The sequence below is a fragment of the Magnolia sinica genome, chromosome 11 (genome assembly GCF_029962835.1).
Source record: "Magnolia sinica isolate HGM2019 chromosome 11, MsV1, whole genome shotgun sequence".
NCBI classification, from domain to species: domain Eukaryota; kingdom Viridiplantae; phylum Streptophyta; class Magnoliopsida; order Magnoliales; family Magnoliaceae; genus Magnolia; species Magnolia sinica.
Genome location: NC_080583.1, coordinates 17,226,903 through 17,371,081, shown reverse-complemented (window position 1 = coordinate 17,371,081; position 144,179 = coordinate 17,226,903). Strand labels below are relative to the sequence as shown.

The 144,179-nt window shown below is 40.6% G+C and overlaps 1 pseudogene; it reads right to left on the bottom strand.

Moving 5' to 3' along the window:
- Positions 1 to 36,866: 36,866 nt before the first annotated feature.
- On the bottom strand, positions 36,867 to 129,971 carry LOC131218039 (serine carboxypeptidase-like 1; annotated as a pseudogene).
- Positions 129,972 to 144,179: the final 14,208 nt, after the last annotated feature.

The following is a 144,179-nucleotide window of genomic DNA, read 5'->3' as shown; positions in this document are numbered from 1 at the left end:
GGCGATCCTCCCCGTCAAATTCCGACGACTCGTGACCTATAGACAGTATTACACGCGACCCTAAGTCTCATCCTGTAGATCAGTGTCGACTCAACTCGAAACCTATACCTTAGCGACCGTGCCATCGTCGCGGTTCGAACGTCGTGCCTTACGCACTAATGTGATGCCCAGGCTAGGAGTAGTGGGCACGCATATATCTCAAGGAAATGTCACGCGTTGCAAATTCTGAGAGATTCCAGAGAATCTCTACCCAACCTATCACATCAATCAAGTAAGTACAACCATCATTTCAACCCATACCTAGCCCATCCCTCTCTTACCAACAAGGCATGACACCCATCCCTCTCTCACCCAAAAGTCAACTAAACCCATACCTCTCATGTCACTTCTCTTACACACCAATTCCTCTCATCCAATCCCTCTTACATAACACCACTCCTCTCTCATTTCACTTCATCCCATCTCATTCTTTACCATTTCCAAGCAACCAAGAGAGAAAAATTCTAAGGAGAGGAAAAGAACCCAAGATCAAGGCCCATCATCCTCCATTAAAGAAAGAGCCTAGGAGCTAAGGAGTCTAAAGAACTAAAGAAGAGGACCATAGATGGGTGTTTTGTAAGATTAGATTGAAATTTTAATGATAGGCCAAGTGGGGCCTACCGTTTGATGGTATGGATCCCATTTTGGACCCAAGGTGTGGTTAATGGTCCACCATGATTCATATGTTTAATCCATGATGGGGCCATTCTCCATGGACCCCACCATGGTGTTTATTTGATAATCAACATGTAGTGGTCGTCTAGACCCTTGATCTAATGGTGGGGATGGTACCCCCACCTTGATTTCATATTGTAGGCCCACATGTGGTGGGACCCAATTGATGTATGTGTTGTAATGCTTGGAGGGGAGCTCATAGTGGCTGAGCTCCTCCCTCACACACATGTTCTCTCTCTCTCTCTCTCTCTCTCTCTCTCTCTCTCTCTCTCCCCCCCTATTGATGGCCCGCCTTGATGATGTATATGTTTTACCCTGCTATCCCATTGTGGGCGCACCTTGCTGCCCAAACCGGGGCCCACCTTATTGCCTATTTTCAAGCCAATCTGGATGAAGGGAAAACACAAATATTAGCTTGATCATTGTGTGGGGTGGCCCACTCAAGTGGACCCCACCATGATACATGTGTTGCATCCATGCCGTCCCATTCGTGGGACGCCGGACGGTCCAGTGGGCAGGCCCACCTGCTGAACGGGCCTGATTGAAAGGAAAAAATACAAATATCAGCTAGATCTCCCGCTGGTGGCCACATGCATGGACCCCATCCTGATATATATGTTGTATCCTCATCGTCCATATGTGGGACTGACTGTGATGTATGTGGTATCCTCACTGTCCATAATCGAGACATAGGACCCACTGATGTAAGTGTTTTATCCACACCATCCACCATCCAACAATGGGACGGTGGGGCCTTGCTGCACGTGTGGTGTCCACACCATCCAGCTGGGACGGTGGGACCCACCATGATATATGTGTTCTGTCCTCACCGTCCAGATGGACAGTGGGATCCACCATGATGTACGTGTTTCATCCACGCCATCCAGTGTTTCTAGACGGTGGGACCCACCCTGCATGCGTGGTGGGACCCCCTATGATGTGTTTCATCCAGGTCATTCATTTGTTGGATACCCATCTCAGCCAGGGCACTGGTGGGCTGGCCACCCACCAACTGGCTCACCCGATGTATGTATTATTTCTCCACTGTCCATCTGGTGGGGTCCATCTTATAAGCCCATCGTGAGGCCCACTTGACGATGTATAGACCCACCAGCTGTATATGCAGGCCCACCAAATATATATGCAGGGCCCACCTGCTGTATGTGTAGGGCCCACCTGCTGTATGTGTAGGGCCCATTTGATGTATGTGGGGCCCATTGTGGCCATGTATGAGGCTTATGTGTAAGGCCCATTATATATATGAGGCCCATTACGATTGTATAAGGCCCATTGTGATGTATATGAGGCCCATGTGATGAGAACCATTGTGATGTATATGAGGCCCATGAGACAAGGCCCATTGTGATGTATGAGGCCCTTATGTGAGGCCCATTATATGTGTGAGGCCCATTGTATATGTGAGGCCCAATTGTGAATGTGTAAGGCCCATGAGACGAGGCCCATTGTGATTGTATGAGGCCCATTGTGAGGGATGAAGCCTACCATGTGTGTATGTGTTATATACACACTGTTTATCCTTTTTTTTTTTTACGGTCGTGGGCCCCATTGCCTTGAGAGGCCCACCATGAGGTGTATGTATTTCAGGTCATCCATCAGTAGGATGCCCAGCTAGGGGCAGTGAGGCTCACCATGATGTATGCGATCTTGTTCTCACCGCCCATCCGTTTTCCAGATAGTGTAAGGGGCCGAGGCCCCGTTGTGACTTACATTCAAATCCCAAGTGGATCGCACCTTAGGGGCAATAATGGTTAAATGTCCACCGTTGCAAACCTCCCTAGGGCCAACTATAAATCCACCGCCTATCTTTCCCTTGATTTGGGCCACCCCAAACCGTTGGGACCCATTGATGTTAGTACTACCCATTTTTTTCTTATTGGGCTAACCCAAATCATTGGGCCCCCATTGATGTAGAGGTAACCACCTTCTCTTATTGGGCTAACCCAAACCATTGGGCCCCCATTCATGCTAGTGCCTTCCACCACACCTTGTAGGAAAATCCAAACCTTAGGAGCCCACCTTGTGTACCTACCGGGCCTCTATAGGGAAGCCTAGTTTATGGTATAATAGAGAGGGTGAGGAAGCCCACTGGTTATACATATTTTCACCATCATACCTCACCTTGTTATATACCCATTCAACGCGCCCCATGAGGTCCACTCTTGATGTAAGTATGTCATCTAGGCCATCTGTGGTTTGTATGAGAATACATCATCACCCCATGCCATAGATGGAAGAATATGTGGTATCAGATTTAGTATATCCACTGTTGAAGCTTATTTAGATTTGTGGGTTAAATTCATCATCCTTTTGGTGGACCCTGCCTTATGATATATGATGTATTAGTGCCTTGAGAAGGTTAGGATAGTCTAACATGGGCCATACCATATAGACTACTTCATGCCTAGTGGGGCGTATCGTTCCGCTCCTACTCTTTGTATGTGATATACCGGTTAGAGCTGGTTATTGTCTGCTACATCTGATAATCGTGCTAGTGTACTTAGTCTAGTAGGACACACTGAGAACATGCTTAGTATTACATCATGATATATGCCCATACGCATCATTTGTATGCTTGTTATGAGGAATGATTGATCATAGCATATGCCATTGGGTTGAGATGTTACAAGGACTCTTTGTGAGATGGAGTTGCCCCACATGATTGCGCAGTACTCGTAGGTTTGATGCATGACTAGATGGTATGACTCATGCATCTCACATTTTGTGTGACATGATCACTTTGTGCCCTAGCGACATCAAGGTTGTGTCCTCCACAGGCATATCATGGATGGTGAGATGAGACATCGAAAATATTTGGTACTCAGCATATGGGCACGTTCAATGTCCATGGGTGAAAGCCCCTAAACCCTTGTGGTTAAGGGATGCTCCAACGTCTAGACCGAGTGGATACATGAGCGCCCGAGTACCGAATACCATTAGGTGGCGTCTCCCACTGTATCATGGTCCATTGTGAAGGGGGTGTGACCTTACTCACTTGGGTGAAGGGGGCCTAGCTAGGTTGAGTTTGACCAGCTCGTAAATGGGTCCACTATTGATGAGCCGGTTAGGTATTGACAGACTACTGGCTAGGTAGGTAGTGAGGTGTCACTTCCCAGACCCAATAGTCTTATACTACCACTATATCTACTGGATCTGGCGAGCGACAAGCTGAACTCCGGGATTGGTACCTAATGCCCACACACTAAGTCCCAAGCTTGTCATCTAGCAAGGTAATATAAAGGATAAATCTCACCATTCATTCTTCTCAAAAAGGAACATCAGAGACAAGATAAGTAACATTTGCATACAAGTAAACTGCGTACTACAAAAATTTAAAAGTACATCATCTGTCTGCGCGATACATATATACATCATATACAATTCAAAATTTCTAAAAGTCAAATCAGTCCCCTTGATATGGCACCTAACTCATGGTCGCTACTTGTTTTTCTTCTTTAGATCCTTTACCTAAGTGGTTAAAAGACAAGTAAGTCTTATAATTTAACAAGTGCAAAGTCCTCATGATAAGTACGCAAGATAAATTAACATAAAAGATATAATGAAAGAATCACCAAAAGTGATAAATTATGCAAAGCAATGTCTTAATGAATGATGGAGTGTGATCATGTGTAAAATGTATAAAATAACTATATGCTAACTGTAAAAACACCTGCCAATAGTCCTCTGACCACGGACTTGACCGCACTACTCCTGAACATCATCATATTAATTAATATATTGTTGGAACTTAGGATCCACCAGGGTTGATGCCCATGCACCAGACACCAGCAATCGACCTCGCTACTCTCTAATGGGGTTACAACCTCCATTGTGTATACTAGTAGCAGACCTCATTCGCGCTTCTCCTCGCCGACAGGTCAAACCGGTCCCTATTTGCCACCTCAGCCATAAGGTGGGTTGGACATACCCCTTCTCAACCTGGCCTTGTCAGTGGGAGTTAAATCCATGGCCCATGTGTCCACTCAGCCCAACGGTGAGGCATCCTAAGGTACCATTAGGGTTTAGGGTCTCTCAACCCAAGGGGCACATCATCCCCTACTATTTTCATATTTTCGGTGTTCATGATTTAATATCATTATCCTTATCGTAATACGGTCAATCCGTGATGTTGTAAAGAATTTGGTTACTATTTCTCATCATATATCATGCCATGGAATGCATAGTGATGCTAATGACAAGCGACTTAAGGATAACTAGAACTCAATGTATATCGATATGCAGGGTGCAAGATTATTAAAGAGCCGTGTACTTGGGTAACCAATTCCTGCATGATGCTGTCAACTTGTGTTCTTGTAGCCTGGTACTTTCAACTACAAAATACTTTTCTCTTCTTGTTTTAATCATGACTAATCGAATTGTGGTCCTTGTAATTTCTAAACTATGGTACTTGATCGTAATTTTAGTTATGACTCATTTTTATAAATTAACATCCCTTCTTATGTATAAATATCCTACTAACAATCTAATTGCATACTCCACGATTTGATCATTGCATTGTATTGGGTGATTTAGATGCCCAGTATGACTATTTAAGATAATTATGAAATTGGGCTACAAATTCCTGTCATATAAGGTGACCTTAAGTCCAATACACAACAAAGTATTCATGGTGGGCTTATATGGGCTTTAGATTGGGCTTTGATGAGGAGAACATATAGTTATTGAGAGGCCCAAAATTTAGTTCCACCATATATGTATTATGTATATACACCCTGATCCATAGCTCAGGTGGTAGACTGAGTGAAAGATACCTCATTTCAACACTTAGGTCTTGGTATGGATCCCTAGTGGGGGTGGCTAATAGTGAAGTGTGAACTAATAGTGGGGCATACTAATCAGCTAACAATTATATGTCGATACCAATTATCAAGGTTGATTTTGATTATCGAGTTTGATTCTGATTGTTGAGGCCAATTCCAATTCTGATTGTCAAGGCCGATTGTTGAGGCCGATTCCAATTCCGATTATCGAGGCTGATTTCGATTGTCGAGGCCGATTGTTGAGGTCGATTCTGATTCTGATTGTTGAGGCCGATTTTGATTTCAATTGTCAAGGCCGCTTGTTGAGGCTGATTCTGATTCTGATTGTCGACGCCGATTGTTGAGGTCGATGTCGATTCCGATTGTCGAGGCCGATTATCGAGGCCAATTTTGATTGTCGATACCGATTCTGATTATCGATACCGATTTCGATTGTTAATACTGATTCCGATTGTCGAGGCTGATTCTGATTCCGATTGTCGAGGCCAATTCCGATTATCGAGGCCAATTGTTGAGGTCGATTCTGATTCCAATTGTCAAGGCTGATTATTGAGGCCGATTCTGATTCCAATTATTGAGGTCGATACCAATTCCAATTGTTGAGGCCAATTATTGAGGTTGATTCCAATTGTCGATACCGATTTTGATTGTCGATACCGATTTCGATTATTGATACCGATTTTAATTATCGAGGCTTATTCTGATTGTCAAGGCCGATTTTGATTTTGATTGTCGAGGCCGATTATCGAGGCTTATTCTGATTGTCAAGGTCGATTCCGATTCCGATTGTCAAGACCGATTGTTGAGGTCGATTCCGATTTCGATTGTCGAGGCTGATTGTTGAGGCCGATTCCGATTCCGATTGTAGAGGCCGATTCTGATTATCAAGGTCGATTCTGATTGTCGAGGCTATCGAGGCCGATTGTCGAGGCCGATTCTAATTATCGACGTCGATTCCGATTGTTAAGTCCGATTATCGATGCCGATTAATGGTGCCGATTGTTGATACTGATTATGAGTATGTGACAATATAACATCATGTACATACCCATACGCATCATCTGCATGTTTATTATGAGATATGGTTGACCGTTGCATATATCATTGGGCAGGTTGTTATGAGACTCCCTGATAGGTGGAGATTGTCCCGCAAGAGCGCATAGTATGCGCAGGATTGATGCATGACTAGATTGTATGACTCATGCATCTTGTATTGTGTGTTGTGATTACTGTACGCCCTAGCAACATCAGGGCCGTAGCCTCCACAGGCATGTCGTAGATGGCTAGATGGGACATCGAAAATGTTTGGTTCGAGCATCTGGGCACTTTGAATGTCCGTGGGTGAAAGTCCCTAAACCTCCATGGTCAAGAGACACCCCAACGTCTAGACCGTGTGGATACATGAGTGTCCGAGTGTCGAATACCAGTAGACCGCGTCTTCCACTGTGTCATGGTCGGTTGGGAGGGGTGTGGCCTTATTCACTCGAGTGAGGGGGCTTTAAGCTAAACTGAGTTTGACCAGCTCCAAATGGGTCTGCTATCGACGAGCCGAGTAGGCATTGGTATACTACTGACAGGTCTTTTCCAGTCGCTGGGCTGCACGGCCAGCCGGGACGGTAGCTAGCTTGGAGTGTACTAAACCCCAGTGACGATCCTAGAGATGTACAGTATTGATATGTGGACTTATTGAGCAAGAGTTGCATACTCAACATTTTAACCATTCATTCATTCATTCACTATCCACTCGGGCTGGTGGTGCGCAACTAATTGTTATGTATACCTTCACAATGGATAGGATTTCGGTTGGGGTGCGACTAACCTAAGATCAGGAGTTTACCACATTGAGTCTGACTATCCAAATTAGGTATAATACTAGTTTGGATAGGAGTCTCTTGTGATGGACCCCGTAGCCTGCGATACTACGTACTATTATCCCGACTTCACACTCCAGCTTGGTCATTTCATTCGCACCACATATTTCATTACATCCGTGGCATATGGCATTTTGGGTTGTTATGTTTCTACATTTATATGGCCTAGATGAGCCTGATGGTATTTGTAGCTCTTCAGAATTGTATATTGTATTGCATTTTCGGTATTTGATATTTGACTCATTATGTCTCTGCATTGCATAACCTACCTACATTACTTTCTCAGTATATGTCATTGGCTTATTATGTCTTTGCATCGTATATCCTAGATAAAGTTGATGATATTTTATAGACTTGTTAGTATTTTCACTTGCTCTGATATATTGTGTGCTTGACACTTATCTTACGTACACACTTACACCACCCTCTAAGCTTTCTATAAGCTTATGCACGATAGATGCGTGCAGGTGGCGTTAGGTAGCAGAAGCATTGAGCTTGGAGCGTGCAGTGGACTTCTGGAGCTTCTGATATTGTTATTGTATTTCCTTTTATACATTGTACTTAAAAGTTTAATATTAGTGGATATATGATAATGATGTTGTCTTTATGATTTGGGTAAACTTGTGGTTATGCTTGTTATGAAATAAATGTACGTTAAAAACCTCTTTGTATGATCCCAGGATCAAAATCTGACGTATGGATGTTGAAAGTTGAGAATGGGGTATTACGGAGGCTATCGGCACTAGATTTAGCGATCGGGAATTTTGTGAGCCCGGTTTTCGAGTTTGGGATATGACATGAGGTCTTTTCCACTCACCTGGTTGTGCACGATAGGGTGACAATCTGGTGTGGAGTGTACTATACTCGGGTGATATCCCAAAGATGTACAGTACCGACATATGGACTTACTGAGTAAGAGTTGCATACTCAGCATTTTACTCATTCATTCATTCACTATCCACTCGGGCTAGTGGTGCGCAACTAAATCATTATGTGTACCTTCGCAATAGCCTCAATTTTGGTTGAGTATGCGACCAACCTGAGATCAGGAGTTTACCACATTGATTTTAGTTATCCAAATTTAGGTATGGGACTAGTTTGGATAGAAGTCCCTTGTGATGGACCTCACAGCTTGCGACACCACGTACTATCATCCCGACTACACACTCCAGCTTTGTCATTTCTTATGCATTGCACCCTCAGCATATGACATTTTGTTTATTATGTTTCTGTATTACGTGGCCTAGATATGGGTGTTGGTATTCGTGGACTCGTAAGGATTTACATATTGCATCCTTAACATATGACATCTGGCTTATTATGTCTTTGCATCGCATAGTTTGGTAAGGCTGGCGGCATTTATGGACTTGCTAGTATCTCCGCTTACTTTAATATTGTACGATTTATGGATTGCCAGTATTTTCGCTTACTCTAGTATTGTATGATTTATGGATTGACAATATTTCTGCTTACTCTGATATTGTATGCTTGGCATATGCGTTGCGCGCACATGCACACACCCCCTAAGCTTCGTAGTAAGCTTATGCACGACCGTTGCTTGCAAGTGATGATTAGGTTACAATGACATTGAGGCAGGAGCTTATGCTAGACCTTTGGAGTTTTTGTTTCATATATGCATTTTTCTTTCGACATTGTACTCGAATGATCTTATTAATAGATATGTGGTGATGATGTTTTTGTGACTTGGTTATGTTTATGGTTATGCTCATTTACGAGAAAAAAATTTATACTGAAAATCCTCCTTATGAGATCTCAGGATTGAAATCTGGTATATGGGTGCCGGGAGCTAAGAATGGGGTACTGCGGAGTCTGTCAGCGCCGGATTCGGCGATTGGGAATTCTGTGAGCCCGGTTTCTGAGCTTGGGGCGTGACAGCCTTGATCCTATCAGGGTTCGCTTCGATCCCTCTCTGGCTAACCTGAAAGCCGAGAAATTTACCCAAGCTAACGCCGAATGCGCACTTGGTCAGATTTAACTTAATCTAGTATTTTCTTAAGATGGAGAAGGTCTCAGTGAGGTTAGTTAGGTGATCGACTGACTTGACACTTTTCACTAGCATATCAATTACGTAAACCTCCATGGACCATCCGATCTACTAAGCAAACATTTTGTTTACTAGCCGCTCATATGATACTCATGCGTTCTTCAGCCCGAAGGGCATGACCTTATCTGTAGATGCCTTCATCCATGACAAAGGTCCTCTTCTGCTTGTTTGAGGAGTGCATTGTTATTTGATTATATCCTGAGTATGCATCCATGAACGTCAGGAGCTTGTGTCCGGTTGTGCTGTCGACCAGTTGGTCGATTCTGGGGAGGGGAAAGCTGTCATTGGGGCAAGCTTTGTTCGGATTAGTGTAGTAGACACAGACTCACCATTTTCCATTGGACTTTTTCACCAATACCACATTGGCAATCCAATCGGGATAGTACACTTCCTCGATGAACCCTGCATCCAGGAGTTTGCCAACCTCTTCGCCGATCGCGACGTATTGTTCTGGTTCGAACATTCTTCTTTTTTTCTTGAACGTCCTGCAATTTGGGTCCACGTTCAATTTGTGGACCATTACTTCAGGGTCGATGCCCGACATGTCTTGATGAGACGAAGCGAACACATCCCTATTTTTGTCGGAGGAAGCTCATCATTTGTGCACGGTGGTCAAGTGTCAATGATGACCCGACCTGGACTATTCTGGTAGGGTTGGCCTCATCAAGAGGAATGGTTAGATGATCTACTATTGGAGAACTTCTCTCTGAGGAATCTTCCCTAAGATCGAGTGGGTTAATCATGAGGGCTTGCTTGGGCATTCCTTTCCTCAATGCGGTTGAATAATAGCGCCAAGCCTCACGTTGATCTCCTCGGAGGTAGCCGACCCCGTCCTTGGTGGGAAACTTCATCATGAGGTGGTATGTGGATACCACAGCTCTCATGGAGTTGAGAGAGGGTCGCCCAAGGATGACGTTGTAGGTTGACGAGCAATTTACTACCAAGAAATAAACCATTATGGTGACCTGATTCTGCCCTTCTCCGATTGTGACGGGGAGGAGAATGACACCCTCAGAAATGACCTTGTCTCCTGCAAAGCCGTGCAGTTGGGTCTGGATGGGTCGAAAGCATGATTTGTTGACTCCCATCTTATCAAACACCTTAGAGTAGAGTATGTCATCCAAGTTTCCTGTAGCTACGAGGATGCGATATATTTTACGGTTGGCTATGGTCATAGCAACTACCAGAACATCGTCGTGCGGGTGTTGTATACCACGGGCGTCCTCCTCGGAGAATGTTAAGCTGCACGGATGCATTCATTATTCCTTGCGCAGCCTGTTGGCAAGGTGAACATAATGGTCTAGATCAGTGTTTCAAGCATGAGCCTTCCGGGCATGATTTGAATCTCCATCCCCTACAGGTTCACCGCAGATGGTACGGATCTCAATGATGGTGTCTATAGTTCTGCTCAGCTTCTCATCCTTCCAAGCTTGTCATTCTTCTTTGACATGCTCACGTAAATGTCCACTGCAGATGAGGGTTTCAATCTCCTCCTTGAGGTTGACACAATCGCTAATATTGTGGTCGCTGTGAAAACAACAATATTTTCGCTTATCCCGCTGACCTGCGCTATCCTTCATGTAGCTCAGCCACCTAAGAAGCTTTTTGTCTCGGATTTCTAGGAGGACTTGCTCTGGAGAGGCGTTGAGGGGAGTGTACAAGCTGAACTGACTTTGGGGGCGTCTGCTCGGTCATTGACCGCGCAAAGTGTCTTCGTCCGATCTCCTTTTGTTAAAGGTCATTCGGGATGGGGCCTCCTCTTAACATTTCTTATCCTTCACAGAGTTCTTGGTGCTCCAAGTAAATTTTTAAGAACTGAAGAGATCCTCAGTGTTCGAGTACTTCGAAGCTCGGTCCATGAGCTCTCCCAAAGTGGTCGGAGGGTTCTTCCCAATCGAGAAGAGGAACCTTCCTTCTTTGAGACCAGATATCATTGCAGTCAGCACAATCTTGTCAGAGTAGTCGTCGACTTGCACCGCCTCCCCATTGAATCACGCAATGTAATCCTTCAGTGTTTCTCCCTCCCTCTGCTTGATAGTGAGCAGATGAGTGGACGACTTTCGTCGTTCTTTCCCAACGATGAATTGTGTCAGGAATGCTTTGCTGAGGTGGCGAATGAGCTGATTGACCTCTACTTTAGCTACCTATACCAGCTCCAGGCAGCCCTTGTGAGGGTCAGGGAGAAGGTGAGACACATGATCTGTCTGGAAGCTGACTGGAATTCCATCCAGGATCGGTAAGATTCCATATATTCGGTCGGATCCCCCGTGAGGGCAATGGGCGACATCTGGAACCTCGGGGGTATAACTGAGCTCATGATCTCGCTGGTGAATGGCGACTCTGTCTCCTCCATCATTGCCTCTATCATCGTCAAAGCTTGCGCCTGGTAAGCTCGGCGTATGATGCCAATCTGGCCTCATAGCTTGTCGAGCTGAGCTTCCCAAGGGTCATTATTTTGGCGACAGTTTTGGGGGCTGGATCTGCTTCGTGCTTTTTCATGTACCTACGTTTCTCCAACTAGTGATGTAAGTCAGAAGGGGCTAATACTGATGTCCCTGAAACGTGGGAAGGTGCTCGAGTAGATATGGCTCGGGATGCTACTCTCCTGGAGCCAACAGGTGCGAAATCTTCAACAGCCGCTGGGGCTACCGCCTCTTGGTTAGGGAGGGGGAGCTGCCTTTTTAGGAATCACCTGATTTGGTTGAGCTCGCTGGCCAATGTCTCAACCTGGTTTTGCAACGAAAGGTATTGTCCTCCCCGGTTCCGGGATCACTGCGTTGGTCCTGTGGGGGCTTATTCAGCTTGAAGCTGAGAAGAAGAGTTATGCTGTCCAGTCGGCTTGGGACTGGCAGTTGTGGTCGGAGGGAGATTTTTCTTTCTTTCTTTCGCCATTGCTCTCTTTAGTAAAGTAGGAACGGCTTTCACGTCGTTCCCACAGAAGGCACCAAAATTTTTATGAAAAAATCTGGTTCACCCTCGCTGAGCTTTGAGCACCTGTACAAGAGAAGAACAAAGGAGACCCTAGCTAGAGCAGGGGACCCTCCAATGCCAAAGTCAGGCTTGCAATCTGTCTAATTGTATAGAGGTGTTTCGGGTGAGAGATTTTGCATACCTGTCCATGTAGATGGGTTTCTTATTTATAGTGTTCATGGAACGTGAAGGTTCATTAATTTAGGAACGATCTCAGCCATTAAGCGAGAAGTGCGCGAGCGGTGATGTTGTCGATTACTCTATGATCATGCGTAAGGTAGTTATTCCCATCATGCGTTACTAGAGTGGATTTAGCTTCTCTAGTTGGCTGAGGATTATTCGAGCCGAGCTTGCCTTAACCGGGCTTCGTTAAGCTGCGAGGATGACCTGAACCGAGCTTATCCACGCCGAGCTTCATCGATTGATTGAGGATGACAAAAATTGACTTGGTCAGGATGAGACTAGCAGGGACTTTAGTTCGGGTGTGGTTCTTTGTCTAGCCTGCTCATTCTAGGTGGCTTCTTAATTTTGATGAGCCACTTGGCCCCAACTTTTGTGTTCGGTGGTCTGTGGGCCCCACCATGATGTATGTGTTTCATCCATGCCGTCCAACTATTTTTATAGATCATTTTATGATATTACAAAAAAATGAGTTATATCCCAATCTTAAGTGGACCACATTACAGGAAAAAGTGTTGAATGAATGTCGACCATTAAAAACTTTTTGGGAGCCATAAAAGTATTGGATCAAGCTGATCTTTGTTTTTTCCCTTCATCCGGGCCTTTATGACCTAATCAACAGATTGGATGTCAGATAAACAATATAGTGGGCCTTAGGAGGATTTAAATGATGGATATCCAATCACTATTGTTTTCCTGTGGTGTGGTCCACCTAAGATTTATATCCCTCTCATTTTTAGGACGAAGGCCTAAAATGATCTTTAAAAATGGATGAACGGATTAGATGAAATGCATACATCATGGTGGCGCCCACAGACCACCGAACACCAGCCCCGTTCCACCCCAAAAACCCATCCCGCGCGCACCCATCTCCCACAACCCCAAATCCCTAAATCTCTCTCGTGCGCCCGCCCCTCCCAAAACCCAAACCCTCTCTCTCACGCCCGAAATCTCTCTCTCTGAAATCCGGCCATGGCTACTCTCGTCTCAACCGTCGATCTCATCTCAACCGTCGATCAGCTATGGGCCACCTTGAAAGATTCCATCACAACTTACACAGGCCTCTCCCCGACTACCTTCTTCACGGTCCTAGCCCTAGCGATGGCCTTCTACTATGCCGTCTCCAGCTTCTTCGATTCTCTGCCTCCTCCACAGAGGTCGAGGGATTATGAGGAGAAGATGGAGCCTCTGCCGCCTCTGGTCCAGCTCGGGGAGATCACGGAGGAGGAGCTGAAGGTGTACGATGGATCGGACCCTAAGAAGCCATTGTTGATGGCGATCAAGGGCCTTCCGCTGCTCGTGAATCTCCGATTCTCAGGTATGATGTAAACCTTTTCCATTCTTGCTGTTGCTTTCTGCAATTTAGAATACCTGATTAGGGATTTGCATTGTCGAATCCCAAATTAGGGATTTGCATTGTTGAATCCCTTTTTAGGGATTTCCATTATCGAGACCCTTTTTGGGGTTAGCATGCTTTTGTTTCCAGGTATATTGTTGGATAGTTTCCAGTTGCCTAACTTGAAATAGTTTGACCATCAGTTTGGGACAGATAATGGGAGCCTGTGAAATGCAGTTCCTGTTTGTACAGTCTCAGGTGCTCGGTGGACCACCAAAAAGTAGATGTAGTTGTGATTTTGGGGTATACCCAAACAGTTCTTAAAGCATGCCAAAGTTTAGTGCTATTTTGTTTTTTATATGAATTCTGTTTTCTATGGATGACTATATAGATTTGGATAACAACATAGATTTTATATGAATTCTGTTCAATGCTGTTTTGTTTTTGTTTTTGGTTTTTGGTTTTTTTTCTTTATTCACTTTTAACTTAGATGGAAAGCTACAATGTTACAATTTTTGCTTAGATTTATGCTATGGCTTTCTAATCACGTAATAAATGCTGGCTTAACAATGCCAATAATCTCAGTCTTAAAAGATGTTAATTCTCATGCTTCTTTATATTAGGAACAAATATACTAAGCAATTCTACTTCATATTTTCTGTTTAGTTGAATATGCAATTTTATTTGACACATTTAGTACCTGTTTGGTAGATCCAAAAATATGTTCATCTCATTTTAGCTAACAATAATTATGTATTAGAGATTGTTATTTGTATCACATAATCACTTTTAATATGAACTCATTATCTATTAGAGATCAAGATTAATGCATAGTTTCTGTTAACCAAAATGAGATCAACTCATTACCTATTAGAGATCAAGATTAATGCATTTTCATGGGTATTTATATATTTTGAACACTATCATTTTTGACTTGCCATCTGCTAGTATCCAACCTGTTATGATAAAATTAGATCCAAAACTGTTGTGACCCACAAAAAAAGATATTAGGTGCAACCAAACACACCCTAAAAGCATTTAACCAGACATGCCCCTTTGCATGATAGTAGTGTTCCATAATTAAGAAAGTGTTGTATTGCAATCACCTTTTGTCACACCCCAAACTCGAAAACCGGGCTCACAAAATTCCTGATCGCCGAATCTGGCGCCGATAGCCTCCGTAGAACCCCATCCTCAGCTCCCGGCACCCATTCACCAGGTTCCGATCCTAGGATACTATAAGGAGGATTTATAATCATCAATCTGATTCATAATGAGCATAACTAAAAGCATTACCCACGAACAATAACCACAAGAACACCATCACAAAATTCACTATGATAAAAACTTTTGAGTACAGTGCGTAAGAAAAGGAAATACAATATAACGAAAGCAACAAAACTCCAGAAGCTCGACTGCACGCTCCAACTACGACAAGACTATGGCTGTGACTGGGTCTTGGCGTCACCTGCACGCATCAATCGTGCATAAGCTTATAGAAAGCTTAAGAGGGTGGTGTAAGTGTGTGCGCAATATAAGCGTACTCAGAATGCAAGGTCAAAGTAATGCGGAATCATGATGATGAGTACATGAATACAATCAGTCGTACCAAGGCTATGCGGTGCAAGATATGAATGTTATCGGCCATAACACGGTCATGCGATGCGAGATGCAACTCAAGCATGCCAATCCTCATCATGTATCAGTACAATTCTCATTCTGGATAATCACCGGGATTTAGTACACTCCAAGAGGCACTGTCGCTCTCCAAGGCGCACAGTCCAAGTGAGCGTAAGAAATCTCACTATCCGCCTAGCCAATAGTCTGCCAATACCTATCCGGCACATCGATAGCGGACCCATTCGCAAGCTGGTCAAACTCAGCCTAGTATTGCCCCCTACCCTTGGGCGAGTAAGGCCACACCCCTTTCCAACCGACCACGATACAGTGAGAGACACGGCCTCCTGGTATTTGGCTCTCATACGCTCATATATCCACTCGGTCTCGAAGTTGGAGTCATCCTCTGGTACCATCGGGTTTAGGAATTTTCACCCAGGGACATCTATGGCGCCCCGATGCTTAGTAACAATATTTTCGGTATCCAATCCAGCCACCCACGATGTGTCTGTAGAGGCTATGGCCCTGATGTCGCTAAGGCATACAATAATCACAATCACACAAATGCAAGTGCATGAATCATACTATCAGACATGCAACAATTCTGCGCGTACCGAGCGCTCATGTGGGGCGACTCCGCATGAATCACACAAAATGTTTGGATGATTTGGATGAAACACACGCATCATGGTGGGGCCCACACTAATGGAGGGTGTGGATTACAATACATACATAAGTGGGTCCCATGTGGGGCCTACCATAATGTTTATTTTCCATCCAACCCATTGATAAGGTCATTCAGACCGGGGCCCACAGTAATGTTTATTTTCCAAGCAACCTAGGGCCCAACATAATGTTTATTTTCCAACCAACTGTTCATAAGGTCATGTGGACCAGGGTAGGGCCCACTGTAATATTTATTTATCATCCAATCTATTCATAAGGTCACGTGGACAAGAGGAGGGCCCACTGGACTGGGGCCCACTGCATTGTTTATTTGCCCTCCAACTGTTCATAAGGTCACGTGGACTAGGGGGTAGGGCCCACCATAATGTTTATTTGCATCCAGACCTGGTCCAGTCACGTGGACTAGGGGCGTCTACTGGAATGTTTATTTGCCACCTAAACCGTTCATAGGGTCACGGTTAGGGGGCCCACAGTGATGTGGTCCACAGATCCAGCCCACCCATTATGTGTGTCCCACTGGACTGACGGTCCAAACCAAATTTCAGTAACATCCAAAACTCAGGTAGGCCCCACCAAGTGATTTTATATGTTTTGGCATGTCTTCACATGATTTTAAATGGTGTGGCCCACCTGAGTTCCGTATAAGGCTGATTTTTGGGGTGGACACGTGGTCTGAGGGGACCCATCAAATGCATGGTGTTGATGGCCGAAATGCATCAAGGTGGGGCCCACGGCTGGGGCCGTGAGGCCTGCCTCATCCGCCTGTCCGCCAGCGTCGTAGGCAGTGCCTGCGCGTGCTTCTGACAGCAGTAGCAGCTGCTGTCTATTATTTTTTTTAATGTTTTTCTGTGGTTTTTAGTAGATGGGGCCCACATCAGTAAGTTCCATTCCAGCCATTCAATTCCTTGGTCCAAGATCGACCAAAAGAGTCCAATATGCGGCCCGTTTTTGGCGAATAGAAGGGTCAGGGTGGATTTTAATGGTAACACCGCTAGTTCCTATGGTATGGCTCGCCAGAAAATGGGATCAGCTTCATTTTTCGGTTCAACACCTAAAATGAGCTGAAGAATGGAATGGATGGCGTGGATTGGCCCCATACATCAAGATGGAGCCTACATGGGTAGGCTATTCCAAAAGTAACCCCTTTTTTTTCTTTTTTTTTTTAATTAGTACACACCCATGTCAGTACATACACACTCCACTTTATCCTTGCTCGTCCAACGTCCTGTGACGCTGGACAACATGGATGAACACATGCATTGTGGTGGGTCCCACATGGATGTGGCCCACCAACTATATATATATGTATATTTATATGTATTAGCATAATATAAGTATAATATATATATATATATATATATATATATTCCCACCAGATGATGGCTTTTTGCCTAAAATGTAGTGGGCCTCACCATTGATGAATGGAGTGGATTTAACATGATTTGGTGGGGCCCACTTCATTCTAGGGAGGGGAAAGAAAGAGAGAGAGATATGTACGGTGATAGAGAGGAGGGACCCCGCCACTATGGGCCCTCCATTGATACAACTCATATATCAAGTGGGTCCCACAACAAGTGGCCCTTAAAATTAAAAACAACGGTAGATCACCCACCTTATCTTCCTTCTTCTTGGTCCCTTAGACTCCAATGCTCCTTAGCTTCCCTTTTAATGAAAATTGATGGAAGATTGATGGTGTGGATGAGAGATGAGATGGTGGGCCACACTTGCGGTTTTTGGGAGAGAGAGGTTGGACGTGTGAAATTTTTGTTGTTTTGGGAGATTTGAGAAATGAGAGAGAGAGAGAGAATATTAAAAGTGATGGATGGAGTGGTCGGTGTAATTAATGAGGTATGGGTTGGTTTGAAAAATGGGTGAAAGAGGAATGGTTGTGGTTGAGAATGAGAAAAAGAGGAATGCTGAGGTGGAAAGAGAGTGGACTTTTAAAAAAGGAGGGATGGGTTGATGTACTTGAGGTAAGGCTTGGACTTGACATTGATTGATGGGCCAAATCATAGAGATTCCCTCGAGATTCGCAAAATGCAGCGTTTCTTCAGAATAAACGCAGACCGACATCTTCTATCCTGGGTATCGGTTCGGTGCGCGAGTCGCGGCGTTGGAACCGCAGTGACGACGCGGTCGCTATGATATAAGTTTCGGATCGAGCCGACGTCGATGTGTGGGACCTGGCTTAGGATCGCGCGCAAACATCGGATATGATGTAAAGGTTGTCAGAATTTGACCGGAAGGACCGCAGAAGCTAACGGAGCAATACGGATTAGGACACGGGTCTTACACCTTTCAAATAGAATCCGTGTGTCATGTGAAAAAAAAATTATTTATTTGATAAGCGCTTTTAGATGCCACTTAACCTGATTGGTGCTCTACCTCTACCTCATCTCTTGCCCCAAAAATTTTGAATTGCAAACCAAAGGCTATCATAACCTGCAATGTTGTTTGCCAAGGTTCCAAAGTCATCCATCTGAAAGATATTGTTGATGCAGCATTGGTCAAATCAACCAAAAATGGGGTCTCTGTAGGTACGTTAAGTTAAAACACTCAATTCTTTTGGTGCATAATCTCCTACTTTATTTTATTTTTATTTCTTCATGCACCTGTTGCATTTGAACGAGTCAAGTTGAAATTTATGTAAATGGACAAAAGCTGCATTTAAACCATAGAAGTAGAAGTCTCTAACAAGGTTATCACATTTATATCTTGGCAGGCATATCTATTTAATGGCTACTAGGCAGATATTGGGACCATAAAGTCCTTTTTTGATGCTAACTTGGCTCTCACAGATTAGGTAAATCTCTGGTGAACTACTTGTCTGTGTATAGTTTATTTTTAAGTTTGACAATTATTTTTTTGCAAACTGAAGTTGTCTAATGTTTGGTGAAGCCTCCCAAGTTTTAATTTTATGATCTGCAGATGCCAATCTTCACGTCTCCTAGGTTTCTACCACCAACGAAGATAGAAAAATGCTAGGTATGATGTGTATTTACTATTCTTGCTTATGAGCCTTTAACTCTTTGATGCAAATATTTACCTGTGCTTACTTATTATTACTACAAATTTTGGACTAAGAGAATGCAGTGTTGAACATTCCATAGTTGGGACACGCTCAAGACTGAAGTATGGGTCTAAACTGAGGGTAACGCATGTCTCATCCATGACGCACTTCCTTGACAGAGATGTGTGAATGGTATCATGGTATGAACTCATGTTGTTTTTCTTTCTTAGAAATTTATTTGGTGACCCCCATGAAAGGATGATGACATCCACCTATTTGAATTAATTACTCGTTTGAGGATGATGAATGTATTTGTTAATGGAAATGAAAATAAAGAACTTATAATATATATATGTGTGTGTGTGTGTGTGTGTGTGTGTGTGTGTGTGTGTGTGTGTTATCAATGGAGGAAACATTGTATAGGGGGACATGAAATTCTTGTAGCTTATGGTATGGTGCCCCAATATTGGTTGTATGTTACTAGTATGTAGTAGATAATACTAAGTCCAATAGTAGATAATACTAGAGAATACCTAAACCCAATCCGCACCCAAAATCGAACCCGATTCCCTAAACCTAGACCTAAACCTATAGCTTAAACCTAAACCTAAACCTAAACCTATGACCTATAACCTAAACATATAACCTAAACCTAAACCTATAACCTTAACCTAAACCAAAACCTAGGACCTAAACCTTAACCTATAACCTATAACCTGAACTTATAACCTATAACCTAACCTTAACCTTAACCTAAACCTAAAACCTTAACCTATAACCTAAAACATAAACCTAAACCTAAAACCTAAATGTATTCTCAAATCCCTAAACCTAAACCTACACCTAATCCTAATATCAACTTCCTAACCTAAACCTAAACCTAAACTTGAAAACCCAAACCTAAACCCAATCCCGAACCCGAACCTGATTTCCTAAACCTAAACCTTAACCTATTCTCAGTTGCCTAAAGCTATAACCTATATACTATAACCTAAACCTAAACCTTAACCTAAACCTATAACCTAAACCTAAACCTATAACCTTAACCTAAACCAAAACCTAGGACCTAAACCTTAACCTATAACCTATAACCTGAACTTATAACCCATAACCTAACCTTAACCTTAACCTAAACCTAAAACCTTAACCTATAACCTAAAACCTAAACCTAAACCTAAAACCTAAATGTATTCTCAAATCCCTAAACCTAAACCTACACCTAATCCTAATCTCAACTCCCTAACCTAAACCTAAACCTAAACTTGAAAACCCAAACCTAAGATCCCGAACCCGAACCCGATTTCCTAAACCTAAACTTATAACCTTAACCTAAACCTATTCTCAAATCCCAAAACCTATAACTTAAACCTAAATCTTAACCTAAACCTAAACCTTAACCTATAACCTAAACCTTAAACTATAACCTTAACCTATAACCTAAACCTATAACCTAAACTCAATTCCCTAAACCTTAACCTATAACCTAACCTAAACCTAAACATATAACCTACACTTATAACCTAAACCTATAACCTTAACCTAAACATAAAACCTTAACCTAAACCTATACTTATAACCTAAACCTATTCTCAAATCCCAAAACCTATAACCTAAACCTAAACCTTAACCTAAACCTAAACCTATAACCTAAACCTAAAACCTAAACCTAAACCTACACTTATAACCTATAACCTAAACCTATAACCTAAATCTAAACCTAAAACCCAAACGTGAACCCGATCTTGAACCCGAACCCGATTTTCTAAACCTAAACCTTAACGTATTCTTAAATCCCTAAACCTAAACCTACACCTAATCATAATCTCAACTCCCTAACCTAAACCTAAACCTAAACTTGAAAACCCAAACCTAAACCCGAACCCAAACCCTATCCCGATTTCCTAAACCTAAACTTATAACCTCAACCTAAACCTATTCTCAAATCCCAAAACCTATAACCTAAAACTAAACCTAAACCTTAACCTAAACCTAAACCTTAACCTATAACCTAAACTCAATTTCCTAAACTTTAACCTATAACCTAACCTAAACCTAAACCTAAACCTATAACCTTAACCTGAACATAAAACCTAAACCTAAACCTATACTTACAACCTAAACCTATTCTTATAACCTAAACCTATTCTCAAATCCCAAAACCTATAACCTAAAGCTAAACCTTAACCAAAACCTAAACCTAAAACCTAAAACCTAAAACCTAAACCTAAACCTACACTTATAACCTATAACCTAAACCTAAACCTAAAACCCAAACGTAAATCCAATCTCGAACCCGAACCCGATTTCCTAAACCTAAACCTTAACGTATTCTCAAATCCCTTTTTGGGTACGTAGGCAGTCGTTCATAATGTACTAGACCATCGGTGCAACTACAAATCTTTTTTCTCCTTTGAATTGTAACAGACTATATTGGTTGCATTTTTCTCTGTCATACAGGTTGTGGCTATCAAAGATATAATATCACCTCCTTATAGGGAAACATTTAATAATGTGTACAGGTAAATTCATTTTTTCTTATTCCTTATATTATTTTCCAGTTATATTTGTGTTGGTTTCATAGTACAGGTAGCGAATAGAAATTGTTGGTCGATTATGGCTTGTAGACAAAGGGATGAGTAACCAACAATACAAATATGGGAGACCTTCCATAGGTATCTAGATGCTTTTAGATATATTTATGTTGTTTTTAAATGTATTAGCTCGAAATTGATGGAGCAGACCCAGAAGTGCGTCGGAGCTATCTGAATGTTGAATGGGGGTCCTTGGAAGGTGAGAACCGTTGTTATGACCATTATGAAGCTGTCCATTTCCTATGGATAACATTGGAGGGGCCTAGCCATTTGGACAGGCCGTGTTTATGTATTTGTTTGAAATTAATGGAGCAGACCCGGATGTGCGTCGGAGCTATCTGGATGAGCGGGGTTCCCTGGTTGGACAGGCCATGTTTATGTATTTGTTCGAAATTAATGGAGCAAATCCGGATGTGCGTCGGAGCTATCTGGATGAGTGGGGTCCCTGGAAGATGGGAATTGCTGTTATGACTATGATGAAGCTGTCCATTTCCTATGGACAGCATTGGAGGGGCCTATCCAATTGGAGCAGGCCGTGTTTATATCTGTCTTTGCAGGGACCACACCCTTAACCTAAACCACACCCTAAACCTATAACCTAAACCTATTCTCAAATCTCAAAATCTATACTTATAGCGAAACCAAAATCTATTCTCAAATCCCAAAAGCTATACTTATAACCTAAACCTAAACCTTAACCTTAACCTATAACCTAAACCTATACTTATAACCTTAACCTAAACCTATTCTCAAATCCCAAAACCTATACTTATAACCTAAACTTAAACCTTAACCTATAACCTAAACCTATACTTATAACCTTAACCTAAACTTATAACCTTAATCTAAACCTATTCTCAAATCCTAAAAGCTATAATTATAACCTAAACCTAAACCTAAACCTTAACCTATAACCTAAACCTATACTTATAACCTTAACCTAAACCTATTCTCAAATACCAAAACCTTTACTTATAACCTAAACCTAAACCTTAACCTATAACCTAAACCTATAATTATAACCTTAACCTAAACTTATAACCTTAACCTAAACCTATTCTCAAATCCCAAAACCTATACTTATAACCTAAACATAAATCTTAACCTATAACCTAAACCTATACTTATAACCTTAACCTAAACCTATTCTCAAATCCCAAAAGCTATACTTATAATCTAAACCTAAACCTATAACTTATACATACAACCTTAACCTAAACTTATAACCTTAACCTAAACCTATTCTCAAATCCCAAAACCTATAGTTATAACCTAAACCTTAACCTTAACCTATAACCTAAACCTATACATATAACCTTAACCTAACTTATAACCTTAACCTAAACCTATTCTCAAATCCCAAAACCTATACTTATGACCTAAACTTAAACCTTAACCTATAATATAAACCTATACTTATAACCTTAACCTAAACCTATTCTCAAATCCCAAAATCTATACTTATAACCTAAACCTAAACCTTAACCTATAACCTAAAGCTATACTTATAATCTTAACCTAAACTTATAACCTTAACCTAAACCTATTCTCAAATCCCAAAAGCTATACTTATAACCTAAACCTAAACCTATAACTTATACTTACAACCTTAACCTAAACTTATAACCTTAACCTAAACCTATTCTCAAATCCCAAAACCTATACTAATAACCTAAACCTAAACCTAAACCTAAACCTAAACATAACCTATAACCTATAACCTAAACTTATAACCTATAGCCTAAACCTAAAATCTAAACCTTAACCTATAACCTATAACCTAAACCTAAACCTAAAACCTAAATGTATTCTCAAATCCCTAAACCTAAATCTACACCTAATGTTAATCTCAACTCCCTAACCTAAACCTAAGCCTAAACTTAAAAACCCAAACCTAAACCCGATCCCGAACCCGAACTTGATTTCCTAAACCTAAACCTTAACCTATTCTCAATTCCCTAAACCTAAACCTTAACCTAAACCTAAACCTAAACCTAAAACCTTAACCTAAACTTAAACTTAAAACCTAAATGTATTCTCAAATCCCTAAACCTAAACCTACACCTAATCCTAATCTCAACTCCCTAACCTAAACCTAAACCTAAACTTGAAAACCCAAACTTAAACCCGATCCCGAACCTGAATCCGATTTCCTAAACCTAAACCTTAACCTTTTCTCAATTCCCTAAACCTATAGCTTATAACCTAAACCTAAACCTATAACCTTAACCTAAACCAAAGCCTATGACCTAAAACCTTAACCTATAACCTATAACCTAAACTTATAACGTATAACCTAACCTTAACCTAAACCTAAAACCTAAACCTTAACCTATAACCTAAAATCTAAACCTAAACCTAAAACCTAAATGTATTCTCAAATCCCTAAACCGAAACCTAAACCTAATCCTAATCTCAACTTCCTAACCTAAACCTAAACCTAAACTTGAAAACCCAAACCTAAACCCAATCCCGAACCCGAACCCGATTTCCTAAACCTAAACCTTAACCTAAACCTATAACCTTAACCTAAACCAAAACCTATGACCTAAAACCTTAACCTATAACTTATAACCTAAACTTATAACGTATAACCTAACCTTAACCTAAACCTAAAACCTACACCTTAACCTATAACCTAAAACATAAACCTAAACCTAAAACCTGTATGTATTCTTAAATCCCTAAACCAAAACCTACACCTAATCCTAATCTCAACTCCCTAACCTAAACCTAAACCTAAACTTGAAAACCCAAACCTAAACCCAATCCGGAACCTGAACCCGATTTCCTAAACCTAAACTTTAACCTATTCTCAATTCCCTAAACCTATAGCTTATAACCTAAACCTAAACCTTAACCTAAACCTAAACCTAAACCTATAACCTATAACCTAAACATAAACTTAAAACCTAAATGTATTCTCAAATCCCTAAACCTAAACCTACACCTAATCCTAATCTCAACTCCCTAACCTAAACCTAAACCTAAACTTGAAAACCCAAACCTAAACCTAATCCCGAACCCGAACCCGATTTTCTAAACCTAAACCTTAACCTATTCTCAATTCCCTAAACCTATAGCTTATAACCTAAACCTAAACCTAAACCTAAACCTAAACCTAAACCTAAACCTAAACCTATAACCTTAACCTAAACCAAAACCTATGACCTAAAACCTTAACCTAAACCAAAACCTATGACCAAAAACCTTAACCTATAACCTAACCTTAACCTAAACCTAAAACCTAAACCTTAACCTATAACCTAAAACCTAAACCTAAGCCTAAAACCTAAATGTATTCTCAAATCCCTAAATCTAAACCTACACTTAATCTTAATCTCAACTCCCTAACCTAAACCTAAACCTAAACTTGAAAACTCAAACCTAAACCCAATCCCGAACCCGAACCTGATGCTGTAATAATGTAGCCCAATCACATGGCAACAAACAAAAATGTATCCCTTTTAACACATGCCCCTCTTTACAAAGCTTTAATTTTTGTTGTTGTTTCTATTAACTTGAATTGAAACACTTTTTTGCATTATTTGCTTGTATTAGTTTTATTTTAATGATTAGTTTTATTTTTAAAAAGTGTGCCCACTTTTTTGGAAGAAGTTTCTGCAATTCTTCATGATTCTAAATTATAATGTTTTGTTGGTTGAATATTTTTTTATTAGATGAAAGACACAAAAAGAAAATTGTTGCTGATTTTTTTCATTTTTTATTTATGATGTTAAACTTATATGTATTTATGCGTGGATGAATGTAATGTGGATAAGATTGTTTGTGTTTGAGTGGATGTAGTTTATGTTTGGATGGATTTACGTAGTTTGGGTTTAGATGGATGTGAATGTGAATATGATGAAATATATTATATAACAGGTGTATATCCAGAAGAATACGATGAAATATATTATAACAGGTGTATATTGACCGTCTCATATTTGAAAATTTTTTACGGCTCTAGGCCGTCCATATTTTTCTAAATATTCAAATATGAGACGGTCGAAGACCATCCTTTTAAGGGTCATAAGAGACGGTTCATAGCAGTCCTTTTTAAGGACGGTCCATGACCATCCTTTTAAGGCTCATAAGAGATGGTTCATTGCAGTCCTTTTGAAGGACGGTCCATGACCGTCTTTTTAAGGGTCATAAGAGACGGTTCATGACATCCTTTTTAAGGACTGTCCATGACCGTCCATTTAAGGGTCATAAGAGATGGTTCATGACCGTTCTTAAATGTCAATACGAATGATGGTTTGTGACCGTCCTTTAAGTAATACGACGCCTCAAAATATGACTGCCCATGAGACACTCCATGACTGTCCTTTTTTGTCATTTGAGATGGTTTTCAACCGTCCTTTTTTCGCTGTTTTGGCGTAGTGTACTCTCATTTCAACTCACCCCCATGCAAGACATCTAGAAGGGATCCCTTAGCCTTAGCCTTAGCACTTACCCATCTCTCCACCAAGGAGAGAGAGAGAGAGAGAGAGAGAGAGAGAGAGAGAGAGCCCATCCTTGGTCTATCCTAGCCTAGTTAGAGTTTAAGTCTTCTGAGCCACTTAAGTTCGAATCTGAGCCACTAAATCTAGCCATGCAACACTATCATTCTTCCAACTACTTAAGCATCTATTAGTTTCATCAAATCAGTGCATTAGCATTGTGCAACATTCATTCCCTTCTCAATCCCCTTACTCCTCATATACATTAGCATCATAGTACATTTTCATCATTTTCATGCATCTGACTGGCAAACGTATGCTCTAAGGCTTGCTGATATAATCAGATCTTGCCTATTAGAAACCTTAGCCAGTTAGTTGTTCCTTTAACATATACACTGCATTCCACCATTTCCATCGTATCTAGTTGTTGGGTGTATGCTTTGAGACCTTCCAATATAATCGCAGCAGGTTCACCAGAAACTATAGCTAGTTGGCCGTTGTTTTATCAAAAGCATCAACATTAAGCATTTATACTTACACCTTGCACTTGATCGCTTCGAACATATGCTCTGCGGCTTGCCAATATAGTCATATCCTACCCATTGAAAATTCGGATTGATCAATTACTAGTATCCTTGCATTGCTTTACATTTTCTATATGCGAGAACTACCCTTATTTTTCAGAAATTAGTCAGATATTGTGAAGTAAAGACCATAAATTTGTATGAGAAGAGTGGGTGCCTAACAACTTTCCTCTTTGTAACCGCGGTCTCTTACTGGGAATCTCTGGAACGTAAAGTCACGAGTCATCTTAAAGTTAAGGATCTTCAGATTCTCAATCTTAAGCATTTTTATAAGGTCTAACTGACTGTAGAATCATAAGAATTAGTTAGTGATGACTCTAGTCGAATATAACACTTTTAACCCCATCACAAAAGCCCTTAAGCAAGGCAATCAGTGGAAAGAAGAGAGTAGATCTCCCGTACCCTTAGGAAATCTGCCCTCCAACGTCCACACTCAAAGAGAGATAAAATCAGGAGTAATTTGAAATAATTTAATTGATGATAAAAAAAATGAAATTACAACTCTTTAAATAAGGAACTCAAGCGTAGGGTAGAGTTTTAGACTATGACTCCAACTCAAACACCCTAAAACCATGACTTACTATAAATAGGAAACTTAGTATTTATATATGACCTCTATTCCTACTAGACTTCATGTTTTTCAATCAAAAATAGTAAGTGTCCAATTTGGCTCAACCGCGTTATTCTCCTAACTTTTCTAAGCCCTTTTTATGTTGGGCACAACTTCAATAAATCAAAGGATCAAAAGTTATACTCCATCTAAAACTTACTATATATAGTTAAAATGAAAATAAATGGGACTTTTAACCATTGATCTGATGGAATCTCACAAATCCCCACTGGGCAACCCAACATAACAGGGTTTGTTGGCTTAATTAGGTTCTCCTACTCCAAAATTATATATAATATGTCAAAAAACTCATCCTGGTTTGTGAGATACAAATGATTTAAGTTTCTAAGAGTTTGGATCATTTCCACCTTTGATCAGTCCTTCTCTGGTCCATCTTTCCCATGAAAGTGTTTCGACCCACTCTACATTAGAGTATCAAAGCATAATATATGTATATAACTCAAAAGGAGAATATACTTGTGCGCAATAGAAAGGTTTTCGGTCCAAAGTATGTATTTGGATCACTATTTTGTTCATAAATCTTGAATTCATGCCTTATTTATGTAGGGTTAATGAGTAAGGGGTTTGCAACTTGATACATTATTTGATTAGAGCTCCTTCGATAAGAGCACCCCATTAGGAAATGTGAATTATTAAAAATAATTTTCTTAATTTTAGTCATGGTAGCATGACCAAGCCTATTATGCCATTGACTAACAACTTTATATTCAAGAAAAGAAGAAGGGGATGTTATTGATGTCTTAAACCTATCAATAACAAGGTCTGTTAATGCCATCGACAGACCACTCGATGCCATGGAGCAGATGTCGATACCATTGATAGATGCTCGATCCCATAAGAAAAATCCATGTTGGTTGCCAAAATGTTTTGGTGTCGCTACTCGATGTCATTGAAGGTGTTCGATGCCATCGAGGTCTTCGATGGGATGTCAATGCCATCGAGCTCGCACGCAGAGTTGTGTAAATGCAGAATCTGTTTCCTCTTCCGATTTCATACTTTATATATCGGGTGTAATTGGGATTTGGGAGATGGGGTGATGTATTAGGTATTTATAAATCATTCCTAAGGGTTCAAGGGCATAGCTAGGTCTTATGAAATAGATTTGACGCTCGTTTGAATCAATAAGACTCTATCTCTTATAATTTTTGCTTTCATATTTTATTACTCGTCTTGTGCATGGTTTTTTCCCGTAAGGGTTTTTCCACGTAAAATTCAGGTTGTTCATGTTTGGGCTTGGTTGTGCGATTGCGTGTACCTTGCTTAATTTGTCTTTGTGTACTTCCATGATTCCCCAACAAGTAGTATTAAAGCTAATGTTGACAAGCAGATCAAATATGAAAGTAAGGTATCAATGGCATTTAACATGAAGTTCGATGTAAAAAAATATTTCAGTAAAAACAATTGAGATAAATAGTATCATAGTTCAACAAAGATTGGACGAAGCTCTCCTTAGAAAGCGACCAAAAACTATATCAGAAAAAGAATGGAATAATTTAGATAAGAAAGCTAATATATCTATCCAGTTGTGTCTAATAGATGAGGTCCTCTATAATGTTATAAGAGAGAAGACTGCAGCGGATACGTGGACGAAGTAAGACAACATTTATCTGAAGAAGTCTCTTGAAAATCAATTGATCTAAAGCTATAGTTGTTCAATCTGAAGATGGCAGAGGGGGCTGATGTTAAGGCCCACAATGGTAACTTCAATTGGCTTGTTTGTAAGTTACTAGATGTGAAAGAAACGATGAAAGATGAAGATCAGATATGTATACTATTAAACTCTCTTCTAGCATTATATGAGTCATTCAAAGACTCTTTATACACCAATAGAATGACTATTAGCATTGAGACCGTTAGCTCAGCTCTTCAGTCGAAGGCGATGAGAAAGAAAAATGGTGATGTGGGTGCTTCTATAGATTCACTAGTTATGAGGGGGGAGAAATTCTAAGTGGGATAGTAGATCTTCACAATTGTGGTCCAAATCTAAGGGTAGGGATAAAGGAAAGTTGAAGTGCTGCAATTGTGGCATGACCAGGCACATAAAGAAGGATTGTCAAAATCAAAGGAGAATTCAGATAGTTCTTCCAGGAAAGCCAATGCTGTGCAATCCAATGAGGAAACATATGTTAGTGATGTGTAGACCGCATCAACATTCGAATACTCTGACAAATAATGGAATTTGGATATGAGGGCTTTGTACCATATAACTCCATATCGGAGTTGGTTCACCATTTACAATGAGTGTGATGGTGGCCAAGTGTTTATGGGCAATGACATTACCTGTAACATGGTTGGTGTTGGAACAGTGTGCATCAAGATGTTTGATGGCATGAAGAATATCTTGACTAAAGTAAGATGCATTCTTGAGTTAAGGAAGAGCCAGATAACTCTGGGAGCACTTGAGGCACTAGGGTACAAAATCATCGAGTTTGATCGTGTCCTTAAAGTTTTAAAGGGGCACTCATAGTCATAAAGGCGCAAGGGAATGGAAACCTTTACATGTTGATTGAGAGTACTTTATCTGGTGAAGCTACGACGTCTGTAACGGATTCCACTTCTGCACATATGTTGCATGTGTGCTTGAGCCACATGAGCGAGTAGGGCATGAAGGTACTTTCTAGCCGTTGTTTAATTCAAGCTATTAAAAGTATTTATTTTAGTGTATATATCATTGTATATATGGTAAATAGTCAAGGTTGTCTTTTAAATATGGGAAACATGTTTGTAAGGAGGTTCTTGAGTATGTACAATCTGATGTATATGGGTCGTTATAACACCCTATACTTACTAGTACTTGAGTGTTACCATGAAGGCTTAGATTAGCATAAACACAAATCTAATTTAATCGAATGTTCATCTTCATTCTCATTTGTAATTGACAGTTGGAAGCAATCTTCATTCATCGATCAAACCATTCATTCATTAATTACAAGACGGATCACCATGTCATTAGAGAAACCTAATTTTAGGATTTCAATCATGTTGTTAGGCAAATTTAATCGTTCATCCTAAAATTTGAAACCTAGGCTATCATATCCACCATTCATCGTGTCCTTAACAACTCAAGGATCAAATCACCCTTTAACCATACAACTAGTCAATTAACATTTAATCAATCACCTAATGCCACCTAAAGTCTTTTAGGTATGCTTAAGATCATTGATAATCGACGAAGAACCAATCAGACCTTCAAATCACCATAAATCAATAAGTAACTATACAAATTCAAGTGGTGACACCTAAACTATGGGCATACCTTATTCATGGGCCATAGTTCTAATTTTAGATGTAAAAACATATGAATTATGTGGATCTAATACAAACATTACTGTGGACCCCACCTTAGTGTGCACAAACAAAGTGCGCATGCACCTGTGGTGCACCAAACATTAAAACCTATCAAACCGGGTTCACCCAAGCCCAAAGCGGAATATCTCTCTTCACTGAGTTATACTACTTCGCAACGCTGCACTTGGGGTTGTCCGAACAGTGCCCAACCTTATCAGTTCAACGATTAGAAGGGGGAGAGATCGTGGAAGGGCAGACATGGTTCTAATTAGGTCATTCAGATGCATGACTATGATCGATTTAAGATTTGAGATGAACGGTGGAGATTGATTCAAAATTTAGGTACAATATGCCTTGAAGGTCTCCAATAGGGGAGTATCTATGTAAAAGGAGATCTAAAGACCAAGTGTTTCAAATTTATGCAAATCTCCATATTTGGTATGTATGCTGTAGAAGCGAAGGATCTTAAACCAGTAAGGAAACCCAACAAAGGTTTTTCCGCCTTAATAACTTATAAAAAGAGCACACGTGAAGAGCTCAGAGCCCACGCCAAACACAATCTATTTTTCTTTTACAAAAGACTATCCCGGTAGATGTGGAAGTTCAAAGGTGAGACGTGACTCTAGCTTCCAGTTGTGTTTACTGCCCAGAATCCTCTTCCAGTGGCCGCTCGGTGTAGTCCCTACAACACATTTTCATCAATAGCCCTGTTGCATCGGCGTGCTGGGCGTTCTTTGGTGGGATCTTCGGGATTGTTTGCAATACAAATTCTTCAGTTGATGGTATGCTGGCTGCCTAGTGAAACCCCTCTCATGCAAATCTTAGATCCTCCCCTTTGCGGAAAATAACCCCCTGCCTTATCTTGTGAGAAGTCTGAAAAGCTCGCAATTCCGCCAAATTCGACAGAAAGAAGATCCTAGTTGTGGCCATCCAGGAGAGAGTGAAGCGCTGGCTCCCCTCACTTGCTAGCCATTTTCCCGATCTCCTTCGCCCGCCTCTTAGCAGATCATCCGTGTAACACCATATACCTCCGGTACTTGGGTGTTACCTTTTAAAAGCCCGTGACTATTGAAACACAAAATCGATCTATCAAATAATTTAACACGTACAGGGTGGGAGTTCCGAGCAACGTTGAGATGATCCGCCACGACCTTAGAGACTCAATTTATACCCCACACTAGTCAAGGGGGTAAGTATGATCGAACGACCTAAGTCCCATCAGTTTCTAAGACAACTTGTGTTAGCAATATTTTGAAAACTCAATCCACGAAAGTTAGTAAGTAGCCAACAAGGTACCACCGTGCTATAAAAGTATATTTGACTATTGAAAATGAGTATCGAGGCCATCTAACCATCAGGTTGTGTCTCATGGGCCAAATGCGGCCCAAAGAAGTGTGTAACAGCCCACCTGGGCCTCATCATCGGCCCAAATTGGCCGGTACCTCCAGATAAGGCTCCCAAAGCATTTGAACAGAATAGATCTAAGGAGACCATCGCAGTGGACCCTGTACACGGTGCATGTGCACCAATAATCTCCCCTGTACGAGATGCACCAGACTACAACAATCGGTCAAATGACCTTTAACCGAACCCATTTGCAAAAACAGAGAATTCCTCCCACCATTTCAAAATTTCAAAATAGGGAGATTTTGAGACCCTAAGTGGGCCACCTTGGCCACTTTCTGGATGATCCAAACCGTCCCTTTTTCTCACGGGGTCCGTTCAACCAAAACCGTATAAGGTTTTGGACCCACACATAGAAGTGAGGGAGATAGGTAGGAGCCGTCCAATGCTCGTGTACGGCTAGGATTTCTGGATAGGAGACCATCAGAAGAACCGCCGTGCAAGCCAACATCAGCTTGTCCAGCGGATTTTCGCCACCCACTCGCCAGCAGGTGGAAGTCCTCTCTCAACCCAAAAATGGCCGGACACGGCTTGAAACATGGGAGCAGGGACTTCCCATTTCGGGAAAAAGGAGCTGCGCCGACGGCCGCTTCCTGGGGATGGCAGGAACGATCCCAGTTGTTGGATGTTCCTCTCCCTGCCTATAAGAAGGACTCAGTTCCTTTCAGATTTTCACACCAGAAAAGGGGAGAGAAAAGAGGAAGAAAAGGGAGAGGGAGTAGAGCCAAGCACGGCCGGGTAATCAGCCTATAACTTCAGCCTTTCTTTTCTTTTCTTCTTGCCTGTTTTCTTCTTCATTCCGTGTAGCAATAGGGCCTGCTATGAGCCACGTTTGGGGCCAAAAGTCCGACCATGGCGAAGCTTGAACAGGGCCTGAGCGTAGCCCTGTTTTAAGGCTGAACATGGCCTGAGTAAGCCCCTGTTTGAGCTCCGAAATGGATTGAAAAATGGCCCAGGAATGAGTCGTGTTTGAGCTAAAAAAAGTGGCCGGAAATGGCTTTCATAATGGCCTGCAGCATGGGCAGTATGCACGTTGTTAGCGGGTGGGCTACACTGACAGTGGGCCACACCAGGCTGCATGATTTTTTTTAGACCGTCCATCAATGGACGTTACGTCTAGACCATCCACCAATGCATGTACAGTGCTGGACGTTGTTGTATACTTAAAAAAAGACAAATATATATAGTTATAATAATAAGATAGTGTATATATAATATTACATATGTATGTGGTGGGCCCTACGTGGGACCCACCTGTGAAGTGATTGGCTGGTGAACGTATACACCAGCTATATAGCTGCCGTATTAACGTCCTAAGCTCTGGGAATCCCACCTACGTTGAATGTGTTATGCACACCGTCCAAATGCCGGACGGGTGGGCCCACCTTGATATGTATATTGTATCCACATCGTCCGTCCATTTGGACGGTAGGCCTGGCCATCTCACCAGCTATATAGCCATGTATTGACATCAGCAGGACCATGGGACCCCCTCCCTGATGTATACGTTGCATCCAAACCATCTATCCAACTGACAGAAAATAAAGCGAATTCAATTCTTTGGTGGGCTCACCTTGATGTAATTGTGGCCCAGCTCAGGCCTTGGTTATGGAAGTAACCAGGGCTCGACTTGGGCCATCTATTGGAGTACCAAGACCTGGTAGGGCCTAGGCACCACAAATTCTGGCCCAAATACCCTATTTATAGGCCCTCCCAACTCACACAACTCCAAGCCCTTTTAAATCTCTGGCTATAACCGTAGGTGATCGTTGCATGAATTGAACCACAAGACGTGTATGGAAATGTGAAACAAGGATAGTTAGGTAACTCTTCAAGGTGATGATTTCTTCCCCTTGAGCTTTCCATCTTCCCATTAGCTTAAGTTATAGTTTGTATTTTAGTATTTTAATTTATAATTGATATCTCTCCTTTAAAATCACGTGTATTAGTTGGTGGAAATTGAATTGCTATATTACATACTTAATGTCCATCCTGTATATTTGTTCATGCTTGTGGATTATTTGTGAATTGCTTATGGAATTTAAACTGGTACAATAGTGGAAAATCCCCACTTATAAATGTACACCCATACTTAGGATGTAACTCGATTAACGATGATTGCAATGGACCTTCGATCTAGTGGTTATTGAGTGGTGGTCTAGATGAGTCATAGATGTGGGCCTACCATCCAGGGTTGTTGTGTGTAAGTGGCTTTAAAGGATAGTCTCTTATCGCATGGTTTTGATACTCGCCTTACATGGCTTATTTTGATATTTGCCCCATGTGGCTTGCTTTGATATCGCCCCATGTGGCTTTGTTTTAGTATTTTCCTCATATGGGTTCGATGTTTTATACTGTACAACTATGCAATGGTAAGCCCCATATACTGTAATATGATTGGCCACTAGTTGACGAGTTTTCATTAAACATTCTAAGGTGGTAGTCTCATGAGATGGGGATGGTGGTATGAGACCTATGCCCGAGCTGTCGGCCTACGCTGGTGACGAGCCCTTGTAGTGACCTTGAACTTATTTAAATTGGCTGATTATAACTGGACTAATAATGATTTAACTAATCATGCATCTATGGCATATTTGCAATAGTGGCTGGCTAATTCTGGATGCTATAGCACGTGCCATTAGGATCATCGGGGTATCGTTTTGCTAGCTCCTAGACTACCGACTATCGATCTATTGTTCTGACTGGATGATTTTTTCAATTCGATGATTGCATGGGTGACGAGCCCAACTTCTGCACGGATATGCATCCCCGGGGTGTGACTGCATCCACGCATCCATGCATCTAATAAGATCTGTACCATGTATTGTTTTATATGCTTTGTTTTATAATTATGCTTACCTAATGCGATGGTGTGTAATCTTGAGGGGAATTCACATTAAGTTGGCCACTCATCCATAAAAAATATAACCGTATAGGTAGCGCAGGTGGCTTAAGTGATATGCAGGTTCAGACTGATGAGGAACCGTTATGGTGGTCAAGGAAGCGTGGTTGTACCTGTCAAGGAAGCTGCACGATCTTGTGGCTTTCGTTTATATGTTTTATATGCTTTTAAATTTCTCTTGTGTGTAATTTTGTAATTGTTAATGTGGAGATATTGGTTTATATAAGTCATTATGGACAACCTTTGTATATTCTAAATTTAAATGCAAATTTTTCTTTATACTGACTTGTCCATTTTATGCTCATATACTTACTCTGATAGTTGAAAACTATATATATACTCGAATTTGACCATCCTTTAAGGTTAGCACTCGGGTTTTTGGGAAACGAGTCATATACTCAGGTCCTAAAAAGTCGGAGCGTTACAGTCCGTAGCCAAGTTGGGGATTGCAGCCACATCACACGTCATATCTTCTCCTTCTGTCGTCAGGTGGGTGAAACCGCAATCGAGGTGGGTCAAGCTCAACGTAGATGGGTCGGCTAGAGGAAATCTAGGCCCCTTGGGTGGAGGTGGCATCTGTAGAGGCGACAAAGGTGAGTTCATTTTGGCATTCTTGTCAGGTTACGGGTTAGCTTCCAATGTATACGTCGAGTTGCGAGCGATTCATGATGGTCTCTCTTTCTGCTCTTGGCTAGGCCTGCTGCGAATAGAAGTTGAATTGGACTTCATGCTCGTTGTAGACTTTTTGAATAGAACAGTCAATCCTAGTTGGAAATGGGCCTATTGGATGGCCAGAATCAAGAGCCTAGGTGCTCATGCTCTGGTGAAATTTTTCCATATTTTTAAAGAAGGGAATAGGCCTGCTGACGGTATGGTGCGGCTGGCCTGCAACACTCAGGTTTCCTCTCTGGTTAGGCAGATCTCTCTTCTTCCAAGTGTCGTCAGGGGCAACATTTTCCTAGATAAAGTGGGTCTTGGGGCAATTCGACTCGACTCAGATAGAAATTGTAGCTTTCAGTGTGGTTCTCCAGATTTTTAGGCCCTGTTTTTTTCCCATTCCTAGTGCCTTTTGTCATTTTCCTTCAGTTAGGGTCCTTATGATAGGCTCCAATCAGGTCCTTTTTTCCTGAAGCAGCCCAATGTCAATCTCATGTAAATTTTGCCCTTCATGAATGATAGTAGATGATTACTTAAAAATAATTAAAAAAAAAAATCACTACTATCCAACATTGCCGCTACAATACCATAGGATTAGAGTAAACATCCACAATCCTAAGTTGTTGGATCCCATTCAACAAACTTCTTACTTGGATGATCATGTTTCTAGTCATGCCTTATTGACCATCAGCCTCAATCATTTGTTGGAATAGATAAATCAGGTATTTATCTCTTGTTGTTTATTTTTCTAGTTTATTTAGTATTTTCTTGATTGTAATGAGCCATATATTCATATAATAATAATAATAATAATAATAATATTGTTGTAGCTCTTTTTAGTTTATCTGCTCATCTTGATTGGTTTGAGGAATACATTGGTTGCAAGTAGCGTGAATGAAAAGTCCTACAGGCATAAGGTAAAAAGAATCTATAAGGAGTCACACTTACCCTTTCGCAAATAGTGCGATCACTGATCACAACTGGTGGCTGACTCAATATCTAGATTTCCAAATCCATGCATTCATTTCAGCGGGGCCACCAACGTTCAATCAAACATTGAGTCGAGTGCAACCTTGGCACACCCGTACTTCTTAATTGCACACGTAAATGCCCTTAATTACATGTGTGGCCTTGTGTTTGATTGAACCGCACAAACCGACATAAAATCACTACTGTTTTCCAGTGGTGTGGTCCACCTGAGACGGTATGCCCATATGTGGAAACTGAAAACAAGAGAATCGTGGGAGGATCCTATGATTCCTTCTCGATGTACCTCATCTATGTCTTTGTTTCTGTTTTTGTTGGACTAAATTAGTCTTGATGTACAGTTGGGGGACCCATGATTGAGTGATCCAAACGGTTGATTTGATGGGCGAGTTTGGACCATCATGTAGACCCTAAAAAGGAATGGTTAAAACTGACAACGAAAGTAATCAGAGTTTGCCAACACTTTTTCTAAGTTGGAACATGATATCTTTTAACGTCTGTTTTCAGATGATGAATATTTCATGGGTGCAGATAGTTGCTTCACTTGATCATCAGCGGCCGCATTGAAACATGTGGAATTGAACTCATGGGATGTAATCATAGGGGATTATGGGAAATCCACCGTTGGAACAGTTGAAAGCATTCCTTGGAGCTGTACTCCGGAGCCGTGTGGCCCGCTCCCTGCATCCAAAACAATAAGGGGCCACACCAGATCAGATGGCTTACGTATGTTCATGCATAAAAATGACATCAAAGAACCAAGAAGAGGAATTTCTTGCCTTGACAGTCGCAAATGTTAAGTTGTTGGAATATGTCCTCGTGTATCTGTGACATCAAACGGCCAAAATCGTTAGATATAATAGATTGGGCTGCTAATGAGACGGCCCAGCCCAATGGCCCATTGGACCAGAACTCAACAACAGCCGTTGGAATCGGGCCTCTTGGACCAGACCAGGGCTTGAATGGATGGCTTTCATGGTCCAGGATAGGGCTTGAATGGATAGCTTTCATGGACCAGGATTGTGCTTTTAGTTTAGGCCAGCGGCCAAGTAAGCGGATTGTGTCCTACCTGCCTGGAGGAAAATAAGTACAAACAGGGGCTTTGTGGGGCCATCATGATGTATAGGTTTTATCCACATCCATTTTTCCAGGACATTTTGGTGTATGAACCAAAAAATGATGCAGATCCAAGAGTCAATTGGACCAGCCCACATGAAGCAGCAGGCCCACCATTGAAACCTTCCTAGGTCTACCCTGATGTTTATTTTAAATCCAACATGTTCATAAGGTCTCATAGACTTGGACCAGACCACATGAAGCAACATGTTCATAAGGTCTCATAGAGAACCTCTACACGTTAAAAGTTACGTGTAGTAGGCAATCTATTCCAGACAGAAAATCCACATTTTGTGAGCTCGTTAGGTCAGCAATGACGTATACCAATGAGAAACCACACACCGAATTTATTTTTGTTCGCAGGAAGTTCGATCCTGCGCTCGGATCTACGTGGGGCCACTATGATGTTTGCGAGAAATTCACCCGATGCGATGCAAAGCTCAAGTGGGCCGCACGAGAGGAAACAGTGGGAATTCAATGACCACTGTTGAAACCTTCGTGTGGCCACAAAAGTTTGTATCAAGCTAATCCTTTTTTGCGTTTTCACTTTATTTCAGTGGCAATGACCTTATAAACGGTTTGGATGACATATAAACGTCAAGCTGGGGCCCAAAAAGTTTTCATGGGTAGGCATTTATTTCTCCAATTTTCCCTCTCATGTAGTCCTGAGTTTTGGAAGCGGCTCGTATTTTACCGCATGTCCCCTAAAATAAGCTGGCAAAATGTACGGACATTTTCCACAAACATCAGCACAAGAAATCCGCTTACAGAAGCTACCGCTCAGGAATTTCCCATGCGTTCGACATAGACCATCAACCCTCTTTTATCAAAGGTTGAGAGTCCTTTCAAGGTCCACATCATAGGTAGGTGATGTAACATCTATCTCTTGAAAACGATAGACCCTACTATCAAACTTTCTGGGTGTAAAAATCAGGCCGGTCGTGTCGTCATATTAGCCACGTTGGTGTAATATAGATTTATTACCCCTTCAGGGTAGGTTCTGAAAAAGGTCCTGTCCCCACCATGATGTATGTATTACATGCACACCTTTCATCAGTTTTGTCAGTTCTTTTGAGAGCATAAGCTAAAAATTGAAAGAGGGTCCTTACTCTTACCCGGGTGGTAGACTCCCAGGAGTTTGAACACCGGGTCAAGGGTTCAAGTATCCATCGGTAGTGAAATCCCACGGAGTGCGTGTGTGTGTGTTTTAAAAAAAAAAACAACAAAGAAAAAAAGCTAAAAATTGAAAGAAGATCCAAATCTCAGGCGGACCACATCACATAAAACAGTGGCCATGAAACAGGACCACTAACATTATTGGCCCCTTAAGTGTCAGTGCCCAAAAAGTTGTGGCCCCATCATGATGTATGTTTTCTACCCATGCTATCCACCAGTTTTTCTAGCTCATTTTGGGGGCATGAATAAAAAATTGAAGTAAATCCATATTTCACTTGGACCACACCACAAAATAGTGGTAATTTAACAAGCAATGTTAAAAACTTTCCAAGACCGAGTGATGTTTTTTTGTCATCCAACCTATTTATAAGGTCGCACGGACCTGGATGAAAGGAAAACATAAATATAAGCTCCAGTTTTTCTAGCTCATTTTAGGGCATGAATAAAAAATTGAAGTAAATCCATATTTCGTGTGGACCACACCACAAAATAGTGGTAATTTAACAAGCAATGTTAAAAACTTTCCAAGACCCAGAGTGATGTTTTTTTGTCATCCAACCTATTCATAAGGTCACATGGACCTGGACGAAAGGAAAACATAAATATAAGCTCGATCCAAAACTTTTACTAGCCCCGGGTAGTTTATAATGGTGGGGAATCAAATAGCATTGTTTTGTGTCATAGGGTTCACTTGCGATTCAGATCTGATTCATTTATTGGGCTGATGCCCTAAAATGAGTTGACAAAATGGACGGATGGTGTCGATCACATATTTAGATAAAGGTGGGCCAATCAAATCTTATGGACACCCACCCATTATAACAACGTATAACTGTAAATATCAAAAAGTGTGAGGGAAAATAAGCTTGTTAAGGCAGCGGTTATATATAAAAACCTCTTTTAAAAAACAGCGGGCCTCACCCGGCAACCTGACCAGCAGTGGTCCATGCTCTCCAATCATCAACTATAGTGAAATTGAGTGATCTTATCCACGCTTGTGTGCTGATGAATGGTATAAGTAAGTCATGATCACCACTGCATTGAGATACCAAAAAATAAAGAAAATCAGAATCATATTAATAGTTAGTAGAAGAGATTGTGAAGAGAAATGGACCAAAGATCACCTGTAAATTAGAGCCCGGTAGCCTCTGGTGGTCAGGTTGAAATGATATGTTATGGTACTTCTTACGTCCTTGATGTAACGTAGGCCATAGTTGCACCTTAGCCATGCTCCTACTGTTCCCTTTACGTCACCACAATTGTAAGTCTTACAATTATCCATCATAACCCATCATGAACCTGGCCTACTTAATCTGCGGCCATGCCTGTAGATGGGCTTTGCCCTTGATTTAACGTGGCTATCCAACCCTATTTCTATTGGTAAACCATTAAATAAACAGGCCCAGTTTTCGGGGCCTGTTTACTCGCCTGGCCCAATTGGTAATTTGTCCAATTTTCAATCTTCATCATCGTACCACGATTCGGCTGTGTGCATCGCATCCAATCAGATCTTGTTAATTGGACGGTCTAGTATGCACCTTATCGACTGTACCTTTTATCTAATGGTCCAGATCAAATCCGATCAACCTGACCGTCCAGATGATAATGTGACTAGTCAAAATTATCTAATGGTAAGGAGGATGTACCTTTCGTATATGGAGAGCCTTTCTAACACTGGGAAAATCTGCCCAGTAATACGAGAGCAAAAAGCGATATTCCTGTGCAAAGTAAGGGTTAGTTTTTTTGTTTTTTTTTTTTTGTTTTTTTTGTTAGCTTGTTAGGGAATCGGATTGCGTACTGAGTTACTCAAGTACGCTCTTATTCAGTAAACTCATTTGGGCCCACCACAAATGCGTGTGGTTTATCCATGCCGTCCATTCGTTTTTCCATCATTTTATGGGTTCAACCCAAAATTGATATATATACAAAGCTCAAGTAGACCATACCATTGGAAAAAGTGGAAGTATTGATTTCAACCATTGAAAACTTTCTAAGGCCCCCAGTGATGTTTATTTGTCATCCAACCTGTTCATAAGATAATAAAGACATGGATGAAGGGAAAACACAATTATCAGCTTATCTAAAACTTCTGTTGTCCCCAAAAAATTTTCAACAGTAGATGTTCAATTCACACTGTTTCCGGTGGTGTAGTTCATTTGAGGGTTATATATACTCCATTTTTTGGATATAGCTTAAAATTATGTGTTAAAAGAGATGGACAGAGTTGATATAATGTATGAATGATAATGAGGCCCACTGAGTTTACTCAGTACGCTTACCATATTGAGTTACACAGTACACAATCCCCTTCCGCTTGTTAGTACACCCCCACTGTCAGTTGACACTTCATTGTTAGCCAACCCCATCAGGGATCGATACCAAAACCCTCAAGTGTTGAAACGAGGTATCTACCCTTATTCCTGTGCAAAAATAAGGATTAGTTACTATATGATTTACTCCACATGTGTGGAACTCATGTACATCTATCCTGACCATCCAAATTGCTGGGAACTTTGTAATAGAGGGATATCTGTAAAACCAAAATGATCAAGAAATCCCAACCACCCAAGTGAAAAGTGATCCAAATTCGAATGTTAAAATCAGATGGTTAGTGTCATATTCTCCGTTTGATTTTTGGATTATGCTCTACCCACTATTGGTGGAGAGATTTCGACGGTCTGGATCACCTTATAACGATGCCATGTGTACGGTCCATGAGTCACCATCATTCTTTAACTGGTGACAAACTACATGTAGTCTAGCATAATACTCTTATGGACCTAGTACACTAAACTATATGAACCCCACTTAGTTGTCTTGGATTTGAGAGAGAGAGAGAGAGAGAGAGAGAGAGAGAGAGAATTTCTGTCTTGGACCACTGATACTATGTATGAGCCCCACATTCACAACTAGAAAGCCCGGGACTACGGTGGAAATCTTTGAGCACATGGATCTAAAGCAAGTCCACCCATGTGGCGCACAGTCGTGTACCTATGCGAGTCAGGCCAATGTTGATCATTGTATAATACATTAACGGTTGTGATTGAGGGACCCATAAATGAAATATCCAGCGGGAATCTATATTTCTTTGGAGGTAATTAAAAAAATATTAATTAATACGGATAAATAAGATGCATGGCCGTTCCTCTCTAACTTTTGTCGAACAAGCTTATTTTACAAGTACGTGTGTGTGGCTCACCTGACCTTGAGGCCGCATTCACTCTATCTTTAACATGCGCCCTTAAAGTCCACTCGTCGTTCCAAAAGTCATGCGGTAAACACAAGTAGATCAAACAAAAGAGAACAGCTGATATGGGAATGCCCACCATTAAAACCGTCCGGATTGCATGTCGAGCTGACTTGTTTCGTATGTTGACCAATCCATTTATGGGATATGCACCCCATCGTCATGGATGGGCACGCCAAAAATCAGGTGGGTCATACCATGTGATTCTAGAGGTTTTAAACTTGAATTTATATTTATATGTGCCCTACACATACCCAATCCTCTTTGATGAAGAGGGATTTCGAGTCCCTACACGTGAGGGAAGTCATTTAGTACTCTGTCTTCTCCGCTTCTCCTCTCCTTCTCTAGTTTTACTGCCTTTTCTTTTTTCACTTTCACCTCTATTTTTCTTTCTATATCTTGTACCGAAGCCTTGGATTCAACCCCAACCCATTTTAGGAGTTAGAGCGAAGCTCTCTCAATTGGATATAACTAAGTGTCGTCTGACCAACAGAGTGCAGGTTTTCTCATAAGTAAAGCAGGATTCTGTCTGTCTGAGTTGGTCCGACCAAAGGTGACCGTTGGTTTGGTTGAAGGTGTCTTTGGTGATATCGACGAACGTCAATTCAGTTACGTGGTTTTGTGTAAATCAAGGTATTTAAACCCAATCTTGATTAGGGCTTGATAAAGATAAGTGTTTTCTCTCATAGTGCAAGGATTTTATAGGGTGAGAGGGCTTTCTACACTTGTAAGAGCTCGAGAATAGACTTTTCTCAAGGGCTAGGATTTTTCATAGGGTGTTCAATTCAAGGGGAGATCTGGTTGCTTCTATAATAAAAAAAAGTGAGTAGCGTAACTCTAAGGTTTCGATTATAGTGAAAATCTTTGTCGCTTTGTGCCGATTTTTTCGTCTAAAATCGTATATTTGTGATTGCTTGATTAGTTGCTTTCAATTTTGATTGTTTTATCTTCGTAAAAATGTGCTTCTGCAAAGTACAAGATTGACAAACTTACTATATCCAAATTTCTAATATCTAGGGTTGATCCGAGTTTGTTGTGGGCTCGGAATTACAATAAAGCAGTATCAGAGCATCGTATTAAGGACATTCAAGAAGTTAATATATTAGGGTCAGAGTATGATATACAAAAATTTAACAGAAGGAATGTTTTAGTTTGTGGCAACAAAATGTTATGAAAATTCTAGTATTACAAGGATTGAGTAAGGCGTTGTTGGAGACTAAACCAGAAAAGATGTCGAAAGGCGACTAGAGCGAACTCTAGGAGAAGGCTATAAGCTTCATTCGTCTGTGGCTATCGAATGAAGTCATGTACAATGATATGTGGAAGAAACTAAAAGATCTAGACATGGTGAAGTCCCTCACTAACAAGTTGTTTGTGAAGAAATAACTTTACAAGATACGGATGAAGGAAGGATCTAATTTCCTAGAGCATATAAATTTGTTTACAAAGATATGAAATGAGTTGTTATGACTTAGAGAGACAATCAAGGATGAAGATAAAACATTTCTACTTCTAGTATCAATTCCTTTGCGATACGACCATCTCATTACTATGTTCTATGGGAAAAGTACTCTGAAAATGAAGGAAGTCACCATGGCTCTCATGTCTAACGAGTTGAGGCAGAAATCAAGTGATTATAATTCTCAGGTAGAGGAGTTAATTGCGAAAGGGGGTTAGGGACATGGAAGATCCGTCGAGAAACTTGGTTTAATAGAAAAAAAAAGTCTAGATCGAAATCGAAGGCTAAGGACGGATGCTTCTACTGTGGCGTGAAGGGTGACTTCAGGAGATACTGTCAGAAACAGAAGGATGACATAAAAAGCAAAAATAAAAAGAACATGGGCAAATTGGCAAGCATAGCATAAGAGAGATCAAAAGAAGACTTCCTCTTGGTTTCCTCGAGTACAAGTCATCTCACATATACATGGATACTTGATTCGGGGTGTTCATATCATATGTACTCGAATAGGACTTGGTAAAATACCTACAAGTCTTATGATAGTGAGAGTGTTCTGATGGGGTACGATGTTGCATGCAAGGCCATCATAATATGGATCATCAAAGTAAAGATATTCAATGGAGTTATACGGACTCTAGATGATGTCGAGCATGTCCCAAATCTGAAGAAGAACTTGATATCCTTAGGCGTTCTAGATACGAATGGGTGGACATTCACCCCATCTGGCGCTATAATCAAGGATACTAGAGGTGCAATAGTGTTAATGAAGAGATATAAGATGGGGAATCTATACAAGTTGGTTGATATCACAATTATAATTGAGGTTACTACCACTTCACCCGTAGAATCTATCATAGATGACACAAATCAGTGACATATGTGGCTAGGGTATATGAGCAAGATGGGCATGATAGAACTCCATAAACGAATACATTTAAAGGGAGTAAAGGCGATGTAAGGTGGATTTCTACGAGCATTGCATTTATGAAAAGCAATGCACATTAAGGTTTAAGACTACTAAACATACTAGCAGATGAGTGCTCAATTACATACATTTTAATGTCTGGGGGCCAATGACAGTACAGTCCAAGGGAGGAGCATCATACTTCATGAGCTTTAGAGACAATTAATCGATGAAGGTTTGGGTCTACTTCTTAAAGCACAAGTCTTAAGTGTTAGCCAAGTTCAAGGAATAAAAGATGAAAGTAGAGCAACAAATTGGGAGACTCGTTAATTGTCTTAGGTTAGATAATGGTACAAAGTATAAAGATGTAGATTTACAAAATTATGAAAGGAATAAGGCATTAGAAGGCACTTCTTAACTCCATAGAGCCCATAGTAGAATGGGGTGATGGAGAGGATGAATAGAACCCTACTAGAGAAGGTAAGAAGTATCTGGTTGCATGCGGAGTTGCCTAAAAGATTCTTGACAGAAGTAGTTAACATGGCATGCTTTATTGTGAATCAGTCCACATTTATAGTGTTGGACTTCCAAGTTGGATAGGATGGCGCCTGGATGGGCACGGACGTTGTTTCCTCAAGGTTGATGATCTTCGAGTGTCCAACATATGTTCAATTGCAGAGATGAATAGAACCCTACTAGAGAAGGTGAGAAGTATCTGGTTGCATGCAGAGTTGCCTAAAAGATTCTAGACAGAAGTAGTTAACATGGCATGCTTTATTGTGAATCAGTCCACATCTATAGTGTTGGACTTCCAAGTTGGATAGGATGGCGCCTAGATGGGTAAGGACGTTGTTTCCTCAAGGTTGATGATCTTCGAGTGTCCAACATACGTTCAATTGCAGAGTTGATTAGGGATGAAGTTAGATCCCAAATATAGAAATTGCATCTTTATTCGGTATGAGAAAAGTGTTAAAGGCTACAAGCTTTGGGATACAATTTCTTAAAAGGTGGTAATTAACAGAGATGTTATCTTCGATGAAGCATCTGAAATTATATGGAATATGATACCACAACTATGCGCGGAAGCTTAGTGGAGCTTATAATGGTGGCTATGTCCTAGGGGGAGGGTGATTAGGACTAAATATATATATATTTCTTTTTAAACACAATTTCCTGCTTAAACCAATATGCAAATTAAACTAAGCAAGGTAATTAACTATATGGTTTCCAAGCCAATAGATAATCTAATCACATGGACTATAAAAGATGTCACAATTAAGCAACTAGTCTATAAGTATGATAGTGTACATGCATGTGTGGGATGTGCTACCTAATAACTCCTAGCATTCATCTAATCATGCATACATATAATTAAATATTCAATCACGTAAGCATAATTAAATAAGTACTCAAATAATAATCCCAAAAACAAGCATGTATAATGGTTTGGTTTCCCTACTCCACTCCCAGCGAACACGCTTAACCCATGAGTGCACCGAATTTCACTATAGTAGGTTATAAATCAGGTTCACCTCTAACCTTTACAACCATACACAAGGACCCTAATGTACACTCCCACTGGAGGCTCCTGCAAGAGACTTGAGTTAGTTTTTTATCGACTAACCAACAATTGCGACCTCAATCCAAGGACCTACGTTTTCTCCCACCGTATGTTCCCTCAGAGACTAACACGCTTAAACCCATGTCTTATAACTTATACAAGGACTTTGATTTAAGTCTTAAACAAGAACCTAATTCATTTTGACAATTCAGACTCTTACACTCAATCTTACATAAAGAAAGAGTGTATATAGACTCACTCAATGACACTTACTTGTCAAATTAAGCGTCGTTGATGCACCATATTGGGTTGCTTGATTGATGCTCTTCCGTGCTTCAATCAACTTCACTTTGCTCTCCTGATCATAATATCGATGCTCGATATTACTCCAGCTCCAGATTCAAACACCTTACATGTGATACTCCTTTGTGATGACCACAGTGATGAGAGGTTTGGTAGAATCTCTTACAACTAATTGGAAGTTGTAATGCCTGGGGGATTCACCAAGATGTGTGTTCTAAAGGGTTTAGACAAAAATTTAACTATTGATTTAAGTCTAATCTTTAAAATAAGATGGAGATCAAGTTCATCTTCATCATTGAGAATAGAATTCTCTTTCAAGTGTTAAATCATAAGGAAGATAACTTAGATCTCATAGACTAAGAGGCCTAGGATGATGGATATAATCGTAAAATTACCTAAACTTCTATTGCACCAAAAACATAACCAAATGCCTAAGAATTGAATGCCCTTTATAAGTAGTTCGAGCTCCAACGGTTAAAAAATGGACAGATAATGGTTCTATTAATAGCATCTAGTAGGGCTTCGATGGCATCAAGAAAATCAAGTTTTCAGTTAAATTGTTGTTGTACAACTTACACACTAGTACTCGATACCATCGAGTCATCTTCGATGGTATTGAGGTGTCCCTTTGATGTCATCGAAGCTTGGTCAATTCTATCGAGAAACTCAAATAAAAAATCCTATTTTGTTGTAGGATCTGCATTACCTACTCAATTCCATCGAGCAGTCTTCGATGCCATCGAAGATTGTTCGAGGACTTCTCGAGAAGATCGAACACCAGTCGAAAGTCTGTTGTTTTGGGCATATGATTTCATAGCGGCTTTGTAGCTCTTATTGCCTTACTTATCATGTTCCAATAAAGCTTCTAAAGCTAAGGGATTATCAACAAAGTTTACTTATAAGGCTAAGGGCCATTTAAAGGTACAAGGGATTTTTTTAAGTCAAGGGTTAGGGTCACCAAGGCTCCTCATTTACCTAGTCTTTCCTCCTTAATGCTCATGTCTGGTTGTGTCTTCAATCTTCAGGTTCCAAGGTGTTAACCGACTACTTGACACATGGACTCATGTGATTGACAAACAAGATGCGAAAATTAGTGCACTAACAACATCTATATTGAAGGCCAAGAAAGACGCTAAAGAGAAGTCGAAAACAAATGGTGAAATAGAGAGATTGTCGATGTAGGAAAATCTAGTTTAGTAGGTTACTGAATGTGAAATTCAGTAGAAGCAAGAAATTGACCAAAACAATCAACAACATACCTAGGAGAATATAGTTAGGAACAGGGAGAGACAAACTATTAGAGCCTTGATTCAATATGGGTTCGATGATATGGTTTTATTTCGAATTGTTCACAAGGAGTGGAGATCCCTCTACTTTTTAAGAGGTTAAATCTAGAAAGGATGGTGACAAGTGGATGTCGGCTATGGAAGAGGAGATAAAATCTCTGCATAAGAATCATATATGAGAGTTGGTAGAACTTTCAAAAGGTCAAAGGGTTATAGGGTGTATATGGGTCTTCAGAAAGGAAGCACTAACAGAAAATTAGGGTGAAAATTTTAAGGCACATCGTATAGTAAAAATGTACTCGTAGAGGGAAGGAGTATATTATAATGAATTTTTCTCTCCAGTTGTGAAACATGCCAATCAGGGTGCTACTGGCCATTGTAGCAAAATCCAATCCAATTTAGAATTGGAGTAGCTTAATATGAGATGTCACTCTTGCAAGGGAACTTGGAGGAAGTTATTTACATGAAGCAATAAGAACGATTCAATGAGCTTGCTAAGGAAGATCACATGTGTAGGCTAAAGAAGTCATTATATGAGTTAAAGCAGTCTCAGATACAGTGGTACTGGCAGTTCGATTTTTACATGGTGGAGATTGGGTTATATCTTATTTGAGTACAATTAGTGCGTATATTATAGGGTGCTTAAGGGCTGTTTGATTTTCAAGTTTCCTAGTAAGTACTTGTAAAAAAAAGTAATTATAACTAACTTCATGTTTTTGCTGATTTAAACTTGTGGGCCCCATCATGATGTATACGACTTATCCACACCATCCAACCTTTTTAACAACACATTTTAGTGTATGAGTCCAAAAATGAGGCAAATCCGATAGTCAAGTGGGTCACACCTTAAGAAACAATTATTATAAAGATGTTAACTATTGAAAGCTATTTTCTCCCTAGGGCCCACATTGATGTTTATTTGTCATCCAACCTGCTCATAAGGTCACAGAGTCATAGATAAAGGGAAAAAAAATATCAGTTTGATCCAAAATTTCTAGGGCCCTCAAAAAGCTTTCAATGATAAGAGCTCAATTCCCATTATTTCCTATTATGTGGTCCACTTGAGCTTTATATTTGCCTCATTTTTTGGCTCATGCCCTAAAATGAGCTGGATAAGGGGATGAACGATGTGGATAAGATGCGTATAACATGATGGGCACTACAAATGTAACATTTTTCCTTGGGTGACGTTAGATGCTATAAATCAAGGCTACTGTCAACATCACCTTGAAAATGCAGCTGTAAATTTGAAGGTAAATAATTATTCTCCATTTACCATGAATTACCACTGTAATTAGAAAATCAAACAACCCCTTAAGGATTGGTCCTGCATTTTACTAATCCTATATATTGATGACCTGCTGATTGCTGCAAAGGACAAGAATGAGATGTCTTTGTTAAACGAGGAGTTTAATACAAAGTATGTGGGTGCTATGGTTGTTTAAGAGAGGATATGTGAAGAAAGTGTTAGAGAGGTTCCACATGTTAGGTACTAAGCTATTTAATACGCCTCTAGTAGGTTACTTTAAGTTGTCAGGCAAGTTATATCCAAACACAAAAGAGAAAATTTCGTACATGTCAAGGGTGTCATACGTGAGTGCAATGGGGAGTCTTATATATGTGATGGTTTGCATGAGGCTGGATATCTCACAAGAAGTTAGTGTGGTGAGAAGATATATAATGAATCCAGGAAAATAGCATTGGAATGTACTTAAGTGGATTCTCAAGTATCTCAGGGGAACAGTCGACACTAGGATCATGTTCGTGGGATATGAAGCTTCAAATGGTGTTGTATGCTATGTGGATGTGGATTATGTAGGAGATATGGACAATAGAAAATCCACTATGGGATATATTTTCACATTAGTAGATTGATCGATATGTTGGAGATCTACGTGACAGTCTATGATAGTGTTGTCTACAACCGAGGCAGAATAATGGTTGTGATAAAGTCGTAAAAGAAGACATTTTGGTTATAGGATTTGATTGAAGAACCGGGGTTGAAGGAGGCAATTTGATTGTATTGTGATAGCAAATCACTACTCTTCTAGCATTGAATTAAGTGTATCATGCCAAGAACTAAGCACATTGATGTGGTGTTCCACAAGATACAAAAACTCATTGCTTCGAGAGAGATTCAATTTCAGAAGATTCACACGGATGAGAATGTCACAAACACGTTGAAGAAGCTGGTAACCACATACAAGTTAAAGCATTGTTTAGCCTTAATCAATATCACCAACAATTGATGAGATTATGCACCCTTGCATAGGGTTGGGGATGGAGCTGCGTTACAGGTGTGGAGGATGCTGGGACTAATCCACGCTCAAGGTGGAGGGTAACTCGGGAGATCTTTAGGATGACTTGGCATAATACAAGTCAAAGTGGATATTGTTATACAGATGCCTTGGATTCAGCCCAGTATCAAAGTTGAATCAAGGCTTTGTCAATCAGACTGAACTGAGTGTCGGTCGGACCCACAAAGTGCTAGTTTTCTTAAGAGCATAGTAGGATTCTGTCAGTCTGAGTCAGTTTGATCAAATGTGCGTTCGATCTGACCAACGGACATCGATTCAGTTATGTGGTTTTGCTAAAATTAAGGTATTTTAGTCCGATCTTGATTATGGTGTAATAAATACGAGTGTTTGTTCTCATAGGGCAAGGGTTTTGGAAGGTGAGAGGGCTTTATACACTTGTACGGGCTTAGGAAGGATCTCTTAATTGCTAGGGTTTTTTCTAGAGTGTGCGTTCCAAGGGGAGATTGGGTTGCATATGTAATCAGATAAGGTAAGTGGTGTAACACTAAGGTTTTGATTATAATAAAGATTTGTGTCTCTTTGTGCCATGATTTTTTCCTGTAAAGGGTTTTCCACATAAAATTGTATGTTTGTGATTGCTTGATTGATTGTTTTCAATTTTTACTATTCTATCTTTGTTAAACGTGCTTCCACAAAGCGTAAGATTGACAGATGTATTAGATCCAAATTTCTAATTTCTAAGGTTAATCCATGTTTGTTGTGCACTTGGAATTACAACATTATACTTCCTATTCTCCAATAGAAAACTCTACAAATGAAACTGAATCATGAAAAGAGAACTAATTCATTGAGCTTAAACGTTTCCCCTTTCTTTATCTATCTATTTCTCATTTGATCTCTAAATTAGGATATGAATTTACTATGAAAGAGTTAGGCCCTCTTCACTATTTTCATGTTATTAAAGTCATTTCATTTAAAGGTGGTTGTTTTCTATCTAAGTATGTTATTGATCTCTTGTCTAAAGTCAAAATGTCGAACTCAAAAACCATTAACACTCCCTTAGCCCAAAAGCATAACTTACCTCTAGTGCTCTTACAATAAATGCGACATTCTATAGAAGCATTGTTAAATGATGTAGAGTAGGTCGCAGACAGTTTCATGGCCAAGATGGATCAGAAAAGGCCCGGTCGACGACAGAAGTGATCCGGACCGTTAGACCTTAGATCGGGCGTATCTCGCAATCCGGAATGAGTTACCTGACGTAAAATATATGATTTTGGGGTAGAACGAGCTACTTTAGCCAACCAACCCAACTATACTGGGTTACGCAGCCTGAAATTGTGAAAAACCCCTGGATCGAAGATCGTTTCCCTGTTGTAATTTCGTTTTTACTATAAATAGTAAGTTTTAGTTTGATTATAACTCTTCATCCGTCGGGCTGTAGAAGTTGCGTCCAACATGAAAAGAGGTTAGAATAATTAGGGGAACAGTTTGGTGAAGCCAAATAGGACACTTACTAATTTTGGCCGAAAACCTTGCGCACTAGTAGACATCACGACCGTCTATAAATAGTAAGTTTACTATTTATAGTAAGTCGCGGATTCTAGGAGTTAGTTGTAGTTTGATTCTGATTTCTTTTCCATTGCTTGGTACCCCTATTTAAAGGGTTGTGAACTCATTTTTAGTCATCAATTAATCAATTTTGTATTTCTTAGAATTTATTTCTATTTTTCTGCTTTCTTTCCTCGTGGATTCTAAAAGTCTCTATGAGAAGTCCAGAGAAGCTCCATGGATTCAGAGTAGTTATCCTCATCATGTTCATCCCTGTGTCATTAAAGCTTTAAAATATTAAGCATGACAATCCTGATTTATCATATGTTGTTAACCATGTTTGCCAATTTATAAATGTGCCTACCACCATTCACTAACTAGCATTTAAGAAGATTCTCAGATATCTCAATGGTATGTTGCTGAGAGTGCCTTGGTTTGTCAATATACGTGTATGTTGAGTCTTAGAGTCCAGTGAGTCCCATATGAAGAATACAAGACTAAAGACTCACCAAGTTGAAGTGGTTTAAGTGCACAACATAGGTATATTAACCCTCACATCCATAACCAAACCCTATCAGGTAATAAGCCCACTTAAAAATGGTCTAAACTTTCCCAAAATTATATTTGCAAAACCCTTGGTAAGCTGAGATATAGAGTTAGTTTGAAGTTTGTGGAGAATGAATCAAACTGGAAAAAAAAAACTAGAAAAATTACATGTTCTATCAATGTCATCGAAGTGCAATCGAGACATCTTTGATGTGATCGAAGACCTGTTCAATGGAATTGAAATAGTGGCTAATAGTCTAGCAACCAAACTGAGAAATACACTGGATATTGTCCATTGCATCAAAACTTTTGATGGCATCGAACCGTCTTCAATGACATCAAAATTAGGCCAAATCTCTCCAGCAAGCTTTGAAAGAACTCTGATATTTTCGATGCAATCAAACTACCTTTGATGACATCGAAACAAAATCATCGAAGTCATCAATGAGGGTTCAATGATATCGATACTTGGACCAGTTTGTTCAGTGAGCTTTCAAGGAAAATCCTTATTTCTCGATGGCATCAAAGCACTTTTGATGACATCAAAATTTAAATTTTGATGGCATCGAAAGGCTAAACGATGACATCGAGATATGGACAAATTTGTCCAGAGAGTTTTCAAAGGAAAATCAATTTATTCTCGATGGCATCGAAATATCTTCGATGATATCGAAATTCAAACTTTGATGGCATCGAAGAATGTTCAATGACGTCAAAATTGAGCTCAACAACCTCAATGTATTTTTCAAGGAAAATCTCAATGGCATCGAGCCATCTTTCGATTACATCGAAGGGGACCTTCGATGGCATCGAAGGATGATCGATGACATCAGACAGAATCTGTCCAACACCTATTTGAAAACCTTAGTGCAGGAGTCGATGACATCAAAAAAGGTTCAATGGCATTGAAGACCCTTCGATGGCATCGACAATGAAATATTTCTATTCATTTTTTTACCATTGGGATTTTACTCTATATATCACTTTGGGTTGTTTATTTCCTTTTAGAGTGAGCATTGGAGAGAGATTTGTGAGAGTTATTGCAAGAGTTAATACCCTTACTATCAAGCCTTATTTCCCATAAGAGTTCATCATTCAATCCATGACTTAAAGGCATTTATTGGAGCATTCATAGCTTGGATTGAACTGTGAACTCCTACCTTCATTGATGAACCAACAACCTCTTTAATGGCAAATCATTGTGTTGGAATCTTTAAATGCATAGATTTGGGAATCTTCTCTAGCACTTAAAGACCCATCATTAACTAGATTAGATTCACCAACACCTTGACCCAACAACCTCGACATCTTTGATTGGAGCATCTACAATGGGTTGCGGTTCAAGGGAGTTGAAGAATCCTCATCAACAGGAAGATCTTCATCAACACTGCTGAATGGAGCTCACTTACTTCGAGGTAAGAACTAGAGTCTATTGATTCTGAAACCCTTTCCTTATTTAAGATTAAGGTTCAAAGTTTGGTTTCTTTAAACTTGCCAAGACCTTTCGTAGGTCTCTGATAGGAGAATACGTATAGAGTCCTTGTGTAGGATATATTGCCTTGTGTAGGCACTTTTGATAACCTTGTGTAAGTTGTAAAGGTTCATGGTTAACCTGATTTAAAACCATTGGATAGTGAAATCCGGTATGCTCATGGGTTGAGTGCGTCCCTCGGGAGTGGAGTAGGTACGTAGCCGAACCACTATATATCGTTGTGTTTGTGATGCATTCTTTTACTTGTGTTTGTAATGCATGCTTTTACTTGTGTTTGTATTGATTCATGCGATATTCATTTTCTACACACAAGATGCTTGATATAACACATTTTCATTTGTTTCACTATCCTAGCTTCTTCTTTTTTTTTTTTTTAGGAACGAGTTATCTATAAATATGCACAAAGGTAGGGGATTTACAGAGCTTTTGAGCGAGCATCACAAAATGGTCGATGCCTTACCTATCATATAGTGAGATGGAGCTAAGTCTCCCTCAAGTATCCCAAACCTACCTTATCTAAGAGGACCAGGCCTTTGGTAATATGGGGAAGATTATATTGGGAACTGAAGAACATGCTCGCTTGGGAGGCGCTACCTCTCCTGGCTAGGCTGTCAGTGACTGCGTTCACCTCTCTAGGCATGTGAATTATGGAAAACAGCAAGGACTCCCTGAGGGATCTGATTCTGGCACAACAGTAATGCATGGGCCAGGATGGTGAAGAATCTTTGGAGAGGATCTCAATACAAGCTTTGGAGTCATTGGCCACCTCGACCCTTGCAAATCCCAATCTAGAACAAATAGTGATGCCGTCCCAGATGGCACGCAACTTGGCACGTGTGTTAGAACTTGAGCCATAGCCCGATGAGAAGGCAAAAAGGAAATTTCCCTCAAAGTCCCTGCCCAGGCCACTCCCACCTGATGGCCCAGGGTTCCCTAATGCCGAACCACCCACGTTGATCTTAATCCAGCCATATCTGGGCCTACACCACTTCACGGATGTAGGGGATAAAGGACTGGGTGTTGGCGCCAAAATGCGCAACTGAGCCAGTAGGGAGGTGACTGACCTACTAGAAAATCTCGGGAAGGGCAGGGACAGAGCGATCAAAATAATCCAATGGTGGATCTGCACTATTATCCTCTGGGTGGAGAAAACTGTATTGTCGAACCTGACCCTGTTTCTTTCCAGCCAGATCTCCTAGAAGATGAAGCAAGGCAGGAGGACACGCAGGAGGAAGAGGCGATCCGACGAGGTAGAGGAGTGGGGAGCCCACCACAAGGAAGCACGGTTGAACGCCGGGGGCTGGGAGGGGCTGGAAATCCTGTAAAAAGGCTAAAAATGACTTCAGACTTGACCAGCCGCTGTGCCTTTGGAGAAGAGGTGATCAATTGATTCAATGCAGGACCTTTGAGGCGACGAGCAACAGACGCATTTGAGAGCAATATGCTTCCTTTAACTTGGATCTTGGACTCCACAGGGATTGCTCTATGAACTAATCTCCAAGAAAAGAGAGATATTTTTAGCGGGATTTGGGGGTGCCAAATCCATTTGGTCCAGGGAAGAGTAGCACCTATTGATCTGAGCATCTCCTAGGCCGAACTGATCCTATAATCCCCAGATGACGAGTGGGTCCAGATCCACTTGTCATCCACAGGGGACGTGCAGATTCCCTCATCAATGATGTGCTCCATGATGCCTGCTGGGAGGAGGGCCCGCGCATGTGATTGGTCGATCCATCCCTAGGGGCCAAGAAGATTCGAGACTTTTAGCATCATAGTGGCGGAAGGAAGAAGCCGAAAAGGGTCGAGAGGGTTGAGATCCGACCAGGAGTCCATCCAAAAATCCAGATTGCCTCTGCCTAGAATCCACCTTAACTTGACAGAGGCTAGGGGGAGCAGCGAGTAAACTCGCTTCCAGATTGCCGAGGCCTAACTGTGGACGCACGTCCCATCCATGCTTACCACATCCGCTATGGCCCTAACAAAGGAGACCCAACAATTGGACTGATCTCCCTAGATGAGGTTCCAGGCCAGCTTTAATCCGAACGCTGCCAACACCCCTCCCAGATTCTTGATCCCCAGCCCTCCCTCCTCCTTAGGGCGAGAAGGGAGGGCTTGCTTATCAATTAATCCTGCTTACTATTGCTTAGAAGTTAGTATTTGCATTAAGTACGATTAATATTTTTGAAAGTCTTATTCACCCCCTCTAGGACACTTAGACATAAGTCCGTACTTCACTAATAGCAGTTTACCCGCAGTTTCAGTTGTATCATCAAATTCAAACAATAGCTTAATCTTCACTTGGCTTGTATTGTTTTTCATATGTTGATTGGACAGGATGTGTGCCTAATCGATGGTCTACCATAGAATATTGTATTTATTTGGGATCTAATTAACAGTGTTTCTTAGTCCGCTAAAAAGCAACTTATTGTTGCCCAATCTAGTGTCAAGGCTGAATACAAATCTCTTGCATCTTCCATTTCTGAGTTAGTATCTTCTATGATATAGGTATCTGTATTGACCTCCTCTTATTTTTTATAACAATTTAAGTGCTCTATGCTCTATACCTCATAATAAATCATGTGTTTCATGCGTGTGCATAGCATATCAAGATTACCACCATTTTATTTAAGAAGAGGTTGCATTGAATGCTCTCATCACATAATTCATTTCCTTTTCGCAATAGGTTGCTGACATCTTCACCAAATCATTTTCAAATGTTGTTTTTCAGGAATCGCGCACAATCTGGGTATGTTGTCACCACCACCACCCCACAGCTTCAGAGGAAGTCCCCACACATGTAGAAGATGTCACGTAAGACTCCTCCCTCTTCTTTGCTTCTTCTTGATCTCCTTCTCTACTTCTACTACCTTCTCTTTCTCCACTTCTTCCTTTCCTTCTCCTTCATACTTTATATTCTCTTATAGCTATTAAAGTGAGTAGTGTGCACTATAGCATGTAGTCCTTTGGACTACCAAACAAGTTCATCATTATTTTATTATAAATAATAGATGGGAGAGGGGAAAACTCTATCGTCTAATTTTACCAAATTATCGTGGTATCAAAACTAGGGTTTTCTAAATCCTAAAAACCCTAGTCCCCCACTCTCTTTCTCCTCTTTTTCTTCTTCAAAGCCACCATCGTTGTGCCATCACTATACATCAGTGCCAACACCACCACCCACTAACATTGTCACCATCACTGACCGGATCCTAGCCACACCCCGATGCCCCACCCCTATGGTCCTTTGGACTATTAAATAATTGTCATTGTTTTTATTATATAAATAATAGAAGAGAGGGGAAAAACTGTAACATCTAATTTTATCAAATTATCCATAACAAACTCTACAAATAAAACTAAATCATGAAGAGCTCTCTTCACTTATATTATTCTTCAATCTTTCCACATTAATGTCCCGGATGTGCAGGGTTTAATCGTTCTTTTGTGTGCTTATGGGACAAAAACTAAGGTAAAGGAGGGCTAATGTCAACACAACTGATCATTAAACATTTTGAGAAGAAACTTTATAGAAGCTTGTTTAAGATGTGTACTACAAGCTTTCAATGACACCCAAATGCACAAACACACACAGACCATTCTATATAATGTGGGCCCACCTCACACTACCATGCACGACTTGTTCCTATCATCTCTTTTTATTTATCCATTTATTTATTTAAAGGAAGTGGACTCTTGCCACAATTTCATTAATCATAGAATTTACAGCGCTTCAGGTGTTTCTCAATAAAATTAAGAGATGCATCTATCATTATATGAAATGGACCAAGAAAAGGGAACAAAAAAAAAAAAAAAAAACAGGGGAACGACTATGCCACTGCCGTTCTGAGAGTTCCTAGTCCTAGACGATCTAGGAAGATCAGACCCTGCACATGAACTAGAAGAGATGCTGAGTGGAGATGAATGGCGTGGGACTGACTGATGCTGCCGTCACCGGCCATGCCATCTACCAGGCTATTGCCCTCTCTGTGGATATGATTGAATATGAACATACCCAGCTGCTTCAAATGGTTTATCCTAGCGAGCTAAGGGCCCCACTGCCATGGGGTCGAAATCTTCTTAGAGAGAAGGTCCACCACGATCCTAGAATTCGATTCCACAACTACTTTATGTAGCCCTCTTTCCAAGCAAATCACCATTCCATCATGAATTGCAGGTAGCTTAGCAAGATTATTAGGTCCCACACCATACCCGGTAGTAAAGGCAAACATGAAATCACCGTTATTATTTTGACAAATACCACCACCACCCGAACTGCCAAGATTGCCTCTAGCAGATCCATCAACATTTAGTTTAACCCAATAGGGGGGGGGGCACTTGATGATGACTAAGCTAACTAGGCGCTGACCCCTGTGCCGAGCACACAGACTACCTCTTCTACTGATTGGGTCGCTGCTCAAGCTGGAGTTGAAGAGGTCACCGAAGATAACTTTGCCCCACCAAGTAATCCGAGTAATGGAAGATCAAATATGCATTGCCCTATTCTTATATTTCACTTCGTTTCTAGCACGCCAAATCTCCCATAGAATAAGGAGAGGGAGGAAATTGCGAATGTTAGTCAGGGCGTAACTCGGGGCCGATGCGCTTCTGCACTGCATTAGCCTCCCTTTAAGTGAGTTATGAAGGATCGGAGCCACCCCGAAACAAGTGTAGAAGTAGCTCCAAATGGAGGTGGCCAGATGCCCGAGAAGGAAAAGATGTTGGATGGATTCTACGTCCGGCTTCGGGGATGACCCGGTATTACAACAATAGCATTTGGACGCAAGCGGAATTCCTTTCGACTTGTTCCTATCATCAGATAGCACGCATGTCAAAGATTTGGGCCAATAGCGTATATTGTCAACATTCTCCATGGTAAAAAAGTAACACGGGCCTATTGATCGAGCAAATCAATTGTACGAGAAAATCAGATATCTAAAAGAAATTTGGGTGGTGAAAATTGAAAGTATTGATTTGACCTAATTGATGACGACACACACACACACAGATATATATATATATATATATATATATATATATATAATGGACGGCCCACTTCAAAGTTGGGCCCTACAAGATGGTTGGTCTACATTAAAGGTGGTCCCTGCATGATGGACGACCCACATTCAAAATGGGTCGTACATGATCAATAGCCCACATTGAAGGTGGGCCTCACAAGGTGGATGGTCCACCTTGAAGGTAGGCCCACATGATGATGATTTACATTAATGAATGATCCATATCAAAGATTTTCCCTACATGATGGACACACAAGAGAGAGAGAGAGAGAGAGAGAGAGAGAGAGAGAGAGAGAGAGAGTACCCAACACTCAACGCTAGGAAGGGGAGGGATGAGGTCTGTAGAATTCTCAAGAGATCTTCTGTCTCCCCCCACCCATTTTGACTTTGGGGATGCTGGGGGGCACAATGGCTCTAAGATGTGGTATTTATTTACTCTTGAAATGCACTGCATTTGCAAATCATCAACTCCATTGCCCATAAAATTGAAACAAAGAAAAAGAAAAAAAAAAGAAAAAAAAAAGAAAAGAAAAGGAAAACAAAGATAATGATTCCCCTCACCTCACCTACTGCCTCAAGATCCTTTGCACACTTGGGATTGTGTTTGTTTGTATAATCTCCTTCACAATTCTTCTTGGCAGACTGAAAATAACACAACACAATTTGTTTCGGTTTTGCTTCTAAATTTGGGTTTGGATGCACTATCAAACTGAATTGCAATTATTTTTGTAATAAAGAGGAGACGAAAGGAGGGATGTTCCACCAATGACTTTAGTAGTATTGGTTTATTGTGCTGTTCATGTGTTGTATGTATGAAATTCAAACCGTCCAACAGTGGCATTCCTCCATTACCTGCACCTAGCTCAAAAATGTCATTCCTTTTAGTAATTGACTATAACGGCTTTGTCACAATTTACTATCATGAATTTTACTAGCTATATATGAATAGTGAAAGAGTTATTTAGAAATGTAAAAGGAAAGAGGTTTATTTGACTGTAATGAAAAGGGAGGGTGTTATGTATGAAGACTTCTTTTGTTTTCTACAATCCATAAGGGCCACATCAATCAATGGGGCTTTTGGAACAATGCCTATCTTCAAGCTTGGCAGGGTCCAGTAGATGCCAAGCTTGAAGATTGCAAAGATTGATGATTGGAGATCAGAGAAAAAGAGTCGGTTATTAGGCAATGGATCGTGAACCTTTTTCTCCTATCTCCAATCATCGATCTTTATGCTTTTCAAAGGTATGATTTACCTGACTATGCAATCATCTGGCCATCATGGCGGCCCATCGACACACCAGCCAGTGCCAACCACTTGGAACGGCCTTAGCATTTGACATGATCAAAAAGGGATTTAAAGAACTGAATTACCTCATAGAGTTCGTTGGATATAAGTCCCATCCCATGTGCGTATGGTACCCTTGACCTAAACTCAAGTCTATAGTCTGTAACTGGATTTGCAAGGAGATAATCCTGCAACCATTTCCAACAAAAATAAAAATTAAAAAAAATACAGCCATTATGTGGATGGATGATTTAGAGAACTAGTGGTTGACTAGTGTAGGAGGTCCCAACAAAACAGTGTCAATCCAACAGTTCAAATTGCGTGGATACCACGATAATGACCATCATCCCGCCTTGTGGATTTCTTTTAGTATTGAATGGTCCAAATCAGTTCATGCAGGATCAACCGGGTCCCAACAGTTTTTGTATATCTCACGTTCTTTGAGCAGACCCGACAGGTTAGGTACCATTAATTCAGGTCCAACTGAGTCAAACAAACCAGCCAGATCCACCATGCCAATGCCTAGGCCCACAATGCGGGCTGGTCTGCTTACTACGTGGACACCCATTGTAGGATGTGGGTGCAACACCCTTTGGGGCCTACTATGATAGTTATATATATGACACCTAATCCCTCGATGAGTTGTGCCACTACATAAAATATATCAGCCTCGTTAGAAAGACAAGTAGGCCACAACAAGATAACAATGTAAAATCACTCCAAAAACCCATAAATCAATTAGTTGTTGCGAACTCGAATTTTGAATCAGGTTGATTTGATAACAATGTAAAATCACTCCTAAAACCTATAAATCCATTAGCTGTTGCCAACCTGAATTTTTAATGAGGTTGATTTTGGGATCTGTCGTCATCAATGTGGGACTCAATTAACGGATTGGATGTTATATAAACAAGAGTCTCCTCATGGAGGTTTCTATGTGGGCGTCCCATTCCTACTTTTCTATGTGGCTTGGCCCAACTCAGTTTTGGATGGACCTGATTTTTCGGCTCCAGTATTAACATTAGGTGTCTTGATTTATGGATTGAGTGGATATCACATCTTCGCACTACATGAAAAAGGGCTCAAAATGACGGGACCATTTTTTTGTCGAATGCAGTTTTATTTATTCAACTTACAAAAGGGCTCAAAACAACGGGACCATTTTTTTTGTCGAATGCAGTTTTATTTATTCAACGGTAAGTGCCAATGAAAGTTTGAAATTAGGTATGAAAGATGCCATAAGCTCTCTCACCCTCGTCCCTCTCTATCTCCCTCCCTCCCTCTCTAGTGCAGACGCCTCTCCCTCTCACTCTCTCCCTCTGTTGAAATCTTCATAGCCCCACCTTGATTCAGCGTATCCAGATTTGAGGAGAGCCACGTTGTTAGATCTTTGCAGCAATGAAAAAATGCCTACCGTTGACTTTCCATTAGGATCCACTATAATGTTTATTTACCATCCTATCCATCAAGGGGGCCCACCAGCACGTGGTGCCCACTGTAATGTTTACTTATCATCCAAGATTTAAGGGCCCACCATGATTTATGGGTTTTATCTGTACAGTCCATCAAATGGACCACACATAAATAACAGTGGGCCTTCAAGCTGATTCCAACCACTGGAAAATGGGTGTCCATTGTAATATTTATTCGCTACTCAACTATTAAGGGGCCACCGGCATTTGGATCCACTGTAATGTTTATTTGTCGTTCAACTTGTTGTGGGGTCTGGCGTGCGCCCACTATGTTGTTTTTTCTATGCCATCCGCACCATTTTCAAGGTCACCGCTACTGGATGAACTAAAAACACAGGTATCAGCTCAATCCAAAACATTCGAGCCCACTGCACTGTGGTGCACTGTCCACTGGACAACAAGGCACACCATGACGGCGGGATATTCGATCTATATTGTCCATTGGATAGGGCTTACTAAATGATGTAAAATTGTGATATTGTGGGCCCCACCTTTAACATATTTCTAGTAATTAATCAAATTAGTCAACTTAACATATGTTTATTATGCTCAAATCAGTCTACTTAACATATGTTTATAATGTTAGAAATTGGTCCATGACATGTTCTTATGATGATATAAACAAGTCTACTAAAAAAAAAAAAAAACTAAAATTTATATTTTATATATCATCGCAAATGCTGTACAGCTTGATTCGGAGAGACCCGAGAGGGCCCCCCTATCGTAAACATTTGTTTATGATACTAGAAATCAATCCACTTAATGTGTTTATGATACTATATATCATTCTACTTAATGTGTTTATGATGCCAGAAATTTATCCAATTAACATGTGCCTATGATGATAGAAATTATGATACTTATGATGATATAAATAAGTCCACTTAACATTTGTTTATGATACTAGAAATTAGTTCACTTAATGCGTTTATGATGCCAGAAATTAATCCAATTAACATGTGCTTATGATGATAGAAATCATTCTACTTAACATTTCTTTATGATGCTCAAATCAATCCACTTAACATGTGGTTATGATGTTAGAAATTAGTCCACTTAATATGTGATTATGATGATAGAATTGAGTCTAGTTAACATTTGTATAAAATGCTAGAAATTAATCCACTTACATGTGTTTATGATGTTAGAAATTAGTCCAATTAACATGTGTATTTAATGATAAAAATCAGTCCACCTAACATTTGTTTATGATAGTAATTAATCCACTAAACATATGTTTATGATGCCAGAAATAAATCCACTTAACATATGTTTAGGGCTTAGGGTTTCATGTTTAGGGTTTATGGTTTGACAATTATGGAGGGTTTAGGGTAAGGCTTAGAGTTTAGGATTACGGATCATTATTTAGGGTTTAAAGTCTAGGTATGCGGTTTATGGTTTAGGGTTTATGATTAAGGGTTTAAGATTTGAGATTTAGGAAGGGTTCAAGGTAAGGCTTAAAGTTTAGGGTTCGAAATTTGGCCAAAAGTGTAAAAATTTCTTAGCCATTATTTGTGTGCTAATTTGACTAGATCAACAATCCCAATCACGACATATATTTAATTAAAAAACAAAAAGGAAAAGAATGGGGCTTAGGGTTAAGATGAAGGACTTAGGCTTTGGGTTTTGAGATTTAGGGAAGATTTAGGGTAAGGCCTTAGGGTAGGCTTAGGGATTAGGGTTAGCATGAAGGGTTTAGGGTTTACGGTTTAGGAGTTGATGGTTAGGGTTTTGATTTTGGGTTTAGGATTTAAGTTCTAGGGTAGGGTTTAGAGTTTAGGATTTGTGGTTTATGGTTTAGGGTTAGGGTTTTCAGTTTTGTGGTTAGAGACAAAGGTTTATGAATTACATTTATATTTTAATTGCATATTTATATTTGAAATGGTAATGTATAGAGTAATGAGCTAATATTCTCACTTCATTCCTGCATTAGCCAATCCCCCGGCTCCACCTCCCGAACAGTCTGCTCCTATCCCATATGTTTGGCGAGTTCTGGTCATAAACAAGGAAGAAAAATAGATAGAAACCTTTTTGACCAGTAATCACCGCTTCTGGCCAGAAAGAAATTAAAGAAACTCCTTTGACTGATGATACCGTTGCACCATCAAATTAGCCATCTGAAGCAATCTCTCTGCCGGTCGGAATGACAACATTTCCTTCTCCAACACTAGAGACAGTATTTCCTGTTGAGGAAGTGCTTTCTTCACTCGGTCAGGCTTTTCATAGCGACATCACTATGGTCCAGTCTCTTTTACATTCTTCAAAACTTCAAAAACTCTAAGAGGAATTATACACTCTCATACGCTAAGGTTCCATTAAGATCATCTCCATAAGGTTAGCTGAGTGGCTTAAACATATCATTCATCGCTACCAAGTTTTCTCTTGCTTGGACGACACTCTTTCCACCAAAATGATTGTGCTTCACAAATTCATTGACCTTGTTTAGGAATACTAGGACCTCAATGTAATTGTCGATAGAATCTAGGCCGAGCATTCAGCCGCAACCCTTGAAGTGATCGAAACTACTACTAGTGAAAAACTCTATACCGCGCATGTCCAGTAAAGGGAATCAACACAAAAATGACAAAGGTCACTACCCAAATCACAACACTGGAGGAGTAATTGAAGCGTTTAAAGAAACATCATGAAGAGCTAGCATAACATAAGAAAAAGCACGCAAAGTAAATTGAAGCCTTGATTGACTTTTTTAAAGGTAGAACCCCCTTTGTCGGCTAGGTCAAACATGTGGTTTTAAAGATCCAAGCGGCTCTCGCTTGACAGGAAACTAGGCGAGCAAAGATATCGAATAAAATGGTGGTCGTCTCATCTTTAGATTTTTAATTGCAAATTGGCCTGTATAACTATCTTAATCAGTGAAATCGGCCAAAGCACCACTTTTGTTTTTCTATGTCTCGATGGTTCAGTACTTGGCATTTTATTCTCCTGTCTGTTAAAAGTAGTAACTACCTTGGTGACGTGGCATTGAAACGAGGAGTCGTGTGTCATTTCCTTTTTCAAAATAAATGCCACTTCATCTCCACATCCTAACTCCTTAGAAGTCGATGTGGCATCTTGTATTCCTATCCCAGGTGACTATATAAACATCCATTGGGCTTCTCATTCTCTTCAAGCATCCAAACTTCTTAGCTTTCAACCTCCAACACTTCTGAATTTTCGCAAGTCCTTAGCATTCATGTCTTCTGCTAGAATCTCTCTGTTCTCGTTCAGGCTTAAAATTTCCTACATAAAATCTTCACTTACAATATTGAATTCTTTGCACATTCCAACATCTAGTATGACATTTACCCTTGCATTCACAACCTCAAAGTTGTTGTGGTACTGATTAACCTCTAAAAGAAATCTTAAAGGTTCTAATGAGAGTACAAAGTCTTGGGACTACCTTTTTCATGGCCAAGTCTAATATTCAAAAAATCGTTGGCCTAGCACAAGAAAAGACTGCCATCCACAGAGAATTTATCATCATCTCTAACCTCTACGATTCTGTTTGGAACCATTGACTCCATTGGAATTGATAGCATATATAACTTCAAGAAGATGGTGTTGTGAACTCTCCAAGTCCCGTGCAAAGAACTGGATGAATAGATCAAAGAGACCGAATGCTTCCACGCTTGGAGAATCTGCCCCAACGCTAAAGAGCTCATAGAGTTCATTGACTCCAAGATCGAGATCTTGCAAAAGCGGTCAAAAGAGAGCATTACTCGTAAGAAAGATGCATAGAATAAGGCCATCTCCCTCAACTAAAGCTGTACACGAGTAGAGTTAGCTTGGTAACTCGCTTGACTCGACTTGAAAAAGCTCGACTCGACTCGGATCAAAACTGTGTTCGGACAGATTCAAGCCATTTTTTGGGAGCTCGGAACATTTCGAGTTAAGTTCGAGCTGGACCTAGCTCGACTCGGCTCGACTCGGTATTGAGCTCGACTCGACTTCACTCAGCTCGGACTGGCCAGAAAGAAATTAAAGAAACTCCTTTGACTGATGATACCATTGCACCATCAAATTAACCATCTGAAGCAATCTCTCTGCCGGTCGGAATGACAACATTTCCTTCTCCAACACTAGACACAGTATTTCCTGTTGAGGAAGTGCTTTCTTCACTCGGTCAGGCTTTTCATAGCGATATCACTATGGCCCGGTCTCTTTTACATTCTTCAAAACTTCAACAACTCTAGGAGGAATTATACACTCTCATACGCTAAGGTTCCATTAAGATCATCTCCATAAGGTTAGCTGAGTGGCTTGAACATATCATTCATCGCTACCAAGTTTTCTCTTGCTTGGACAACACTCCTTCCACCAAAATGATTGTGCTTCACAAATTCATTAACCTTGTTTAGGAATACTAGGACCTCAATGTAATTGTTGATAGAATCTAGGCCGAGCATTCAGCCGCAACCCTTGAAGTGATCGAAACTACTACTAGTGAAAAACTCTATACCGCGCATGTCCAGTAAAGGGAATCAACACAAAAATGACAAAGGTCACTACCCAAATCACAACACTGGAGGAGTAATTGAAGCGTTTAAAGAAACATCATGAAGAGATAGCATAACATAAGGAAAAGCACGCAAAGTAAATTGAAGCCTTGATTGACTTTTTTAAAGGTAGAACCCCCTTTGTCGGCTAGGTCAAACATGTGGTTTTAAAGATCCAAGCGGCTCTCGCTTGACAGGAAACTAGGCGAGCAAAGATATCGAATAAAATGGTGGTCGTCTCATCTTTAGATTTTTAATCGCAAATTGGCCTGTATAACTATCTTAATCAATGAAATCGGCTAAAGCACCACTTTTGTTTTTCTATGTCTCGACGGTTCGGTACTTGGCATTTTATTCTCTTGTCTGTTAAAAGTAGTAACTACCTTGGTGACGTGGCATTGAAACGAGGAGTCGTGTGTCATTTCCTTTTTCAAAATAAATGCCACTTCATCTCCACATCCTAACTCCTTAGAAGTCGATGTGGCATCTTGTATTCCTATCCCATGTGACTATATAAACATCCATTGGGCTTCTCATTCTCTTCAAGCATCCAGACTTCTCAGCTTTCAACCTCCAGCACTTCTGAACTTTCGCAAGTCCTTAGCATTCATGTCTTTTGCTAGAATCTCTCTGTTCTCGTTCATGCTCAAAATTTCCTACATAAAATCTTCACTTACAATATTGAATTCTCTGCACATTCCAACTTCTAGTATGACATTTACCCCTGCATTCACAACCTCAAAGTTGTTTCATACTGATTAACCTCTAAAAGAAATCTTAAAGGTTCTAATGAGAGTACAAAGTCTTGGGACTACCTTTTTCATGGCCAAGTCTAATATTCAAAAAATCATTGGCCTAACACAAGAAAAGACTGCCATCCACAGAGAATTTATCATCATCTCTAACCTCTACGATTCTGTTTGGAACCATTGACTCCATTGGAATCGATAGCATATATAACTTTAAGAAGATGGTGTTGTGAACTCTCTAAGTCCCGTGCAAAGAACTGGATGAATAGATTAGAGAGACCGAACGCATCCACGCTGGGAGAATCTGCCCCAACGCTAAAGAGCTCATAGAGTTCATTGACTCCAAGATCGAGATCTTGCAAAAGCGGTATAAAGAGAGCATTACTCGCAAGAAAGATGCATAGAATAAGGCCATCTCCCTCAACTAAAGCTGTACACAAGCAGAGTTAGCTTGGTAACTCGCTTGACTCGACTTGAAAAAGCTCGACTCGACTCAGATCAAAACTGTGTTCGAACAGATTCGAGCAATTTTTTGGGAGCTCGGAACATTTCGAGTTAAGTTCGAGCTGGACCTAGCTCGACTCGACTCGACTCGGTATTGAGCTCGACTCGACTTCACTCAGCTCGGACTCGACTTAGATTGAGTTTTAAGTACATATAAAGGGCTTTAAAAAAAAAAAAAAACTTTATTCACCTAACCTTAACCCATTTCGCCCAACCCTAACCCAGCAAGCGTCCAGTGCCCAAATCGCCCAACTCTAACCCACTTCTCCCTCCCTTTCGCCCAAATTGGTTGTCTATTCACCTAATACTCTCGTCGTTCTCCACCGCCCGATGAATACCCTCCTTTCAGTGCTTGTCCGGACGACCTCCTCTCCCAAAGTGAGTCCTATCCTCCCCTCTCTCCATTTTTTTTCGGCGAGTAATGTCTGTCTGAGTAGCGGAACCCATCCGACAAGCGACCACTGGCCGGGTGGCTCTGGTTTGGTCTGACGAACCTCTTGTCGACTCGAAAACTCAGCTCAAACTTAGCTCGAATTGGACCGAGCTGCTGGCTGAGCCGAGCACAAGCTGTTGTTCCAAGCTCGAATGTCGAGCCGAGCTGAGCACGTGCTGAGACTCAAGCTATCCGAGTTAAGCACAAGGTGGGCAAATTTCGGCTCGGCTCGACTCGTGTACACCTCTACCCTCAACCACCGGATCGATACAGTCCTGTACTTTCTATATCGTTCTCTAACCAAGGAATAATCCTGGAAGGCCTACAGACAAGAGGCCGAGATAATCAAAGAACCCGCCCACAAGGAGTTTGAAGAATTGAAAGCATCATATGTTTGAACTCCTAGTCGATCGGGCCTCTTTACCTTATATGTGTGGGTGTGTGTGTGTGTGTGTGTGTGTGTATGTGTGTGTGTGTGTGTGTGTGTGTGTGTGTATATATATATATACATATATATATGTATGTATGTATGTATGTATGTGTGTGTGTGTGTATATATAAATTCCATTTCATTCCAATGGCAAGTATGCTATATATATATATATACACACACACACACACACACACACACACACATATATACCAAGGGACTTATGTTTTTCCCTTTTCCAGATCATTAAAGAACTTCTTTCAAAGTCTTTTGTCTCAACCCTATTTAATTTTTGGTATGTTGTTAATGGTAGAGATTCTATTAGTATTTATGTTCTTAATTAGGCTGATCTTTCATTAGTTCTACATAAAAGGATAGAAAGTCTTCAAGAACTGCCCATTAATTGGAGTTTTAGGGACATTTTCTTCTTTTTTAGAAAGTATGTAAGATCCTCATTAGAGAACTTGCGTAATAGTGAATAGTCCCTCCTAAGTGGGTGACTGTTTTGTCCTTAAAGGCAATACAACTTTCTAGACTATATCCCCTTCTTCGAAAACTTCGCCTTTTACTCTTTTGTTATAGGTTTAGACAACTTTTGTTTTATTAGCTATTATGGAATCCAAAGCTCTCAACTTCATCTTATCTAATTCTTCTAGCTCGATCTACATGGCTTCCATGAACTCGATTGGGGTCAAGCAAGTTTGGTACGCAGCCCCTACGGATGACACAATAACCTTCAAAGGTAATATTGTATCGTGTACATAAGTGAGTACAAAGGGACTCATTCTAGTACTAGTCCGTGACAAACTCCTAATTGTTAGTGCAACCAAATTCTGATTAAAATGCAAATTTCTACTTCTTATCATCTGGGGTAATCTGGATAATCCTTGCACCTGATGACTTGTTGGTCCTTGAATTATCAAATATCCAAGGTGAAAGATGTACCATGTACAAGTTCAATACTTCTGAAGCAACTTGACTTTCAATGTCAGATGGATGTTTGGTTAGGAAATTTACTATGGCCTACCATTTTATTACTTTTTAAGGTACATACTTAAAATCAAACTCAAAAATGTTAACGCCCATTTGCCAATTCAACCATTCAAAATGGGCTGATTCAACATATGTTTGATTAAATCAGTAATCACAATTACATTAACTGATTCTATCAATAAATAATATCGCAACTTAGTGATCACAAAGTACAATGATAAGTATAATTTCTTTAACATAGAATATTATCTCTCGGCATCCAACAATGTTTGGCTGCGATAGTAAACCACACGTTCCCTTCGATCGTTATCATCTTTTGCTACTAAGGCACCAATCGGCTCTATAACAGGCGCAACGAACAACTTGAGTAGTCAACCTTTAACTAGTGGCATTAACACTGGTGGCTTCATCAAATACTCTTTGATCTTGTCAAAAGCCAACTAATGCTTTGCTTCTCATTTCAATTCATCTCCTTCTTTTAACTTTACCAATGGAGAAAATATGTTAGTCTTTCCTGTATAGTTGGAAATGAACATAAACATAAAATTAATATTGTCAAGAAAGTGTTGTAATTCTATTTTTTTTTCTTGGCGGTTGAACTTGTATAAATTCTTGAGCCTTGTTTTGGTTTATTTCAATTCCTCACTATTGTAATAGGAATCTCAAGAAATTTCTGGTTGATACGCCAAAAGCACATTTGAGGGGGTTCATTTTCAACTTGTAGACACCCATAATTTGTGCAAGTGAGAAAAATATTCTACCAAATTATTTGATTTGACTATTACATCATTGATGTATACATCCATAAAGTGGTCATTCATATCACTAAAAATTACGTTCATGGCCCTTTGATTTTTTATGCTTGAATGGCATCACCACCCAACAGAAAGGCCCTAAAGGTCCAGGACATCTGAAAGTCATCTTTGGTACATCCTTAAGTGCAATGGTTATTTGGTTATACCTTGAATGGTTGTCTATAAAGGAAACCATTTTATGATCAGCTACTTGATCAATCATGGCCATTGGGTATTCGTCCTTTAGTGTGGTTTCATTTAAGTTCCTAAAGTCGATACATACTTGGAGCTTACCATTTTTCTTAAGGTTCGAAACCACGTTTGTGATCCATTCAACATATTTGATGGGTCTTAAAACTTCTGTCTTCAACAATTATTTGATTTCTTTTTTCATTTTCTGAGTGACTCTAGTCACAATTCGTCTAAGCAGTTACTTATGCAGTCGGTACCCTTCTTTATTGGTAACCTATGCTCAACTAGGTTTCAATCTAACCTAGGCATCTCATGGTAATCCCAAGAAAAAAAGTCGACAAATTCCCTAAGAAAATAGTGAGTTCGGACTAGACTTGCAAATCCAACAAACCACTGGTAAAAGTTGGCCTAGGATTTTCCTTTATTCCTAAGTTTACTTTAACTAGAGGATCTTGGATTTCGGCTTGAGAGTCATCTAACTTTTTCGAGACTTGTTTGAGATCCTTCAACTCTATGCCATCCTTGGATACCTCATCGGTCAGTATTACAATTTCATCCATATTGACGAAGCATCCATTACTATACTCTTTCAAGCTCTCCTTGAGCTTCCTTATTCTAGTCACAAACTCAGTTGTTCCTCCCTTGTCCGATGATTGACTCATCACGGGACTTCTTCTATAGTACAACGCAGGACTGCTTGACAGGGTACTATAGCCATCAACAGATCATTATCTATGCGTAACATAGTAGCAATTTCTCACAATATGTTGTTCAGATTAATTGTGGTATCTATCCTAGTTGGATGTGCATATTTATCCCTTCTAGTAAAATGTATCAGCCCAAGCTCATTTTTATAAAATTATGTTTCAATCATATTGGATGTGGCTAAACATGTCTTATTATAATCTAACACTAATTTTACCTTGCCTTGATTCCAAAAGATCATGAATTGTTGTAAGGATGATGAGATGCATGAGAAAGAATGTATCTAGTCTCTCCCTAATAAGGTATTATAATTTGATAAAGTGTCGACCACGAAGAAAGCAACCAACATTTTCTTGTTTCCCACAATCAACTCAATAAGTAGGACACTGTGCGTTTGCGTTATTACTCTAGCAAAATTACTGTTCGTAACTTCGATCAGAATTAGATCATCCAGGTTTTTTCTCAAATTTTCCATCATTTTGGTTGAGAGAATATTTATAGTTGCGCCATTGTCGATCAGGACCCTGGTGAATGGATCCCTCTCCAAGTGAACATAAATATATATCAACTTCAGATGTTGAGTCATAGTCTGAGGAGGTCTTTTTATGACTACTTTTTTAGAATGTGTGCCTGGGTCAACAGTGACAGTCGATACATTCTTAACTTCTTCTTCAGAGTGAAAAGAACCATGTTGTATAATTATAGGAGGACCAAGTTCCTCCACATCTCCTTCTATCTTGTTGGCTGAGATGTATTGGCCTTAAAACTCAATGGTAGGGTAAGTACCATATTACAGTTCATTACAACTAGTGAAAACAACCCAAACTGTATTAACGAATTCATACATTGCCCTTGGGCATTTTCGAATTCGGTTGTTCTTCAATTTTTTTAATCACTGGTATATCATTTATTGTTAGAACTACTTTTTTCATCAAAATTGGGTGAAGTTTCCTCCAACGATTTTGATTTTGCGAGGAGTTCCCTGATCAATAGATCGTCACCGAAAAGGTATTCATTGCTAAGGTATTTGACCAATCCTTGAGGTCAGTTCCTTGTTTATTAGGTTGTTGGGTATTCACAGCCGACTGAATAGGCTCCACAGTCAAATCCAACATGTTCATAGTTATATATTTTTCCTTTGGCTATGAATCATCCGCATCGATAGTGGTCACATTGTCATTTTCTGAGATTTATTCTCTATAGCGGCCAATTCTCAACGCTTAGCAGCTATTACCTTTGCGAATGCCATTTTTTATATAAGCCATTCCTTTAGGTATGACTGAGAATTTAGAGTAACAAACCCTCCTCCAGACTTCGTCCTAAGTAGGGTAAGGTTTAACCATCCTACATCTCAGTATTGGAGGTGGTCGAGAAGGGTTAGTGATATGTTGAGTTCTTTGTTGATGATAAGAGTCATCTCATTCCATCCTCTATGCAAACCATGGTTTGGTTTGTGTGTTTAGACGAGGAAACTATGTAGTAGGTTGAATTGGTCTTGCGCATTGCTCACACAAATGTTCCTTTCAACCGGTTGGTGGATGATGTTGCTGTCGGCCATGCTTCTGCATTCATAGCCACTTGGAAAGGCATCTTAGATTTGTTGTTGGGTTATTATGTCTCCACTCGGTCATGAAAAAGCCCTAGATCAACTTTTTATTATGGTTGAAACAACTTTTGGGGATTAATTGTGGCCATGTTCATTTCCATGTTAAGTGTAACAGATCATTGTCGATTTACATTGCTTCATTTTTCTTCTTAAGGAATTTAACCAATCCTCGATCAATATTGTACTAGATGATGTTCTTGAAAATGATAAATTTATTATTGGAATGGGGAACGAGTTCCGTGCCATTTGCAATACTCGGTCCTTTTCAACTCTTCCACCATGGGTATTTTATGGTTGAAGGAATTTTAATAAATTTCTCAGCCAACATTATCTCATTAACCCAGGTAATATCAAATGTATATATCCTTTGAATTTTTTGTGTGGCCGGCACAGTTCTTTCTGCTTTAACCAACGTCGAACAAACAAATAGCTGATTGGCCACTACTTCGGCCATTGTCATTCGTAGTTAGTATCATAGTAGTATGTGTTAATACACTTATTTGTGCACCCATTTTTCAATCACATGCATCTGTGTGTCATGATATCGGTTAAGCCCTTAAAAGCTAATGACAGAAGACACATGAAGACTTAGAGCATCAAGGATGTGAAGAACTTGTATATTGAGGAGTCTTGGTGACCCTAACATTGACCCGAAACAATCTTATCCTCTAGATGATCCTAACATTTATAGGTAAACCTTCATTTGATGATCACATAGCTTTAAAAGCTCATTTATAACATGTTTGGATTATCTATAAAGGTCCTGAGTTGTTAGAAAACAGATTGCACAAACCAGCCAACTCATATGTGAGTTTGATCGATTGAACATGGCCAAAATAGTCCATGAGTTCACTGGACTATTTCAGCCTAGCTTGATCGATCGACGGCCCTCAGTTAATTGATCGAGGCTAGCCATTTGAGATCCATTGGAGCCTGTTAATTATAAATATGGTATTCATATCTTTGTGTAAATGATGGATTTCAGCATTTTAGAGACTCTAGTATTTCTCAATCTCTACCAAACCTCCTAGGATCTATTCCAATAAGATTTATGCTCCCTTCTTAGTGATTCATAACTCCTCTACAAGATGAACGTGATCTCAAGCCTTCTATATACTTTATACATCAATTCTGTTGGTAAATTCTAATGTTTTTCAACCTCTAAGTGTCCATCAAGGTGAATCCATTTGGAATTCAACTTTCCATTACTTTTAGGAGTTTCTACCATCCTCATTTGCCTTCATCACCTCATTGGCATATCATTATAAGGCAAACGTTCATAGGAGTTGAAGCATCAACATCAATGATTGAGGGAATAATTGAGGTACGAATTCAAACATGGGAGAGCTTTGGAGAAGCAACTCAAGCAAGGCGCAATAAAATGGGCTCAATTTAATAAGTTGTCATTTGTAAGAGTCCACATACACTCCTTCCTTGTGTATGATTGAGTGTAAGAGTTTGTGATCCAAACATAATAGGTTCTTTTGAAAGACATAAGCTCTTGTTTGGGGCTGAATTCACTGGACATGAGTGTATATGTGTTAGTCTCTATGGGGAGCCTACAACGAGAGTGTACGTAAATCCTTAGATTAGAACTACTAGTGGTTGTTAATTAGCTAATAAAAAACTAACTCAGTCTCCAAGGGAACCACCGACATACGTAAAAATGTGTTCCTCTGACACGAGATTAAACGTGTAAGTTAGTTGTTAGCTTAGGAGAAAGCATGTAAAGGTTAAATGTGAACCTGATTTAAAACTTTTGATAGTGAATACCTGTACACTCGAGAAGAGTGCTTCTGCCGAGAGTGGAGTAGGAAAACCAAACCATTATATATGCTTTTGTTTATGATTATGAATTGCATACATTCCTATCAATGCTTATTCGATTAATTACTTGAATTATTTGAATGCATGGGTTAGATTGTATACTAGGCACTTAACTTGTTAAGCACACACAGGTTCACTCTCTTATAGACTAGTTGTTTAATTCGTATATCTCTTATAATCTATGTGATTGGACCCATTTTGGCTTGGAAGCCGTAGTGTTAATTTACCTTGATTTGTTTAATTGGTAAATCGTATTAATTAGGCAAGGAATTTTTAATTGCTCATATCACCCCCTTATAGGACTTATCCCTAATTCTATAGTGTCATCAAGCTTCTGCACACGTCATGGTAGACTATCACACGTGCAATTTCAATATGTCATAGCTGATGAATTCTTGTAACTTGTTCTCTCTAGAAGGAGAGCCTCATACCGGGATACCTTTCTAGTTAAATCAAATGGATTCGTAAACTCCGTTCCGATAATTTTTTTGTAGAGTTTGTACTTTAAGCCATCCCGGGCAAGTTGTGTAAACTCAACCTCAATCGTGACTACTTTGCGTAAGCTTTTTTCCCTGTAAAACCAAGCAATATAATTTTTGCACGACTTTCCTAACAATTGTGGAAAATGTGTAAGGTTTTCTATTGGAATTTTCCTATCTTTATAGAAGAACTGGGCATGGAATTTCTCCTCAATTTCCTACCATGTTTGGATAGAGTTTGGTAACAGATTAGAGTAGAAAATATATGCCACTACAGTTAAATAATGTCAAATAGTTACAATTTATAGCAATCATTATTAGCTAGCTCTCCACATTGCATGATAAATCAACCTATGTGCTCTATGGTTGATTGACCAGTGTCACCTATGAATGGTATAAAATCAGGTTAGTAATTTCTCAATAATGGATATTACCAATTGATCCATTCAATATTAGGTTTGTAATAGACGGGAGTGGTATTACAATTAAGAGTTTGGCCTTTTACTTCTTAAATTAGTTGTAAAACTTGGTCGTGGTCCAAATGACGAGGTTCGACCATTAGAGGTGGTTCAGGACCTAACGGGTGGTGTTCTCTATTGTGAGGGATATTCTTAGGGAAAGTTTTACCCCTAGGTATTCCTTGATTCCTAACCTTAGGCCTGGCCTCAGGAATGAAATCCATGTTCTCTCATTCAAATCGTTTAAACTCAAAAGTTAGAGGAACGTTCCACACTTTCTGTATTGGACCAAAATGCATGTTCTATCGTGAAAGAGGTACCGGTGGTACTAGCGTCAGATATCCGTCAAAACTAGTCTCAATAGTTTATTAAGGCATAACATATGTCCTTTTTATAAAAATAGCCATCATCCCATTCAAGCTCTCGATCGGACTGGCCATCTACCTATTCAAACTTTCAACCTGAATTCATGAGTACTCGGCCTGAGCTTGTTACTATCATGCAATATGTCAAATCCCCATTTGCATATCCTGTGACTCAGCCATCATTATCTCAAGAGGATCAATCCGAAATGAAGATGCCCTATTCTGGTTTGGAGAATTAGGCACAAGGTTTGGTAGTGGATTTAACATTTCATATGCTAGCTGCACCTACATTTCCTCCTCTGATACAGGAGGTTCATTAGACTCATATGCATTATGAGTAATTCTTCAGCTCATATTTTTACAAAATTATTTCACCAATATGTATACCCAAAATCCATAGTCCCACCGGGCGTGACAAAAATTGTTGACACTTTGTTTGTTTTTTTTCACATGTGAGGTGTGTGGGCCTGCCATAACTAATTTTACGGAGCAATTCAAACCGAACAACTTGACTACAAATGGTAAGATAGGTAGATAAGTTAAGTGCAATTGTATATAACCAAGACCTAAGAAGATCGGTTGCATATTCAGTCACTCACAAAATAGTTATAATATAATTAAGCAATTATTAGATGGTGGGGTTCTTACTCTGAAGATGGGCTGCACCTTACCTTTCATATGAAAGGACTTTTGTTTGCGGAAACAATCAAACAAAAAGAAAATACTTATGGTCAATCGACTGCAAGATGCCTTTTTGAAAGAACTACTTGTATTGAAGCCTAAAATAGTCTAGTGTAAAAGTGTAGAGTTGGATTATAATTAAAGATTACCACTACTGGATTACAACTAAAGATTATTGCTATTGGATTATCGCTACTCCTAAGATAAAGTTAAACTATAAGGAAAGATAATTTGATTAGTTTGATTGGAATAGTTTGAGATGACTTGCTTTGTTGTATTCCTTACTATTTATAGATCTCTCTTGTGGCTGTCTTTTAGAAGTTTCTTTCTTCATTCAATGGTTATGTCAGCTGATTTGTTGCCACATTAGTTTTCTAGCTTAACACATGTCCTTCTAATCGTTTGTCTCGCTCGACCACTTTTCACCTCTAGGCTTCTCGGTCATGCCCCATCATCATATGACGTTTATCATGTATATCAGTGCCAAATGTAATTCCGTAAAAAGTGATCTAAATATATCTAAAGATCTTTCCTATGCTATACATTTTTGTGGAATGACATGTATCCTTTTCTAATTGACTATTTAAAAATAGGGTACAACAATGACATCCTTTAATTTTTTTTTACATGTGTGGCCCATTTAACGAGCAGATAGCCTTATTCCAAAGCTAAGAAATGTACAGTGTGGGACCCATCTAATAAGTGGTTTGGATTTCTTAAGTTCAAAAAAAAAAAAAAAACATTATCGTACCCAATACCTTGAGATTGAGTATTGGTTCATGTCCAGCTTCAATACCTGTAGTGAAATACATGCTTTAGAAGGTAAACAAAAAGATGTCACGAGCCAAAATTACCAAAAATTAAAAGAAGCATGCGTGTGAGAGATTTGTGCCTGTATGATCTCATATCTATAGATGCCATGTCTCATAAAGCAAGACAATTGGATCATCTGGTGGGCCATACTCATAGAAAGAATTTGAACGGTTGATCAATGTCTATGGACCATTTTTTATTTTTCTTAGTGGCTGGCCTACCTAATGATCACATTGATGTAGGATACAGCACAAATGCATTCCTAACATGGTTAGAGCCAAAATAAAAAATAAAAAACTGTGAACTATAAATTGGTATAACTTTTGATCCGGATATTGTTATGAGATGCGTAACTTACCAATCTTTAATGTAATGGGCCATTCGGGGTGAATCAAGCCATGAAGTGGGTCATGTCTCTCCATTTCACAAGAAAATGCCCTCTTTTAGCTAAAAACTGAAATTTTAGGAAAAATTGTTATTTTTACTAATTTTGATTTTTGTAGTATTTTCTTATTTTTAGAGTTTTAATTATTTATTTATTTATTATTATTATTATTTTTTTAAGAAATAACTTGTAATCATGTTGGGACTCTTCTTGCAAGAGTTTATTAAGAATTTTTTTATTTTTGAGAAATTAGGCTTTAGAAGAGTTTTACTAGAATTAGAACTTTTATTAGAGTTAGAATTTTGCTATTTTTTTTTATCATCATTACGAGTTTTGGTTTATTTTTTTTCCTTTGTTAATGGTGTAATTAAGACATACACATTAGACAATTATTAATTAATAAAATTCTGAATTTTTTCATTTTGTTTTTAAGAAATTATCCTTGTGGATTCAAGCTTTTAATCACTTCAGGAAGGCAGTGAACTTTCTCTTTATCCCTTCACGCTCTTCCGTCTGTCAGTTGGTATCAAAGCGAGCCTTTTCCTCAGGACGATTGCATCTAATGAATGTGTACGCAACAATCCCATGGGCGATACTCTAGGGAATAATCCTATAACAATAATGGCATTTGAAGCTTTCCATTTGGGAGAATCGGGAAACCATTTCAGGATTGTAGGTAGCGATCAACTGTTTGATGAAAGCTACAGGACGTGTCCATGTTCATAATAATAAGTAATATGAGATTGGTGATGGAGATTGTGGTCATTATGTTCGTGGTGCAACACTAGTAATGAATCATATGCCAACACTCAATAATGGTGAATCGCAGGCCACTACTTTGATCACGAGGAAATTGTTGTACATGGCAAAGGTAGATATAGATTTACAATTAAATAACATCTTTCGAACAAGGTGCACTGTAAATCAAAAAGTTTGTAATGTCATTATTGATGTGAGGAGCAGTTTGAATTCCATATTAAAAACAATGGTGGAAAAGCGACAACTGAAAATAGAAAAGTATCCCTCTCCATACAAGATTAGATGGATCAAGGAGATCAACAAAAAAGATGTGAGCAAATGATGTCGTATATCATTTTCTATTGCTAAATATTATAAGGACGAAGTAATGTGTGACATGGTCAATATGGAAGCTTGGTCACATGTTGCTTGGTTGACCATGGCAATATAATGTTAATGCTACGCAAAAAGGCCATGATAATGTATTTATATTTATTAAAGGCAATAGAAAAATTATCCTGGCTCCTATGGGAACGGTGAACCAACCCAAAACTTCTAAAGTGAAGAGACGATCTCTCGTAACTAAACATGATTTCGTCAAATAATTTAAGGAGAGGGGAAATGTATATGCATTAGTTGAAAAGGACAAAGTGGAGCCCATGAATATCCTAGAGGATTTGAAACCAGTGTTGCAAGAGTTCAAGGCAATTGTGTCTGATGAACTTTCTAAGGAGTCACCTCTCATATGAGATACACAAAACTACATTGATCTTGTCCCAAGGCAAGTCTATCTAATTGCCTACATTATAAATAAATAAATAAATAAAAGAGTGCACTTTTGAATGGTGTACTAGAGAATGAAGTTGATGTAGAACAACTAAAAGGGTTTATCGAGCCTAAATATCCTCATCAAGTATATAAATTAAAGAAAACACTTTATAGTCTTACACAAGCTCCACATGCTTGGTACAAACGATTGACTCAATTTTTGATTGATCATAATTTTTCAAGGGGGAGTGTAGATAAAACACTATTTGTTCAGAAGACCATGGATTTTATTCTTATAGCCCATATTTATGTGAATTATATAGTTTTTGGTTCCACATGTGAGGAGATGGCTCATTAGTTTATCCATTCAATGCACTTTGAGTTTGAAATGAGCATGGTGAGTGAGCTGAATGTTTTTCTAGGATTACAGGTCAAACAGCTCGGAAATGACATTTTTGTGAGCCAGACCAAGTACGCTAAGGAATTAGTTAAAAGATTTAGTCTTGAGTCAGACCTCACACACCAGACTATCCTCGTAGCAATACAAGCAATTCTTATTTTGAAAAGGTTCTTTTGCAGTTAATCCATATGGTCAACTGTAATGTAACTCATTCTCAAAGGATGAACTCTACCCTCCAATAATCATCTTTTCATTTTAAACATCTTACAAGTGATTAAGTGAATGGATAAGTGACTGACCTTCTCATGTCCCGGTCATGTATGCCAAATATGCCTATCTTAGCACTTGGGGTCAAAAGTTGTTTAGTTGGAATCTAGCCGCATAGTGGGTTCTGGCACGCCCACAAGTATTACGGGGACGTAGAAAGAACAGAATAAGGAAGATAACAGTACTTATTTGACTTTGGCCTCTGAATTTGGACTGCCAACTGTTTTATCTTTACCCATTCATTTGATAGCCACCAATTGGATGCTTAAGATTTCTTGGTTGGTTTGATTTAGATAAGTGCTCTATCAAGAATGTACCCCACAAATTGAAAGGCCTGGATGGCCGTAAATGAGTTCTAGGTGTGAGAAGGATTACCGTTTGCTATTTCATGAGCGATGACCGGTATTGTTATGCCAGAGTATGAATACCCGGAGAGGTAAAGCGGATTTGAGAGAAATTGAGGGTGACCCATCCACCACTGCATATATTAGATTAAAGCAAAAAGAAGGAAAAAAAAAACAAGAAGAAGAGAGTAATTATGTAAATATAGAAAATGACACGATATATACGACTAGTTGCATTGTATTACCAGTGTGGTGTGAGTGCGTGTGTAAAATAAAAATGTTGCGTTGTATTGTGGTGCAAACTCATTGAATTGTGACACCGTGCCAAGAAAGCTGATCCTAACCATTCAACCCGTTGGTTTAACCATCTGTTTTCCAGGCCATTGATTGGATGGTTAGAATCTTCCGATCAAAATAATTTTGCAGACATGTAAGTAATTGCAGAAGGGTCTCACTAAATGGACTCAATGGTTTTCTATTTCTTTTCTTATAATAACTTATCTAGACCATCGATTTTGCAATATATTAATTGAATATTGATTACTATTGGCATATATGTAGTAGATGACTATTGTCCCACCATTGATTGGAAAATCTACAAGCCAACGTCCAGTGGTCGATCAGGTGGGTCACACTGTATACCAAGAATCTTGCAGGTCAACTAATCAGGTTAGCCATACTGTACGAAGTAGATGGATGCTTAAAACAAGTTTTTTCAATACTTCTATTTGTTTCATACACCGGGGTCCACCTGATGAATGAAATGACCTGATTTTGGAGAGAGGCAACTCATGGTTTCTTCTCATCTTAATAGGGAACTTCTCCATTGCACGTGATGTTTGTATGTGTAGTCCCATGGTTGGGTAATCCAAACCATTGAACTTGTGCTCCTCATCATGGATGCACTATGGCCCCAAGCAATCCATTGTTTAGCCCTTTCTTTCCATTGACTATAAACCGTTGGTGAAGTTATTCCTCCCCATGTATTTCAAACCCAACAATCTAAACATTTAGAGCTGTTTTATTGAGGATATTTCTTGGGTGTGGTCCACCCATGATGAAGACAAAGTGTAATGGTCTGGATAATTGATGTAGAGTGGGTCGCGGACAGTTACATGGCCAAGATGGATCAGAAAAGGCCCGGTCGACGACAGAAGTGATCTAGACCATCGAACCTTAAATCGGGCGTATCTTGCAATCCGGAATGAGTTACATGACGTAAAATATATGATTTTCGGGTAGAACGAGTTACTTTAGCCAACCAACCCTGCTATGCTGGGTTGCGCAGCCCGGAATTGCGAAAAATCCCTGGATCAACAGTCATTTTCCTGTTTTAATTTCGTTTTTACTATAAATAGTAAGTTTTAGTTTGATTATAACTCTTCATCCGTCGGGCTTTAGGAGTCGCGCCCAATGTGAAAAGAGCTTAGAATAATTAGGAGAACGGTTTGGTGAAGCCAAATAGGACACTTACTATTTTTGGCCGAAAACCTTGCGCACTAGTAGACATCACGACCGTCTATAAATAGTAAGTTTACTATTTATAGTAAGTTGCGGATTCTAAGAGTTTGAGTTGTAGTTTAATTCTAATTTCTTTCCCATTGCTTGGTACCCCTATTTAAAGGGTTGTGAACTCGTTTTATTCATCAATTAATCAATTTCGAATTTATTAGAATTTATTTCTATTTTCTGCTTTCTTTCCTCGTGGATTCGAGAAGTCTCTGTGAGGAGTCCAGAGAAGCTCCGTGGATTCGGAGTAGTTATCCTCATCACGTTCATCCCTGCGTCAATTGGTATCAAAGCGAGGATTCCCCTTGGGCCGATGGCAAACAACGAAGGTATGAATCAAAATCCTATGGACGGTGATCCAGGGATTCGTTATCTTTCGGAAAGAATGGAAGCTTTCCACCGGGAGAGTCAGTTGACCATGTAAGGGCTGCAGGCAACTCTCGACCGTCTTGCGGATGTGCTACTCCCGCCCCGAGCCCTAGGCGGTGCTCCACCACCCGTGGTGGCTCCACCACCCATGGTTACTGTACGACACAACCCCGATTTTCGTAGAGTACTACCAGTGGCAAACCGTAGGGCTACACCAGATGATTCAAGTTCTAGCGACGAGGACCTTAATGAGAGTTTTGCCCGACGACCAATCCATGGAGGTGATCATCTAGATCGTGCTGAAAGAGACTATCGAGATAAGGCTGAACTTCCTAGTTTTAACGGTTTATTACGTATAGAAGATTTTCTCGATTGGCTAGCCGAAGTAGAGAGATATTTTGATTACATGGACGTGTCAGATCATAAAAGGGTAAAATTGGTAGCGTTTAAATTAAAATCTGGTGCTTCTGCATGGTGGGAACAATTACAACTCTCACGAGCTCGCCAGAACAAGGCGCCCATCTCATCATGGCCACGGATGAGACGTCTTCTTCGATCTCGATTTCTCCCCAGTGATTATGAGCAGATATTATTCCAGCAATATCAAAATTGCAGGCAAGGAAATCGAACAGTCACAGATTACACTGAAGAATTCCAACGGCTGGCTACACGAAACGATCTATCAGAATCTGAGTCACAGAAGGTGGCACGATTTATAGGTGGGTTGCGACCGACAATTCAGGACCGAGTTCAGATATACCCAGTCGGGACTGTGAATGAAGCTGTTCAGTTGACGGGTAGGGCAGAAACACAACTTGCAAGAGCTCCTGCTCGTCCATATCCTTCAACTCGACCCCCCATGACGAGTCCCACGCAGGATCCAGTGCTGCCACGAGGAAAAAACACAGTACCTCAACTTCCTACAACCGCAAACTGTGATACGGGGAGCGGTTCATCCAGGCCTCAACGTGCAGCACCCATAACAGCGAGTCCGAGTAGGATTCCAAATCCTTATGCTCGGCCAAGGTCGAACAATTGTTACCACTGTGGCCAACCAGGCCACTTATCAAACACTTGTCCTCAACGTCCCGCAGCACACTTGACTATAAACGAAGGGGGCACTGAAGATGAGGTCGCAGAAGAAGATCATCGCTTTAATGAACATGAACAAATCACTGAAGAAATAACAGGTGGCGATGAACTGACAGGCGAGGATCGTGGCGAATTTCTAGTTGTGAGGCGATTGCTGTATGCCCCGCGAAAGGAGTTACATCCACAACGACACAATATATTTCGTACTCAGTGCACCGTCAATGGAAAGGTCTGTGATGTGATCATAGACAGTGGTAGTAGTGAGAACATCGTCTCAAGAGTGATGATGGACAAGTTGCAGCTACCAACGATGAAACATCCTTCCCCGTACTTAATTAGCTGGATAAAAAAGGTGAATGAGACCAAGGTAACTAAACAATGCACTATCTCGTTTTCAATTGGCAAAAATTATAAAGATCAAATACTTTATGACATGGTCGATATGGAAGCTTGTCATATGTTACTCGGTCGACCTTGGCAGTCGGACCGTGATGTGACCCATCAGGGATGAGATAATGTTTACGTATTTGTCAAGGATAGTCGAAAAATAATCCTTGCCCCTATGGTACCAAAGAACCACCCTGAAGCCTCTAAAGTGGAGGGGAGTTCCCTCTTGACCATTCGGGATTTTATGGAAGAATCCAAGGAAACCGGCGAGGTATACGCTGTAGTGGTGAAGGGCGAGGAAGAGGAACCCTCAAACATCCCTCCAAGTTTAAGACTGTTGCTAAACGAATTCAAAGAAGTCTGGCCTGAGGATTTACCTGATGGATTGCCCCCCATGAGGGACATCCAACATCACATAGACCTCGTCCCTGGGGCTAGCCTGCCCAATCGCCCTCATTATCGGATGAGTCCGAAGGAGTGTGAGATACTTCAGGGGCAAGTGGAGGAATTGATCCGTAAGGGTCTCTTGAGAGAGAGAGCATGAGCCCATGTGCCGTACCAGCATTATTAACGCCAAAAAAAGATGGAAGCTGGCGCATGTGTGTCGACAGCCGAGCAATCAACAAAATTACCATCAAATATCGGTGCCCAATACCACGGTTGGACGACATGCTCGATATGTTAGAAGGGGCCAAGGTGTTCTCTAAACTAAATCTAAGGAGCGGGTACCATCAGATTCGTATTCGACCTGGTGATGAGTGGAAAACGGTATTCAAAACCAAGGAAGGGTTGTATGAGTGGCCGGTCATGCCCTTTGGCTTATCGAACGCACCAAGTACTTTTATGCGTTTGATGAATCAAGTTTTAAAACCGTTCACTGGTCGATTTGTGGTAGTATATTTTGATGACATATTGATATATAGCCAGGATGAGGCGGAGCACAAGAAACATCTCAGGCAGGTGCTACAGGTCCTACAACTTAACAAGTTGTACCTCAACTTGAAGAAGTGTAGTTTTTTAACTGACAGCCTATTGTTTCTAGGATTTGTTGTAACGTCCACAGGCATTCGTGTGGACGATGAAAAGGTGAGAGCTATTAGGGAATGGCCGATCCCAACAAACATTCATGAGGTGAGGAGTTTTCATAGGTTGGCGACTTTCTATCGTCGATTTGTGCGAGATTTTAGCACCATAGTCGCGTCTATAACAGATTGCATGAAAAAAGGACCGTTCTAGTGGACCGATAAAGCTGATAAGAGCTTTCATGAAATCAAGCATCGTTTGTCTACAACACCGGTCTTGGTGCTTCCTAATTTCGACAAATTGTTTGAGGTTGAGTGTGACGCTTCATATGTCGGAATTGGAGGAGTATTATCACAGGAAGGCAGGCCAGTAACCTTCTACAGCGAGAAGCTCAACGAAGCCCGAAAGAAGTGGTCGACTTATGAGCTTGAGTTGTACGCAGTTGTTCAGGCGCTGCGACATTGGCGGCATTATCTAATTCAAAGAGAGTTTGTTTTGTACACTGACCATCAAGCATTAAAGTTTATTAATAGTCAGACTAACGTGAATCGTGTGCATGCTAGATGGGTTGCGTTTTTACAGGAATTCACGTTCGTTCTGAAGCACAAGTCAGGGCAGCAGAACAAGGTGGCTGATGCACTTAGCCGTCGTGCATCACTACTAGTTACAATGAGCAATGAGGTAGTTGGCTTCGACTGTCTCAAGGAGCTGTATGCCGAGGATGAGGACTTCAAAGATTCTTGGATGAAGTGTCAAGAAGGTCACCCCAGTGACCTTCATATACAGGACGATTTTCTCTTCAAAGGGAATTGATTGTGCATCCTCCAAAGTTCTCTGAGGGAGCAGATTATTCAGGAGCTATATGGAGGTAGCCTTGGTGGACACCTGGGGCGAGACAAGACGCGAGCTCTTGTGGAAGAGCGGTATTACTGGCCGCAGTTAGTACGCGATGTGGGAAAAGCCGTACAACGTTTTCATGTTTGTCAGACCTCCAAGGGGCAATCTCAGAATACGGGCCTCTACACCCCGTTACCTGTGCCTAACAGTCCTTGGGAGGATTTATCAATGGACTTAGTACTTGGTCTCCCACTAACACAACGCGGCATGGATTCGGTGTTCGTGGTGGTAGATCGTTTCTCAAAGATGGCGCACTTTATCCCATGCAAGAAGACCCTCGATGCAGCACACGTGGCGAATTTATTTTTCAGAGAGGTCGTTCGGCTACACGGGGTCCCCAAGACCATTACTTCCGATCGTGACACGAAGTTCATTAGCCACTTTTGGCGGACTTTATGGAATTGATTCGATACACGACTTCAATTCAGTAGTGCTTACCACCCACAGACTGATGGGCAGACCGAAGTTGTGAATCGCACGTTGGAAAACCTCCTTCACTGTATTCCAGGAGAAAAACCGAAGTAGTGGGATTTGGCCTTGTCTCAAGCAGAGTTTGCATTCAACAATATGGTGAACCGCTCGACAGGGAGATCACGGTTCCAGATTATTTACGGACGAGTTCCTCGCCACACACTTGACTTGGTCCCTCTGCCCAAGCACCCAGGCACGAGCATTGCAGCAGAACATATGGCAGACAAGATCATGGGCATCCATGCAGAAGTGCAGACCAAGCTACATGCCTCGAACGAGAAGTACAAGGAACAAGCGGACAAGCATCGACGATAAAAAGTGTTCGAGGTAGGCGACCGCATTATGGTCCATTTACGCAAAGAGAGATTTCTGACCGGGACGTACAACAAGTTGAAAAATAAGAAGATTGGACTGGTACCAATCATCCAAAAGATCAATGACAACGCTTATGTTGTTGATCTCCTAGATGACATGACAATCTCACGGACTTTCAATGTCACGGACCTAACCGAGTATCATGAACCAGAGCATGACGAGAACTCGAGGACGAGTTCTTTTGAAGTGGAGGAGACTGATGTAGAGCGGGTCGCGGACAGTTACATGGCCAAGATGGATCAGAAAAGGCCCGGTCGACGACAGAAGTGATCTAGACCATCGAACCTTAAATCGGGCGTATCTTGCAATCCGGAATGAGTTACGTGACGTAAAATATATGATTTTGGGGTAGAACGAGCTACTGAAGCCAACCAACCCTGCTATGCTGGGTTATGCAGCCCGGAATTGTGAAAAAACCCTGGATTGATGGTCGTTTCCCCGTTTTAATTTCGTTTTTACTATAAATAGTAAGTTTCAGTTTGATTATAACTCTTCATCCGTCGGGCTTTAGGAGTCGCGCCCAATGTGAAAAGAGCTTAGAATAATTAGGAGAACGGTTTGGTGAAGCCAAATAGGACACTTACTATTTTTGGCCGAAAACCTTGCGCACTAGTAGACACCACGACCGTCTATAAATAGTAAGTTTACTATTTATAGTAAGTCGCGGATTCTAAGAGTTTGAGTTGTAGTTTGATTCTAATTTCTTTTCCATTGCTTGGTACCCCTATTTAAAGGGTTGTGAACTCGTTTTATTCATCAATTAATCAATTTCGAATTTATTAGAATTTATTTCTATTTTCTGCTTTCTTTCCTCGTGGATTCGAGAAGTCTCTGTGAGGAGTCCAGAGAAGCTCCGTGGATTCGGAGTAGTTATCCTCATCACGTTCATCCTTGCGTCAATAATCCAACCATGGCCCCCACACGTAGGAATTGAACTTCGTGTGAAACATTGATGTTCCGGACACTTAGTAAAGATTTGAAGTTATTCCACCTTCTTTAGAAACTCATAGACTTCTTGAGATGATTTTATGTCACCGCTCTCCTCATCTTTCCAGCCTCTTGAATATGAAAACCCAGTCCAAACCGGTGAATCAAGAAAGATAATGCTTGAGCCCTGAAAATTCACCGCATTTCAAAAAATTAGAAAGAATGGCTTGTTTGGTTGTATCAAATTTCATGAAATATCACAAGATTATACACCAAATTATGCTGAATAATCAGGAAGCATCATGATATTTGCTGCAACCAAACGCACCTGAAATGAAATTTTGAAAAGGGCACTTGAAATTTTGTACCTTAGTCCATGCATGTGGTCTCAACACCAACTTTGGTATAGTCCCATTATATATAGCTTTCTCGAATTGCAAAGGACCTAGAAAATGAAGATAATTACACTCCACTTCTACTAAAATAACCATTCCAAATATGTAGAGCATGGTTAGATTTTTTTATTTTTTATTTTTTTTTAAAAGAGTGAGAACCTGACCCTGTTCGGAGTCCTACTGTGTTGAGTCGACTCAAGGAGTCGAACAATTCCTTATTTGACTCAGTATGTAATAATGAAATTAAAATATTATATTAATGACTACTAATATAGTACTTTAAATTAAAAAGAAGGTACATCTCATGCTTGGTGAAGCTTGTGAGTTCAAAACTGTGTCTCTTCAGCTTTCATAAAAGAAAACAATTGACCAAGTGAGTGACTCGGTTTGAACTCCCATCGAGTCAACTCGGAAAAGTTCTATGTTATATATATACATGTATGTGTGTGGGGGCGCGCGCACGCCCGCATGTATGTATATGTATATATGTATATATATACATGTATATATATTCACTGAGTTTTCAAAGTATTATGTAGATTATTTTATATATATATATATATATATATATATATATATATATATATATATATATATATTCATTCATAAAAGGAGCCAGATAATATGCATAGATATATATTATCACCCCAATAATATATATTTTCAGTACAAGGTTGAAAAATATCAGGACTTTTTTCTTAAAAAAAAAAAAAAAAAACGGAACTCTTTTTTCATTGATATGAAGCGGCTATACAGAAATGGGCATTTGGGCAACCCCTGAAACAAGAAAATGGGGAGCCTATCATAAAAGGCGGCCAAAGACAAGGCGGCCGCCAAAGAAACTATAAAAAAAAGAAGAAGGAAATCTCTACACCTCCACCCTGACTGACCTAGTGGTTCCTAGCCCAACCTTGTCTAAAAAGAGTAGCCTGCGCACCTCAGGAGGGAAGTTAACCAACTGGTCGAAAACCGAAGCAATCTGGCTGTTGCTTCCTTCACAGGCCATCCCATCTGCCGGACCATTCCCTTCCCTCTGAATGAGTGTGAGAGAGATGGTACCAACCTGTCTCAACTTGTTAATACGCAAGATCCAAGAATTCCACTGCCAGGAAATGCGAGCCTTCCCCATGAGAAGGTCTATTGCCACTTTGGAGTCAGATTCGATCTCTATCCTATCCAGCCCTCTTTCTAGGTACAAGCTAAGGTCGTCAAAGATAGCACATATTTCGGCTCTGTTGTTTGTGCCCGTTTCGTAGCCTGATGAGAATGCGAAGATGGATGTGCCGTTGTCCCCCCTACAGATGCCACCCCCTCCACATAATCCCAGATTACCTCTTGCTAAACTGTCCACGTTTAATTTGACCGAGCCTCTCACTGGCCTCTCCCATTTGATAATTTTTGATCGAAATTTCTGCTGAGGGGGGGCCGGGACGCCCAACCATATTGAAAAATATCGGGACATATTGCACCATATTAGAATAAAATAAATAATATATAATAATAATAATAATAATAAAACTTATTGTGATGGAGACATAGGTAGTAATTGTATTTTGCGTCTTCCGCTCATTTGTCCTAAGATAATTCAATTTCATAGAGCAGACAACAATATTAAATGGTATTGTGCCGTATCGACACCATAGAAATCATTAGACCATCCAATAATTAATCTCCAACCAGGTAGTTCTAAAACTCAGTGGATCAACTAAAAACTTGACCAAGTCAACTTGACTCGATTAGATTTTGAGCTAAGTCTCATGGAACTCACTCTTGCTACGGTTGAGTCAGCTTGAAAACTGGGCCAACTTGATTCAATTCATTATGACGTAGAGGTGACCTCATCTATCAAAGCAAGAATAGCGACTACCACACTATAATGACAAGATATGTTCTGTTTAAGCATTTTTATTACTTTATGGGCAGCTGTAAGGCCCAAGAATTGTAAAAATTCTTTGACTTAAATGACTCTTGTGATTGGCCTGTGATCCTGGAGATTTGGATAAGGGTCTCAGTTATGAGAAAAGAAAGGTTTGAGCACCTTCTCTTGCCCGCACTCGCTTGCAGTCTCCACTTTAATGAACGTGCAATTTTTAGGGAAAATCATATATTTATGAGAAATGTTAGTCATATAGCTATGCTACACATAACCCTACGAGAAGGTTGGGTAGGCAAATAGGAAAAAGTAAGCAAATCCTAACCTCGCTTCACAAAGTCAAAAGACAATGGGCAGACAAACAAAATAAGAAATAAATAAACAGTTCCTAGCCTTAATTTACAAAGCCAAGGACCTAGGCAGGCAAACATAATAAAATAAAGTAATAGAAAGTAAATGCAGTAAAGAAAAATAAACAAAAAGCAGTGTTAGCTTGTAATTGAATATGCGGAATGGCCTATGTTCTGAGCTTGATTGAGATGTGAGAAAGAGAGAAGGAAAGTCAAACACTCTTTTCTTGGATCAAAAAAGGGATAATCTGACGTCCTTAATCCCGACTCTACTCTTGGCATGCCAAGGTTGACTTTGAGTGAGATTGCCGTGTCTAATTGACATAGAACCTAGGCATAGATATAGTTGCTATAAGGGGCCTAGGCGGCAAAATCTCCTCATTAAGGGGGAACGAAAGCTGAAATAATTGGAAAACTTCTATACCCTTCATTTTGCCGTTTCTGGCTCTGTCTGAGCAGTGGGCGTATGCCTGTTTATATATGTTTGAAAACCGTCGGCTGATGGTCGGCTTACGGACACTTGTCAAAAATATTTCATGTAAAATCTGTCAGAAATCTTTTGAAAAATTCTGAGAGGCTAGTCCTACTCATCTACTGCCCGAGCTCCTCAACGTTGGTGTATATGAGTCATCCCATTGGAACTGCCAACGGGACATGGAATCCCGCCCTACATGTGTTGCACCATGACATCACCTCCAACATAGAGTCGCCCAGACTGCGACTGGAGCACATCTCCCAAAATACACCTCCATCCAAAAATGGCATACCAGTCCTCGTAACGGTGTCCTGGAATAGTAGATGCCTCCGCTGAAAAGCCCTCTAGCAGGCGGGCGAAAGCCCAAGACTAATGACTGATCGCCTCATAAGGTGGAGTCACGGGAACAAAGAATGACAGATGCAGCTACTGCATCATGAGCTCGCCCATATACCATGTGGTGGTTGATTGGTATACGAGAAGCATATGCCCAGTTGACTGACGATAGATGGCCTCCACCCCACTGTGACCCCGCACGTAATCATCATAATGTGGGCATATCTTCAGTCCACCAAGATAGAATCTTAAAGGTTCGAGAAGTCAGAGCCTCAAACTAGGCACGCTAGTCATCCAAGCCATCGCGATGCAGGTTAGTAAAATTGTTGTGACTCCACTAATACAAACAAGGATACATGGCTAACTCGATCGTCATCAAGCCTAGACGCCAGTCGATGGAAATACTTGTAAAATAACGCCTTCCAAGTGAAATAAAATCATCATAGAAAGGTACGCGAAAAAGGAAATTGCATATGCAAACAAACAAACACGTACCTCGACCAAAGGAAAATGCCCATGTATCCCATCTGCACCCATATGGGCAACGACATCCAGAGCCTCATACAAGTGGGCCAGCAGTGCCTTCCCCCAAGCATAGGGGCAGCCCAGGAAAGTCAAATCCTCCACCAGACAAACGAATGTGGAATGTGATTAGAGATACCGAACACGTCCCCACCAAGGAGATGAAGCAAGAAGGCACGGGCACACTACACCCGCTCCTCCTTTGTCCGGGCCTGTCGCCCTTGGAAAGTATCTCAAAGCTGAAACAGTCGAATGCTCGGGTCCTTGCGCGCAGCTAGAGGAGGAACCATGCTGAGAAGCCGCACATACTCCTCGTCAAATATGGAATGAATCTTCCTAGAACCAAGAAGCGGGTCACCCTCGATCGACAACCCTGTGAAGACTAAGACCTCGATGAGAGTGATCCCCCACTCTTTGAATGGCAAGTGGAGGGTGTTCTTCTCAAGGCGCCAACACTCGAACAGGGAGTATAATTGTTATCGATCTCGACCAAGTGTGTGCGCTACGACCAACTCGACAAATGAAGTACCTACCAGGATACCCTGGGCCTTCGCATTGAGAGAGATGTACCATGTCGTCGATGACTTCCATGCTCGATGACTTCCATGCTCCCCACCACTTGAACTTGGGAGAGACTCCTCGGCTAGACAACTCACTAGCCAGGTGCCTCCCCTTCTCGTAACCAATCGCATAGGGATCAAGGGGAGAAACCTGACTCGATGAAGTCTCATAATTATAAACAATGTGACCGCCCGACATCCTAACCAAACCTTCAAATATCAACGTCAAGAAAAGAAAAGGAGAAAATGCAGAAAGAGGAAAAGGAAATCGAGTCCATCTAATGATCAAATCATCAATTAGGACACATCCAGCGGGCCCAATCACCGTATCCAGCCCTATCAATGGTTGAGTCATCAAATTCAGCCTTGCCAAAGGCTGGATCATCAAAAATGACCCCGCCAACAGCTAGATCATCGATGGGAGCCAAACAGTGACCTGATCATCAAATTTGACCCATCCAATGGTCATTTCATCAATTGGGTCCCATCCAATGGTTAGATCATTGATTGGGGCAGATCCAATGGTCAAATCATCATTTAGGGCCCATCCAACAACCCAAGCATTATACGACACCCCAGTAGTCGAATCATCAAATCTAATTCATCCAACAGTCAGATCATCAACGGGGGCTCATCCAACAGTCCAACTATCAGAATTAGCCACACCAATAATCAAATCGTCTAATTAGGTTTATCCAACGGCCAATTCATCAATTTGGGCCCATCTAATGGACCAATCAACCAATCCGGCCCAATTCAACAGTCTAATCTTCAGATCTGACTCGTCCAAGGGGTAAAACATCAAGGGTAACTCATCCAACGAACCAGATCGCCCAAAAACGGGAATCACTATGAAAAATACTTAAATCAAAGGTTTCAAGGGTATGATTCATGTCAAATCAACACTAAAATGATCTAAGGCAACCCCTTAGACATTAGATGATTCAGATCATCTAAAATAGCTAAGAGAAAATTTGGTGGGCCCCACTCACATTAAGGGCTATCACAAGCAAGGGGAACAAAGGTAAAGCTGAAAAAGAGAGATTACCTCACTGGGTGAAGAAGGACACGCCAATCACTAGAAAAAGTTGAAGAAATCGAAGCCCCGAATGCCGCAAAGATGGGTTTTCACAAAAGCCCAACCAAGAGAAATTTGAAATGAGACAAGCAAAAGAAGAGAAAGGGAAGAAGAGAGACAAGAAAAAGGAGAATTGAAGAAATAGGGGAGAAAACAATGAAAAACAACGGAGGAAGAGGAGGAATCAGCCACAAATGGCCGATTGTCTAGCGCCTGCTAGAAGAAGAAGCGGAATGAGACCGTCGGTTAACCATCAACCAACGGTCTGCCGGCAAATGCATTAATGCGGCAGCAGCCACTGCCACCCGATGTTTGATCGGCATAAAGTTACCTCATGCCCTATAAAAGATGCCTTGCTTAGCATGTGGGCCCATTTTTCCAAAAAAACAAATATGCAAGTGGGCCCCGCATGTGCCCTATGGCCCACCTCAAGATAATCGTGGCCCATCACAAACCAATCTAGGCCACGCATGGGCTGTCCATACCTCAACATTGGGACTCACCACATCATTCACATCAAAGATGGCCTGCCTCCAAATATGACCTAACCATTGCTTCAAAGCAAGTCCAATCTTGACCATCTGGACCCGATTACGGCCATCTAGATGACGGATGATGGATTGGATCATTCAAAAATCAAAATAAATCTAATCTTGACCATCAAGATGACGATCAGGACCATCTAGATGATGGTTGTCGGATTCGATCATTAAAAAATCATGCAATAAGTCCAATCTTGACCATCTGGATGATGATAAGGACCATCTAGGTGATGGATGACAGAATAGATCATTCAAAAATTATGTAATAAGTCCAATCTTGACCATCTAGATGACTATCAGGTTCGTCCAGATGATGAATGATAGATTGGATCATTAAAAAATAATATAATAAGTCCAATGTTGACCATCTAGATGATGATTAGGACTATCTTGATGATGGATGACGTATTGAATCTTTCAAAAATCTCTGTAGCATGTCCAATCTTAACTAATTTGGACCAATCAGGACTGTCCAGATGATGGATGTCAGATTAGATCATTTAAAAATCACTGCAATAAGTTCAATCTTGACCAATTAGATTCAACCGGGGCCATTTCGATCTAGGATGACGGATTGAATTTCCCAAGACTCATACCATAAAAGGCTCAATCTAAATCGTCTAATCTTGATCGATCCCATTCAAGCTCGGAATAACGGATCAAGATGGCCCAGAGTCACTTCCCTTTTTCCAAAAAAAAAAATGGGGTTCCAATTCAAAAATTGACCCGACTACGGCCACCTGAGAGATTGGACCGATCTTTTTCAAATAACTAGCCTAAAAAAAGCTTTCAAAAACATCCTACAATAAAACCCCATGGGACCACGTCCTACAAGTGGGGACTTATTTTTAAAAAATTTAAAACAATTAAAAAATAAAAGAAGACGCATACGGTACCCCTAGAATCGGGCAGTTCCTCATACTCGATGGTGGGTACCAATGCACAAGCAATAATTGACTCGGGAGATTTTTTGAATTTTCAATTTTCCTTAGAATCATATGTGGAACATGGGATAACCAGCTTGAACCTCCTGTGTTAACTTGAATGTCTCGAATCATGTATTGAGCAATGATTGAGATATCACAATTGCATTTCAACAATGAAAAGGCCTTAACTTAGCCAAAGTATTAAGCTTAAAGCCTCATATGGAAGAGGAATAATTGGCAAAGGCTCTAGTTAGGGGCACCTATCAAGACTAATATAGATAATGAGTCTTGATAGGGTCACTGTACGTGTATTTGACATCCAATCTGTTGATTAGATATCATAAAGACCTAGATGAAGGGAGAAAACAATGTTCAACTTGATCCAAAACTTTTATGGGCTCCAAAAAGTTTTTAATGGTCGACACTCACTCATTCAACACTGTTTCCTGTAATGTGGTCCACTTTAGGTTGGGATATACCTCATTTTTAGTCTCATACCCTAAAATGATCTAGAAAAATAAATGGACAGGCACGGATGAAACACATACATCATGGTGGGTCCCACGGAGCATCAACCATCAGCCATTGGCTGGTGGCAGGGGGAGTAGCCAATCCGTTTCCGTGGACCATACCAGGGATAAGTACGGTATCTAATGCAACTTGCATTAAATGCAAGAATCACAGGCTTGGACGCGGATTTCCTGAGGAAGTTCCTGCGCTGGGAACTTAGGTGGGGCCCACCGTGATGTTTGTTAGAAATCCACCCGTCCATTTTTTTATTTTTTATTTTTGGGATTCATTTTGGTACTTGAAAACAAAAGTGAGCAGGATCCAAGACTCAAGTGGGCCGCAACAAAGAGAAAGGTGGGTAGGAAAATTCCTACCGTTGAAACCTCCCAGGGGTCTACAGTGATGTCTACATGCCATCCATAGCGTTCATAAAGTCATTCCCACCGGGATGAACCGAAAAAACAAATATTATCTTGATTCAAAACTTTCGTGGCCCCAAGAATATTTCAACTATGGACGTTCAATCCTCACGTTTTCAGACCACTTGAGTATTGGATCCGGCTCATTTTTTGCCTTATGTCCTAAAATGATCTCAAACCGGATGGAAGTTGTGGATTTCTCACAAGCATAACAGTGGGTCCCACCTAGGTTCCAAGTGCAGGAACCCCCCGCGAAAGGCTTTCGCAGGAAATCCGCGTTCCACAGGCTTTGGCCGGCTCGGCCTATGTTGAACAATGCGTGATGGGCTTGGACAGAGCACAGCCGGACCCCACACTCTCATAGTGGGGCAACCTTTCTGGACCGGTTGCATGCCATAAGAAACACACCCGAGGCCCCACCAGCATCTTTTGCTGCTGTACATACCCACTTCGTAGAGAAAACCACTCCATGCAGAGCAGCCAGGGCCGCCTGTGAGCCATAGCAGAAGAGGGTCCTCTTTTGGGTTCTTCTCAGACTCCACACAAAGTAGTAAAACAGCTGGTCTTCTTCCAACTCTCCAACTCCAATGTACCTACAACAATCCCATTCTATAGTATAACATATGCAACACCCATCATAACCATAACCAATGTAGATAGCTTCTGGGTTTTGAGCTTACCCGGTTTCTAGATGAAATGGGAGTGGTCCAGTGAAGCCTGGCAAAGATCTGACCGTTGATTGAGAGAATAAAAGCTATGGGGAGAAGGAAAGGAGTAGAATGAGGGAGATGGACTGCAACTTCCGTTCCATTTTGCGCCTTCAAAGTTCCCAAAATGGGATAATTATATTAGAGGACCGGTCTGATGGTCCGCAAGACTAGTGAATTCAATGGTCGTTAGAGGTGGGACACGACGCCAGTTGTCAGATACCGGACACGTATTGCCTAGGATCCACCTTAATTTTTGTGAGAAATCCACCCGGTCCATCCGTGTTTAGTTTAGTGGGATTAGTCATAAAGCGTGGCTTAAGTTAGCCATGGGATTGTAATTAATGGACCATGGAATGTCACGTGTAAAGGACACGTGAATGGATGACACGGATAAAACACATGCATCTATGTGGGGCCCATAGATATACCGGATTTTAAAATTCATTGATGATAACCAAAATCCCACGATATATTTACTTTTGGTAGTGGATGATATGATAGCTGGATTAATCCAATTGGATAGACCATATGTAATTCTATGCCACCTAATTCCAAGTTCCAAAACACGGCCGATGTTTAATTCTACTAAACTCTTAGGCCTGTTTGGCCGGCTGGATTAGATGGTCTGAGGCAGGATGGAAGTGCATCTGGTCCTGTGCCAATTCCACTCCATGTTTGGGAAGAGTGGAAAAGCTTGGAAGTTGGCTAGATGGAAACGTATCGGTCCCGTGCTAATATCACTCAATGTTAGCAAGTTGTGTAGGTCCCACCATGATATGTGAGCTATATCCACACCGTTCACCCATTTTTTGAGATCATTTTAGAGTATGAGCCAAAAATTCAGGTAGATCTAAAGCTCAAGTGGACCCCACCATAGAAAGCAATGGGGATTGAATACTTACCGTTGAAAACTTCTTTAAGGCCACATAAGTTTTGGATCTGCCTCATTTTTAGGCCCATGTTATAAAATGAGGTTACAAAACAAATGAACAGTTTAGATATAACACATGTGTGTTATTGTCAATAGTTTCAAATGATGGTGGGTATATCCTTTCAATGTACCACCGTATTACATAAAAAAAGGGCATTAAGCTTATCCCACGGCAACAGGGAACAGTCCCTGCCATGGGTAATAAAGAAGTTTTTTGAATCCCATCCCACCTAAAACCGGGGGATCGGTCCGGCCAAACAGGCCCTTAAGTTCATCAACTAGCTTAGCCATACAAAATGATATTTGTCTATTTTCAATGGAACTCAAGATCATTCAAATCTGCCATATTTTGGGAGCCACGTAGTTGGGCGATGATCCAAAACTCAGATCAAACAAATGCCGCGGCCATTCTATATTTGGTATTGAATGTGAGCATTCTATAAAAAGATCAATGGTTTTCTGTCAACTTCACAAACCAATGGTCAAGAAAACTCTTTTTTTATTTTTTCTTTTTTGTTAGCTCTTTAGTACACCCCTTTGGGGTGGTTGTTTTACATCATGTCCAATCTACAATAGGGCCTAGAAGATGGATGGTTCTAATCATAAATATGCATAATTAACACTTAAATAGATGGAGGAGTGTAATTATAGATGCTTTTTAAGGGCGGTTCCGTGTTGTAAGGCATGACACTCATAAATAGCTTAAGTTAATTAACACTTAAATACATAGAGGTGGGGTTCCACTCCTTACCCGAGTGCTGGACTCTAAGAAGTTTCAACACGAGGTCTTGGGTTCGAAACCCATAGGTGGTGAAATCCTACCATGGTGTGCGCGGGTCAAACACTAATATCAGCTCAAACACTAATATCAACTTAATTGATCAAAAAACTCTTGTGGCCCTTAAAAGGTTTTTTTTTATGATGGGTGTGGCGAGTCTCGCTATAGCTAAACCATGTCAGTAACTTAAGTAACTTACATGGTATATTGGTTAGCTTGTTAGTACACACTGTATTGTGTTTACACACTCCACTTTTAGCCACCCGAAGATGTAGGGTTATCTTCGCACCTCGTGGACAAAGAATACCATCATATGAGCAGCAGGTAAAAGAATTATTTTAACCTTTAGTACGTAGTTCACTGTGGCCCACCTAAGCAGTGGAACACAGTATGCTATTTCAGCATGGATAACTAAGAATCGTTTCCAACTAAATGGAAGATCTTAAACATGTGTGCCTTGTTTGGACATATGCTTGTATGTGGATCGGCATGCCACAGGGCCGGACATGCTTGTACAATTTGGAAATCTCGAGATAGTTGTGTTTGGTCGTCGCGTGGGTGCAAAACTTGGAATTGGGGTAGGTCCGTGATCGGTGGGCCCCACTATGATGTATGTATTTTATCCACAACATCCATCTATTTTCCGGATCATTTTAGGGATTACCCAAAAGTGAGGTAGATCCATATCTCAGGTGGACCACATCACAAGAAATAGTGGTGATTGAACGCTACCATTAATTAAGAACTTCTTAAGGGTCACAAGTTAGGATGAAGCTATAGTTATGTTTTCCCTGCGTCTAGGTCTTTGTGACCTAATCAATAGGTCCGATGGAAAATAAACATTACAGTGGGGCTCAAGAAGTTTTTCAATGGTGCATAATCATCACTGTTTCCTATGGTGTGGTCCACTTGAGATTGGATCAACCTCATTTTTTGGATCATCCCCTAAAATGATTTGAAAAAATGGATGAACAATGTTGATAAAACACATACATCATGGTGGGGCCCACATAGCACGAACCATTAGCAAAGTCACCACTAGCATGCAATCTCAGAGAAACACTTGACTTTTTCCGAGAATTTTTCGATAATAACAGCTACATTTAGATATCTATTTTTTTCGTAAACAACATCACTAATTTGCGGCCATTTTTGTTATTCAAGGAAAAATCATAGTTTAAAATAATGGAAGTTATAGAAAACTAATCGAAGGCATCCTTTGACAATAACCCGATTCGTCACGTAGCTTAATGAAAAATGCATTTAGAAAGGTTCCGGGATGTGAATAACAAATTGATTGGCTTTACCACCGCATTGACGCTGCTTTTGTCGACCCAATGTAAGCGGATTGATTGGTGGTGTGCCACCCACTTGGTGTGTTTACATCACCATGTTTTTTGGGCCCCACCATAATGTATGTGTTATATCCACACTGTCCATCCATTTTATGATATCCTTTTTGCCATTGCCGAAAAATGAGGTAGATCGAAAGTACAAGTGGTCTTTCGATCCCCATTGCTTTCTATGGTGAAGTCCCTTTGAGCTTTAGATTTGCCTCATTTTTCTGTTCAAGAACTGAAATGAGCTCATAAGATGGATAGACGGTGTGGATATAAAACATACATGATGATGCCGCCTCACCAACCAGGTTCATCACACGGATCCACTTTCGTGTGACCATATCCACGTGAGCTGGTTTGGTGTTACCCGGACGCGGATTGCGTCCTACCGCGCCTGTCTTTAGCCACGAACGGGCAGTTCTTTGGGCGGACCCACCGTGGTGTATCTGTTTATCCATGCCGTCCATTGCTTCTTTCAGATCATTTTAAGTTATGTGCACGTAAATAAGGCAGATCAAAAGCTCAAGTTGACCACACAAAATAATAAGCTTGGATTGCATTAAATGCAAGAGTCATCATTTGGTCTACGTGAGCATTGATTTTACCTCATTTTTATGCTTACAACTTAAAATGATACATGGAAAGTAATGTACGGCATGAATAATCAGGTACATCAGGGTGAGCCCCGCCCACAGAACGTCCCATTCGTGGCTAGATATGGGCGGAGTGGGAAGCAATCCGAGTCCGTCATCCTGACCGCATGCATGGGGAGCACTTTAATGAATGTATTATATATCCACACTGTCCATTCGTTTCTCCATCTGATTTTAGGACTTGATATCAAAACTTAAGAAGATTGAGATCTCAAGCAGACCACGTCACTAGAAACCGTGGTGATTGATCATTAAAATGTTTTGGATCAGGATCATGATCTCTATAATTTTCCTTCATCAGGTCTCGTCAACAAGCTGGATGGGAAATCAACATTAGGCGGGCCTTAGGTAGTTTTTAACAGTGGGCATTCAAGACCACTATTACCTAATCCCTGTGATGTCGTCTCACTGGTTAGACTACCTCCCTGGCAGGCACGGATTAGGTACTACCCTGCCTGTTCCGACCTTGGCAGGCACGGATTTTCATCCACACTGTCCATCCATTTTTCCATATCATTTAGATTTTGAGCCTAAAAACAAATAATATCAAAGGTTCAAGTAGATAATGCGCGATGTCAAAGAATTTTTATCATAAAATTTTGAGGCCACATCATTTGTAATGGGTGTAGAAATATATCATAAATGAGCAATGGGCATTTTGATATAATCTTAGAAAACCTACTTTAAAATGATATTTAACCGATACAGCATGCAAGAGTCGTGCACGAGGAGGAGTGACTTTTGTAATAAAGGACAACAAGCTTAGCCTCTTAGAATGTCTTAAAAATAATCTTCAAAGGAAAAAGAATGCAAGATATCACATATCCATTTGCAGTAGAAAGCATTATATATATGTATATAATATACGCTCAACCTAATATAGCATTGGTGGTTACAATGCTTGAGAGATACATGTCAAATTCAGAAATTAATCATTGGACAGCCGTAAAGAAAGTGATCTGATGCTTGTAAAGGATAAAAAAATTTGTGCTCATAGATAGACGAATTGATCAGCTGGAGCTGAATAGATATACATATTCAGACTTCACCAGGTGCCTTGACAGTCGGAAGTTCACATCAAGATATATTTTCATAATAACCAACATAACTGTTTTGTGAAAGAGTACAAGATAGACATTTTGGCTTTATCCACCATGAAAGAAGGATTTATATCCTGTTACGAGGCCACATGCCCAGCGAATTGGTTACAAAATCTTTATTTATGGGCTTCATATTATGGATTTAGTTTCAAAGCCTCCAAGAATCTACTATGATAATAATTTAACAGTTTTCTTCTCAAATAATAATAAAAAGTTTGTCTTAATAAGTTGAGACACATAGACATAAAATTTCTAGTTGTGACTAAGAGAATTTAGGATCATCTAGTGTTTGTAGAATACATCAGCATGAAGTTGATAATTATAGACTCATTAATTAAGTGATTACGTCCCATTGCAAACGAGAAATTAGTCAATGATATGAGATTGGTTAATATTAAAGATGTATTTAATTAGTGGGAGAAATATATGTAAGAATTCTATAAGGTGGGCCTTATTGATGAACGGTTTGGAGTGTCCTAAGGGTTGGATAATGTGATCGGGTATACCAGTGGGCCCCACTAAGTTGTGATACATTCAGAAATTCATGTAAGGGGTGAAGTGCTACAACTGTGATACACACACAGTGTTTTAAAGGAACTAGGATTGTCGAATTTATGTGGAGCCATAGGGAGAGGAGTTTTAATGGGTTTCAAACTCCTCTGCCTTATTGATGAACGGTTTGGATTGTCCTAAGGGTTGGATAATGTGATCGGGTATACCAGTGGGCCCCACTAAGTTGTGATACATTCAGAAATTCATGTAAGGGCTGGAGTGCTACAACTGTGATACACACACAATGTTTTAAAGGAACTAGGATTGTCCAATTCATGTGGAGCCATAGGGAGAGGAGTTTTGATGGGTTTCAAACTCCTCTGCCCTCTGCAGTATAAAACAGGGCTGGGTCCTCAATCCAACACCATTGACAGAAGTTACAGCCCCATCGCGGCTTCTCTAATGGGTGTAAGGAGAGGAAGAACTCAGTGATTCTATCTACAACAATGGCGTCTTAATCAGGTACGTCATGTATTCAATATTCTTGATCTCCATATCTAATGCACAGCAAGATCCTACGACTATTCCGCAATAAGATCTTATAGTTGGTATCAGAGCTACTGTGCATCAGGTATGAAGTCTCAAATCCAGTAATTGAAATTTCGAATCTCCAATCAAGTTATTGGGATTTTGAATCTCAAATCGATCAGGGATTTTCGGATTCCCAAATTAGTGATTAGGAATGCTCAATTCCCAAATCAAAATCAATTAAGGACTTTAATCCCAAATTCAGAATCACAGATTAGGGATTGGGATTCCCATATCAGCAATTAGGGATTTCCATCCCCAAATATTGACTATTGGGGATTTCAGATTGGAATCCCAAATCCAATTACGATTGGGGAATTTTGGATCCCAAATTCCAAATTGCCTATTAGGGATTTCAAATCTCTAGATTTGGAAGAAATTGAGGATTTCTATCACGCCCCAAACCCGAAAATCGGATTCACAAGAATCCCGATTGCTGAATCCGGTGCCAACAACCTTCGTAGTGTCCCATTCTCGGCTCCTGGTGCCCATATACCAGGTTCCGATCCTGGGATCCTACAAGGAGAATTTTTCAATGTTCATTTATCTTGTAAGAAGCATAACCACAAGTTTACCCAAATCACAAAAGCAACATCATCATCACATATCTACTAATATAAACATTTGAATACAATGCTGAAAGGGAAATACATATGTCGAAATCAAAGCCCCAGAAGTCAGCTACATGCTTCGAGCTCCATGCTGCTGTAGCCTAACATCACCTGCACGCATCTATCGTGCATAGGCTTATAAAAAGCTTAGAGGGTGGTGTAAGTGTGTGCACAAGGTAAGTACCAAGTATTCAATATAATGCCATAATCATACAACATCAGAAAATACTGGTAAGATGATGAATCATACGATATTAAAGTAAGTGAAAATACTAACAAGTCCATGAGTCAATCAATATTAGAATACGCAATACAGATCAGCTACGCAAATGAGGAGTCATAAAGAGCCAAAATATTAAATGCCGAAGATGCAATGCAATATACAATTTCCTGATGAATTTACAAATAAAGTCAGCCGTATCTAGATCGTATAAAAGTGGAAACACAGTAACCCAAAATGTCATATGCAGCAGATGAAATGCAAGGTGTGGTGTGAATGGAATGACTATGCTGGACTGTGAAGTCGAGTTGATAGTACGTAGTATCGCAAGCTACGGGGTCCATCACAAGGGACTTCTATCCAAACTAGTCCCGTACCTAATTTGGATAGTCAGTCTCAATGTGGTAAATTCCTGATCTTCGCATGCCCCAACTGGAATCCTAGCCATTACGAAGGCACATGTAACATATAGTTGCGTACCACTAGCCCGAGTGGATAGTGAATGAATGAATGAATGAGTATGCAACTCCTACTTAATAAGTCCAATATCAGTACAGTTCATCTCTGGGATCATCACCGGGGTCTAGTACACTCTACACCAGCTTATCGCCCCATCAAGCGTACAACTGGGTAAGTGAAAGAGACCTCACTATCCGCCTGGCTAGTAGTCAGCCAATATCTACTTGGCATGTTGATAGCGGACCCATTCACGAGCTAGTCAAACTCAGCCTAGCTATGCCTACTCCCTCAGGCAGGTAAGGCCACACTCTCTCTCAACCAACCACGACATAGTGGGAGACACGACCTACTGGTATACACTCCTCATGCACTCATACATATCCACTCGGTCTCGACGTTGGAGCGTCCTTTGGTACCAAGAGAGTTTAAGAATTTTCATCTAGGGCCATCTATGGCAGCCTGATGCTAATAACATATTTTCGGTATCCCATTTGGCCATCCACAATATGCATGTCGAGGCTACGGCCCTGATGTCGCTAGGGCGTATAGTAATCATAATGCAAGATGCATGAGTCATACAATCCAGTCATGCATCAATCCTACACATACCGTACACTCATGTGAGATAACCTCCGTCTATCAGGGAGTCTCATAACAACCTGCTTAATGATATATGCAATGGTCAACCGCATCTCATATCAAACATGCAGACGATGCGTATGGGCATGTATCATGATGCTATGTTGTCACATACTTGTAATCGGTATCGGTAACCAACATCAACAGTCAACATTAATAATCAACCTAACAAAGGGCCTAAGGGAAGGTCACAATGAGGACTTTCAACCATCATTCCCCATCAATGTGGACATTTAACCAACGTAACGGTTCATACATACATCACATTGGGCCTCAACCTTGGGCCTTGAATACATCACAATGAGCTTCATCATATGGGCCGGAAATACATCACATGGGCCTCATCACATGGGCCTTAAATACATCACATTGGGTCTCATCATATGGGCCAAAAATACATCACAATGGGCCTCGTCGATGGGCTTCAAATACACAATAGGTGGGCCCTACACATGGGTCTAATATACATAACAGGTGGGCCCTGCACACATGTCAAATGAGCCCCAACGGATGGACAGTGTGCCTGCTATATACTCATCAAGGTCGGCCGCATAAGTGGACGACATGGATAAAATACGTACAACATGGTGGGCCCCATCCACCGCCAAAATAGATGGATGGTACGGATATAAACCACACACATCATAGTGGTGGGGTCCACATCCTAGCTGGACAGGAAGGCATGGCTAAAACACACGTATCAAGGTGGGTCATACGTCCATCAAAATGGACAGACAATATGGCTATAGAATACATGCAATCAAGGTGAGCCCGTCTTAAAATGATTTGGAAAATTGGATTGACGGCATAGATATACGATACATACATCACGGCAGGTCTCGCAGATGGTCGGCATGGATGCAAAACAGGTGGGTGGCGTAGAATACACCACATAATTCAAGTGGGCCTCACGGAACTTGCTAACGTTAATACCTCAGCTATCAAGTTGGTGTGAGGTACTCCAGTCAATCCACATCCACCGTCCACGGATTGGACGGTGCAGATGCAATACATTAAATCAAGGTGGGTCTCAACAACGAGCCATAAATACATTAAGATGGGCCTTAACATACGGCCACAAATACATCAAATGGGCCCTCATATGGCAAGTGGCCCACATTAGATGGGCCATGTTATATGGGCCACACCAATCAGCCATCAATAGAGATCATTATAGAGCATTAAATAAATAAATAAATAAATAAATAAAATGAATCATACCCAAAGATCATCTGGACCATACTACAACCAACAGTGGTGATATTAATTTCTCACTTTTAAATTCCAGTGGACTCACCATAACATTTAATTTCCATCCAGACTATTCCCATGGTCACAAAGACCTAGGGTGAAACAAATATCATATTGATCCAAAGCTTTTGTAACCCAAAAGGGGTTTCAATGGTAGGCATTCTCTCCATTGTTTTCTATAGTGTGGTCCACCTGACAACTGGATCCGTCTCATTTCCTTATCTCAAGCCTCAAAATGAGCTTTCAAAATGGTTGGACTATTTGGATGCAACACATGCATCATGGTGGGTCGCACAGGGATAGACAACATAGATAAAGCATATACGTCAAGGTGGGGGTCCACATTGATAAAAGGTGTGGATACAATACATACATCAGTGGGTCCCAGGTGGGGCCCACCATAATGTTTATTTTCCACGCAATCTGTTGAGAAGGTCACATAGACCAGATGAAAAAGAAAAAAAAATTTCATAATGAACCAGAACTCCTGTTACCCAAAAAGGGTTTCAATGGCAGACGTTCAATCACACTATTTCCTACCGTGTGGGCCACCTGAGCCTCACACGATGGCTAGTCTTTGGCAAGGGCCCATTGTCCTAAGGGGCCTATTAAATGCATGGTACTGATGTTCACACACAGCAAGGTGGGGCCCACATCTGGGACTCAGGCTCCCTGCCTCTCTTACCCATCATCAGCAGGCAACAACGTTCTGTGCTGCTGACGCTGCAGTAGCAGGCGCTGCATGTTTGATTGTTTTTTTTGAATTTCCAAGGATTTTCCTAGGTGGAGCCCACATAAGGGGAATCCGACCCAACCATTGGTTTCCATAGCTCGACACAAACCCATCAAGCCTAATATTCGATGGGTTTTGGTGTACAGAAACATCAGGATGTATTTCAATGGTAACAATACTATTCTCCATGCTATGGCCTGCCAGAAAGTCAGATTAGCGTCATTTTTCCGCTCAACGCCTAAAATGGGCTGGGGAACGGGATAGACGGTGTGGATTAAAGCCATATATTAAAGTGGGGCCTACATGAGTAGCCTACACTTCACTATTAGCCACCTCCCAAGTCAGTTCACTCCTCACTGTATGTCCAGCGTCCCTGGACGCTGGACAATGTGGGAACAACATAGGCATCATGGTGGATCCCACATAGACGTGGCCCACCCAAATACATCCTATAATGTATTATATTATATAATATTAAATATTATATATATATAATATAATATAATATAATATTATATTATATTAAGAACTTAGAAGCTCCCAACGTCCAGAGAGTCTGGACGCTGGTAGGGTCTCCATGTTGGCAGGGTGGGTCCACATGGTGTGGCCCACCAGAATTTCTGATGTGGTGTGTTGCCTGGATGGTACTCGTGCACGTATAAATGGTGGGGTCCACATGAGTGGGTCACTCCACTTATCAAGCTGATATATGGGTTTTCCTTTAATCAAACCCGTCCAAATGGACCGCTAGGTGGATTCACACATGGTGGACGGTGCAGATAGAGTACTTCCATCACCAAGGTAGGCCATCAATAAAAGGGGTGGAGAGAGAGAGAGAGAGAGAGAGAGAGAGAGAGAGAGAGAGAGAGAGAGAGAGAGATGTGAAGGGGAGGGACCCCGGGCCCTCTCTTGTACAATGCATACATCAAGTAGGTCCCATAACAAGTGGGCCCTTAAAATTGAAAAAAAGGTAAATCACCCACCTATTGGCCTCCTTCTTTCTCCCTTGGACTCCTACGCTCCTTACCTTCACTTTTGATGGTGGTTGATAGAGTTTTGATGGTGGGGATGATAGATGAGAGGGTGGGCCACACTTGTTGATTTTAAGAGCTTAGGGAGGCTTGGACCTAGGAAATTTTCAATTGCTTGGGTGTGAGGAGATGGAATGAGAGAGAGAAGAAAATAAAGGATAAAAGGGATGGGTGGAATGGTAGTTGTAAGGAAAGAGGATGGGGAGGCATGGGTGAGTTTGAATTTTTATAAAAAGAGGGATGGTTAGAGGAGAGAGAGGGTTAACTTGTGGAAAAAGAGGGATAGGTTGTTTGTACTTAGGGTATGGTGTGTACTTAACTTGGATGATTGATTGATTGATGGGACATGTTGTAGAGATTCCCTCGAGATTCACAACATATGACGTTTCTTCGGAATGAACGCAGTCCTACATCTTCTTGCCTAAGTATCGGATCGGTGCGCGATCGTGGCGTTAGAACCGTGGCGACGGCGCGGTCGCTAGGGTACAACTTTTGGTTTGAGCTGACTTTGTTATGCAGGACTCGACTCAAGATCACGTGTAAGCATCGAATACAGGTCGAGGGTTGCCAGAATTCGATCGGAAGGACCGTAGAAGCCTACGGAATGGTACGTACTAGGGTACAGGTCTTACAATTTCAATCCCATTAGGGTCTGGACAATCATACCAGTCAGGACACTTACCTTTGATCAGCTAGGCCGGGTGCCATAGTCGACCCTTAGATTGGCAGATAAAGGTGATGATTCGTTACAGGTTAAGGAGCCATTGTCGGCGTCTACAGGTTGCATCTTCATCCCTGACAACCGTAGTCACTATTTCGATGACATTTATGGCATCTTAAACTAATCCCGTGTCGTCGGATCTGCTGGAAATCCATGCAGAGGGAGGAAGACAATCTCTTTTTTGCTCGCGGGGAGGACAGCGGGGGAACTCTAACTCGAACTCGCCATCTGCTTTGATGCGGCATAAGCCCATTGAAAGGTTTATCAAGTTTGTGAATCCGATTCGGGTCCACTTCCTAGACGTGCGACGGGATCGGGACCCATATTTCGTGTACTTAATTATTGGGCCTGACCCGTTAATGGGGCCCATTACTGATGGGCTTGGGCCAACTGGGATCACCCCTCGTCCTTGTAGTGGGCCACGTTCATGAATAGGGCAGCACCCTTTACATTACGAGCCCCTTTTGGGCTCATTTGCCTTAAGCATGGATTCGATTACACTGGGCCCCACAACTATGGATCCTTTCGATCCAGCAGTTGGACCATAATTGTGGATCAGGTGATCTGATGGGCCTTGTATGGGCCATAAGCCTAGGCTCACAGCTATGTACTATTATCTTGGCCAATGAAGTGTGCTTGGTCCCACTTTAGTTTAAGAGTTGGGCCAAATCCATGGGCCACGAAGTCTTGTGGGCTCTATACATGTGGTCCCCTGTTTGGGTCTATACCCACTTAAGATTTATTTTGGGTCCATTTTGGCCTCTTGGGCTGATCCTTAATTTAGACTTGGGCTTAAATTGGGTTTGTCTAGCAACTCATCTTAGAAAACACATCATGGGCCCACTCCAGTTAATTATGGGCCCAGTTAAGGCCTAGTGGTTGACCAGGTGAAACTACTATTCTAAGCCCATACCATTTTAATTCAGCCCAACTCAGGGAATGTTGAATGCACGTTTAATGTCTGAGCCTTCCCTTTGGGGACAATTTTGGGATCCGTTGCTTATATCTGAGCTATCTATTTAGCTTAAAATGAGTGTATAATCTAGATCATTCACTTGATGGGCAATAAATAATACGGATCTTTCATCATGTGGACATTATGAATTGGATCTGATCTGTCCATATTATGGACACTAATGTAATGATCTAACCATCAATTTGAATTGTTCCATGCCAACTGTCTATCATGTGAATGGTAAAGGCTAGACTTGTAATGCTCATTGATGATGATCAGATCATATAGAGTCTTGATTCAGCCCTATTGTGAGCCCATTACACATTCTTTGGGAATTGATATAGACTGTAGGAATGAATAAGGAAAAGTGTAACACCCCGTACTTTACATTACTTGGGTGTTACCATAAAGACCTAACTTAATGTATACACAAACCCGACTCATTTGAGTGTTAACTTCATTCTAACATAAATCAGATCATTAAGAACCCTCTCCATCCATAGATTGAGTCATCCAACCGTTGATTTACAAGAAGGACTATCACATCATCAAAGAATACACACCGAAGTGCAAAAGACCTAATTCTGGGAACCCAATAGGGATAAAACATCAATTGAAACTTTGTTAGATTGATAAAGCCGTGCAAACTTAATTTTGGGAACCAGGTCGTCAAATCCATCATTCATTAGTCAGTGATATCTGATCAAATAAAATCCTCACGCTAATGTAACAAATGAGCTATTCAATCCCATATTAGCCATTAAATTCCGTGTAATTAGTCCTAAATCCTAAATCACCGAGAAATTTGTTTTATGGAACGAATCGGCCATAGGAGTTTCACGAGTCGTGGGTTAACCATGAATTTAGGGAGCGTGACCATCTAGCTTTGAACTTAACCATTAAAAACTTGTCCAGATATACTTTAAAATCCTTGAGACCATTAATAATCAAATGAAGGTAATCTGACCGTCAGATTGATGGAAATCAACATAGAAGGACCACAATTCCTTGATATGGCCTGCCTGAGTTTCTGATTTTCCTCATCTTGGGCTGGATACCATTTCAGGGACTGTAAAACCCATTGGACAGAGTAGATTTCTCAAAACATCTGTGTGGGCCCCACACTTAAGGGTGCGTGTGCACAAACTGTGCAAAACAGCAGTGCACCAGAACAGGGAACCCGGTCAAAGTTGCTTTAACCCGACAACTTCCGAAAGAAAGAGAAAAACTCTCTTTTTTCACATTTTTACCTCCCGTGGTGCGTTTAAACGAGCAGCAGCCGCTGACATCGTCCATGGACCACTATTAGATCTCGGATCGGTGATCCGAACCGTCTATCTCTTAGATCTGGGACCGTTGATTTTAACCATAACCGGATTTCAGGTTACAGAGCACACGCGTGCACACGAACGAAGGAACAGCCCACCTATTCGAAGGCATGTAAAACTCCACACATCCCTGCTTCGCTGGTAAATCCAATCGGCCAGGATTTTCTGAAATTCCAGCCACATGGAGCGTATAGTCGAAATCACCATCCCATTTAGGGAAATACTTCCGCCATCAGCCAAATTGCGGAAGGAATCTTTCCATTCCGAGAGCTGGTGAAATCCTAACCATTCCCCAGAAACCTCCCATGAGAAATTTGGGACGTTGAGTCTAGGGCTATCTGAAAATCTCGTAGCGAACTGAGATTTTGGCGAGACGTTGTTACGGCGCGAGTCGCCTCCACTTTAGAAAGAATGTGGTAATAAACGGTCCCTGCTCACTGTAAAGAGGGACCCACAAGCCTTCTGGACCATCCAAAAGCCTTAAATCAAAGCATAAGCCGTTAAAGCAAAAATGGCCATGATCGTAGCCGTCATCTTCCCCGTTGAGCTGAGATAATCATCATCCTATGGTGGGCCTTGTTCTTTGATCTTGGACGTTCATCAAGTGACCCAGGATTCCAGAACATCATCTCCATTTGTCGTTAGTCACCGTGCAGGAAAATCTGGCCACGTCGACTACAAATTCCACAATGACTTTCGAGTTTACACTCGACCCGGGATTAACTAATCTCTGATTAGTTGAACCTAGAATAGGTTAAGAGGACATATAAGAGGATGCCCTTTTAGGGAAACACTTTCCAAAGAAGGAAAGCTGAAAAGAGAGTGAGAAAAGGGAAAGAGAGGGCACCGTTTTCAAAGTTGCACTACATCGAGTCGACTCAGTTCGAGTCGTGGCCGAGTCCAGCTTCCCAATTGGGCTTTCCATCAGAGAGAGAGAGGTAGAAGAAAGAAAATAAGAAAGAAGAAAATCCAGAGAGACTGAAAGCAGAAGAGGAAGAAGAAGAAAGAAAGAGAAGAGTAGAAGAGAAAGTCGGGGCCGCTGTCATCGTGCCGCACCAACTTGACTCGCTGTTGAGTTGTTGGGTCGGTCTAGGTCTGCTGGACGAGTTTGGCAGAGAATAAGAAATGAAGAGTAGAGAATAGGGAGTAGGAAGGGAATAAAGGAATAAAGGAAGAAGAAAATAAGGAAGAAAGAAGGAGAAGTGAATTGCCAGGGTGTAGGATTGGGTGCCGAGTTGCTGGTATTGTCGACTCGCTGCTGAGTCACTGTTACAGCTGGGGGTCAACTAGTTGTGTTGTGAGAAATGGTCGAGGTTGTCGGGCTGAGTAGAGCAGAATAAGAGAATAGAAGGAAGGATGGATAAAGAAATGGAGCAGGGTGGTAACTACTGAGTCAGGTTGACTCACCCACTCGACTCAGGGCTGAGTTAAGGCCTGGTCTGTGCAGACCTAGCTGGATGGGTTGGAAAGAAAAGGAGGAAGAAGAAAAGTATAAAAAGAGAAGAGGAATATCAAATGTAGAATGGGATCAGGTTGGATTGCCATCGAGTCATGTACCGAGTCGACTCAGCAATCTGTGTCGATACCAAATTTCCAGAGCTGTTGCTCGATTGTTTAGGCTGAAGTGTTTTGATACGGAGGAGGAAGGAAGCAAAAGGAAGAAGGAGAGGTATTGCTTTATTATTTTTAAAATAATATTTGTCATCGTCAACATTATTATTATTATTATTTTGTTTAGTGTTATTACCATTAAAATTGTCCTTATTATGAATTCTTACTGAATTATTATTATTGATTACTTCTATTATTATCATTGATTTTAATATTCTTAGTTATATTATCATAATAATATTAAATATTATTGGTATTTTAATTTTTAAATTTTTGAATCATTATTATTATTAATATGTATTTTGCCCTCAAATCCTCAAATTCTAAATGGTTCTCCAAAATCCTAAATGCATTGATTGAAAGACCTAGTTGTAACCCAAAACCGAATAAATTAAGTAATGCTATGATCTAACTACACTAATCATGTTAATCATGTTAGATGTCGATCTTAAAGTGCGAATATGCAACTCTAGCAACATTGAGAGATAATTCGACTCCAAGGTGAGGATCACCCTTCAAGCTTTTTCTACATCATGATAGTCATCTTAGTTCATTTATTTCACTAATTGCTTAATTTAATATTCTTAGAAGATGATGATAAATGTTAGTTCCATTCATGTAATTCCTCATAAATGATTGATGGCTAGATTTAGAATTCAAGCATGATCTTGAATATTCCTATTCTAGTTTAAATTGAACACTTCATATGTGTAAGTACTATTGATATTGTACGTGACTCGTTTTACTAGTTGCGATTTCTTTATGGTGTATTTAGAGGCCCTCGAATTAGTGGCCATTTCCGTAATGGATTAAATGAAATTATATGGTGGACTTACCATGTTATGGACCATTTGTTGCCTAGGTAGCTTTTGGGAAAATCCTTTTTTATCACATCCTTGGGATGGACTGCTTGCCTTATGCGGCTTTAAGGAATATTTGCCCTATGCGGCTTGAATGAACCATCTTCATATAACCTTGTGATGGTAAGTTCCACTTGTAGAACCATAACTGGCCACTAGTTGAGTATGTTACCTTTAAACGTCCTATTAGTTAGTCTCATGAGCCAGGGATGGTGGAATGAGACGCTATACCTGAACTGTTGGCCTATGCTGGGTAACAAACCCCCCATAGTGACCTTTGAGCTTTCTTAAAATGCTTGCTTGAAATTGAAATAATAATGATTAGGCTAATCATGCATTTTCAAGGCATGCGGACTTTACCGGGCGGTCGATGACATGGGGGTCTTCGTAGATCACTATAGGTTGTACCATACAATATTTTATTGGGTGATTCTAAATTATTATTTCGTGCATTCGTACCGCTATGGGTGTCCTTGTTGCATGGACTTTTTCAGGTGCCTAATCCTTCTTAGGGCGTACGTTTGAGTACTTTTCCGGGAGACTAGTCCACCTTGGGTATCCTCATCGCATAGTCTTTTCTGGGTGGCTAGTTCTCCTTGGGCGTAACTTTGAGTACTTTTTCGAGTGGCTTGTTCTCCTTAGGCGACTTTTTGCCAGCTGGATGTGCATCCCCAGGTCTGTGAGCATGTGCATGCATCCATGCACTTAAATAAGATTATCTTTTATAATTTATTTAATGAATGTGTATTTAATGAACCTTATCTAATTTCCATGATAATTATTGTGTAATATTTGTTATATAGTCTCTGATAATTGTGCTTAATTATCTTGATGATACGATAAATCTTAAGGGTTATACCTCACTAGATAGCCATTGACGCTATCGAATCGTATTCAGTATGTAGGAGATGCAGATGATGCGTATGCTGGTGTTCATGTGGAATGGGAGGAGCCAGATGATCTTGCGACTCTCCATTCCTGACTTCATTTGTATTTAATTTATACTGTTATGTTTTGTAAAAGTTAAGACATTGGTTTATATAAGTTTACGGGAAACTACTCGAATATTTAATTTTGTATATTTGGACTCCCTTTTATACTTGACTTGCTTATATTTCACTAGTTTATTAACTCTGATAAAAAGAAAAAAAATGTACATGATATTTGAGCCACCGTTAAAGGTTAATGCTCGGGTTTTTGGAAAATGAGTAGTGTACTCGAGTTCCGGGAACCGGGGTGTTACAAAAAGCCTACCCATTTGTCTTTCTTTAAGGTTCCTCATTTTCCCAACGATTAATATTAACCGCCTTGTGGGCCAAATCAGACTAATTTATATAGTTAATCCATTGAGGGCAAGATTAAATCGCAATCCTAAGTCTTAAAGTCAAAATTTGTGGGATTGAATCTGACTGTGTTAGTCACCACAGTGACCTCAATAGGTGAAAATTTTCATGAATAAGGACTTGTGATATTGGGAATTTAGTTAAAAGATTGCATTCAGTTGCGTTCTCGTTTCATGCGAACGACGACGAAAACACAAACGATCACCATTTGACAGGAGCATGAACGAAGTGGAGTAAATGATGCTTATGATATAAAGCTGAAAGACTTATCTCACCCACAGGTGTTGAGTGTCTCAGATTTACATAATTGGCATCGCTTAGCTCATGTTCAGGAGTGTCACTTACATATTATCACTACCTCCCACAGGAGGAGTAATGATGATGTAACTGACTCTCGGCAGGATCAGATGTTTGGGCCCATCTTCATCCTGAATAGTTCAATTATAAGCCCTAATTAATTGAATTGTTAAGATTGCCTGATATTTGGTTTTATTCATGAATTGGTTTATGTAAACAAGTTGCTAATATGAGTATATTTTACAACCAGTTAAAATTCCAACTCAAACACATAAAGTTCCCATCCTAAACAAGTCTGACTATGTTCAATGGATAGAAGCTTTAGAGAAAGTCCTGAAATGCTTACATTTGAAGATCACTTCAGAAAATTCTGAACCGTCAAAATCCTTTGAAAACAGTCAGAATATTGATCTTGTAACCTCAGGACATGTACATGGACATAATGGAAATAGAAAAGGAAACATGGTTCTAATAAGAGATCTTCAGGACCTCATGGTCCTCCAGGTTCACCAGTTGAAAATCGACCTACGAATGGATCGAGCCGCAAGCAGGTTAAAGGTAATAATTATTTCTTTTGCAATAAGCTAGGCCATCAAAAGAAAGACTGTGTAAAGTATAAGCAATGACTCATAAAGAAGGTTAATAATTCTATTCTAGTCTATTTTGAATCTAATCTAATTGATCTGTCGATGAATTCTTGGTGGATAGATTCGGGAACCACTATTCACATATGTACTTCTATGCAGGACTTACTACAGACCAGGCCACCAACTGATGCAGAATGCTCGGTATACGTAAGCAATGGTGTTAAAGTTAACCTAGAGGCAATTGGAGTCAATAGGATTGGGTAAAAGTCTGATTATTCATCGGATTTGGTAGCTACATTTTTTTGTGCCTTCTATGAGGAGCAATCTAGTCTATATTTTTCGTTTAGATAAATTGGGATATTCGTTCCAATTTGAGAATAAAGGATTCGGTATTTACCTTAATTTGTTAAAGTTGGCACCGGCTCTATAGTGAACAACCTATATCGACTAGACTTGATTGCCTCACACGTCTATAATGTTAATGGCTTGTATGGAAATAAAGTAGGATCAAAACGTAGACTAGACTATGAGAGTTCCTCTAAGTTATGGCACATGTGATTGTATCATATATCTCGTGAGAGATTAGACACGATTTGTGAGAAGGAATTCTTTATTCTCTAGACTTCTCCGACTATAAAGTGTGCATTGATTGCATAAAAGGAAAACGCAAGGAGTGTAGGACTCTTAAAGTTGATACGTACGGATATTTGTGGACTATTCCCTATAGCATCTTGGAGTGAATACATATATTTTATTACCTTCATAGATGACTACTCATATTTCGGGTACCTCTACCTTATCAGTGAGAAATTAGATACCGTGGGTGATTTTAAAATCTATAAGACCAAAATTGAAAATCAACTCGATAAAATGATTAAAGTTGTCAGATTTGACAGTGGTGACAAATATTACGAGTAGATATGATGAATCAAGTCACAATCCAAGACTATTTGCTAGATACTTATAAGATTGTGGCATTTTCACCTAATATATATGCCTGGCACTCTAGAGCAGAATAGTGTGGCTGAAAGGTGTAATCTTACCCTTATGAATATGGTGCGGAGCTTGGTTAGTAATTCGACATTACCATAATCTCTATGGGGTGATGCGATTAAAATCGCAGTTCATATCCTTAACAAGGTTCCCAACAAGGCTGTAAGTAAAACCCCTTTTGAGTTGTGGAATGGGAGAAAACCAAGTCGCCGATATCTACATGTTTGGGGATGTCCTGCTGAGGCTAAATGTTATAACCCGCATGAATGGAAGCTCGATCCTAGAACCATAAGTTGTCTATTTAAGTTCAAAAGGCTATTGATTCTATTGTCATTCCCACTCTATCAGGATTGTTGAGACTGAGAATGCCAGATTTATTGAAGGCACTGAAAACAGTAGGAGCACGAACATTAAAAACTTTATATTTGAGGAAGAAATGACAGTGACGTTGGTCATAGTCACTCAAGATCATGTGGATATAAATGCTGCAATCGACCCTGTAGTTACCGTAGAACACCATGTTGAACCTCATGTACAATCCACTGATGAAGAAAGTCAAAATCACACCAACAAGCTAAACCATTAAGAAGATCCAAAAGAGAGAATACCAGTAAATCAAGACGATTACATCATATACTTATAGGAGCACGAGTTTGACATAGGGATGGAAAAGGATCATGAATCCTTTGCACAAGTCAAACAAAGTATTGATCCTTCTCGTTGGTTTGATGCCATAAAAGATGAGTTAAAATCCATGAGGGACAATAAAGTATGAGATCTTGTTGAGTTATCATATGGAATAAGGCTGATTGATTGTAAATAGATATTTAAAACCAAGCGAGACTTTAAGGGTAATGTCAAAAGATATAAAGTCAAACTTATTGCCAAGTGTTTTAACCAGCGTGAGGGCATTGACTTTAAGGAGACTTTTTCACCAATATCTACGAAAGACTTATTCAGGATCATAATGGCCCTTGTAGTTCATATGGATTTAGAGTTACATCAGATGGATGCAAAGATAATATTTCTCAATGAGGATCTGAATGAGAATGTATATATGTTACAAACCGAATGTTTTGTAGCCCATGGCTTAAAACATTTAGTTAGTAAACTAAAGAAATCCATTTATGGGTTGAAACAGGCATCACAACAATGGTACCTAAAGTTTCATGAAGTAATTTCCTCATATGGCTTTGAAGAAAGCACTGCAGATGAATGTATCTATATTAAAATCAGTGAGAGTAAGTTCATTATGATGATTTTGTATGTTGATGACATTTTTATTAGATAGCAGTGACATCAGGATATTGAGCGACACCAAGAAATTCTCATATCAAAGATTTGAAATGAAGGACCTTGGTAACGCCTCTTATGTCATTAACATTAAGATTTGTCATGAAAGATCTCGTGGACTGCTCAGCTTGTCACGAGGGCCTGCATTAATAGGATACTCGAAAGGTATGACATTCAAACCTATGCTCTTGGACAGTCACTCATTGTAAAAGGGTGATAAATTCAGTTCAGCAAATTTTAGTGTCCCAAGAAAGATTTGAAAAATAGTCGAATGAAGGAATTTTCATACGCGTCAGTAGTAGGGAGCATCTTGTATGCTCAAATATGCACGTCGCCGGATATTGCCTTTGTTGTTGGAATGTTAGGTAGATGCCTGTCTAATCCAGGATCGCAGCATTGCATAACTGCAAAGATAGTGTTACACTACCTACAAAGAATAAAGGACTTCGGAGTCACCTATAGGAGATCTAACCACTTGGAGTTAGTTAGATACTCACACGCAGATTATGCTGACTGCGTTGGTACTAAGAAGTTCACCTCTGGCTACATCTTCACAATGGTTGTGGGGTTATATATTGGAAAAGCGTGAAACAGTTAACCAACCTCATCCAACATGGAAGTTGAATTAATTACTTGTTATGAGGCATTTAATCAGGTAGTGTGGTTACAACATTTCTTCTTTGGTTTGCGAGTACTAGAATATATCCCGAAACCATTAAGAATATTTTGTGATAATTCTGTTATAATTTCCTTATCTAGTAATAACAAGCACTCATCAAGGTCAAGGTATATTGACATCAAGTATCTCGTTATAAAGGAAAGAGTTCAGAATCATCATGTGTCTGTGGAGTTCATCGGCACTAAGATGATAATTACGGATCTTCTCACTAAAGGGCTCCCTATCACGCCATTTTAGGAGTATGTAATATCGATGAGAGTCATTGATCCTACTGATATTTTCAGTTAATGGGAGTAGAGCATGTTTTATTTTCATAGACATTAAAGAATCTCATTTAATAAAGTTATTGGATGATTTTGATATAAAGTTAATTTATACTTTTCTCTAAATATGCGCAATATAGTTTGAGTAAGTAGAACTATAGTCATGTCTCATTGGAGACATTTGAAAGCTTCAGGACCTCTTAAGGATAGACACACGTCATCACATTACGTGTGTAATCCTTATACCACACTCCTAGTTTCAGATATATGTCAACAAGACTCTTAGTATTTGTGATCGCACTTAGCCTCACTTCGTTTAGATTAAATATTTTGATGACTACCATGATTCGATATTGACAGTCTTGATGGACCAGATTTTCATAGCACTACCCATATTATCCAACAATGTAATCAGTTAACTATTTGGATTTTTTTTTTTAAATCAAAACATGTTTTTCAAAATATTTCAAAAAGATTAATCATTGACATTGATCAGAACCTGATTTAAAATCTCCAATAGTGAAATCCGGTACACTCATGGGTTGAGTGCATTCGTCGTGAGTGGAGTAGGCACGTAATGGAACCACTATATTTGATCGTGTTTGGGATTGTCTTTGCACATTTATTTAATTATGCTTATGTGCTTTGGATGCTTAATTATTATGCATGATTAGATGAATGTTAAGGATTGATACATATCACATCCCACACACTTATATACACTATCTTTATAGGGTAGTTGCTTAAGCCTTAGAGTTACTTCGCATTATCCTTCTGTTTAAAAGTTAGGCATTGTTTGTACTTATTGGAAAATAATCTTTGAAAAGTCCGATTCACCCCCCTCTAGGACATTTGGTCATACTTCATACTTCAGTACTAGCGGATCTACCGCAATTTCAGGACTAGCTGCCAATATCAAGCTCTATAAATCAACACTTAATCCCCAACACTTCTTCACATGCCACATGTTGATAGTACCCATTGAAATTGGAGGGGAAAGGAAAGGAAAGTCAAGCTTGGGGTCTCCAGTATTATTGCGGATGGCTTTTATTATCAAACTCCTTAAATAGGTAGGTTGTGCAACCCATCTTTAAGAATACCACTACACCAAAATCCCTATTTAAGAATGGTTGAAAACCATTCCTGAATGGTTCGGGGACAATTTTCAACCGTTCCTACATAGGGCGTCACAAAAAAATTAGGGACGGTTGAAAACCATCACAAAGTTTCAATTTAGGGTTGGTTCATAACGATCACAAATTTTCATTTTCGGTACAATTCTAAACCCTTCTTAATTTTGGAAACGGTATTTTAGGAATAGTATTTTGACTTATTTTGTAATGGTTTTGAACCTTTCCTTATTTAAGAAGCGCCGGTATTTTTTTAATATTTGAAATATGTATTTTTCGATTGGAACCTATATATATATATTTTATATATTTGAAACCCAAAGAATGTTGCAGTACAATTAAAAATGAATATTAAACAAATATTGTATGACTTTACGATAAAAGATATATAATATTTACAATAATAAGTGGAAAATTATCCGAATACATTAAAAAAAATAAAAATCTCTATGTGGTCCACTCCAACCTTGGCTAATACAGCTAACTATCTCCAGCTTCTTTGTCCACACATCGTTTCAACCAAACAACGTTGGTACCTATCTATGTTAACCAAAAATAATAAAGAAGCAACAAGCCAATTCTTTTTTTAAAAAAAAGATAATCAGAAATTACTATATAAATGTAAGACACAAATTTAAGTGTGTTAACCAAAAATATCCCAAATCTCACAAATCATACAAGGTAAATCTATCAAAATATAAGCTAGTTCTCAAAATTTTTTTTTCCCATTAAGATAATGTTTACATTCAAACTAAAGTGTAAAGAAAAGTTAGATCAAGAAATAAATTTTGGGCAGTTTGGATTAAACCACCAAGATGACTACCAATGCTTTTTATTTGGGAAAGTATTGCAGTTGTTAATAGTGGAGACCTCCCTTCCTTTGCTTTCAAAAGAAGACTCTCGAGCTCACAAGTAAAACACCACTCTTTCTTTGGGCTTGAGGAAGCACAATAAATAAGTATTAAACAATAAGAGACTCAAACTCACAAGTGAAACACCACTAAAACATCCAGTTCACGAAAAGAAAGTAACGGTTTGTAAGAAAAAAATACAAAGGGGATTTAGAGGGTATAAACAAACATGTTTTGGTATCGAGTCCTTGAAGAAGATAGGCAGAAAAAGGCCGAGTAAATGCTACGCACTGGAGCACATAATTAGCATAACAGCTGCAGAAAGTAAAAAAGTAGAGATATCAAAAACACCATGAAAATGCTCATATATTTGTGGTAAGACATTTGAAGCATCATCTTGAAGTTCTTGGATAAGGAAATCTAGAAAGATTAGCATAGTGATTCAATCAAAATTTTATGCAGGAATACAAGTAGGAACAAATGTTAGCAGTTGGAGAAAAAAAGGATTATAAAGAAGCAACAGCTCAGGCATCTATTCTCAGTTATTTAGATTTTTAAGAACCTTCTTGCCACCCTCTGCTGGTGGAGGGTGACTCGTCTAATGTCATTCGCTGGCAGACCTCTGGACTTTTCCTTGGAGGCTAGCATATGTTTTAAAAGTAAATGGATCAGTGGCAGTTCTTTCTCCATGTCTGTTGAGAGAAAATATGAAGCCAATCTTTCATCCAGGGAAGGAGTGCCTGAGAATTTTCTTTACTTTTGGACTTTAATCCTTTGATGTGGTCATCTAAGTGGTCCTTGATTACCTGAGGAATGAGACCAGGTTCTTAGGCATGCATGCATTCAAAAGAGCCTTTGGGATAATATCTGAATCAAAAAGGATATTAGGAAATGACACGTATCGTAACTATCTTATATCGAATTAATCATTCAGTTAGGACATGAGCTCGATATGCAACAACACAAGGCAGAGATGCAAGTTGCAATTCCTTTATACCCATCCCTTACGTAACCAAAGTGGCTCTGCTTACCTGCACAAAATCCAAAAGTAACAGCTAAAAGCTGGATGATAATGTCTCTAGAAATGAAACAACATATATCATAGATTTAGCTTCTAAGAGATTGATATAACATCTTGGAGAATGTGAAATTATAAGCAGAAGGTGGTGAATCAACTTTTTGAAGAAATCAATCTCAACTATTGAAAAAAAATTCTCACTCTTTGTATTTGTGGGAATTTAGAGATAGAGAGAGTTGTAACTACAGTTGTTTTCTTTACTAATAAAGAAAACCGGTAATTTATGCTATAATAGATAATCATTTGCAAGATGCATACATGTAGACGATGCAACAAATACATCAAGAAGAGGTGTACAAATACCTACATATGAGTGCACAAAGGTACCATGTACTTTGGAGCATTTTAAAAATATGCCATTCTTGAAATTATATTGGTCAGGAAAACCTACAACCAAGAGGAGATTCTGACCATAAGAATCTAAAAGCTTTGCTGCTCTTTGCAACTGCAAGAAATAATTGTCAACACAGCATAACAGTCATTGAGATGGGGAACGAGAAGATTGATAGGGAGAGGGAAAGAGGTTGAAGCAAACTAGTTTTGACTCCAATTCTGGGCATCTCAAAATTCTCTGGATATGACCAGGAGTTTTACTTCCCCACTGGTGGAAAGACTTCAAATATTCTTCATAGAAGAGAGATTTCACCAGTTTCTGCTGCCCAAGACCTTTATTTGTGTAAGTTTGGCAAGTAAGAAGTTGCTAAATAAAAATGTTAGAACAATCAGCTTGGATCAAACAGAGGAAGGTCTTCCGTGACAATAATAGTCAGCTAGATACATGTATCAAGAGCTACCTGATCTTTAGCTCCACAGTTGAGACATGATATTTATTGCTCAAACAAGACATTTAAAGAATTTATTCATCTTCAGGCCTTACCAAGAATTTTGGGGGATCAAGAGTTGCACTCTATACCAGTTTTATTTCGAGCATTTCACTAAAGAAAAAGAACTGGAGAACTATGAAATATTAAAGATGGGAAGCATGACTATATTCAATACTCTACCTAAGTGAAGCTAGATTCCTAGAGATGATTTAAGATAACACCTTTCAATCTTACTGTAAAATTTGTCAAACACTCTGACTTACCATCTGACTCTGATGAAAATCCAGCAAGACCAACCAAAATCAAGTTGTTAATATGTTCAGGATGCTACAAACAGAGAACATCAACATCAATAGCAAGATCAATGGCACTGGAAAATTCTCAACCACATGGGAAAAAGATTACCTTGAGAGCATACTTTGTAGCAACATATCCTTCAAGCTTTCATTATCAAGCCATAATGCAAGAACACGGACACTTAAAAACTAGAACTAAAAATAAAACTGTACATACTAGAGGAACAAATTTACAAGGAATAAGAAATCTCTCATATAATCCAATGATTTATATTGGTAGCTATAGGCCTGTAAAACTAAAAGTAATAATAAATTACGTACATAGAATTTATGCAGAAATAGGAATGGTAGGAAAATAAAAGCACACATTACATGAAGTATCAAGTTACTTCATGTGTAATGTACATGCACAATAAATGAGCTTATGCATACAATTAAGAGTTACAATAACAATAATTTTTTTATCTCTGCCACTGATTAAAATAGAATTTACATACCAGTAAGTTTAGAAATAGATATGATAAACAAAACATCCAAGAAAGTAAGCTTATCCATGGTCAAACACAAACAAGCACAAAGGTATCTAGAAAGTTGAACCAAGAACTAAAGGCCATTTATGCAAAGAGCATTGAGAATCTACAAGCATGCACATGTGTGCAAGATCTAGGGCATTCATCAGGTGGGCCGACCATTAGCATTCCGTGGCCCAAAAGTCAAGTTCTCCACATCTCTTCTTTGTTGTAAGTATTATCTATTTTATATATATATATATATATATATATATATATATATATATATATATATATTGAACTCTGCAAAATTTCATTTCAATGGCAACTATGCTATACAGCCATTAGGAGCAATTCGGGAACCCGCAACAGCATAAGAAACGGGGGGCACCTATCATAAACACAGCCCAAAACCGACTACCCCTATACAAAAAATACTCTAGGGACCCACCGGGAAGACCCTAATGGAACCTAGGCCAACTCTATCCAAGAAGACCAAGCCCCAAATATGAGACGGGAGGTCATTTGCGCTGTCAAAGAAGAGGGACGATTGCAAGTCACTCCCCATACGGGCCATACCATCAGTCGGGCCATTCCCCTCCCTATGAATGAGCCTAGGAGAGATATTACCCCAACCCATGAGCTTAGCAATCCTGGCAACCCAAGGTCTTCATTGCCAAGAAGGATTGATTTCCCCAAGAGGTCAATAACAAATTTCTAATCCAATCCTAACTCGATCTGGAACAGCCCCTTGCTTATTGACAACAGAAGGTCATCATACGCCCCTCATAGTTCCACTCTGTTGTTGGAGCCTAGCCCAAAACCTGTCCCAAAGGCGAATACAAATTCCCCTTTGTCACCTCTCACGATTAAAAAAAACCGAAGTATATTCCAATATAGAAAAGAAGAGCCGCAATCGGCTTACAGCTCTAGAATTCGGGGCTGGCCGAGACAAAAAGGAGGACAAGGGTAGGGCTAAGAGAATCGAAGATTCCCTATGTCACGCCCCAAACTCGGAAACTGGGCTCACAAAATTTTCGATCGCCAAATCAGGTGCTGACAGCCTCTGTAATACCCCATTCTCGGCTCCCAGCGTACATACGCCAGATTCCGATCCTGGGATCCTACAAGGAAGATTTTCCAACGTACATTTATCTCGTAATGAGCATAACCACAAGATTACCCAAATCACAAAGGCAACATCATCATCACATATCCACTAATATAATCGCTCGAGTACAATACTGAAAGGGAAATACATATATAAAATAAATGAAAGCTCCAGAAGACCGTTGCATGCTTCAGGCTCAATGTTGCTGCAACCTAACATCACCTGCACACATCTATCGTGCATAAGCTTATAAAAAGCTTAGTGGGTGGTGAAAGTGTGTGCATGAGGTAAGTGCCAAGTAAGCAATATCAGAGTAATCAGAGTAAGCGAAAATACTGATAAACTCATAATCATACAATATCAGAAACACTAATAAGATCATAAATCATACGAAATCAGAGTAATGTGGAATATATGCGGTAAGTCCATAAATGTTATCAGTTGTACCAAAGCTTTGTGATGCAAGGCATGAATGCTATCGGCCATACCAAGGCCATGCAATACGAAACATAAAAAGACAATAACAGATGCTGAGGATGCAATGCAATATGCAAATCTTGATGAGTCCACGAATATCGTCAGTTGTATCTAGATCATATAAATGCATAAACATAGTAACCCGAAATGCCATATGCGGCGGATGTAATGCGATATGTGGTGCGAATGGAATGACCATGCTGGAGTGTGAAGTCGGGATGATAGTACGTAGTGTCGCAGACTACGGGGTCCACCATAAGGGACTTCTATCCAAACCAGTCATATACCTAAATTTGGATAGTCAGACTCAATGTGGTAAACTCCTGATCTCAGGTTAGTCGCGCGCTCAACCGAAATCCTGGCCATGCGAAGGTACACAACAATTAGTTGCGCACCACCAGCCCGAGTAGATAGTGAATAAAACGAATGTATAAGTGTGCAATTCCTACTCAATAAGTCCACATATCAGTACAGTTACTTTCTGAAAAATCACCGGGGTCTATTACACTCCAAACCAGATTGCCGCCCCATCGCGCGCAACAAGGTGAGTGGAAGAGACCTCACTATCCGCCTGCCAATATCGGGCCCGGCTCGTTGATAGCGGACCCATTCCTCGAGCTGGTCAGACTCAGCCTAGCATTGCCCCCTCCTCTCGGGCAGATAAGGCCGTACCCCCTTCCAACCGACCACGACACAGTGGGAGACGCGGCCTAAGGTATACGGCCCTCATGTGCTCATGCATCCACTCGGTCTAAACGTTGGAGCAACCTCTGGAACCAAGAGGGTTTAGGGACTTTCACCTAGGGATATCTATAGCACCCCATGTAGAACAGATTTCCGGTGTCCCGTCTGGCCATCCACGGTATACCTGTGGAGGCAACAGCCCTGGTGTCGCTAGGGCACACAATGCAAGATGCATGAGTCATACAATCCAGTCATGCATCAACCCTGCGCATACCATGCGCTCATATGAGATAACCTCCGCCTATCAGGGAGTCTCATAACAATCTGCCTGATGAAATATGCAATGGTCAACCACATCTCATAACAAACATGCAGATGATGCGTATGAGCGTGTATCATGATGCCATGTAGTCACATACTCATAATTGGTATCAATAACCGGCCTCAATAATCGGCATCGACATCAGCCTCAATAATGTGGACATTTAACTAACATTGCCCCCAAGGGGTGGCCCACTTAGAGCCTAAAATATAGAGGACCCATGGCCTCACAAGAGGGCCTAATACACATCACGATGGGCCTCAATTACGGGCCGCATATAGATCACATTGGGCCTCAAACACGGGTCGCATATACATCATATAGGCCTCGACAATTGGCCTTGGCAATCGAAATCGGCGTCAACACTCGGAATTGGCCTCAATAATTGGAATTGACACTCGGAATCGGCCTATACAATTGGCCTCGACAAATCAAAATCGGCAATCGGTCATAACAATCGAAGTCGATAATCGGTCACGACAATCGGAGTCGATCGATAATCAGAGTCGGCAAATCGGTCACGACAATCAGGGTCGATTGATAATCAGAGTCAGCAAATCAGTCACGATAATCAGATCGATCGATAATCAGAATCGGCAAATCGGTCACGACAATCAGGGTCGATCGATAATCAGAGTCGGCAAATCAATCACGACAATCGGAGTCGGTAATCGGTCACGATAATCGAAGTCAATCGATAATCATAGTTGGCAAATCAGTCACGACAATCAGGGTCGATCGATAATTAGAGTCAGCAAATCGGTCACGACAATCAGGGTCGATCGATAATTAGAGTTAGCAAATCGGTCACGACAATCGGATCGATCGATAATCAGAATCGGCAAATCGATCACGACAATCGGAGTCGGTAATTGGTCATGATAATCGGAATCGATTGATAATCAGAGTCGGCAAATCGGTCACGACAATCGGAGTCGATCGATAATCAGAGTCGGTAAATCGATCACGATAATCAGGGTCGATCGATAATCAGAGTCAGAAAATCAGTCACGACAATTGGATCGATCGATAATCAGAATCGGCAAATAGTCACGACAATCAGGGTCGATCGATAATCAGAGTCGGCAAATCGGTCACGACAATCGGATTGATTGATAATCAGAATCGACAAATCGGTCACGACAATCGGAGTCGGTAATCGGTCACGATAATCGGAGTCAATCGATAATCATAGTCGGCAAATCGGTCACGACAATCAGGGTCGATCGATAATCAGAGTCGGCAAATCGGTCACAACAATCAGGGTCGATCGATAATCAGAGTTGATAAATCGGTCATGACAATCGGAATCAATCGATAATCAGAATCGATAAATTGGTCACGTCAATCGAAATCGGCAATCGGTCATGACACTCGGAATCGATCGGTAATCAGAATCAACAAATCAGTCATGACAATCGAAATCGATTGATAATCAGAGTCGGCAAATCGGTCACGACAATCGGAGTCGATCGATAATCAGAGTCGGCAAATCGGTCACGACAATCAGGGTCGATCGATAATTAGAGTCGGCAAATCGGTCACGATAATCGGATCGATCGATAATCAGAATCGGCAAATAGTCACGACAATCAGGGTCGGTAATCGGTCACGACAATCGGAGTCAATTAATAATCATAGTCAGCAAATCGGTCACGACAATCAGGGTCGATCGATAATCAGAGTCGACAAATCGGTCACGACAATCAGGGTCGATCGATAATCAGAGTCGGCAAATTGGTCACGACAATCGGATCGATCGATAATCAGAATCGGCAAATAGTCACGACAATCAGGGTCGGACGATAATCAGAGTCGGCAAATCGGTCATGACAATCGGATCGATCGATGATCAGAATCGGCAAATCGGTCACGATAATCGGAGTCGATCGATAATCAAAATCGATAAATCGGTTACGTCAATCGAAATCGGCAATCGGTCATGACACTTGGAATCGATCGGTAATCAGAATCGACAAATTGGTCACGATAATCGGCTTAAGGGAAGGTCACGACGTGGACATTTAACCATCATTGCTCTCAAAGAGTGGTCCATATAAATATCATTACATACATTATAGTGAAATTGCACATTTACATCGGTCCGCACATTCATCGCATTGGGCCTTACCAAATGTGCCAGAAATACATCACAATAAGCTACACCCCATGGGCCTCGATACATCACAATAGGCCGTAACCCATGGGCCTCAAACACATTACAATGGGCCTCTCATGCGAGTTAATATATACATCAAGTGGGCCATAATACATGGGCCGCACCAAATGGGCTACATGGACATTACAATGGGCCTCACTCATGGGCCACAAAGACATCATAATGGGTCTAATCTTCTGGGCCTCAAATACATGATAATGGGCTACGACTCATGGGCCTCATATACATCAAGTTGGGCCTTATCGCGTGGGCCACCCAAACATCGCATTTGGGCCGCACATGTGGGCTATACAAATATCAAATTAGGCCGCACATATGGGCCATACAAACATCTCATTGGGCCTCTTATATGGGCCACAGAATGCACCACAATAGTCCTTACATACATCACTTTGGGCCTCAGCAATCAGGCCACATAAACACCATGTTAAGGTGGGCCCTGCCTGTCTCAGATGGGCCCCACCAACACGGATAGCTTGGGTTAACATATACATCATGTGGGGGCCACATGGATGGGTAGCATGAATACACAATACCTCACAAGGTAGGCCTTACGTTGGCAGCTAAGACAGATGGACGGCGTGGCTGCAAGGTTCATCAAGGCGGGTCCCACCATCAGGATGATGAGATCACATCGCATACATCATGGTAGGCCACACCCGTCCAGCAAACAAGGTGGACGGCCTGGCTGCATTCACATACATCAAGTGCAGCCACACGCCACACATTCAGACGGAAAGTGTGGATAAAACATACAGATTAAGGTGGGTCCCACCTACCCACACGTGTGGGGTGGGCCCACCATACAAAACAGATGGACAGCGTGTATGAAATACATACACCAAAGGAGGGCCTCACCCATCCACCGTCCAGATGGGTGGCATGGGTATCAGGATACATAAATCTAGGTGGGTCCCACCTACCACACGTGTCACACGTGTGGGTGGGCCCACTCCACCCACAGATGGCTAGCATAAAGGGCACATACAACAGGGTGGGTATCCACGTCCCTCGCCAGGGACGGTGTGAATATAATATCTATATATCTATAAATCAAGGTGGGTCCCACCTTCCACACGTGTCACACGTGTGGGTGGGCCCACTCCAATAGATGGACGGCGTGAATACACAACATACATCATATGGGACCCATAGGACTTGCTGACGTCAGTCCAGCAGCTACGTGCTGATGGGCGGACGGTCTGGACATAACCAACAAGGTGGGTCCCACCGTTGCTGACGTCAAGCACAGCAGCACGCTGCTGCTGGTTCCAAGTACTCCAGCAAATCTGCTTCCCAAGGTGGGTCCCACGTACATCAGCCCACCGTAAAATTATATTAAAGATAATATATATATTAAAAAAAATATATACATATATAGCTATGCATCCAGCGTCCAAGTGTACTGGATGGGCGGCCTGGCTGTAACATTACCTCATTGTGGGCCCCACGTAGCTTGCTGACTTCACAGCAGTGGGATCCAAAGAGCTTAGTGGCATCAATTACACCAGCTATATAACTGGTATGAGGTGTACCTGGCCAATCCGTTCAGCCAGGTGAGTCCCACATGAGGCTGGGTGGCATGGATTTCTCACATATACAAAGGTGGGCTCCATCATGATGAATGGCATGGATACACCACACGCATCAGGTGGGCTGCACGGCATAGAGAGAGAGAGAGAGAGAGAAGGAACACCCACCGTTAGATCTCTTCTTCATCCTTCCGCCAATGCAGGCTAGAGCTTAAATGGGTGGACTTCAACGGTTGAGATCGGACTTGGATGGTGGAGATGGAAGGTAGGAAGGTGGGCCACACTAATTTCTCTCCCATGGAAGCCATGGACGGTTGCTTGGAGAGAATGAGGGAGAGAGAGATGAGAGAGAGAGGTTGAAAGAGAGAGATGGGTGAGTGATGTGGTGGGTGTACTTTGTGTAAGAGAGAGTTTGACTTTGGGGGTTGCTTGGGGATGGGGTTATACTTTGACATGTGAGGTGATGTGTAATTGATTGATGAGATTGATGGAATTTGATGTGATGTTCTCTTGGGTTTTGCAACAGCGCGGTGTTTTCCTTGAACTGAACGCGGGCCTACATCTTCTGGCCTGGGTATCACCTCGGCGCGTGAGACGCGACATCGGAACCGCGGCGACGGCGCGGTCACTAGGGTACAAGTCTCAGGTCGAACCGACTCTAAAATACGGGATACAACTTAGGATCGCGCGCCACTGCTATTTACGCGTCGTGGGTCGCCGAAATTCGACTGGGAGGATCGCGAAAGCCTACGGAACGGTACGTGCTAGGATATGGGTCTTACACCCTAGGCTCGTTTTGTCCAGGAAAAGGAGGCCCCGTATCGGGCGAGGGACAGCTGCCCAGGAGAGAAAATCTTGGTCTTGTTGGCCTGCACTGCCTAATCTGGCCAAACCATCCACCACCAAGTTAGCCTCTCTGGACATATGGACTAGAAGAGGCTCAATTGAGCGGGAGATGGCCTAGATTCTGGATTGCCAGTACCAGAAGGACCAGTTGGAATGCTTCTTGTTGGATAGGGCTCGAAGCATGATGATCGAGTCGGAGGCCACCACCACCCTGGAAAGACCCGCCCTCACGCATAATGAAAGGCCGTTCAGGATGGCTCTAATCTCCACCCTCGTGTTCAAGCTGGTATCATATCCTTGTTGAAAAGCAAAGATGAATTTGCCCTTACTATCCCTAGTAACACCAATACTACCCGATTGACCCGGGTTACCTCTGGCAGAGCCATCTACGTTGAGCTTAATCCATCCAGTAGGCGGTCTAGCCCATTTGACTACCATCACTTGCTGGGGGCAAGAGGTTGGGATAGGGATGTTGAGGGATTTCCGCAGAGAGGTCATGGCAAAGTCGAGCTGGATAGGGCGAGGGAAGGAGTCGCTGACCCATTTAATCCAAGAGAAGACGCCTACGATGATTCGCTGAGTCGATGTAGTCCTGTTATCAAATTAACTGGTGCTTTTGCTCTTCCACAGTTCCCAAAATATGAAAATAGGTATCAGGTCATGCAGGGGAAAGGTGTTACTGGGGCCGCGGGACGCACTCCACCAGGAAGTGGCCTCCCGGAGGCGAACAGGTGATCAATTGTCTCAACTTCAGGCTTGTTCGGCAGGTAGGAGCGGTTGCAATGGGACGCCATGCTAATGCCCTTGCTCTGGATTATGGAGTTGACCGGGATAGCCCTGTTGAGGATCTTCTAAGCTAGCAACGATTGTTTATGAGGCAGATTGGGGTGCCAGACCCAACTCACCCAGACTTTTTTTACTATCAGAAGCTCTAAGACATTGCTAGGTAGTGCCAGCAAACAGATCACCATTAGACGCATCAAGCCAGACATGCTTATCATCAGAATCAGACAAGCAGATCCCTTCACGCCTAATGTGATCGATCACTAGTTGGGCCAGAAACAGAGTGACATTCACCCCGTCGCACCACCCTAGGGGGGCCAATGAAGTCATTGACTTGGGCAAGATGGGGAAGAGTAGGAATAGCTTGAGTTCTCCACAGAAGCAGCGGGCCCAGTCCCATCTAATCATCCTCCTAGAAATTGATCTTCCCTCTACCCACTAGCCATCGAGACTTGGAGAGAGCTATATGGAAAAAGTTTATGATTTTCTTCCAAATTAGGGAGGCAGAGTGTAACACCCCATACTTTCCAGTACACGGTTGTTACCTCTTAAACCTGCATTAGTGAAAATCAGGAATTGATTAACTAGATAGCTTGAACATAATGTATACAGGATAGGGCACCCAGTCAATGTTAAAGCTATCCATCAGAGGACCTAGGAGTTGAGACCAACTCCATGTTGGTCAAGAAGGTAAGATCAACTAAAAATCCCAACTTATAGAAGCTTCTATGTCATTTAATCAAATCATATTGGGGACAACGCTCCTACAACTTGCTCTTAAAAGTCAGTTAGTGGCCAATCAAACCTTCATCGTGAGCTAGACCCCAAATTGATTGCTGAAACCCGATTTTAAACCGATCCAGCCCTTGGATCTAGGTATATTGACCAACAGAGGATGGGAATGTGTGATATGGCCCACCTAGGCCTTGGCCCTGCCCCAAACTGGGCCGAGACCCCTATAGGGGGATCCTAAGATGAATGGATGGTCTGGATTTGTCACAACCATCATGGTAGACCCCACACAAGGTGCATGTACACACCATGCATTCGTGCAATGTGCACTGGAACGGCGGGCTTGGTCAAACAATCTTTAACCGAGCCAAAATTGCAGAGCGAAATGAATTCTCCCGCCCGTTTGGAAATTTGAACTGCCAATCTTTAAACCCCAAAGTGGCCCACCTTGGCCACTTTCTAAGTGATCCGAACCGTCCAATTGTCTCGTGGGACCTGACTTAATAAAGACCTTTAAGCCCATGCAAAGGAACGTGGAAGATAGGTTGCAACCGTCCAAATTTTTGAACGTGGCAGATGTCTGCAAGGTGGGACCCACCTAGGACTGCATGGGTGGTCCATGATCGTCCTGATCAGGCCATCCCAGCCATCCATCGCCAGGGTGAGCTATGCTCTCTCTTTTCTAGAAATAACCGAGCAAGGCTTGCCCATGGAAAAGCAAAAAAGCAAGTTTCCTCTTTGGGAGGGAAGTGTTGGCTCATTTCTAGCCATTCCTGGAGCCACATGGTGCCATCCCAGCCGTTTCTTCTGGATGAGATGATAAGGAGATGGGAAACATATCATTTCACGAGAAAATGGTGAGAAATGAAGATTCTCATTAGATGATTCGAAATTGACGTTTGGGGCCTAAAAAGTGGACCCCACGTTGATCAGAGGTTCGATCTAGTCCGCTCAAATGGACCAGATCATGTTGTAATACGTAGAAATCTGATTTGCCATTAAAGGGCCGGTCATCTTCCCCAATGACCCAGCGAAATCTGATCACAAGATGGACCCAACAAGGCTTAAAAAGATACTTTTCTAAGAAATTAGAATGCCAGTAACACGTTACTAGGACCAGATTGGCTCTAAGAATGGCCACCTTTCGATCATCGCCGTTGCAAGGGCAACCTTTTTTCCAACCGTTGAAGCCTTCTCTCCCACTGCTATAAGAAGTGGAGTCCTGTAGCCATTGGGATTCGTGCCAAGGAGAGAGAGAGAGAATTGTTGAATCGACCCGTTCAACATCGCAGCTAACCAGGTAGCAACTTACCTCACTCCATGCTTCCATGCAATGACACTTAGCTGTTGGTGCTGTAGTCAGCACAAACAGAGCTGAAACCAGCCTTCTTCATGGCCGTGTCTTGGGCCAAAGCTACCCTTCACCCTATTTGAGTTGTGGACCAAAGCTAGCTTACACCATAGCTGTGTTTTGGGCCGAACATCTGGCCAAAGTCCATGGGAAGAACAGCCTCTAATCAGGCCATGTTAGGAGCTGAAAATAGCTCTCGAACAAGGCTTAGATATGGGCTGAATCCAGGCCAACAATGAGTCCATGTTGGTCCGAAACCATGCCAAATGATGGCTAGATTTAGGGCCGGAAATAGGCTAAACAATTGCAGTATTTTTAACTAAAACAAGGCCAATCAATGGCTGCGTTTTGGACCTAAGTCCAGGGCCTTTAAACCAAGCCAAGACGAGCTCTCAGCTAGACTAAAACCGAGCTGAAATCAGCCTTCCAATGAGCTGTGGTTGGGTTGGAAATAAACCTTAGGTGGGCTTGGTTTGGACTCTCACTCGACCCATGAAGCAAGCCTGAACCTGACCTCAGTTAGGCTCTCATCTAGGCTATGCTATGCGTGGGAAGCAAGCCTCAGCTGGGCCATGGTTTTTCTAACCTTTAGCCAGACCGAACACGGCTTCTAGGCTGACCGTGAGAATCAGGCTGAGAACAACCTCATTTGGGTTGTGCAATCTGAGCGAAAAACCAGCATTTTGATGGTGCTTGCTGGGCTGAAAATATGGAAGAACACGAGCCATGTATAGAGCTAAAATTAGGCCCCTAACTGGGCCTTGATTTGAACTAAAAGCAGGCCTCAAGAAGGCCCTGATTGAAGTTGAAATGCAAGCCTTAGTTGGGCTGATAGCAGCAGGAAACCAGGTGGGCCTCACAATAGTTCATAGTGGACCGCACCACTTTCAGCAGGTGGGCCGCACCTGAGTTTCAAATCTCAATGGGCCCTGCTGCAAACCACAGTGGGTCGTACCACATAGAGCAGGTGGGCCGCACCCATCCAGATTTTAGTGGGCCTCACCATAAAGGGCTGTGGGCCTCGCCGAGTGCAGCCCAATTATACACTGGTGGACCGGGCAACCTGTCCAACCACACTAAGTGGGCCTCACCTTGAAATGCAATGGGCTGCACTAAGTGGGCCTCACGATGATAATTAGGGTACCACACCACATCCATTAATGGGCCAGAAAGAAATCTAGCCTGAATTCTGGTCCCTTAGGTAGTGTATCAGGCCCAAGTTCCATGGATTACCAAGCCCTTACAAACCCCATTTATTTCAAGGATTTGGACGTCTTCTAATGTAAATTATATGATTGGGGATAATTTTAGGAAAATTACTTGCATGACTTTGGGCCGCGAGATTTACTTGGGAATTCAGATCCAGGTCGGGACTACAATTTTCCAGGTGATGATTTTTTTTCCCTTGAGCTTTCCATCTCTAAACTCGATTAGGAGTAGTCTTTTAGAATAGTTGTAAATGATCTCATAGGAGTGGATGATCATTTAACTGGTTCAAATGAATACATACCTCATAGTTTTATTTAACCATTGATTAGCTATTGAACATACATTTCAGAAATGATCAAGTCCTTATTCTATTTCATCATACGTCATAGGACCATCATTGAATTGTTTACTCTACTATATGTTCTTCGAATTCGTTAAACTGCTAGTTAGTTTAACTTAAAAGTATGACTTGGATTTACCAAAACACTTATGCTTTAGAAATTGATAAGTACGGATTATATGATTCTTGAACTGTTTGCATACATGAGTTTTATTTCACATATCAAGGCATGCTTGAATCCTCAAAGATTGTATTGATTGTAAGTCATACGTTATTTGAAACCTCTTTATGGAACTCCTATTTTAAGAGAGTCCAAGCTTAAGGTGTAACGGAACGGATTGTGATGAAAATAAACCCTCAACACGGAGGTTATGATTAGTGGTAATTGAGTTATGAGGTCTACCATTTATGTAGTGATTCCACTTACCTGACCATGGAATGAACCACACAACATTTATTCTCTTCACTGTTTACTCATATTGATCCATATATACTGTCTCATTTTAGTCACTGCATTTAATGATTTTGATACTTCATTCGTAGTCAACATATGGTGGTAGGTATCTTGTATTGAGAATTGATTGGTCACGTGTTGATTGACTCTATACACACCTTAAGGCTATAGTCTCATAAGCCGGGGATGGTAGTATAAGACCTATGCCCGAGCTGTCAGCCTGCGCTGGCAACTAGCCCCTGTAGTGACCTTTTAGCTTAATTAAATTGGTTGATTATAACTGGACTAATAATGGTTTGGCTAATCATGCATACATGGTACAGACCAACATCTATTGCTATCGTACGTGATATACGTATTTGTCCGACTGGATGTTTTTTCTAGGGGCACAAATGTCACACCCCAAACTCGAAAACCAGGCTCATAAAATTTCTGATCACCGAATCTGGTGCCGACAGCATCCGTAGGACCCCATTCTCAACTTCCAGGGCTCATGTGCCAGATTTCGATCTTAGGATCCTACAAGGAGGATTTTTCGACAGACATTTATCTCGTAAGAAGCATAACCACAAGTTTACCCAAATCACAAATGCAACATCATCATCATCACATATCAACTAATATAAATTATTTGAGTACAGTGCTGAAAGGGAAATACATATATAAAAAATCAAAGCTCTAGAATACAGCTGCACACTCCAAGCTCAACGCTACTGCGACCTAACGCTACCTGCACACATCTATCGTGCATAAGCTTATAGAAAGCTTTGAGAGTGGTGTAATTGTGTGTGCAAGGTAAGTGCCAAGTATACAATACAAATCCATAAATTATATAATGTCGGAAATACTAGCCAGTCCAAGAGTCATACAATATCGGAGTATGCAATATTAGAGTAATGTGGAAACATACTGACAGGTCCATAAATACCATCAGCCTTATCCAGGCTATGCGATGTAAAAACATAATAAGCCAAATATCATATACTGAGGGTGCAATGCAATATACAAATCCTGATGAGTCCACGAGTACCATCAATCTCATTTAGGCCATATAAATGCAGAAACATAGTAATCCAAAATGTCATATGCCACGAATGTAATGCAATATGTGGTGTGAATGAAATGACCGATCTGGAGTGTGAAGTCGGGATTATAATACGTAGTATCGCAAGCTATGGGGTCTATCATAAGGTACTTCTATCCAAAACTAGTCCCATACCTAAATTTGGATAGATAGACTCAATGTGGTAAACTCTTTATCTCAGGTTGGTCGCGCGCCCAACTGAAACCATGGTCATTGCGAAGGTGCACGTAATGATCTAGTTATGACCATCAGCCCGAGTGGATAGTGAATGAATGAGTCAAATGGTAGGTACATAACCGCATACTCAGTATGTCCATATGTCAATATGACTCATCGCTGGGATATCACCGGGGTCTAGTATACTCCACAATGGTTGCCGCCTCCCTAGCCACATAACCAGCGAATAGAAAAGACCCCACTATCCGCCTAGCCAATAGTCTGTCAATACCTATCCGGCTCGTCGATAGCGGACTCATTTGGGAGCTAGTTAAATTCAGCCTAGCTTACAGCCCCCTCACTAGGGCGAATAAGGCCACACTGCTTTCCAACCGACCACGACACAGTGGGAGACGCTACCTACTGGTATTTGGCACCCAGGCGTGTATGTATCCACTCAGCCTAGACATTGGAGTCTCTTTCGGTACCAGAGGATTCTGGGATTCTCACCTAAGGACATCCTATGTACCCACAGTGCTAGAACCAAATATTTTTGATATCCTATCTGGCCATCTACGATGAACATGTGGAGGCAACAACCTTATTATCATTAGGGCACCAAGTGATCATGTCACACAAATGCGAGATGCATGAGTCACACCATCCAGTCATGTATTAAACCTGCACGTACTGCGTGATCATGTGGGGCAACTTTGTCTCTTAAGGAGTCCCCTAAATAACTCAGCCCAATGGCGATGCCATGATCAACCATTTCTCACAATAGGCATACAAATGATGCATATAGCATGTATCATGATGTAATACTAAGCATGCTTACAGTGTGTCCTACTAGACTAAGTATACTAGCATGATTATCAAATATAACAGACGATGATTGGTCTTAGCCAGTATGCCTCTTACGAGAGTAGGGGCTGAACGATACGCCCTATTAAACATGTAGAAGTCTATATGGAATAGTCCACGATAAACTATCATAACCTATTCAAGGTACTAACATATCATATATCCTAAGGCAAGGTCCATAGAGGGACGGTGGATCTAAAACATACATTGAGGTAGGCTCTACATAGTGGATATACTAAATCTGGTCCCGCATATTTTTCCATATACGACAAGATGTGGTGGTGTACTAAGCAACGGATGACCTAGATGATACACTAATGTTCAAGATAGACCTCGCACTTGTCTTAACAAAGAGACGGACGGTGCAGATGATATGTACATGTCACAAGGTCCTAGTAAATGGGGTACAAGGGAAGGATACACCTCTCGTGGTGGTTCAAATGGGTATATAGTAAGACGAGTTCACAAGGTGAGCTAACAGGGTGAACCATTGAGCTTTCTAATTATGAACAAACTGGGCTTCCTTATGGGGCTCGGTACATAGACAAGATGGGCTTGGCTGAATTTCTACATTTAGGACTATGTGTCCTTCCAAGCAGATTTGTTAGCCCGCTTAACACCTAAATGGGTCTTGGGTATGGTCACTACGCGTGGGCAAAACATGAATCTAAGTGGCCCACATTTCCTATGGAAGGCCTAGTGTGAACAAAAGGTGGGCTTCAAGGTTTGGACAATCCTACAGGGCATAGTGAGAGGTACTAGTATCAATTGGGCCCAACAGTTTGGGTTAGCCCAATAAGAGAGATGGGTAGTACTAACATCGATGGGGGCCCAATGGGTTTGGATAGCTCAAAAAGGTAAGATCTGCTTACCACACGTGTGGGACCCTACACATGGCTAGGTGAGGGAAGATGGGAACAACCTTAACAATAGGCCCTACAATGGTGGGCCTTTAACCACCATTTTTCCTACAATGGGGCCCATTAGGGGATGGGGATCTAACTCACAATGGGGCCCATGACCCTTATACAAATTTGGAAAAAGGGATGGAGAGCGTCTGTTTACAATACATATAGCGCTGGGTAGGTCTTAAAAAGCATCCTCACAGGGAAACGGGTATTACTATCATCGGTGGGGGCCCAACGGTTTGGGTTAGCCCATTAAGGTATTGGTGGGAATGGGCTTAACAATAGGCCCTACGAAAGTTTATAACGGTGGATATTTAACCACCATTGTCCTATGCTGCGGTACATTTAGGATTGGGAAACAGAATCACTATGGGGCCCTCGACCTTTAAAATCTCTAGAAGGACGGATGGGTAATGTGCATGCAATACACACAACAAGGTGGGCCTCAGACATCACCACTGGACCTCCCACATATAACGGGCCTCGCGTACATCTCATTGGGCCTCACTCCTGGGGCTCATATACATCACATTGGGCCACATCCCATGGCCCTCAAATTCGTCACAATGGGCCTCATACGCATGCCGCAAATACATCACAATGGGCCTCATACGCATGCCGCAAATACATCACAATGGGCCCCAACACATGGGCCAGGTATACATCACACTGGCCTCAAACATGGGCCTCATGTACATCAAACTGGCCCTCATGAGATGGACAATTTTGATATAATACACACATTGCGTGGGCCAGCTGGGCATTCAATAGATGGATGGTCTGGATGTAATAAATATCATGGTGGGTCCCACACGTTCAACAAGTGGGCCCAGCACATACAACAGGTGGGCCTCACACGCAATGGACAACATGGATATAGAATACACACATTAGATAGGTCATGCGTCTCATGGATGGTGTGGATAAAACATACATCATGTGGGCCCCACAGCTGCTGGACGACGTGGGCAGAAACATACATCCAGGTGGGGTCCACGGAACTTGCCGACGTCAACAGTGAGCTATATAGCTGGTGTGGCCTACTGGCCCACTATCCAGATGGATGGTCTGGATTACTAAAAGATGGATGGCGTTGATGAAACACATGCAACACAGTGGATCTCCATCGTCTAGATCTCTGGACATTATGGATGAAGAAAATACAATGCATGGTGGGTCCACGTGGTGGCCCACCCAAGTTCTAAATCAGCAAATATTTGTGTCTTCCTTCGATCCAGCATCCAAGGTCTGGACAGCATGGATGGAACACGTACCTCATGTGTGGATGTCACCGTCCTAGCTGGACGGTGAGGATACAACATATACATCATGTGTGGGCACCATGGACAGTGGTATAGATAAAAACTTACATTATGGTGGGGCCCATGTTAGAGGTGGACGGTTTGGATATAACCCATACATCGTACGGGCACTACAAGAAATTGACTTTACCGGCGATCAGAACCACTGGTAAAAGCCCAAAAAACGCCGCTAATGTTATTGCCGGTGCTAGACAAGTGCCGACAGTTGGGTATGTCGGTAAAACTTATGTCGGCATTAAGTGACCTTTACTAACGGTTGTTTGAGCGCCGGCAATTAGGTACTCCTTTTCGGCACCTGCTCTCACTTCACCGGCGCTTTTGCTGGCTGCTGGTAATTCTGAAAGAAGCGCCACTAAATGTTGAATAAGCCCCGTCAAAAGTCAATCTAAGCGCCGACAATAGTATGGTTTCTGGACACTTTTTGCAACAGAAAAGCGCCGATAGATATCTACACAAGCGTCGGTAAAAGTCCCTGTATAGATTTGAGAGGCCCCAGATCTTTTTTATTATATATAATTCAATTAAAACCTGTATTTTTTTAATATTTGGAACATAAAAAATGATGCAATACAATTAAAACTGAATATTGAACAAAATTTATATTACAACACAATAAAAAAATATAATATTTATTATAATAAATTGAAAATGGTCTTGAATAAGAAAAAAAACCAATCCTCTATATGGTCTAAATTTAAGCTGAAGTGATGTAAATCTTGCACACAAGGAAAAAAAAGGTAAAAAAGTAGCATTCAACACATTAACGCATGAAAAATTCACATATATAAGCCAAATCAAATAATTATCACATCAACAACTTTCTAAGCAAACCACTTTAATTAATAACGTCTAATTGAAACCACAAGTCACAATTATGAAAAAGAAATAAAAATCTCATAGGTTAAAAGTATGAAGTATATTACAAGTGTCACATTCCTCAACATTAGAAACAAAGAAAACGTGAAAAAGTAAATACATTGTAGCTTATGCTATGGACGTTATGTAGCTGTAGCGTACGCTAGAAACACTGCTCATAGTGGTTAAGAGTTGAGACCCCACATATTGTCATAGTTCCCCTGTTTCTAAAATATGGGAAGAGGGGTTAGTGTGCTTTTCGGGGTTTGGGGTTGTATTTCTCAATCATGTTTTCTGTCTTTTTTTTCCTTATCAATTCTTCTTATCTGCTCCCAAAAATTAAAAATTAAAATAAAAAGCCATACCTCTGACTCAATAATGGTCTATCAGAGACAAGATCCAAGTTTCCAGCGCAGGCAAGCATGTTCTCAATTCTGTGCCTGAATAATTAGCTCTGGCCCAGGAGGACGATGCCACACCTGTTCTAATATTGACTACTCTTGCCCAGGAGGTTGATGCCAATAGATCTCAAATTGACTGCAGTACTTGAGTTTTTTAATCAACTTCATTCTGTTTAGTTTGGGGTGCGCAAATGTCCCCAATTTGAAATCTAATTGCAAAGAAAGATGATTGGAACAGGAAGGTTTCTTTTTTATAACTTAATTCTAATTTTGTCATTTTCTAATCTCTCCAATCCAACTATCCAAGAATATCTAATTGCAAAGAAAGTTGATAGGAACTAGAATTGTTGATAGGACTGATACATCATGATATTTGGTGCAACCAAACGCACCCACAGCCAAATAGGTCACACTGAAACATTTCACACCATAATTTAAAGCCAGTTTCTAACATTATGTAGCATTTGATTGATTTGACATGAAAAAAAGTTGCATCAGTACGTTAACTAGCCAGTTTTCATCTTGTTTACCATTCCTACTCATAAAACCAAAATATTCAAAATAATAACTGAATTCTAACCAAGACAATGACCTGACTGTTCTGTGGTGAATTGTAGATGGATTTGAGATGTTCTTCCTCTATTCTCTTCTTCGACTTCCAATAAGCCAAGCTTGGATCTCTCCCTTGGCGAAGGATCTGTTTCTCTGATATGTCACTGGAAAACCCCACTAGTCAGAAAACACAAATACAAAGTGCACATAAAACAACTATAGAAAGGCGATTTTCTTGCTTGAGAACTGAATCCAATTGACAGCATGAATTTTGGACAGTTTTGAATTGGAATTCACAACTTTCAATCCAAATCATTTTAGGCACCCCCCTCCAAATCCACCTTGGAATGAAAATCCTCAAAAGGCTCATTTTAAATTCAAAAGAAAAAGTGGGAAGCAAAATCCTAGATTTTGAATCATTTTCAACTATTTTAAAACTACTCTCTCCTCTTTTTAAGGGCCATAATTAAGTTCCCAATTCCACATCTAGGCTGCCAAACACAACTATAAAAAGAAATGTAAAATTGAGGTTTGATAATGTAGTAAGTTAGAATCCAAATCCATGCAGCCAAATGACACCTAATAATAATAATAATAATAATAAAAACGAGATAGTCAAGTGTAATTACTAGCTTTAGGATCTTGAACATGTGAATCCCATCCAGCCATTGGAGAACCCATGGACCCAACTAATCTTCTGTTATTGAACAAGAAGCAGCAAATATCTGATAAGATTTAGTTAATGTATGGGATATTTTCAGATTGAGGGTACAACTTGTAGTTGGCCTTAGTTCAAGTGCTTGATCTTATCTCCTGTGGTTAGTGCTTCATTGAATTAGCCTCCATGCCTGTGACAACCTGCTTCCCTCATCCATTTTGCAGCTTAAGGTGTGGAGAGCGTGCATGGGGTAGCAAACCTCTATTAATTAATAAATGAGATCACAAGAACAGTCCATGATAACAGAAGTAATCATCAACATATCACCATAAAGAACACTTTCTGCTCCTCTTCCTTTTTGGGTTTTCTTTTTTTTTCGTAAGAACATTTTCCAACACATGTATATACAAAATGGATTCTTGGCACTGGTTATTTTGAAAGAAATCTAAAACCAACCTTGATTCCCTTTTCAATTAGGCATGTAAAATCAAGCTTCTTACTTAATAGGCTAATTTTCTAACAATATAGGATATGATGCCATCTAAACTGTGACTTGGGTTTCATTGCTAAATTAGGAAACACAAGCAACTAACTTTTCTCAATAATCTACTTGATGGTTGGGACTGTCCTCAATAGCCATTCTTCATTGTTTTATCTATGTTTTGTAACTTGTAAATCATATCATGCATCACACATCTAGATTTTTCAGCTTGAAGTTTCTCAAGCTCCTCCCTTGATTTATGAGGATCATGAGATGAGAATTCATAATCTTCCCACTTTTTCTATATCATTATTTCTCAGCTGCAATCTAACTATGCCTTTCAAGTAGTTTATCTACCTTCAGGGTGCAATCTTTCTATTCCATCCCCATCCATTTAATTTGTTTGAAATGGGAAGGATTAAATTTCTATCAAGAACACATCCACAATTTCGTAGATCAAGCAAGTTAAAATAGGGACAGAACAACCACCATAAGTACCTCATTTTCCAATTTTTTCCTCTCAACATTTGCATCACTAATTTTATGTTGCTCCTTGACAACAACACCGATCTCGATGTCGCATTCTTTCATCTTTGAATGACTCAAATTGTGCTTAGATTGGCCATGATCATATCCCTTATGAAACAAACCTGCAATAGAATATGTAATAAAGACGTGCATTTTGTGTTGAGCAAAAAAGAGTTAAATGGTAAGTTTAAGAACCTTATAAGGTTATCTATTGCATTTACGAATGACTCAAATTGAGCTCACATTGGGCCTGATCATATTCTAGAGGAGCATGCTCTTGAATGACTGTTTCCTTCTCCATAATGAGCCTCTCTTTCATTTTCATGTCCTACTCTCATGCAAAAACAAGCCATGAATGGAAAAGAGTTGTGATAAGGGATTACAATATATATATATATATATATATATATATATAGTATAGACGTTTACTAGCACTATGTTCTAGGCGTCGGTAAAAATACATTTAAAGAGCATTGACAATCCCCTGTCTTGTTGTAGTGTGAGTTCCTTAAAGAAAAATGCTGCAATAGTCAATGAAAGAGAACTGATCACCTACAACCCGTTTTTATAAGAATTTTGCTGGAAACAAGCTCAAATAAACTAATAGCCTGGACAAGAGAATCATGGTTCCCACCCTTACAAACTGAAGAGGTGAGTATAACATGCATATCGTCCAGTTAAATATCAATAATATAATATACCAATTCAACAATGGGGAATTTTTGTCCTTGGTTCATTGACAATCGGAACCCATAAGATCCAAAAGATCTAGTCAATGCTGAAATAGAATGAACAGCTCAATCAAGGGTGAAAGAAGATATTAGAACAAACAAACTAAACTAACAAGAACTATTGGGTCGGCTACATGAATCCCATTCCACCATTCAACTCAATCAACAGTCATCCATAGTCTTAGACAAACAGCGGAAGGGAAGCTTTCTCTCAATGAAAAGAAGGCATCTTCATCCATGTAGATGAAAGAAAACCCACAAAGGAATAAAACCCAAAAACAGAAGCTTATGAATTACGCCTCTCTTCCAAATCATTCCCATTTTTTTTTTTAATTTCAAGGATTATTTCTTTTTACCTTTACCTTGAAGAAACCAAATGATGGGAGGAAAACCCAGAAACTCCTTTGGCTGGACTGAAGAGATTGCTTCTTGGAGAGATTGATATGAACGACTGCTTCATATATACGAGAGAGAGAGAGAGAGAGAGAGAGAGAGAGAGAGAGAGAGAGAGAGAAATTTGGTATTTAATTGTTTTAATGAGGAATGCTCCCATACAACTGTTCATACTTACTTTAGCATGGTATGCCTTTTATGCCCCTAGCATATACATCTAAGCCATGAAAAATGTGGACATACGGTGAAGATCACTTGGAGAAAAATCTAGGCCATTCATTCTTCAGGTAGGCTCACTACAAAAAAAAAAAATGGTTGTTACCTACGAAACATTTACTGGCGAAATTTTTTTCGTAGGTAAAGATGACTTTTACCGATGGAATTTAGTTTACTTTTACTGATGAAATTTGATTTCATAGGTAAAAGTCATCTTTACCTACGAAAATTTTCGTAGGTAAAGGGTGTTTTGAATTTTTGAAATAATAAAAAATTGAAACGGTTACTTATCTTTAAGGGTGTGTTGAATTTTTGAAAAATAAAAAATTAAAAAGGTTATAAAAGCTATTTTTACGGACGAACATTTTTGTAGGTAAAGGGTGTTTTGAATTTTTTAAAAAACAAAAATTTGAAAAGATTACTTTTACCTACGAAATTATATTTCATAGGTAAAAGCCATCTTTACCGACAAAAAGTTTCGTAGGTAAAGGGGTGTGTTCAATTTTTGAAAAAACCAAAAATCGAAAAGGTTACTTTTACCTACGAAATTATATTTCGTAGGTAAAAGCTATCTTTACCGATGAACATTTTCGTAGGTAAAGGGTGTTTTGAATTTTTGAAAAAATAAAAAAATCAAAAAGCTTACTTTTACCTACGAAATGTAATTTCGTAGGTAAAAGCCATGTTTACCAATGAAACTTGTCATTGGTAAAGGGTGTTTTGAATTTTAAAAAAAACAGAAAATTGAAAAATTTACTTTTACCTACGAAATTATATTTCGTAGGTAAAAGCCATATTTATTGATGAAAGTTGTCATAGGTAAAGGGTATTTTGAAATTTTGAAAAAACAAAAAATTGAAACGTTTACTTTTACCTACAAAATATAATTTCATAAGTAAAAGCCATCTTTACTGATGAAAACATTCGTCAGGAATAATGATTTAAATTTTGCCTTCAGTGGTTTTCCCACTGCCTTGAAAAGGT